At 41.5% G+C, this 140,966-nt stretch overlaps 5 protein-coding genes across 5 annotated transcripts; 3 read left to right on the top strand and 2 right to left on the bottom strand.

The window, feature by feature from the left end:
• The first annotated feature begins 22,397 nt into the window (after nt 1-22,397).
• grin2bb (glutamate receptor, ionotropic, N-methyl D-aspartate 2B, genome duplicate b) lies at nt 22,398-99,169 on the top strand. Its single transcript, XM_061091442.1, has 15 exons — nt 22,398-22,592; nt 57,938-58,081; nt 60,139-60,409; nt 63,953-64,145; nt 73,966-74,080; nt 74,292-74,497; nt 77,220-77,391; nt 79,295-79,448; nt 80,967-81,092; nt 82,579-82,808; nt 83,812-83,972; nt 85,468-85,655; nt 90,251-90,489; nt 96,764-97,969; nt 98,036-99,169. Exons 1-15 carry the CDS (start codon nt 22,398-22,400, stop codon nt 99,167-99,169), a joined length of 4,734 nt encoding a protein of 1,577 aa, XP_060947425.1.
• Nucleotides 99,170-105,791: 6,622 nt separating this feature from the next.
• Nucleotides 105,792-108,631, bottom strand: si:ch211-243a20.3 (uncharacterized protein LOC100151507 homolog). The gene is made up of 4 exons (XM_061084817.1): nt 108,602-108,631; nt 107,090-107,219; nt 106,707-106,836; nt 105,792-106,116 (listed from the first exon to the last, which is right to left on the bottom strand). Exons 1-4 carry the CDS (start codon nt 108,629-108,631, stop codon nt 105,792-105,794), a joined length of 615 nt encoding a protein of 204 aa, XP_060940800.1.
• A 2,036-nt stretch (nt 108,632-110,667) lies between these two features.
• On the top strand, nt 110,668-115,184 carry si:ch211-243a20.4 (uncharacterized). Its single transcript, XM_061095494.1, has 6 exons — nt 110,668-110,809; nt 111,492-111,767; nt 113,645-113,763; nt 114,580-114,669; nt 114,767-114,877; nt 114,972-115,184. The coding sequence occupies exons 1-6, from the start codon at nt 110,722-110,724 to the stop codon at nt 115,032-115,034; spliced, it is 747 nt and encodes a 248-aa protein (XP_060951477.1). The 5' UTR covers nt 110,668-110,721; the 3' UTR covers nt 115,035-115,184.
• A 1,009-nt stretch (nt 115,185-116,193) lies between these two features.
• f8a (coagulation factor VIII associated) lies at nt 116,194-121,282 on the top strand. The gene is made up of 12 exons (XM_061086097.1): nt 116,194-116,287; nt 116,693-116,739; nt 116,888-116,960; nt 118,243-118,402; nt 118,567-118,635; nt 118,746-118,866; nt 118,997-119,089; nt 119,316-119,380; nt 119,834-119,915; nt 120,071-120,117; nt 120,502-120,557; nt 120,672-121,282. The coding sequence occupies exons 1-12, from the start codon at nt 116,229-116,231 to the stop codon at nt 120,751-120,753; spliced, it is 954 nt and encodes a 317-aa protein (XP_060942080.1). The 5' UTR covers nt 116,194-116,228; the 3' UTR covers nt 120,754-121,282.
• Nucleotides 121,283-122,614: 1,332 nt separating this feature from the next.
• On the bottom strand, nt 122,615-126,039 carry emp1 (epithelial membrane protein 1). The gene is made up of 5 exons (XM_061086109.1): nt 125,923-126,039; nt 124,953-125,045; nt 124,231-124,330; nt 123,731-123,871; nt 122,615-122,799 (listed from the first exon to the last, which is right to left on the bottom strand). The coding sequence occupies exons 2-5, from the start codon at nt 125,025-125,027 to the stop codon at nt 122,639-122,641; spliced, it is 477 nt and encodes a 158-aa protein (XP_060942092.1). The 5' UTR covers nt 125,028-125,045; nt 125,923-126,039; the 3' UTR covers nt 122,615-122,638.
• Between the last annotated feature and the right edge of the window lie 14,927 nt (nt 126,040-140,966).

Below are 140,966 nucleotides of genomic sequence, written 5' to 3'. Positions count from 1 at the left end.
CCCCTTGTCTGTTTAATAAAGATGTCAATATCTTTTGCAACCTGTTGTGAAGGGAAGACAAATAATCAAGTGTAGCCCTGAGGGAGAATGGGATTTATCTCCAGATGCTTTATTTATTTCATAGTTTCATATTTTAATTTGGCAAAGTTTGGGAAATTGACTCTTTAAGTACATTATACTCAATTCATGTTATTTAGTGAGCTGCGTTCAAAGTTTGGAGCTAATGGCCATCTCCACTCATTAGGAGTGTATCCCATTTCATGCTTGATTTGTGCTTACATTCATCCTGCCAGTCTATCAACAGCCATTAGCACTTAAGCTGCCCCCCCCCTTTAAACACACAGACACACACACGCCTAAAACCTCTGTCGCTTCTTATTGATTTTCAAAATAGTCTCCAGAATTGAATTCACCTGCCCCCTGCATGTTTTCAATCTTCCCCTTCCCTCCCTTCGATCGGTCTTCATCCAGAGCTGGCTGGTTTTTCATCCCTGAGGCTCTTGCCCCCCCTCCACTTGTCTTCATTCTCATCCTCTATCAGGCAAGAGAGACCGCGAGTTGGCATTAGTTGGATGTTGAGCAGTGGATTAAGCGGGTAATGCCTCGCTTTGGATTTGAGATGTAGCAGCCACTGTGTGCAGGTCCTAGATAGAGACAGACTGATAGACAGATTAAAAAAAAAATATATATATATAGAGAGAACATAATTCCCCATCTCATCCCTACCCTTCTCTCTTCCTCAGTCACATTTTACCTCTTTTCTTTACATTGTGTTCGGTGCCTTGTCTCTTCTTCACACTGCCACACCTTTTTGGGAGCGCTGTTTTAAAGCATTACCACTGCTCAAATGTTCTCAGTAAGTTTCTAGCCCTTACATATATATATTTATATACATGGACATGAGGCTGAAACTGGCTGTGCAATTGAAAAATTACACCTAGTAGCGTAGGCCCACGACAGCCACTTCAGTCTGTTGTCCTCCCCCTTTTTCTTATGGACTGACAAAGGGGCTTAATTAACAGCTCGTTCTTGACTGTTGTGAGAATGGGATCTCGTCATGATGGAATATGAAGGACCACTCGTTTTGCTCTGTCTTTTGCTTTTGTGTCTCAACTCTGCTCCTCTGTAAAACGTCTCCACTACAGTCAATAAATTATGTGTTACAGAAAAGAGTTAATTAGGTGAGTAGTGAATTAATATAGCACCCACTTCTCCTCCGCAACCCTAGTGTGTGCACATGCATGAGCAGGCGCCGTGTTTCGGGGAGTGCAGTTAATCGAGCGTGTGCATGTGTGTGTGTGTGTGTGTGTGTCTGTGTGTGTGCATGCTGCTGATGGCAGTGTATTCTGCACGAACTTTCATCAGCAGGTTCTCGGTAAAGGGTGCTCTTTCTATTTTTCGCTCCCGCTGTTAAACCTTTCTTCACCCTGCTGTGACTAATTGCTTGTTAATCAGGCCGTTTCTTTTGATCTTAATCCATTTTTTTCCTATATTTACTCTTCTACCTCTATGAAAGTCATTCATTATCAATTATTTAACCTCCTTCTAGAAAGCACTGCTTTTAATTTCGGTCCAAAGTATCAAAGCGGTTAACATCTCGTTAGGTGACTCGCTCAATTAGTCCAGTGCAGTGTGCAGGTGCATGGCATTTAACAAGCACTCATTTAAAATCCCTTTCCTCTCTTTATTGTGCATTTTGTTTTAGTTATGGTTTGTTAACCAGTGTTGATGTCCTCCTCCTCCTCCTCCTCCTCCTCTTCCTCCACCTCCATTACATCCCTCTTTGTTTCCTGCTCGACGGATCTGCTACAGATCTCCCAAAATGCCCAGATCTCTGGAAAATGAATCATAGATCTAATGTGACTCATGCACCAGCTTTAATGTATGAGACTCGTCAGCATGACCTTCATGAGCACACATCTGCACCACAGTTGACATGCTCATAGGCTGTGTGTCTCAGAGAGCATCATGTATCCTGTCTAAGTGATTCACTGCTGTGTTAGCTTTTCCTGGTGAATTCAAATTGTTAACAAACTCTCTAATCAACTTAAATAGCCAATTAGCAGCGGCGTAATTCTCCCAACGACGATTAAAGCAAATCATTACACATTTCCCCGCACTGAAGTATGAATTCAGTCCTGTGTCTTTAGCCTGAAACCTTCCTAAATAAGGTGATTCCTGTCACAACACCAACTACTGCCGGTGTTCCCAGGCATTTTTGCGGTCTCTTCACATTGAAATTCATCATTTGCTTTTAATTTCCTCTTGAATATTCCCCCAAAACGGCCTTTTAAATATTCCCTGTTAACAGAGCTTGAGAGTGGGGCCCTGACCTAAAAGTTTCAACTCGATTTTAAATGAGCGTCTCTAACCACAAACACTATAAATGATTTACGACATGTTTTAAAAGAGTGGCGTAATGTCGCCCAGCTAAAAGCACAAAATAGTTTAAATATAAAAAACGTAAAAGGGCCTGATTACCTCCAGGGTCTTCGTCTAATGAGGGATTTATGTTCAGAAGAGCAATCAGTAAAATTGTGTTCACTTAGTTTAAATGGTTGATTTAACATCGTGCACATAAACTACACAGAACTGTAGATTTCACATCACACCATGATTTTAACCATAAAAGCTAAAAATACGAAAAAAATCATTAAAGAAGTTCCAGCGTAAGAAACTGATGAGATCCATTTGTAAAAAAAGAAAATGCATTTAGAAATGCTTTTTGACTAAGAACATTTGAGTGCATAAAAGATGTCTCACAAGAATAAATCAAACCGAAAACTATATTTGAAAAGCAGTTATTCAGAACTTGGTAATATAAATTAACAAACAAATAAGCATTATTCAATTTTATACACATTGTTATTCAAGGCAATACAGTGTTTTTAGTATACACTAGTCAATGTAACTGTGTCATTTCAATACTACAGTGAGAGTCAGAGAAAAAGGTAATTCTTTGGAACCAACATTTTTTTTTAATGAATTATTCATTACGGTGCCAGACAGGATTAACATTCTACACATGCAGATATCCTCTGACAATTTTCCTCAGGCTAAACTGTTTATACCTACACACTTGACTTCCTCAAAATACACAGATACACACACACTTTCCCAGATACAGACGTGAATATGATACATGTTAAAAGGAAGACTGGAAATGCAGAACAAACATTGGCTTAGTGCTCATAAACTTTGGCATGTGTCTTTAGATGCTGTGATATGCAAAGTAATTGATAAATAATTTGGTCGATAAAACATCAGTTACGGTAGAAAATTGCGCGATTACACATTTTTTTCCAAGCTGCAGTGTGAAATGGAAAAGATATCCACTTGATGACCTATACTTAGAAAACCAAGAGCCCTCAGCAGAGAACATACCTCCACCAAGGCCAAACAATCCTTTACACGATTGTGTAGTTCTTGTAGTAGAAATATTACAAATCTGTTTATTATTCCTTGAAAAAAGGTATTGCCTTAGTGAATAACTGATTCTATTGAAATATTTGCTAGTAAATTTTCTGTAGATCGACTAATCAACTAATTGTTTAATTGCTGGACAGCTTACCACTGCAGGTAAATAGTTGTCTTGTTTTACTTCCTACCATTAAATTATGTCAAGATATCAATCATACATTTTTAATAATAATATATAATAGTATATGAAAAAAATTATTATGGTAACAAAATAAAATCTTGCAAACCTCAGTTGATTAATTGTTTCAAGATAAAATGATCTGACAGGAATTTCCTTTAGTAGTAAATGCAGCAAAGTGAGAACCTGACACATCAAGGTATAAAATTAAAGAAGAGAAACTTTGATATGAACAGATTCAAAGACGTTGTCAGACGACCAACGTTGTCAGGAGCCATATAAAAAAAAAACACACAAAAAAAAAGCATCTTATGTTGGAAAAACACAAAAAAACACAGTGACATAAGGGGGCAACAGCGTCCAACACATTCAGATTGCAGTGAAAGTGGGCAAGTAGACACAGCTGCTTGGCTGAGTTAAACCTTGACCTCAGAAGCAGTTGTCTTGTGTACAGAGTGACATTCAGCCTTCATCACCTCCATCCACAGCCGCTCTCTGCCGTCTCACTCTGCCCATCTCTTCTTCTCCCCTTCAGACTGAGAAAGAGGCGAGCGCAGCCCGGCCCAGCAAACCCATGATCATGACTGGCTAGAGCAAGGCAAGGCACAGAGGGAAGGAAAGCCAAACAAGAAGGAGAGAAGGAAGAAAGGAAGGAAAGAAGAAGAAGAAGAAGAAGAAGAGGAGGAGGAGGAGGAGGAGGAGTACCCCCACACACATACGTACTGCTCTGCTTTCTTCTTCTTATCTCCACGGCAACCGTGTTCACACGCTTGCAGACTTTTTCGACAAGACCTCGGCGAGCTGTATCAGCAGTGTTGGAAGAAAGGGAAAGAAGAATCGGATGGAAAGAAGCACATGAAAGTCCCTGCATCACTTTCCATCCGCCATCATATTTTACTTTTTTTTGTTGAGTTCACGCTGATGTTTTGAGTTGATGGTCAACTTTCACATTCAAGAACCCTCATCTGCCTCACCGCAGATTAGTATTTTTCTTGGCACCTTGCAGGAAAAAAACTGTTTCTAAGCAACTCACTGCACTCACCACAACTCTACTTTCAAAACACTACATCCCCACACTTGTATTGCCCCTCCACTGCCCACCTCCAGCCTCTGTCGACCCTCACCCTGCGGGACCCCACCTCAGTCTTCCGTGCGTGACTTCATCTGTCTACTATCCCTTCATCTGAGGCTATGAGAGGAGGAGTCGAATCCCAGATCACTCCATCATGCCAGTTCTGAAGAGCAGAGAGGAGATCCGGGCTGGCAATGTTCAAGGTAGGCCACTGATTTCTTTAACTGGGTGGTACTTGTGTAACCAAGTGCATTTCCTGTGATGTTTCCACCACAATTTTTATATACTGAAGTGAATTTCAGCTTCAGCTGTGTGAAAACATGTCAACACGAGGTGTTATTTTTAGCCAATCACTAGTTTCGTCAATTTAATTTGTTTTCAAATAGTTTGTTTTGCCAAATCAACAGGATAGAACTAAAGATATTTCATTTTAAATGACTCGTGGGATTGTCACGTTTGAGTAGCGCCCTTCCATTGCCCACCTCAGAGAATTTGTGCTATTTGTTGCTTAATAATTGACCGGACAGTTATTTATCGAGGTATTTACTGTATCCAGATAAGTCTCCTCAAATTTTCCAGAGGGGATGTATTTGAGAAAGCAAAAGGGAGTTTATCTTGCCAGCCCCAAAGTAAAATGTTATCTGAGTGAGCCAGGACATAAAAGGACGTACATCAGAAAAAGAGAGTAAAAACATCTATGGATGAAAAAGAGGTGAATGCACCTTACTGACGCAGATAAAGATGTCGGAGTTGTAATGACAATGAGGTTCGAGAGTTTTTGGTGATAAGGGCCAGTGCTGGAGTTGATGCTGTGAACCAAAACGTGATTTCTACCTCGTGCACGCTCTACCCAGACACCACCCCGCACCTGAATGTTCCAAACCTTTTCCCATCGTGACTCTGAGAATCTCCTTGTTCATATGTAAAAGGCGCAATTTTCGAGAGTTCATGTCTGAAAACTGCTTAGTTTTGAGATTACAATACCCCTCAACTTACCCTCCCTCTCCGAAATGTGTAGGAGAACCGACAAGGGCCCTCCGGTAAAATAAAAACATGAAAGACCCTCTCTAGAGCCAACATGGCGGACTCTGTGGAAAGGGACCTGCTACCTATGTAGATATAAAGGGCTCATTCGAAGGTTTCAGATGATTATACAAGATTAAAAACATCATTGTGAATGATATCATCAATTTCTCCTGATAGGTTCCCCTTTAAATCCTACAGAATGGACCTTTAATGTTCAGCAGCTGTGTGTGTTTTATTTCAATTGACTTCCATTAATTCACCACAGAAATTGTCCTCACTTGTGGTCAAATTTGAGAGGAGGTGGAAATAATGGGTCTGCAGATGTTTCCTCCTAGATATTTGATGATAAACATAATTGTGTAATTTGTGATGACACATCTGGTGCTTTATGAGATAACTGCCTGGAGGGTGTACTTCATGGTTTGCTTTGGTCAAATGAGGGATTTATTTTTCACAGAGCAGTTCACTGGGGTTTACAATTTTGTGACAGTGATACTCTGCATCACCCCATGATTTTATATTCTGGAAATTGGCTGTAAATAGAGAGTCCCAGAGAAATGTCTGAGATCTTGGGAGTAATTTATTTTGTTTAAATAAAAACCTAGTGTCTTTATCTTGAATTTTTTTGAAAAGCTCATCGCCAGTCATGATTTGTTTTCCTTTAGAGCAAGAGAGGACGGGAATGAGAAGGACAAGAGGATGAGGGAATAAAAACATTCCAACTGCAAAAGAACAAAAGAGAAATTAACTTTTTTTTGCGGTGCTTTGGGAGGGAGCCCAGTGTTGAGATAAGGGATAACGAGGCGCCGGCTTCAATGAGCCCATCAAAACGACGAGTTGTGCTGCTTCACAAGGGAAAACAGGTCCAGACAATAGTCACTGCACAAAGCGAGAGAGCGGAGAAGCTGGAGCCTGTTTTATTGCTGAGCTTGTGCTCCTTTGTGCTGGAGTTTGACTGATAAAACACGCATTTAAAAGTTGGAGGGACGTGTAAAGATAATTGAAAGAGCTGCATTAGAGGCAGAATGACAGAAGATGGAGTAAAATCCGCTCGGACGAATTCAAGAGTGACCGTCCACCTGAAGGAAGCGTGTATGAACTGTTATCGCTGTTTCCCTCATGTATGTGAACAGTTTTGAAACAAACAATGTGCAAAATCCTGTCATTCTGTCACAGTGTCCAGCTCCTGCCAATGGAGCAGTTCCAGGGTTTGTCTCCCAGTGGCATTGTGGATTCGATTCTTGGCCGGTTTCTCATTCGAGCTTTGGCCGAGATGAGTTTTGTGATCACAAATCAGAACAGAGCTTTTCTACGTTTGCATTCACGAGACACAGGATCTGATGTAACTGTCTAATTACGATGCGCCTCTTTGTCGAAGCGTGACTTGGAGGAGGTGTGTGACAGCTGGTGTGTGCGCCTCCCTCACAACGCAACAGCCTCAGCACTGAACAGACCCACTGTATTCTGCTCACTTCATCACATATGCTGCACAGACTCGCGTGAATTCCTCCCCATAATATTTCAATCAAAACTCCATCATTCCCTTCAACAGCTGGGTGGAGTCTGACGCTGTGGAGGCTTGAAATGGCTGCATGTGAACTGTGTTTCTCGGGCAGATTTTCCACATAAAAAAAAACATGGAAGAGATCATGACAGAGCAAACGAGGGGCTAAGGCGTGGAAGACGCGAAAAGAGACAGACAGGCAGAGATCCAGGATCAAGGTGGTAAATCCAGAGGGATCTTCACTGACAGTGGATGAAGGAGGCAGACGCAGAGCTGTGAGTGTGCGTAAGCAGCGAGGCCTGCGAGGGGCGTGATGTGGCTGCGTCGTGACGGTGCATGTTGTTGGAGAGTGGGTCGGGCAGAGGGGATTACCTGATGCGAACGTTGGCTTTCTTGTCAGTCGGGCAGCTCCCGCTTTGATGGGTGTGAACTGAGTGGAGGCAGTAAAGGGGAAAGGGAATGTGCAGGAGTGGAGATGGTGACGCCGGGACTCGCAGACAGCAGGCGGGATCAGATTTGGATGAGAGCCTCATGCGACCGGCTTTACAAATGTTGATTGAGTCGTTGAAGGATTACAGGTGCTGAGCTGCCTGGTGTGTATTGTTTACTCAGAGCCAGAGAGAGAGGAGCGCAAAGCAGTTGCACAATTTATCAGAAATGCCACTGTTAGCTATGAATTAAAACATTTTTTTTCTAAAGAATAAGAAAGGATTCCTCACTAGTTTGCCAATTTTAAACTGCAAGCAGAACGTAGATGTCTCCAGGAAATCCCATATCTGTTTCTTTTATACCTGTTCCTGCAACTTAAGTAATATTTGTATTTTCTCTTTCAATGTTTTTAACCCATTTCTTGAAAGGAGTTGGTTACCTTTAATATTCAAAAATGGAAAAATCATACCTCTCTGGCCACACTCAGTTCATCCAACTCAAATCTTTCAAATCCCTTCCAGTCACTTCTGGTGTTCCCCAGGGTTTTGGCCTGGGGCCCCTTATATTTATCATCCTTGTACTTCCTATTGGCTAACAATACCTTTCAACCAAACCTACCTCCATCCACGATAACGATTCATCACTATCCAAAAAATAAAGCCAAATTACATCATATACGTCATTGGAGCCAGATTCTGCACAGTAGTGATCTAAGTATGGAGCCACAGTGACGAAGTCCCACTGTTGCACATGTTCGACCAATCGGCTATCATTCCTGATGAAACACCCATTTTGATATCACCAAATGATTAATTAAAACCAATTTGAGCAAATATCAGTGTCATGAGAACTACCTAAAATGAATCCATCTTTATTATTAATTATTCATTAATTTGGCAATTCTACTTGGTCCATGTCCCATGCACTAACATGGATGTGGTTGGGCTTTATAACCGATACTTCAGCCAGCCACCAGGGGGCAATCGAGCCGCATTTGCGTCACTGTCATGTTTTTCATCTTTAAAGTGTTGGGATGGACAGTGCCTTTTATAACCACCCCCCCACTACAAGTCAAAGCCTATTGCACTTCAAAGCTGTACATTTTGAATTCAAACTTGTCATTACAGATGTGAATGTTAAAATGGTTGTTTAAAAAACAACAAAAACAATTCAGGCAGACATTAGTATTTAATATATAACCATCCTATTTTTGTTTGAGGCAGAAACTCCACATGGGTTTTTTGCATCTACCATGTGTGACTGTGTGAGAAGGAGGAAGAGCTAAGAATAGAGTAAAGGGGGGCCGACACTGTGATGCTGTCTCTACCCACATTTCTTCTTCTGTTTCTGAAGTCGGTATGCACACAACCAGTTTTTGCTGATATCAGGGTCTGCTGAGCAACATCGCAACCATTCTGCGTCCGATTGCGACTATAAGTCATTTTCTTTTTGGTGGAGGTTTGGATGCGGGAATGGAGGCTCAGATAAGTCCTCCACCCTCTATGTGTTCACCTTTAACATGATCAGAACGCCCGGGCCGGTACATCCAGAAATTTCATCAGAAACTGTCACTCTTCATGTCATGACAAAGGGAGGCCTTTTGAAGCTCCGAACCTGACAGACAGGCAGGAGAGGATTTTTTACTTCTTCATATGATGTTTCATGTGTGAATGGAATAGAGGGAGGCTGAACAAAAGACTGAATCTGAGGGCTGAGAGAAGGGTTAAGGTTTCGGAGACGAGAGGAACTGATTGCGGGATCGATAGCTGAGCTAGATGGGATAATATTTGATGATAGTGTCCTCAAAAGGCTCGCATGAAACGGGTGTCACGAAATCATCGCTCCCGAGAAAATCATGTGCTCCTGATGGCTCTGCTCGAGGGAATGAGAAGCTGATGATTATGTTTTCAAAGACGGAGATTGAAACGGTAAAAGGAAAATGAGGAAGAAAAATCATTGATAAAATCACAAGTGGTAAAAGGTATACATATGTGCTGCTCATCAACAACTTTATTTAGCAGTCTGTGTAGTAGCGTTGGGGGAGATGGTCACATCATTTTCATAGCATCAGTTAATTAACTATAACCAAACTTACTATAAAAATGAGCACTTGAACAAACATCAGTGTGTTAAGAACTACCTTAAAAAAATTGAGGAAAAAAACCCTATTTGATGTGTACTCTCAATTTTCAGTTTGATCCATGTCCCATCCACTAACATGGAGGAGGCGGGGTTTATGATCCACCAGGTCGTGACACTTTGGCCTCACTCTTGGAAAACTCTTACGTCATCCATCTTTGTGTACAGTCTGTTAATGAACAGTGCATTTTATGTAAGCACCCTGCTGGAGTACAGTCTATGTTTCTGATGTTGTTGGTTGCTAATGCATTCATGGTAATTGTCGTACACAAATTCTGTATATGTTGAAAGAAATGGTAAAATTAGAGCCTTACTAATGATCAGTAGAAAAATAAAACAGCTGATGAGTATTTCACTGTTAAATCAACACAGCGAAAATAATTATCGGTCAGGTTCTCGTACAATAACTATTTTCATCCTTTATAAAAGAAACACTTGAAAATCTATTATTAAGTTAAAATCAGATTTTTTTTTCCAGCCATGCTGTCTTGTTGATACACCTTTCTCAGCCTTTTAGCACTGCTAATAGCGAATGTTATCTGAAAGGTTTGCACCTGTTCCAAGTGTCACAAATCTGTCTCCATTTGACCCTCAGTGGGGGCGACTTGTCAATTAATTAGTTGTGACTTGAAACTGGCAGACAGCAGTGGAGGTGAGGAGGAAATTGACCCTCCGCGTTTACAGTCCCCAACATCAAGGAACAACAGAAGCTCAGTGGGGAGGAGGTGTCTGTATTTGTCACAGTTTTTTTTCCCTTAATGATGTAGAGGAAGAGGTTATCTGTGAGACGGAGGCCGGGCCGAAAGGTAGAGCTTAACCTCTCGGGGGGGTAAATTGGAAGGTGAGAGAAGAGGAAAAGAGGCCGTGTGTGTCTGCAGGGCTCTGCTGCCACATATAGACCTAAGTGGAGGAGAGTGTGTGGGCTTATAATACTGAGATTTATTTGTAGGGGATTAGAGTTGTGCAATCTTAAAATGATTTGTTCTAGGTTCATGATGGATGACGAGCGGAGATGAGACGTTTGAATAATCAGTTGAATTATTTGCCAGCTATTTAGATACTTATCATCACCCAATTCCAGCGTGTCAGCTGTGAGGGTTTCCCGCTGTTTTCCATTTGTATATCAGTGTTTCACTGTAATTTGAATATCTTCAGGTTGAGGACTGATGGTTGGAAACAACCACCGAAGTAAAGATGCCACATTAGAAAAGTGTAACAGGTGTTCGGCTATTTTTGACATTTTATAAACAATAATTTCCACTATGTCACAAGCCAGCAGTTTGAGATGCCTTATTTTGATGAAAATGTATTTATTATTAACTTTATTAGGAACACCTGTATATTCATTTTCTGGTAATCAAGTGCAAACTATGCAACAGCTCAGCTATAAACTTCAAGATCATAAGAATTGAATATGAAGCAGAGCTGTTGTATTAGATTTTTTTCAGGTGTACCTAATGAAGTGGTCACAGAGTCTACTTATCGAGGTATAGACAATGAAAACCCAATAAAGCTACAAAGAGAATAGGCAAAAAAAATAGTATAATATTTATAATAATTTCTTTAAGCATTAGAAATGGCTTTTGGTCTTCTGTTGTTCTGCTTCTGGCTCCATGTATAAGGATTTATTCTTATACATGGAGCTTTAAGATATAAAAAAAAGTTACCGGGAGTTGAGCTCCCTGGTGTTGTACAATTATTACTTAAATATTGGTTGGAAGTAGTTGGAACTTAATAACAATAAAGAATTCCATAAGACCTCTAAAAAAAGGACCTTGTAACAAGTGATACAATCACTAATCACTCTAATTTCCACAAGGCCTATTTAATTTTTATCTAAAAGCTTTTTTAGATGTGGCAGATGAAGGAGACAATCAGTGGCTCCACTTATATTAAAATGAAAGTCTAAAATCAGAGCCAGACTCACTTCTCATACAATCTTATATGAAAAAGTTTGTGAATGTTGGTAATGAATGAGACATACAAATTATTTGAGAGCCCTGACGTAGAGCAGAGAATCAGGACCAGCTTCCGGTGATGATGGTCCAGAGATTGATGCTCTACTTTATCTGATTGAGTTTGAGAAGTTTTATAGAATTCATTATAGATAAAATACTAAAAAAAACATCACAATGTGCGTCTAAGGCTGAAACTAGGATGCCCGTAAAGCGCATTGCTCTGCCAAGGCCCAACAGGCCTCTTATAAAACAACATTTAAATCCACGAGATCCAGATTTTTCTTTGGGATCTGCACCAAACTGAGCACAGATAAATACCAGTCCCTCAAACATGTCTGATTCTTTTCATCGAATATGAATCTTTCTCTGAAAAATCTGTAAAAATGTCTCAAATCTCCCAATGTTAAAGGACAATTCCCCAGCTTCCATAAAATGTTATCTGTTGAAAAATCTACTAGTTTTTACATAATCCTGCTAAATACTAATATGTGAGCAATCCAAATTTATTCAAAGTGTGTATGGCTTTACTTTTGATGTTAATTAAGAAAAATATACGACACACAAACATTCATAATGTTAATATATCAGTTATCTAGTCTTCAGCTTCCTGACATGCTGTGACATTATATTGTATAATTTTCTTCACTATAATCAACTGCAGACCGATGAGTATTATGCAGTTCATCACTCACAGCTCTGTTCTCAGGGAAACATCACATTTTAAGTGATTAAACAGTTTGTCTCTTCTTCACCTGCAGTAGCGAGTCTTCTCTTCTGTTTGTGGCAACGATTTTTAATGACCACACTTCAGATAATCACATAATAAAACAAACATAACACTAGGTCACATGCTGAAGGTCAATCAGGGCATAGCCAAGCTCACAGGCCTATTTAGCTCAAATAAACACAAAGAACACTGTGAGTAAATGGGTGAGTTAAGTGCAATATAATTATTAATATTTAATTCTCAGCCAGTCACATTACTTGTCAGACCTTTTTAAAAAGCTGTGTGGATTACAGTGCTGTGCCTTGTGTGACTCACCCAGTGGAGACGAGCGTGCAAAAACAGGTTTTATAAGCAGGAAAATCCTCAGCCTGAAAATACAGCACCAAAGATATGAAGCTAAAAAAGCAGGTTATGTCTAATTTGGGGAATTTGAAACAGAGTTTTCTTTTTTTTTTGTGATGATAAATTGGGGTTATATTGTAACACAGTGATGCAGAAATTGTGGTAACAGTCACTCATCAATCTTCAGTGCAGATTTTCCTGGAGTCAGTACTATAATAATATAAACTTTATTTTCAATGCAGGTCTAAATATGTATAATAAATGTATCCATATTATTTAGCACTTTGGTATGTAGATGTAAAAAATCTGGCTGATGTGTGCGATGATACTCGATATATCATATCATATTTTTAATATAACTAGCTCCACTAAGTTTCAAGAATCAAAGTTATTGTTTGATTATATATGCTATAATGTAAAAATGAATCTTTTACTTGTGTACGGCACAACATGAAGGAACAACAATACAGTTTACACGATGACAGCGTTTGTCTGATATCTATCATCATAGCACAAAAACTATTTGACAAAATTTGGTCCAGATCCAGATTAGGCTGTGGATCCAGGTCGCACCTAATAAAGTTGTTTGCCAAACAACATAAACTAGTAAAGAAGAAGAAGATATCCCAAGTTTCTGTGAGATTCCAAGTCTCTGAAATTGCCAGCCTGAAATCCCTTGCTACAAATGGCAAGTGTGTGGTGTTGTGTTCTGACCAAATCATCTAATATGTGGGTATTGAAGATTATAAGATTAAAATCAGTTTAATCTGTCATTAGGACTGAGGTGTCCGACGTTTATAACATTGGTTGCGCGTTGAAAATCCTCTAGTGTGCAGTCGCCTTTAGACTTGGTACTCAGTGAGTAACAACCTTGAGTATATTATTTGCTTACCACATAAATACATTTAACAAAATGACTAGGCCTTTCACAGAGGGCTTGCTCGCAGGCAGGGCAGCTGCAGGTGCTGGCAGAGATGTGTGGATGCCCTGTGGGAGACTCTGGTCCTGGGTCTTGGTGCAAGGCCTCGGGTAATTAAGAGGAATTAGCGGAGAGACAGTGGATATTGGGTTCGTCATTACAAGGACTCCCAAGAGTTTCAGGCGCCACAGGCGAGCTATCAAAACCTCAAGAGAGCTGCAGCAGCTGAATGCTCAAATTGTTAGACCAGTGAATTTGTGGGAACCACATTGAGTTAGGATCAGAACAGAAAACTGTCGGGTTTCAGCTTTTTTAAGATCACTGAAGGAAACCTGAGAAAGTCAATTACGGGCTGCGAGTGAATAGAGGTTGCTACTGGCTCTTTGTAGACTGTGCTGCTTCACATGAAGGTATTGCATCAGGGTGAGTTATAATAGCCTTTAAAAAAAAACAGGAAAAAGACTAGCTGCAAACCAACAATATCCAGCACGGACTCTTGTGACGGCGACATGTGGGTCCACACGCTCTCTGTGGCCATGAAACAGAGGGGGTCCAAACCCTCTGAGGCTCCCAGGGCCCCTGCATAGCTGCAGAGAGGGACATGTCACGTTGGTGCTTAATTAAGTCCAGAGCAGGAGAAACAACCTCAGTGGAATAAATGGCTTCAATGAGTTAATGAAGACCCGGGGGGAAAGAAGGATCCTGCCTCAACCCCGCATTTCCCTCATCCCTGCTCCTCTGGGTGGGTTGTGATGGCTATGTGTGTGTGTGTGTGTGTGTGTGTGTGTGTGTGTGTGTGTGTGTGTGTGTGTGTGTGTGTGTGTGTGTGTGCGTGTTGCACATGAGTGGTCATGTGTGTGTGGGGTGTCCGTCTCGATTATTCTACTTCCCTCCGCTAAGGAGAGACCATATCGTGTTATTTAGAGAGCTGAGACGCAGATCCGTAGTGCGTCTCATTGTAAGTGCAATTAGCAGAGTGAGGATTCTCCACCAGAATGAAGTGCACTTAATGTAACACCCAAGACCCTCTTCAATAAACTAGTGATTTTTTTTCTGCCAGTTCGGCCCTTCTGCAAGACACTAGTGAGGTGACACATCATTCAATGGGGAAGAGGATATTAGAAGATGACTTCAGGACTCCAACACTGTTATGTTTCCTCATGTACACGGGGGGTTACTGCCCCCATCATTCTCTCTATCACATCTCTTTCACTGCTTTCTCTTGCTTCCTCCACTTATCTCAGCCTACAACAATAACTTCCTCTCTTTTTCCCTCCATGTTGCCAAATTAAACTTCTCACATCGCCCAGACACATCTGCATGATTTAAAGGATAAGGCTCCTATTTTTCTCTCGTTGCCAACGAAGCCCATGAAAAAAAAGACCAAAACCAATAATGTCTTTGTCGTCAAATCCTGTTTACTCACGCAGCCACAGAGCTCCACTCTTATTCAAAAACTACTGCAGCGGGTGACATGTTTCTTCGTTATGATGAAAATAGACGCAATATTTTCGTTCTGCTCACAACAACCGTCGTCCTGACGTACTGCAAATACTCCACCACCAACTCTATAAATCCACAAGTAAAAATAGCCCACGGCAACTGCTCTATTGATATTGGTGTTTGAGTAACTTTTGCCAAACATTTGGAAAAATAGGACAAGATGCTGTATAAAATACTTCTAATCTCCCGATTAAGTGCTCAGCTGTTTAAGAAATGATTTTTCCCTTTTTTTAAATGAAACTTCTCAGGGAATTTGTGACTTATACATCTGAAACCTTAATGTCTGAGGTGCCTTTTAACTAAAGGTCATACCATCGCTCTTATTTTGCTTGACATGTTATATAACTGCCTTGGTGTACAACAGCAGCACACTTCCTATGTTTTCACCTCACACTCACAGTTGACTTTGAGAAAGTGAATTGAATAATTACAGAGGATGTAAATAGAAGTTGTGTTGGCTTCCATCACCCCTGGGTAGTCATTATAGCTGCATGATGTCTGATTACCTGACTGAACACAGTCACACATTACTGAGTGATGGAGTAGGATAAACGTCACCCCCTCCTTTCGGTGATGTTGTATTCTATTAAAAACTTGATTTCATCAGAAAGACACAAGGCTGTCAGATCTTTATTCAGAAAGAGCAAAACCTGTTGTTTTTAGGGGATTTATACTGTCATTAAAGGGCACACACAGTTTCACAAATGAGGGACTTAACACTCAGATACAAGAAAATGTTTTTATCATCCTCCTATTAAAATATTGAATGGTTATTTTTGGCCGGTTTGACCAATTCGAAACACATCAACATATTTTAACCTTCAAAAAGTTTACGTGTTGAGCATGTTAGCAAACAGCTTGACATTAGCATTAATGGGGAGTTGTGTTTCTCGTTACTTTGGAGGAAGTATTTTGTCCTGGAGGTTATGTTTTCACCCATTTGTATTGCTGGTTTTAAAGCAAGATAAGACAAAAACAACTGAACAGATACCTACAAAACTTGGATGGGACATGATCCGGACAAAGGAATTTTATTTATCATTTTTTATTTGAAAAAAACGGAACGTTTATAGTGTGTGCAATTTGGTGCATATTCAAATAATATCTGGCTCTGTTGAATTTAGATGTTGTTTCATTAGGGGACTGTTGGACATTGGCGGAGGTACGTGTATCGGTTTTGTGAGTTTAACCAACAGATTACTGTCATCTGATTCATTGTCCATATAAAATGTATATCAGAGCAGCTTTAAATGCACAGTATGATGTGTTCAGAGAAAGGAAGATCTAAAAGACCCGTATGGATTAAAGTCAATTTTCTTTTTCTCTGCTCCCTTTTATAGCCAAAGCTCGCCCTGCAACTCGATTTAAATATCAGCTACGTTGTTTTTACTCTGTAGAGTGTACTCTGTTCGATAGATGTTGATTTCAAAGACACCACACAATTTTGTCCTGGAGTTATTGTAAATCACTCTTTAAGATCTACGATAAAGCCCTTGTTTTTGGCAGTTGTTCATTCTACTTAACGAAGAACAGAACATTTGTCACTGGGAACACGATTGATCTAGGAAAAAAAAAGTCCACCTGTCTCTAGTTAAGAAAATACAGTCGGTAAATTATTGATGATATATTGTAGTTGTGACGGTAAAAAACAAATGTTAAACATGACCACCTGCTGTTGCATCTCTCAGAGGGGAGATCCAGGCCTTTAAATTATATACAAAAGACTTTTCTCCTCATCGTCCTATTCATTCTGATGCAACAGTGGACTGAAACGCCTTTTATTATTCATTAACGCAGAGTGTTAAGTGTGATTTGTTGGTATTTATGAATCACGTCTGATGCATTCAGATCACAGCAGTACCACGCTCACCTGTAACTGACCACCCACTGAATGTGAAAAGGCTATTTTACAGGTATACCTGTCAGCTTAAGTTATCCACACTGCCGTTCAGATGCAGAGCAGCGCAGCCCACCTCCTCGAGTCCCCGGGGATATAGTAGACTGTGATAATGATGGCCTACGTGTGTTTTAAATAGCCGTGGAAAAGATTCAGTTTTAACGTCTCTCAGGCGGCTGCTCGGAGCCTGGTCTGTAATCCAACGCGATGTTCAGCAAAAACACGTGACCGCTTCAAGGTCCAGTCGAGGCACACACACTCCCTTTGCTCGGTGGATCCTGTGGAATCTTTACTGGCAGATTGGAAGTCGTTGTTTGTGTGTGTGTGTCACACAGAGCTGGTAATTCTATTGTTGGTCAACGCTCTTGTTAAATGTTCAGAGACAATTGACTGATGTCTCGGCCTTTTTTGGATTTGTATTTATATCTGGTCTTGATGACCACTCAAAGAACTTTGCAGTTTTTTTGCCATCCACCCACATTTATACTGCGGATCTATGTGCAGCACTTTCTCACATCCCACATCACACTACAGCCGTCAGGGGCAATTTGGGTTCAGTGTCTTGCCTAAGGACACTTCAGCAAATTGAATTGAGGAGCCAGGAATCGAACCACTGTTCTTCTAGTTAGTGGACGACCCGCTCCATCTCTTGAGCCACAGCCACCCAGAAGCATTTACCATTTACAAGGGCCGTCACTTATTCTAAAAAATCTTGTTTGAAAGCATCGGACATGACAAGCAATTAATTTGTATATATTCAGATGCCCCCTCTAGACACGTCAGATGAAGGTGAACACTCGACGTTGCTCCGCTTGTCTGCGTTGCCTCCTCCACTGCCTCACTTGGGTGGAGAACTTTCAGGTGTTTCCACTGTACCAAACCAAACAGCCTGACCTATAACCTATAACTCATAAAACGTCCACATGACACTTCTCAGATGCTTTGCTGTTGTGAGTGTCTGTTCAGGACGGCTTTATTTGCTAGCGTCGAAAACAACGTAATATTACAGGCTTACTTTACAGATGGGACCAGAGGGCATGCAATAGGTCAAGCTGATGGTAAGCGCCCTGTACTGGATCAGTAGTTTGCCTCTGTTTGTCCTACTGTTTATTTTGAATGCAAGTGGGAATTCAAGCGAGACAGTCCTACCATTTGTCCAGAGTCGGCTATGAGCATATGAGCATTGCTGTGTGTGTGTTTAGTTTCCAGCCTGTAGGACGACATATATGTCTTTTTATGCTGGAAAAACAGAGGCCGTCACCCGCAGATCACGAGGACTCATATGTCTGTGCGCTGGGACCCAAACAGCGCTTGACCTCAAGTGCTCACGGTCAAACCATTTGCATGGCTGGCTCTGTGCTCATGCATGTGTGTCGTGTTTCCTGAGCACCGGGGGAGAAGGTTATCGTCGCATCTGCAGCAAATTGCTGGATACAAACAATGCACGCATGTGGGTGTGTTTGTGTCGCCGTTCATCGCCACTTATCCGTGTTTTCCCCTGTGCTGCATATGTTGTTGTAATAGCTATGTGAGTGCTGTAATGGGTGCAAAAGTGCACTTAAATACGTGCGTCAACTTGGTCTCGTTGACGCATCGTTGGATGCTTTACTTTTGTTCTATAATGTCGCGAGTAAACGATCCACTCTTGACACCCTCCATTTAAATGTTACTAATTGGGGACTTCTAGTGACGGGGTGGAGATCTTGTAAACGGCCTGATTACGAATGCGATAGCAGCTCCTGCTCGGGTGGACGCTCCCTCCATCGTGTTATTTCTGTTTATTCGCCTGTAGCACATCTTGGGATATTTATTTCTGATGTGAGGTATGCTAAAAGACATGAGCACTGGATCAGCTCTATCTGCAGGAGTGCATTAACTCACCTCCCCATGTGTGTGTGTGTGGGTGTGCACGTTTGCGCGAAGGCACCGTGCTATTTATTTTATGTTACAAGCGTTTTATTTTTGACGGTGAGCCCAGCAATGTGTTCCGGCTCAGATTAAAGTAAATTGAGTATTATTAGTAGAGGGCACGCGCCGCATGTAGCGTGCCGCATGACTCGCTGTGAGTTGTGTGTATCTTCCTGTCCATCAGGGTGTTATGTGGAGGCATATTTGAATTGTTACTATGGATACCGAGCACTGCTGTTATATAGAACCACACATTCGAATGGGTCACTGTTTTTCTCTTCACCCTCGCTTAGTGTCACACTTATTCACACTTACTTTTTAAAGATATTTTCTCTGATAGTCTCCCGTCCAGTTCCCCCTCTCCCTGCAGATTCATCACCCGCTCCATCTGCCGACTGAGGCCATTTTATTTTCTTCCTTATTTTTTCTTTGGATTTCTTTCACCTCCCATCCACCCTGTGCTCTTATTTTATCATCTTGTGCTAATCGTGTCTTCTTTTCATCTTTCTTCAGCTGTGTCGCCCATCCACACCTCCCTCACTTTCTCCCCCTCCCTTCCTCCTCTGGGTTTTCTTATTGCTGTTCCTTCTTCCACCTCCATCTCTTTTGTGTATGTCTCTATTTATTCTCTCCCTCACCCCACTCTTCTCTCTCCTCTTCTCTTCTTCTCTCTGCTGCCTTCCTCCCACTCGCTTCCTCCTCCTCTCTCTCTCCCTGTGTGTGTGTGTGTGTCTCTCTCTCTCTCTCTCTCTGCGGTGGCATCCTCGTTTACAATTAGCATGTGCACCTGCAATTAAGCCTGACAAACCTCTGTTAATAATTAGACCTTTTAGACAAATAGTTTTTGTATGTGAAGATCACATTTCCTCCTCTTCTGATTTTCCACACTGATCACTCTCTTCTTTCTTCACTCGCCCTCTTTCAGAGATGACTCGTTGCTTTTATTTCGATGTTTTTCACCGCTGTCAGATTTCCGTTCTCCTCACTTCTCTCTTCCTCCTTTGGTTTTCTTTGGACTTTTGTCTTTGGTGCCGACTGTATCGGCTCCACAACGCGCAGGGTGCTTGATAAATAAAAGATTAGTGAAGGTGTTGTGTGAGCGAGGAGGAGGAACGAGCCTTTCACCCTGCCCTTCATTTATCCCTTTCCCAAAGTGCTCCTCTGCGCTTAATTTAGAATATGAGCATGAACATACACTCATTAAGATTCCTTGTCTTTATCTGTGCAAAAAATATGCCGAAATGTGTACCCCAAATACACACACGCGCGCACACACACACACACACACGCACACACAGACGCACACACACACACACCACACAAACACACAGTTCAAAACCACAATTTTCACATCAGGCTATGACTAATTGTGTTTCTCCGTGCCTGTCACCTTTCTCTTGCTTACATCTTTCCCACCGCCTCTCTCTCTCTCTCTCTCTCTCTCTCTCTCTCTCTCTCTCTCTCTCTCTCTCACTTTCCTTCTCCTCTCCTACACACTCCACTCCACTGCTTTTTCGTATGGCTAATAGAGGAGCTGTAAATTACAGCAATTATAGTAAATAATAGGTCTGCAGTTGACTTCAAAGAGCAGCGAGGGGATTTCGGTGGGTTGGAGGGAGCGACCGAAAGAGAACAGGTTGGGAGGGTAAAGGGGGGAAAAGCAGTGGAAGCTGTGTGAGAGAGAGAGAGAGAGAGAGAGAGAGAGAGAGAGAGAGAGAGAGAGAGAGAGAGAGAGAGAGAGAGAGAGAGAGAGAGAGAGAGAGAGAGAGAGAGAGAGAGAGAGAGAGAGAGAGAGAGAGAGAGAGAGAGAGAGAGAGAGAGAGAGAGAGAGAGAGAGAGAGAGAGAGAGAGAGAGAGAGAGAAGGGGGTCAGTTAAGCCTATTCTCAGTGTCTAATGGTCACTTACCCTTGCAGCTAGTCCATGAAGCTGTGAGGCTGTCAATCTGTCAAAATGGGCCCAGTGTTGTCCAGACTGACTCCGTCCAAACACACACACAAACACACACACAGACACACACACACATGCGCGCTCCGGTTTTTATGTGTGCCACAGGCTTACTCGGAGGGAGTCACAGCACAGTATAATGGAGGTGGCGTTGTCACTTGATGCTCACAGGCCTCTCTCTCGTTCTCAGTGTGTGGTTTGATGCACAGACACGTGGGTCACTTGGTCTGTAATTAAGGGGTAAGATCCTGGCCAATACTGGAGTGTTTAAAAAAATCCATTAGTTTATTAGCATTGAGCTAGCGGTGATATAATTGTACATCTGCCTGTTTCTCCTGTTTCCAACACGGTGACGACAAGAACCGACTGTTCATTTAGCTTCCAGTGTATCCCAGACCTTCACTTGCGCCCTTGTTTCAAGATAATTAACAATATGTGTGGTCCTAATATCTTGGTTCATCGGTGTGTATTGGAGCAATAGAGCAAGCTCTGAAAACATTGATTTAACTTAGATTAGTTTTTAAGATTAGGCAACATTTTTTTCAACACTTTAGATTTCTTTCTTTTCTGGTTTTTGAATAGAATTAGACTCTCCAGTCTCTTCACTATTTCAATGAACTGTTTGGATGATAAACTTGCTGTAAAGGATGTAAAATAACCGCTCTATATCTCATAAACATGGAGCTGGATCTTGGTATCTGAAATACTGATTCCCCCACAGAAATAGAATAAATAAAATAAAATAAAATAAATTCTAATATATCTGACAAGGTAAAAGGCAATGATTCGTAAGATGTTATTATCAAATGTAGTTTTGACCTGATATTTAAACCATAAACTTTTTTTTTAAGAAAACACAAATGTAGAAACAAACTTAGTTTCTTCAATTAATTCTTCTCTTTCCCTGTGTTTCTCTCCAGGGACGGCATTTACACTCCTTCACAATGCTTGTCAGCCTCCACCCTTCTCCCTCCCATCTTCAGGACAAGAGCTTTGTCTCCCCTCCCTCCTCCCCCGACCATCATCCTCCTTCTCCTCCGCTGCCTCCTGCTCCTCAAGACCATTATCCTTATCCTCAGCCTCGACTGACCCTTCCCTTCCTCTCCTTGTCCTTCTCTCTACTCCTCTTCTCCGTGCTCCTCCTGCCCGTCTGCGAGTCTCGCAGGGGTGGAGGTCAGGGAACGGGGCCCGGAGGTGCCCCAGGGGGACAAGGTGGCCAGAGGGGGGGCAGCACTCAGAGGGGCGCCATCATCCCACCTCAGTACTCACCCGGCTCACCAGCTCTCCCCCCAATCAATCCCAAGCTGATAAATTCGCTCAGTATTGCTGTCATCCTGGTGGGCAACTCTAGTGAAGTTGCCCTGGGGGCCGGACTTGAGAAAGAGGACTTCCTCCACATCCCCTACCCTCCCAAAGTCGAGGTGGTCACCATGAACGAGACCGACCCCAAGAGCATCATCAATCGGATCTGCGTGCAAATGACGAGGAACTCTCTGCAGGGTGTAGTGTTTGGTGATGACACGGATCAGGAGGCCATCGCTCAGATCCTGGACTTCATCTCTGCCCAGACACATATCCCCATCCTGGGCATCAGAGGGGGCTCCTCCATGGTTATGGCAGCCAAGGTAAGAAAACTTATAATCTCTCTTTTGTTGGGGGGGGGGGGGGAGTAATGCATTTAATTGAGATCTATGCGCTGACAATTTGACCTCACTGCAAAACATTACTTGTTGAATTTAATTTTAAAACGCTGGGAACTCTCCACTATCCCCCATTCCCAATATGGGATCTTTATGGACTATATAGTGAGCTAATCTAACAAAAAACTAAAACTTTCAGACACTGCTGCTCTTTAACTCTGCGCTGGTAACTACGTCATTGTTGAAGGGTGAAAAATCCCATAATAAATTCTAAATGTTTGTTTTACACTTGGTATCAATACTTTTAGGTAAAAAGTACGTTGAAGGATGTGAGTCTTTAAATGTTGAAATAAACCAGTTCACCACAATTTGTGTTGTGCAACGCTGCTCTGCTTTTTTAAAACATATTTAAAAAAACACAAATCACGAGATGTATGCTAAAACAAATTGTTTTACAATCGGTATTAAGTAGACTATATAGTGTTTAGTGAGTGATTTCGGACACAGTTGCACCAACCTGTCACCACTTAGAGCCACACACTGCTTCTCACTCTAACCCAGCCAATCTGCTGATTGATTTTGGTGTTAATTGACCTCCTCCTGTGAGGCTGACGTGGTACTGAAGCTCCTGGTAGTGAACTGAGGACTCACAGTGTGAAACAAAAGAGAACATAGCAAGTCAAAAAAAAGACATCTCTGTGTGATCGGGATTCAAGAGATTTGGCACAAGCTGGGCTGCGCGACGAGAATTTACGATCCATAAACGGAACAATAGCTTTGAAATGTATCCTTAAATAATGTTGGGTTTATAGGCTTAGCAGTGTTTAAGTCCCTCACAAGAGGAGGGATGGAATCTATAGCACTCTGAGGTTTTTAATAGCGTTTTTATTGATGCAGCCTTATTTTTGGAGGTAATGGGTTGTACAGTCGAGGGTCCCTGCTGTGAGTAATGACATTGGTAATGGGCATGTGGATTTGAAAGCACGTTTGGTCAATTTTAATTGTTACAACTTCAGTAGCTTTTTCCCAGAGCTTTCAGCTACATTGCATGGTCCTGATAAGATGATGGAGTTTGCTTTAAAACCTCCATGTGATGGGAAATCTTTGTAACACTGGAGATTGGAGTCATGATTTCCGTTTTATCCATGACTCTATGTAAAGATGGGCAACTTGACTGCTCCCCAAAACTGAAGTCAAAGCACCTCAATCAGTGGTTAGCTGCAGTATAGTTCATAAATCCTGCCTCCTTTATGTTACTATATGGGAAATGGACCAAACTAAAAAGTTAAAGTACAAGTCAAATAGATTTTTGTCAAAGTCTTTTTAGGTAGTTCTTATCACACTGATGTATCGTCAAGTCTTAATTTTTGACACAGCTAAAAACACATTTTAATTAATTTGAGAATGGATAAAAAGCTGCTAGTGTTTGACACTCAGTACTTCCATGGTCATACAACCATAAATATGTTTATATGTATTTTAATGAATCTAGATCCACTTTGTTTCATGGTTAACTGACAAAAATGTTAAATAATAGCCATCTCACATGCTGAACAAGAGCCTGGATCTTCCCCTTTATCCAGAGCTGCACCTGAATTTAACAGGTTCTTCTCTGACCTGCGACCACGACAACAAGTTTAGTAGAAATCAGTTCAGTGCTTTTTGTGTAATGCTGCTGTAAATGATACAGACAAACATAAGTAAAAACACAACCTTGTTTGCACAGGTTAATATCGTTGTAGAATAAGAAAAAGCAAAGTGCACAGTATGCTCCGGTGCTAGCATCTATTTCCCCTCACTGCTTGTTATTATGTTTATTGAAGATAAAATGTTGAAATCTCTAGAAATCCAAATAATCTTCCAACAAGAATATTCTAAATGATTTTTTCACAAATTCCAAAGTCCTTGGTTTGTATATTATAACCCAGATATAACAGTTTTACTTTGTCCAGCAGCCATAGTATGTTACAGAGGAAATCATGTTGTCTTGGATCCTGTGTTATTGTATGAAAGCCTTCTTTTAAACAAATTAGTTCAAGCACAAACTACTACAGGTTAGAAAGTTAATGTCTCCACAGTTTCTGAATAGATTCTAGTCAGAAACCCAGCTGCACCCGTCTGTATCATATTATTTCACAGGGATTTCTTGAAATTATTATTGTTAAACATTATTCATGTGTAATATGAGGATGAGTTGTTTAAATGTATTTCCTATAGTCATTGTCCGTATATATATTTGATAAATTGCAGTGATCAAAGTCGGATAACACCAGTCGAGTGTTACTTGTTCCTGTCCAGAATATTTCTCTCAACCTCGAATTGATGAAGAATCAAATAAAAGACCAAATTCAAAGAGGAGAGTGTTAATGTCTCCACAGCAAGGCGACATCCTCCGCTGGTCTTCAGGCAGGCTCAGACACACTCATGATTCCTACAGGGCCTTTTCTCCTCACCTCTAAAATACTGCTGCATATGGAAATCAACAGTGGACAAAGAGTGTGCGAGTAGTTGAGATGAATGGAAAGGGGAGAGGAAAAGATGGAGAGGAGAAGGAGAAGAGAAGGAACAAGGGGCGGGGGTTGAAGGTTATGAAATAACAACTCGTGTGGGTGTGAAAGGAGGATGAGGATTTTGCTCAACATATAATTACCACATTTTACAGCTGACAGAGAGACGAAGGGCAGCGACTGAGAGTGACAGGAGGGTAATCGTAGATAAATAGTAAGAGTAATAAGAGGCCTTTTGTATTAGGCTCCATATATTTACATTTTCCCCTCTCTCACCCTGCGTGTTTGTCCTTAAACCTCCACTCTTCCTCTTTTATGCATATTCACTGTCAGTCACACACACGCATGCACCAAACGGGGGGGATGAATGCGGTGGATACTGTTGGCATGGCAACCACTGCTTATATATTTCTCTCGACACACTGTAAAAGCCCTTACAGTGTGACAAAAACAGAGCTAGAAGAGAGAGAAAGGGAACATTTGTTTGTCTCGGAGGGAGGGAGGGATGGAGTAAGTTTTTAAAAAGATGAATAAGTAGATAAAAGTGAAAAAATCAAAGCTTGAGATACCAGGAAAGAGGATGAAGAATAAAGTGGGCAAATGTAGCTGTGTTTGTTTGTTCAATGTTTGAATTATTGCTTTTCAGGCACACGAAGAATAAATCAAAAACAAAAACCCTGCATCAGGAAGTTCATATCCCCTCATATCACATTGCACATTTTTGAAAAAACAGCCTCGTATATGTAGGTTAATTTCTACTTTATTGTATATAGTACTTCTACTTTTATTTCAATTTGTATTCTACTTCTTAATTTTACTCTTCCACACATGCAAAAGAAAAACTAATACTTATAATAACATGTTCACAAGTTAATAAGCAGCAACTTTATTACCTGATTATTAACTTATTAATAACAGTTTTTAATTATTAACAATGTCAGCAACTCATAGAGATACATACCAAAAAATGGATGAAATACAATGAAATGTGTTTTTGTGCAGATGTCTCACATGATTAGTTATACTAGTTATCTCATTATCTGTGTCGCGACATTCTTTATAACATTATATCATAAATATGAATTGGTGGCTGACTGTTTTCTGTTTATCATTACATTGTCTGTATGTTGTCCACACAAGAAATGTATTCAAAATCTAAAAAAACTACAACACCCCACATTCTATATATTGTCTGACACACTACTTCAGCTAGTATTGAAACTATGGAACACATACTTTATTCCAAACTAGTGGATTTAATGTATTTTCCCCTCCCGTGCTGAACATCTACAGCCTTTTACTGTAGACTAATTCTGTTGGATGACCTAAAGGTCCTTTCACACCAGAAAGTGCTGCACGTGTCAGGGATTGTCTTGACCTGTACGGTTGGTGACGACTCACAGGGTTGGTGAGGATTGACTGTAGCAGGCAAATGAACATGTGAGCTCTACTGAGTCATCTCCGCTCCCAGAGGCTTGGATCGCTTTCTCTGCGCTGATGTGCCTTTTAGTTGCTAACAGTCAGTTAGCAGTTTGCCACAGTAAGTTTATTTAAAAGACAGATTTTTCTATCACAGGCTCTTGTCTCATTGTTGTCTGCAAACTGTTCCTCTTTTGTGGAACCGTTGCTGCTCTTGAGTCCGGAGCCGGGGTAAATAAAAGTGAGTCTTGCAACATGGAGAATAAGCCACGATAGCCTTGTCTATTTTGGGCTCTTTGGCTTTCTGTTCCCTACGGGTCAACACTGTCGAGATGGCTTTCTAATAGTCACTGCAGAAGATTCATGGGGATTTATTTCACCCAAATGAGAGAATCCACTGATTGCAGTGACTATAATCGGAATTAATTGATTTCCTCTCTACAATAATAATAATAATAGTAATAATAATAATAATAATAATAATTATTATTATTATAATAGGAATAATACTACTTTATTTGTATAGCACTTATCTAAACAAGGTTACAAAGTGATTCACACAAAACATCTTTTTAAAGAAATGCATTTAGATCAGCTCAATTTTAAGAGCCAGATCATAACATAAAAAGGTCAAGACCTTAAATTTAAAGAGAGAATTTGAAGAATAGGACTTAAAAGACTTTTGTACCGTACACATGAAGGAAACACTGAGGGATATTCAGTGTAGTTTTATTTTAGAACTTTGGCACTCAGTAGAGTGTAATCCTCGGCCAACAGTCCCCTTAAATCAGTGATGCCAGGGTTACGGCCCGCGGGCCGGACCCGGCCCGACTGTACATCACATCCGGCCCGAGGGTGATAAGGGGAGAATATAAATTTTAATTTAATTTTGATGGAATTAAAAAAAAAAAAAAAATTAAAATTTTCGGTGGACTCCGTTAGTTGGTCTGTTGCTGCTGCCCGCCTCAGCTGCAGCAGCGCCGGTAGTGCTGATCGAGATGTTGTCAAAGAAGAGAAAGGTCGACACTGAAGCTCGCATCTTTCAGGATAGATGGAGAGAAAATTATTTCTTTTGGGAAGTAGGAGGCAAACTCGTGTGTCTTATCTGTCGTCAACAAGTGGCTGTACTAAAGGAGTACAACATCAAACGACACTACGAGACCCACGCCGAGAAATACGGCGAGTACACAGGGCAACTCCGGACTCAAAAGCTAAACGAGCTAGCATCATCGCTACAGAAACAGCAAGCCGTATTCTCCAAATGTCGAGATACACACGAAGGTTCGTTTTATTTTAATACATATTGTAACGAACTGATAGTTGAGTTCTGTTCTGTTTGACTGCTTGATATGTGGTTGTTATGAATGTTCCGCTAAGTACACCGTGTTGAATAAGTACTGAGATGTCCTGAGTGTCTGTGAATAGGTCGGGGTCGGACATGTGACAGTTCTTGACCAATGGCTGTGTGGGATGACAGGCTCTCATTGGCTGGTTCGTTGGCGTGTCAGGGGTGAATGAGGAAGTGGAGGGAGAAGACGAGTGTTGATTGATTGATAGATAGATAGATAAGATAGATAAGATAAGATAGATAAGATAGATAAGATAGATAAGATAGATAAGATAAGATAGATAAGATAGATAAGATAGATAAGATAGATAGATAGATAGATAGATAGATAGATAGATAGATAGATAGATAGATAGATAGATAGATAGATAGATAGATAGATAGATAGATAGATTACTTTCCGAAGGGAAATTAAGTTGTCATAGCAGCCGGTACATTTGAATACAATAAAATACAAAAATACAATACAATAGAATAAAATAAAAAATATTGAGGTAGAAAGAATAAAAAACAGATGGTAATGTTATTGTTAGACAGTATATAAGAATAGTACAGTATATATAGTATATAATATAACATAATATATATTTATATATGATATTAATTATACCAATATAAAAGCAGTATATAGTAATAATGGCAGCAACAGTATATATAATAATAATAGTAATAGTGATATCATAATAGTAATTATAACATGTACACATGTATAAATATGTGTATATAGACTTATGTATACAAAGAATATACAGAGAGTATGATATATTTTATCATTTCCAGTGTGATATGGGGGGGAGGGAATAAAAGGGGCTGGGGTTGACTGATAGCCAGGCTAGTGCCATAAAGGCACATGGGTGTGTGGAAATATGGGTTGGTGACTGGTGATGACTGGCAAAGTTAATGTGCCTCATCTGTTATGGAGCCAATTTAGTTTTTAGATAGCTCATATTTGCCTATTTTTTCAAGAACCGTTTTGTTTTACTAATTCCTACTGGATATTCAATCACATGGTCTAATGTTGGACTACTTTATTCTGGCGCTTTCTTTCTGTGACTCGTTTAGGCCTACTTGGCCTGGCCTTCTTTTAATTGGCCTTATTTTGCATTGACTTGTTTTCATGTGCAAGCCTTCAATAAATATAATAAAAGTAATTAACAGTTTACACTTGTGTTATTTATAGGAAATGTGTTTTGTTGGCACCTAGTCTATTTTGTTGCATTTCTAATTTATAAATGTAGGCTACTTGCATGGATAGGAAAATGTAAAGTTTTTAGAGGGTAACTGTCTCCTGCTTTAGGCTATGTAATTTTAGGCCTCATTGTGAGGCTATTTTGGTGCCGATGCAATTTCTTATTGATGTGTAGGCCTTCATGAATAATTTCAAATAACCTACCTATCCATGTGTTGAGTCAGTGTTTGGCCTTTTCAGTCCGAAAGTGTAATCCGGCCCCCTGAGGTCTTGCTTGAAAAAATCTGGCCCCCTGTCCAATTTCACCCTGGCATCCCTGCCTTAAATCAAATCAAGCCGCAGCAAATTTCACACACTCATAGAAATCTGTTCCTTAAATTTGCCTGATTTTTTAAATCCAGGTCCATGAATTATTCTCGGTGAAATCAAGGGAATTGCAGATAAACGTCATACTTTGCAATGTCAAAAAAGGGAAAAAAGCGTCCTGGTTCCAGCCCTTGATCTGGATTCTCAACGTGTCTTTCCCTGAGCCATACCACATCCTTCACCAACTTTCATGGAAATCTGTCCCGTAGTTTTTGTGTTATCTTGCTGACAATCAACCCAAAAAACCCCGCCAATGATCAGACAGGAATAAGAACATTACCTCTTTGGCTGAGGTAATAACATACTCAAAGAATCACTATGATTGGAATGAACTAATGTCAGGAGCTGTTCCAACTTTTTTAATGTGGTCTTTTTTGTACTTTTTACCATTTAATGTCTTGTGAACACTGTACAATAAAGTTGTATTTCTATTCTACAGTCAGAAATGTGTGTGACAGTCCAGAAGGGAATGTAAGTGCTGCAGAAGTCTCCGGTGGAGAGGTGAAGAGCAGTGTAGCTGAGGTGGAACATTAAGCCGTTAGAGTCATGAGGGGCAGTTTCGTGAACCGAACACTTTGTCCACATGCTTGTGTGTCTGCACAAGAACAAGTGAGTGATTTTCCAGCATCAAGAATTCGATTCCCTTCTAGTTACCAAGTCCATTTCTTATCTGTGCAAAATTATGTCTAATCAATCGTGCTCCAAATCCTCCTGAAATCCTTTACTTCAGGCTTCTAATGTGGGACAAACGGCAAGATTTCTCCATATCTCGTAACAGAGCAATTCGATTTCCATTTAAAAAAAACATTGAGCATATGTGTCCCTTTAAAGACATTTAATCTTTAAACTGCATTATTCCCACACGCTTTGCAGTCCCACTAGAGACGGTGTTGCGCAATCCACTGGCCCAATAACCTCGCAGCACTCTTGGCTTTATTTCCCTTTCCAGCAATCCATTAAATGGAATCAGTGACAGATACAGGTAGACCCATTATGCACCACACAATATCCACACTTCCATTTAGCCATTAATTCACTCTGTGCCATGTATTTGGTATTGGCATAACAGGAAGACAGAGTTGGCCCTGGCCTGCGCTTAACACCGGCTCTGGAGACTAATGAGGTCTTCTAGATCTATTGTTGGGACTTAAGCTGCGTGTGTACGTCCTTTTGTGTGCGTTTGCGTCTGTGCATGTGTGTTGACACGTACAGCATGCTGGTGTTGAATGATAATAGCCTCTTTGCCTATGTTTTGGGAGATTACAGCTGTTGTTTTCCCTGCAAACAAGCTACCTAGAGACATGCTGCACCCTGTACCATTTCTCATAAACTGTCCACTCTGCTTAAAGTGGATGTTTTTTCTTCTATTCAATTTTTTCCACAGGATTTTCTTGTTCCATTGAACAGTGCCTACTAGGTTTTTTTTTTAACCATACACAGGGCTTAGAGTTGCTTCCTGTTGAATATAAATCTCTCTTGGGGTGAAAACTGTCAGGTGTTCAATAGTAAAACTCATGGATGAATGGGCCCCTGTGCTGCGGCTCTCTTGTGGTGTAATTTCTTCAGTTGACGGAAAGAGAAAATACTGTGCACAAAAAGCACAAACTCACCTTCTACCATTTAATGAATAATAACTCAGTGTAGACATAGATCTCTGTCAGTGGAAACTGATTCACCTCTCCTTGATTGACAACTCTAATTATCCACCCTCTCCACCTTAAAATAAGCCTGGTTTGTGTTGAAGTGTGACGACTTTTTGTGAGACAGACGAGACCATGGAAGTGAATCTGTGTAACCCTAACCCTCTGATTGATTCCACATTCCTATTTTCTAGTGCTTCACTCAAAACCCTGCGCTCGCACTCAAATATTGTACTTAGATTTCCTCTGCGTGTGCTCAAACTGTGCACTTGCGCTCAGATATTTTGTTGCCTTGACAGATTTCCTGCGCCCCAGCTTGAGCTCATGCTCACATTGCTTCTGTGCGTGCACGAAACATCTGCTCTTGGATCTTGTAATTCCCAAACCAATAGAGTGCCAGGTGAATGAACCTGGTTAGAGAAACCCCCTCTCAAAGAAGTAAAGCAAACACATTGGAGACGGTGCCATTTAATATGTCAACACTATACTTGAAATTCTATCGGTTCTTTCATTAAAAAAATCTGTGAAATCCACAAGTCCTGCTCTCAAACTGAGAGACAGCATTCACATACACAACAAGATGTGTCATGAGCGTTATTTTTCTATTTTTGCTCTGTACTGTGAGGGAACGAAGCTTGCAGATTTTCTATAAATACAAAACATGCTCACACTGGAGGGGGTTATATGGTAATGTCAGAGATCACAGAGGTGAAAGCGATCACAGCGCCGTCATAGATGCTAGGCCTTTAAATCAATGACGTCAGAACAATAGCCAGTATCTGCCCCTGCACTGCCCTACGGATCATGTGTGTATTACATCTTGCAGACGTGTCGCAAACATACAAGAAACACAAACCGACCATGATGTGCATACGTAGTTTAAGTATATCTCTGGCCTTAGATGTACGTCGATGACATTAACCAGACCAGCTTGTAGGCAGACACTGACACGTACAGAAGGCCTTTGCCAATCTGTTGCAGCCGACACGATTGTTTGACTCGAGGGTCCTCTCTGTCTTCTCATCTTATTGTTCTCGTTGCCAATTTGTGATTTTATGAGTCCCCCCTTCCATCCCTCATGCACCATGTACCACATTATGCCTGGTGGTTGTATAGGAGGAGATAATGGACTGAATCTGAAATGTCCCCTTTCGCAATTAGGAGCAGTCCCAAAAGACAAAAGGAATAAAGAACAAACATCTTCAAAGTTCTTTCATTTGCTTGTTGTCATTTCCATTCAGGCAGGATTGCAGGATACAGGGCATCAGTAATGTGAATGTCACTCTTTTTGAAATAACACAAAGGGAAATGCTCCATATGTCAAAAACGTTCACAATTGATGATGATACAGTTGAACAGCAGCAATAACGTTTTTTAGAAGGGTCTGAACAAGTTGTATCCATTGCTCATTCTGCAATCTTTATTCTCTAAAATTCACAAAACAACATTTTATCTGTAAAATGCATCATTGTTCTATGCACAGCTCCTTAAAACAGATACGTTGGAAAACATTACTTTTATTTTGAAAGCCTTGGGGCTGTGTTATTGGCTAGATGGCCAGAAAGAGAGATGCTTGGAATTGAGACGCAGTCAACCACATTTGTTTCCTGATTGGTTCTTTGGTCATGACTCAATTAGCAGCACTGAAGACAAAGCATTGCTTACACTTTGATTTTCACCTCGCTGTCGCTCCAAGAAAAGACTCTGGGCTTAATTTTCATCCTTAGAGTTTTTCATTCATAGCATTTTTCGACAACCAAGCACTTAACTGCAGAGTTGATCATCTGCTTGCACATGCCTCATGTATGTGAATGGTCATGCGATATGTGTTTTCAGTTGCTGTGGTTAGTAAGTAAATGGGTATAGTCACAGTAGACTTCTGGTAAGGAGCTGAAATGCTTCCCTGAATGGAGATCATTTTAGTTTTAAAAGTTTTAGTTGTTTTAGTATGGATGTCGCATGGCTGACCTGATTTGGAAGGGATCAAAACGTTAGACGCACTCCAGTGATGATATCGCTACCCATCCTCTCTCGGTAAAACGACTCCTACTCTATTAGAGGTTTGAATTCACCTTCTTTTCTCTCTCACTCTGTTTTAGTGAGATACTGCCATTTGATTGATGTTCCTGTTTTCCTCGCTTTGCCGTTGATTTAACCCTTTCAAAGTCCAACAGCTGAAGACTGTGGTTGATAGACACTGTTAAATGTACTGTATGAAGACATGAAAGTCTGTGTCTCGAAGAGAAAAATCAAAAGTGCTCAATCTTAATCTGTGATGTCATGAAACAACAAAGCCTGAAGCTGCTTCTGTCAGTGGATAAAAGACGGCGTTTGTAAAAACTCTGACAACATACAACGTAGTTCTCTTGAGATGAGCTCAGTGTTTTTATCCTGATCTTGTATCCTAGAAATTACATTGCATAATAAGAAAAATGCGCATGGAGAGATGTAATGCTCATAGATCATGTTTTACTGTCATCATAACGCAAGAAAGATCCAAGTCATTAAGATTTGTCGTCTTACAATATTTTTGACCAAATTCCTTGACAATCCGGCCAATGGCTGTTGAGACAGTTAACAAAGAAGAAAAATATCAGCCTCATGTTGGCGCTAGATGAAATGTGAGGGGATAAACCAAGTCAATGGGCTTCCTCCTCTTGGGACATCTCGTATGTGTTGAGATATAAAGTAGTGGACAGACTCACACCATTAGTGAGGTAGTTTGAAGCTTGTCACAGGATGTGTCTTATTAAGCTTAAAGTGATTTTGTTACCTAAACCCAACAACATGGAGGAGCCCGGATGCATATGCTAGTTTCTATGTTCCACATCCGACCATCATCTCTGACAGCTTCCACCTGACTCCTCTGCAGATGAAACATGTCGCTCTTCTTTCACTGGAGAAATGAATGTTATTCATTCAGCAATTAACTTTCTCATTTAACCATGTTTGTGATACAACATTAGAAATATAAACTCATTTCAAGGAGACAGGGTTGTAATTTCACATCTCATTTCTTCTCATCATGTGATGCGCGATAGTCATTCATGACAAATGATTTCACCTTTATTCATTATTGTCTGTAAAGCTCCTCTGTCTCAAGACACTGTAAATACAGCAGCAGCAGCTTTAGTGAATACTGCACAGTGTAAATGTGTATAGATTTAAGTTTCCAGATCTTTGGAGGTAAATATTTCATGTGAGAGGATGTTTCTAAGAATGGTTCAGTACGATTGGAAGAGACGGATTTGCTCATCATACCATTGTACACCATATAATGTATTTAAAGATGGACGACATGACGGCAAGAGTGAAGCCAATGTATCTCGATCACTGCCTGTTGGCTGGCTGCCGTATAGGTTATTTATATCTTGATTTCTCCATGTTAACCGATGGGACATGGACCAGACTGAAACTTAAAGATGGGTTCTGTCATTCTTATCACAATGAAGTTTGGTCAAGTGTTTATTAAGCCAGTAAGATTGGTTTTAATTTGTTATTTGATTATATAGAAACATGGTGAAATGTCTTTATTGACGGCTGGAGCAGACTCACGATTGGTCGAGTGTGTGTATCAGATTGACCTCGCTAGAGCAGCTCCATTCCCTATTTACTGCGTAGAAGACTCTGGCTCCCAAATGCGCAAAATGGCAGAGTTGGTATTTGGGAGATTTAAGCTTCATTTCTGGATATTGGGAGGAAGTGGAGACACATCATCCATCTTTATACAGTCTATGTCCTATACACACACGCACACGCACACACACACAATCAGTAATCAAGGTGTCCTCCCACTTCATCCGTTTCCATCTCTTTCTTCTCCTCACTTGTGTTGTCCACCCAAACTATATAAAGGTCTGACCCTCAATGTCCTACATGAATTCTATGCTAACTCCCTATGAGCTTTTTTTGTTACAGCTTTTTTTCTTCCTGATAAATTTCTCAATTTTAATTGTGCACTTCAAATGGACTGCAAATCCCTTCCCCAACTCATATACCCCCTGTTTCCTCTCCTTCTCTAGCTCTCTGTCTTTCTGTCCATATAATGAGTTTGTTTTATCAGCGGCTGCTGTGCGTGGACAGGATGAGTAATTTTGCAGATCACAGGAGACTTCTCCGCATTGCACTCGGTTACAACAGGTTGTCAGAAGGCTTTAGGATTCTCACTTGGCTTCTCCCTGCCAAGCAGCAACTATCTGATCTTCCAACATTTCAGAATAGGAGGCCTAATTACCAGCTTATTTTATTAAGTGTGCTAGAAATGGCATATGATTCATCTAAGGCCAGATTAGCCTTTTCTGACAGCTGGAAGAAGGCGGTTAGTTTTATTTGTTCACCTGTTGTGGTAGAGGTAAATGATATTCAGATGTTTCCTACCGAGACTGTCCTGACAACAAAAACAGCCTTAGTTGTTTGTTCTAATGTGTAACTTACTTTAGCCTGATAAGGTTCTGTAGTGTAGTTTATGGTCTGCTTCTTTCTGTCAGAAGTAGCGGTAGAATTTCCAAAGTGTTGCACATTAGAGACACACTAGAGAAAGAACAACATTTAACTTCAAATGCTTAAAATAGGTCATCAAAGCACATTGTACATTTCCTATTAGGATGTCTTTTAACCAATGACGATGATAATTCCCAAATTGAAAACATAAATGGTAATTTGAGTTATAAAAAAGAAAGGCAATTCACTTTGAAGGTACACGAAAAATGGATTGTCCCAATAGGATAGTCTGATGAAGAAAATGTTTTGTTTTAACAATTTTCGAGGATCTTCTGTGATTGCTGAGTGACAAACTGGTTCTTGTGACCTTTGATGAACCAGAATTGATCATATTGAGGGATGGACTCTTCAGTTCTGTATTATTATGGTGATGTGCCAGCTGTCTGTGTGGATTTAACATCAAGTGGTCGCCAGTGGGACTGAACACGCTAATGTGGAAAACAGCAGTTCAATAAAAAGGGACTTAGGCTTGATTGATAGCCAGGTAGTGTATACCTCTAATATAGAACATGTGCAGTGTACATATATATTTTTTCTGCTATATTCTTCCACTTCATGCAAATTTGATTTATCAGAGCTCCCCAGGCTTCTGTGGAGTTCCAGATGACCCGTCTATAATTTTCACCATTCACTATCATTATGGGTTCAAACTTGAAACAAACTCTCACTATGTTAAGATCATTTTTAGATGTAGATATTATAGGGAGCTGTGGTGCCACTGTTCATGAAACTTGGCTTCATCATGTTGTGTTTTTTCATGTTTAGGGAATACAGAGGGGGAAAAAAACTGTTGGCTAGAGATAAAAGATTCAAAGATAAGAGCTGGAAGAGAAAAAACAAGTCACATAATGTGTTGGTTTTCATGGTTTTGCATCAGGCTGAGGAACCGCTCTTGAATATGGAGAGAGTCGCCTGACTAGTGGGTATTTAATCCCAAACAGGCAGAAAAGGTTGAGCTTGGTCTAATTGCTCGTGGCAGGGGAGTGCAGTCATTTCCATTCATCAGTGAGCTTCAATTTGTTGGGACTGAGATAGGGAAAGAAAGAAATGAGGAGGAACAATGGAGGAAATAGGAAAGAGACATTTTACCGCAGGAAGGAATTTTCTTCCTATATAAACAAAGTCCCATTAAATGTGTCTATAGGAACAAACCACTTGGGAAGTGTTTTTTACTTTTGAATGATTTGGAAAAGTTGTCATATTTACGCAGATAATTAATTTACATAACTACAACCTCACTGATCTGAGTGAAGCTGCTGTTGTATGCTACCCATTTCAGTGTTGGTACAGATGCTGATTACTAACAGGAAATGTTTGGATTAGAAAATATAAAAATGTTAATTAAAACTACAATGGCACTCAGCAGAGTTCATACCTCCACGACCAACAGTCATCTTATGAAGCAACATTTAAATTCACTAGATCCAAATTGAATTTGAATTTAATTTGGATCTTCACAAAATTATAAACACTCGTACACATCAGTTCTGTAAACATGCCTGATCTTTTGTCATCAAAAAAACAAAACAAACTACCATAATGTCACTTTTGTATTGTTTGTGTGCTGGATGTTTTTTATTAAAAGTTTAAGGTGCAGAGTAAGCAAACAAATTTGTGTTTATCCTACCCTCTTTATGGGCAATTACGATTCTATAGTAGCTGTTTGGAGGACGTAGAGGAAGACACGTTCACCTTGGTCCACAGACTGACAGTTGCCCCGCTGTCGCCTTCTTATTTAATATTTAATTAATATCGAACGTCTCAAATGTCCAAAAGGCCCCAAACTCAGCACTGCACTTCTTCAGGGGCAACTCGGCCATTTACACTAGACATGTCAAGTGTGAAGCCGAGTTATGCAGTCCACATATAGACGGACAGTTTGTGGAATTAGTAGGTAGTGAGCATATTTTGGTGTGTTTTTCTCTGTGTGTGTGTCTATGTGGTTGTACTCCTCAGCCTGTGTGTGTGTGTGTGTGTGTGTGTGTGCGTGTGTGTGTGTGTGTGTTAGAGCATGGATATGGAGAGCATGAAGTAATATCTATTGGTGACAGCTGGTGACTCTGCAGTAGCAGAAACTGTCACATTCAGCTCATTGCTCTATATGTATGGAGGGAGTGACACCCAGTGAGTGGCACCTTCACCGGCTCTCATTCACTCAACTCGCTCTCTTCTCCTCTCTAATAAGCCTCGGCCTGATTCTCACCACTAACGCAGCACTCAGACCTCCTGCTGGGGTTTAAAGCAACATTCGCCCTGTGCGCTCGAAGCCTCGCTTTGCTTAATTCCACTCGAGTGGAAGACGTCAAGCGTGTGCGGCGCGTTTCAGGCAACTTCTCTCATTCTACTGGACATCGTCGTTACACAGCTGCTGGCTGCGGAGCCATCAAGCTGTCAGACTGCAGAGGACTGAGTCGCCAAACTCTCGCTGAGACAGCTAAACAATGACAATGATGGAGTTATAAAATGACTCCACCACATAATACCCCATGCACTAAATAACAGTGGCTCTCAACCCCGGGGGCTGCTTTCTATATTTAGAACGAGGGATTACAAATGCACAGAAAGACAGAAATAAATAGGAGCTGGATATATTAATACTCAAGTTTTATTAAAGCATGTTTGAGCGACCGTATGTAGGAGCGCAAATATCCAAATCAGTTACTCAGGACACTTTTGTGGAACTTTTTTTGCCAGTCCCCAAGTTAAATGCCTGGAAAATGAGAAAATGGAAAATGAGCGGGCACATGTGCAGAGGCAGCTGGAAAATGACGGAAAATTCACAAGAAGCAAACGTAGAAGATGCATGTGAAGCTGTGGAAATATAAAGATAATGTGATTTGAGAGCTTTCCGCGACAAAGGCCAGGGTTGATGTGCTGTAAACAAAACCATTGTCTTGTCATTTATATGTCAGGCATTTGCATCCTTATTACATTACATGACATTCCATGTCATTTGACAGATGCTTTTATCCAAAGTGACTTACAGTTAGTGCATTCAACATCTATGAAGGGCCATTTAGGGGTTCAGCATCTTGCCCAAGGACACTTTGACATTCAGATAGGGAAGACTGAGGATTGAACAGCCAACCTTCTGGTTGGAGGAACGACAGCTCTACCCCTCAGCCACAACCCCCTTTGTTAGTGAAAGGCAAAGTCCGTAAAATCTCCGGGCCCAATTTCATGTCTGCAGTTCACGCCTGAAAACGTCTTTAAAAGCTACTCATACCTTTTAAAGGGAGCTGCAGCCATGAAGAGTCATCTCAACTTGCTGTATGAGTGTACAGTAGCTGAGGGTGATTCTACCCCAGCCAAGGCGAGAGGTGATGTGACAGTGCAGCTGTTGGCCCCTGCAGGGCGTTAACACACACAGTCCTGTTTATTCGACACACTCCGCAATGTTCAGTTTTAGATTGTCTGACTTTCTCTTTCTCTAATTTTTTTCCCAGCGTTTCTGTGGGTCCCTCACCGTCGCTCCCTTTCTGTTTCACGCTCGTCTTCTCTATCGTCAAACCCATCTCTCTGTCTCTCTCTTCCCCTGCGCTTCCCTCTAATCTCCCTCTTTCCTTTTTTTTCCCCGTCTGTTTCGAATCAAAGTAAGCCAACGCTCTCTGGCAACCACCAGCTCAAAGCATTACATTCTCACCCTGCGAAGCCACTACGCAAGTTAAAAATGAAATCTTCTTCTACAGTTTTTTTTGAGGTTGCAGAGAGAAAATACAGGAGTAAAGTGGAAATAAAATGAATATGATTCATCCTCTACCAATGACTTAGTCGGCACAAATCCTGAAAATAATGTATTGTTGCATTATGTTCGCTGTTATACAAGCAGGTGATGCATTTATTCAGTTATACAGTAGATTAACAACGCCAGGTATCCTGGACATCGAGTATACGGGAAGCAGATCTGAGCAGGTTGGGAAATTCTAAATGAGGCAGCTCGCATCTGCTGTATACTTGAATAGCACAGGAGGTGATAAGCATCAGAGGGAGATTACAAACCTAAATGTGTTGGCCGCTGATAAAGAGGCTGTGTCACCTGCTGCTAGTCCCATACAAAGACGGGTTGTATAGGTCTAACGTCTCGAAAATCGTGCAAATTTACAGCTTTTCCGAGGGTGAGGAAGATTAGTCATTTTCCATGTAAGAAATCGTTTAGACGGTAGTTGATCAAAAAGTCAAATGATCATTCTGGGTCTGGAAACAAATGTGTCATTATTCCACCATGCACAAATCCAGCAACTTTGTTTCAGACCTGAATCGCAAACCACATAATCAGGTTCTTCAGTGATTCAAATATGTTATTGACTGATTTTAGTTCCCCCAGTAAGAGAAACAACAGTTTTTTATGGGACTAACACGACAACTGACATGTTGTTGTTAGTCAACCTACAGTAGTTTTTTTGGAGCTTCAACAATTTAGCGATTAATCAGTGAGTGAATGGAAATAAAATAAGCAAATAGTTGGAAAAATAGTTTCAGTCATTACTCATTAGTCAAGCATAAATGTTAAACTTTTACTGTTTTGGGAACGTGTTTCCTTAATTTGTTGCATATAGTTTGACGATCTCAGCCAGTCTCTCAACTGAAAACTGTGGTGGATCCAAATGTCCATACAACAATAATGTACACAAATAAAAAGGCACTGAACCAAAGTTACAGAGATAAAAACATGGTTGGAATGAAAGTCTTTTTTCGTGCCTGTGTATTATTCTTTTATTTTTGGGGCTATAAATATTGGATAGAATGCCTGCTGTACTGCTTTGGTGTGGACACATATTTGTTACCAATAGTAATTTGTTTAGAGTCCTATTTTGTGAAAAATCTGTTCATCAATCCTACCATGTTGGTCTCGGTGTCAACTGAAAACTATGTCTGCAGGATGCATTCGTCAGTAGCGGTTGGGAACAACAAAACAAAATTTGCCAACATGACACTCACAGTGTCTTATATTTAATTCACTGTATTAGAGCTGCAGGGTTTAGTCCATTAATCAAGCAAAAAAAGATTAATCCATTTGTTTGGTAATATTTTAAAATGTTCGATCCAGCTTTCCTTCAGCATTCAGGATCCTCATGACAGTGAAGTGCAAGACATCTGAAGATGTCACCCTGGGCCTGCAGCAGGGAACTGATCTCCTGACATTTAATAGACAGCGTGATTAATTGAAAAAATAATCAGCACTGATAATAATCGCTAGTTGCAGCCTAACGTAGTATATTATTATGCCTCAGGACAGGGTGTGGTGCCATGATGTTCAGGGACGTTTTGTTCTGATGAAGCGGTGACATAATTCTGTCTCTGTGGTCGTGATGAGACCTCATTATGTTGAATCATCAGTCATCCACTGCAAAACAGCGGAGATGTGGACATCTACACATGACGCTCACATGCAGTTCATTACAGGCATGACCCCCCGACCCGCCCTGCCCCAGTACATGCAGCCAGTCTGACTTTATATACTATGAACTTCTGTCAGCCCGGGTTAACAAGTGCTAGTTATATATAGTATATGTGTGTCTATGTGGAACTGTGTGTGTGTTGATGAGGGGGTGGTCCCAGCCTGCCGACTGCCACAGTCAATGAGACTGTATATGGAGAATTTGGTCCCTGCAGCCTAATCTGAAGGAAGTAATTTGAGGAGTGAAGTCGCAAAACAAAACTCAGCAGTAAAGCTACGAGTACAACTAATAATGTTAGCAAGACAATTTGTCACTTCTTTTCCCCCAAAGGCCAGAAGCTATAATTGAACTTCCAGTATAAGTGGCCTGTAATTGAGCGATTATGACCGACCTCAGGTGAATGAAACAATGCACACACTCTCATACGTGTTACTTCTTATCGGTTAGAAAGAATGGATATGTTCCTATAGTTGTGTGCATACAGTGCAGCAGAGCGTAAGTAGATATTTTTTCACACTAATGGCATCTTTAGCAAGACCGTTTCTATGGGAACCGAGTTGCCACGGAAACACTGCATGTCTCTTTGAATTAGAAATGTCTTTCTCCATCCCTCAGTCCTCCCTTCTCTGTGTCTCTCCTTCTCTTTTTCTTTGCTTCTTCGTCCTCTTCTTCCCCTGACTATCTTGTCTTTGACAGGCCAGCTGCTGTCAGTCAAAAAAAATAAAATAAAAGGTCTTGCGCAGTTTGAGGAGATGTGCACCAGCAGCAATGGTGGAAATGGAGGGAAAAATGGGTTGGCATCTGTGCTCTCAAAGAAAAAAAGAGTAAATCTCAAAAAGGGAGGGCCTCTTTTCTTGGAGGGTGTAGGGGACTTGGCTTTTAATCAAAGGCAACGTATTAAAATGGGGAGGAAATGTTGAGTGACATTGAAAAGATAATGATGACGCGGAGGATGCTGCGAATAGAAGAGCGGGAAGATTGAAGGCGGAAGGGAGGGCTACAAAGGCAGAGAGAGGAGGAGAGATAGCTGATGAAAGGGAAAGGGGAGAAGTGATTGATTTTTGCTCTCTCTGGTGCCTCTGGTATCTGTGTTACCATGCTGCAACACTTATCCCAGCCTATCTGATTTAACAGCGCGCGTGATAAATTGAGGAGAGACGGAGAAACAAGTATGCAGAGAGAAAGAGAGAGAGAGAGTGAGAATTGCACGAAAAAGAGGGAAGAAAAAGTGCAACAGATTTGGAGAAATGCAGATGGAGACAGAGGAGAATGCAGTTATTGGGCTGAGTGTACAAATTACCCCCATTCCCCAGGTGCTGATGAATCTCTCAGAGTCGAGAAGGGATGAGGAGCTGCGCTTGGAGCGTTAAGTGGGGGGGGACGACCAGGGATGTGAAGTCGAGACGTGCCAGAGAAAAGCGCATCACGACAGGGTTTTGAACCGTGTGTGTCTCATTGCACGCTGCACTTGACACCAGCCTGCACTCTCACCTTGTGTGCTTGTTAGATAGGAGAGCAGAATTGAAAACGCATGGTCTGTGGAAGTGGGGAAGAGAAAGAGGGAGGGAGAGGAAAGAGCAGGAAGGAGGAGGAGATTAGAGGGCAAGCATGCGTTTTGACAGAATCATATAAAGCTCTCACACCTGTAGATCAGCTGAGGAACATGCAGTAATACACTGCAGGGCCGCTGCAGAGCATGTGCTCTTAATTCACTTATATTCCCTGAACTGAAACACTCTTTTTACGAGCTGGAGCATTTATTTACATTTTGCATATATAATAAGGTCTTTATTAATCCCTATAAACAGATTCAACATGTGAATATACAGAATATGCCAATGAGGGACAATATTCTGATGATGGAAGTCCTCTGGTTTAACAGGCTTTGGCTGCATTTATCTGATTCAGGTGTAGTTAGCTGGTAATCCAGATTAGTCAAAATGTTGTCTGGACCTAAAACGGCTACAAAATGTTTTATTAATTTTTATTAACTGTTTATTGTTTTTGTGGTGAAAAGAAACTAGTTGAACTGTAAACAGTGCACGGTGAACAGAAAACATTCGTCCCAAAATTTAGGCTGTTGCCCCCAGAGGCTAAATCATCGTCATAGATAGCCAATGGGCTCAGAGATTGGGTCTAAATATGCTTCTTATGTACAATGGTTAATATTCATAATTTTTTTTTCTTGTTCCAAGTATATTTCATCATATTTTAGAAGTGCTTAAAAGACTATTTCCTCACTTTCTGTGTTTTCCTGAACCCAGGATTAATTAAAATAGATTGGTTCGATATGCATTTGTTATTATGTTAAATGTTCATTTTCGAATGTGAAACACCTTCAGGAGGTGAGTCTCATAGAGGGTAGCTCAACAGCAATGTAAAGTAGAGCTGATTATGAATAATTAGTGATGAAATGAAAACAGTCTGTTAATCTGTTATGAGACGCTTGGAGCTACATGAGTGAGTATTGTGTTGTGTCACTGATAAAGTAATACATTTACATTGTGCTGAATTTAGCATTAGAGTGCAGGTGAAGATGAAGTCATTTATTATCATTTTGTTCAGTCTGACTCCAGGTCTGAATCAGCTCATCATCAGTAAACCACAGAGAAGCTGCTGTGCTAAAAGGAGGTGGAGCTTTCAGCACATATTTATTTCGCTGCTCTCTGACTCATTTATCCCTCTGCTCTGAGGGAAAAGGGTGTTCGCTCCTTCATTGTAGTTTGTTATTCAGCAAATGTCTGCTGAATAAATTGTTGAGAGGCTTAATGTTACCTTGTTGCACCGCTGCAGGTCACAGAATCTCCTGGGTCACTGACTAACATTAATCTGAGGTGGAACTCTTGTCTATCTCTGGTTGGGTGTGGTAGTAGTGTGTGTTTAAACACTTTGGTACTTTTACTCATCACAAGGGCTGAGTTTTGATGTTTGAGAGACAAGAGCCTTATCATGCAATTTGCTGCATTATGGAAAAATGTAGGATTGCATTTTTTTCGGAGCGAAGGACTGTCAAGTTATCGCCACCTCTGCTGCTTCTGCTTATGAGGGTGAAAGACGGGTGTATATTCAGTACTTCAATGATTCATGTGAAAGTCTTTCTCCTTTTATGTCCCCCAGTTTATAATGTTGGGAGATATACTGATCAGTATGTCTGTGCCTGCATCCATCTGTAATCTATCTGCTTCCTGAGCAGAACTTTGAAACCACTTCAGATATTTCTTAAAACTTCACATTTATGTTAATCGGGTAGTGAAGTGGTGCCTTTTGAGAATTTGAGTTTCTTGAAATGCGAAATTTTCCCGTATTTCTATGGCAACAAGTTTGAGAGAAGGCTCTCAACTCAGAACTTTCCCCCAATAAGCAGCAGACAACAACGTTGTGTTTACAGAGTGAGGATATTAAGAGATTAACTTGTTATCACTGACACTGAATTACGGCACCACTCAATACTCTACACCTGCAATCTCTATAAACTCTATGTAAAGGCAAACTAAGGTGACCGTAAAATCCTGTGGGCAGCTCTCAGTTTTGGCTTTACGCCAGCTACAACCAGCAGCCGGAGGCATCATGCTCTCAGGTTGAAAACGATATCTCAGGAGCAACTTGAGGGAATTTCTTAAAATTTGGCAATAAAATCATTTTGACACTAGCTCAAAGGCCAAAGTCATTGGGAGCTCACTAAACCCTTTTCTGCCTCATTAACCTGTTATCTTAAGAACGCCTTGAGAGTAAAGGCCAATTTATGCTTGAGCGTATTTTGTAAAACGGATAGATAAGACCGCCCTATCCGTCGTGAAACGCCCTCTCCGAGTGCTTCGGACAGCTTTTCGTACACGTCTGATTTTTCTAACTTCTCCGTGTTGGAGAGAGTCGGAGAGCCCGCGGACAGCTCTTGGCTGTGATTGGTCCGCGAACAACATCATTTCCGTATGTCGTCATTTCCGTACGACGTCATTTCTGTTCGACGTCATTTCCGGACCTGTAACTTCCTGATTCACAATAAACACATACAGAACTACGATTCTACGATTAATGTGACGTGTGTGTTAAGCCAGCGGAGTTGTCCGGCTGACGGTGGCTCGTTCGAGCACTGACGACATGTGTGCACGGTCACAGACGGTTAGAACGAGCTTTCAAAACGGCGCTAGCAGGCTAGGCTAGCGGGCTAGCAACCATGCTAACTGCGGTGGTTACAGTGCATAACCCCGCCGTCACGACTTTAATTCCACTTCTATCATGACACTGTTTCTATAATACCGCCAGGTTAGAAGCAAACACTGGGTAGTAGTTAGTGTCGGGAGTCCCTGCTGACTGTTTGTGGAAGCTGAGGTTGAAGCTAGCTGGGAGGGGAGCTAGCTAGCTCTGTGTAGCCTCAAGCAGATTCAAGCTGTGGAATCAGCAACACAGTTCGGAAACAAGACCGGGGAACCGCTGCGCTAAGAAACGATAACATCAGCATCTTGACCCGCTGGGTTTCACTTTATTTAGTTCTGTTAGTTGCCATGGTTCAGTGTGTGGGAGGCAGGCTGACAGAGAAATATAAACACAAGTCGACTTCTTCTTCCGATAATTGGGGTAGGCTTCTCTGAGCTCGTCTTCCGTTGCGCCACCTATGGGTTTGGCGGTGAATTTTATTCGACGTACAGTGGTCGGAGAAGTAAAAATCAAAAAGACTCTTCGTCTCCCGCTGAGCCCTCTCCGAGAAACGGATACGTAGAAGTATATAAGAGCCTTAACCGGTGAGGTTTGTGTGCTCAAAGGTTTGTTTTCGGCCTCTTGAACATGATACCTCAAGTCTGCCTTCAGTCTATAATCTTTATTATGCCTCTTATCATGTATCTTGAACTTGAAATGTTATCTTGGAAACAAAAAGGTATGTAGACTGAAACTGCAGCCTACAGTTGGCAGAGGCTTACAACACTTAATTCAAATGTAACCATGTTTTAATATTTCCATCTTAAAGAACATTACATGCTCTTAGCGTGTGCTTCTCTGATTGGTCTGCTCCGTCTTCTCCCCTCCCTCTGTGGTAGGGGTCAGGGTTAATTGAGTCTCTGGCTCGTTTGAATTGGCGGGATTTGGCCCAATCAGCATGTGGAAATCTCATGTGTCACTGATTAATTACCTGCATTCTCCACTGCACTAACAAGCTTAATCAACTCCTCGTAAAGGAGCTCCCCATTAAACAGTGGGGCCAAAGGTGATGCTAAATTGACTACCTCCCTCCTCCTCCTCCTCCTCCTCCTCCTCCTTCCCTCGCCTTCTCCCTGCTCTCGCTGAAGTCTGTTTCTCACCAGTTGCTCTGCGGACTTGATTTCATCTGTTGTTCTCCGTCGTCATATCTGCCACTATGTGTTAGGACAAGGCTTTGGGATTGACTGACATGATGTGAGCGGTGCCGGAGCGTCAGATGGAACAGTGGGAGATTGAATCAGACAATTAATTGTATCTTCCTCGTGGTGCACACTGTGGCGATAGCAATGGAGGGGTGGAGAAAGCTTTTGGCAGAGAATCATTTCTTGTGCTTGTGTGTGTGTGTGAGGGGGGGGGGGGGGTTGCTGGCCAATGCATGCGTGTGGGTGTATGAGTGTGTGTTTGTGTTGTGAATGTGTTTGTGAGACAAAGGGATTCATTTGTTCTAATTAGACATTCAGCTGATGATTACGTGTCTGTAGCGAGCTGGTGCAGAACTGACGGCATGATGGCGTCTCTGAGAGAAGATCACAGAAAGCCTCTCGTGATTTAATGGATTCTGAAGGTTGAAAGCTGTATGTTGCTTCATCATATCCGGCTTACAGTAAGAGAAAAAGCTCACGTTTGAAGGAGAAAAAAAAGGATTAATCATAAGTCATTAAAATTCTTGGTGATGCTTCTCTGTACATGGGTGGTTTGGTTTACAGGAGTGAGCTCCGTGGGGATCATGGGACTAAATCCCCTCCAGAGATGTTTGTTGTGTGTCTGGTCCACTTTGCATCTGTGTGAAGAAGCAAACGTGCACTTGGGGTGTCCCTTCAGCCTCCAGGCAAATTTGCACTTCATTAGCTGGAGTAAATAAATAGGGGTAATGAAAAAAAAATTTTTTCAAGTGTTTTAAGGTAAGATTTGAAGTAATTGTACAATCTTCAAATATAAGGAACATTTATTTCACAAACATCTGAAGGCAGCCACCTCCTCTTCCATCAGGAGGAAAAACGAACACCCCTCACTTAACCAAGTCACGTGACACTGTCTGGTTCATTTCCTCTGACAGTGATTGTGCCTACTTCTCTCTATGTGGTACGAGAATGTCTTTGTTATTAAGGGTCATACATATTTGATGAATCGGGACAAAGTTGACTCACAGAGACAACGAGTGAGCAAATGGCTTGTAGCTGTCAGACATACATACTAGATATTGTGACTGGCTCACAGTTTAATGGGTGAAAATTGCCATAAACTAGAATAACATCATAATGGGCTGTTTCCAGGTATAATGGTGAGAGAGTATAAGATAGTAAACTACATAGTGAGTGTTGGCTGTGGAGAAAACCGGTTCACCTCCACATGACCCAGTGTGGAAGAGATTAGCAAAGTACAACATGCTTTGCGAATTTACTTACAGTACATTCTGATATCCATCCATCCATCCATTCTGCCAGCCAGCATGTCGGGTGGTGGGGGGGCAGGATCCAGCTGACATTGGGCAGGGCACACCCTAGACAGGTTGCCAAATGGCAGGGCCAACATATACAGACAAACACCCATTCATCCCTACGGCCAATTTAGAGTCTCCAGTCAACCCAACCTGCTTCTCTTTGGACAACATTCCACTACCATAAAAATATCAGTGTTTTGGAATTTCTAAGGATCTCTTTGCCAAAAATGGGATATAATTATAATATCTATGTTATAGTAGCTGTGTTTTAGTTACGGTAGAATCAGCCATATACATTATTATATATTTACATAAACCTTGGCTCTTGCTCCCAAGGACATCACCACGGTGCATCACCATCATGCTGCAGTCACCTGGAACGGACAAATATGCAATATAAGCTTCACCACTAGAGGCCACACACTTAACCTTTAACAGATATCCCTATATTTTTATATAGTTGATATAAAATTGTACAATAAAGTGCACAGTTGGAAAACATTTTGAGTTTCTTAAATGAAAAGGGTTCATCCGGGCAGGTGTATGCTCTCAGTAAATGTAATGACAGTTTTAGTAGATTGCAATATTTTCTTGTGTTGAAGAGTGAACTTTGTTGTCGTGGCCATAAACCGTTAGAGCGTCATACTGTGGGACAGCACTAAACATCTACTGTCACTCATGTCAAGGCAACTTAGTAATTAAATGAACCGATTGGCCAACACCGTTGTTGTGCTTCGCTGGTAGAAGAGCATAAAAGGAAACAGGAATATGACTGTATCAGCAGTATACTAGTCATATAACTCAATACGTTGATGTCAGTCAGCATAGTTAAGCAGAGATTTTAACCAGGTTACAGTTTTCTTGAGAGAAATGTCGCGTCAAGCCGACTGCACAATAAGTGGCTATAATTTGCATGATTTGATTTGTGAGCTTTACTCACCAGGTGTTAGGAGGAGGAGAGAAATCTGCCTTCCAGTCACTTCTGAGAAAATTAACATGTAATTATTTCCCTATATGCTTTTAAAGTATAGGTCTTAAATCACTCTCCAGGAGATAAGTGTACATCGCTGTAAAAAAATATGATGAAAAACAAGATTCCTCTTTAGAACGTCTTCCAGTTATTTTTAGCCTGTGGCAAAGTGGAAAAGCAGGGCTCCACATATAATGTGGTGAGATTACAATCTTTCTGTGATAATTTCTGCCTGTTTTCCCTGCACTCACATTCAGCACAGAACTCGGTAGAAACTGTAGAGAGCTATTTTTGTCGTATAAACTGGTTGAAACTTGTTTCATATCTCACACTTTCCCCTCTGGAGGTATATGGCAATATTTGAAGCCTTTTTAGTTTGTGTCTGTTTGTATGTGACTCTGTGGCCCATTCTGGCTGTGTGCTGACTCTTTAACTTTGAAATCATAAAATATGTGTGAATGTATTTCCCACAGATATGCACGTTGTTTATCACCATCTCTGTAAAAGCCTTTGCTTTTAGATTTCTATTAGTACATATTTGTTTGTGTCTAGTCAGAGAGTAATGGATCTGTTGTGCAGTTTCTGATAAATCATAAAGAAAGAAAGTGTGGGAAAAAATCCTAGATCTGCCACTTTAATCCACACAAGAATGAAATGAGTTCTTCCAGGTCGAGGCCGTGTCCCTCTACCAAGTTTGGTGGAAATCACTTCAGTTTTATTCTGCGTTATCTTGCTGACAACCAAACCAACAGAGAAGTGAAACATAACCTGCTTGGTGGCTGTAACAATCCAGAGAGATTCTGAGTCAGCAGTGGTCGGAGGCATTATGTGTTGGACATTTCGGGTTGTTTGTCCATCCCAGTCTCATGAAGGCGATATCTCAAAAATTATTTTAGGGAATGTCTCCAACCTTTACACAAATATTAATTTAGACTCAGTGATGAGTTGATACAATTTTGGTGCCTGAAGGTCAAAGGTCAAGGTCACATTGACCTCACATTCTTGTGAATTTGGTTTATCAGGACTGCCGGTAGGGAATTTTAATACATCTGGCATAATTCTCTTTGACTCATGGATGACCTGATTAGACTTTGTCACACTGACCTCTCAAACACATGTTTTGCCTTGTGAATGTTATATCTCAGGAACTGGTTGACAGAGACATACAACTGAAGTGCAGTCATCCTTGTCTTTTTTTTATTCTGTGGTTGTCTTAACTCAACATATTTATGTTCTTAAAAGCCGCCTCTTCTCCAGCAGGCCGTCCTTTAAAGGGAGCGGCATCATCCTCATCGCTCCACTGGCCGCTGTGGGACTGACTCATATTTCAGCACTTCTGCAATCATGTCCTCGACAAAAATAGAAAGAGTATTTCAATCAGAACATATTTTGGGGGATTTTTGAAATGAAGTGTGGAAAAGAGACATGGAAAAAGGGTCATTGATAATTAAGCAGCCGCATATGAGATTAATTAACAGACTGTGTGCGTGTGTTTGATTAGAAATATGATGATGGAGCACGTTGGGCTCAGACTGGGGAGGAGTGACAGCGGCAGTGGCGGCGCGCAGACTGTGAGGAGCAGAGATAGACAGAGGGAGGAAGATGAAAGGTGGAGAAAGACGAGTGTGATGAAGTGGAAAAAGCTGAGTGTTAGAGGGAACGATGTGTACACTGCCACTTGTGTATGTGTGTGTGTACGCCTGTGTGTTTTCATGTCTGTGTGTGTGTGTGTTTGTGAGCCCCTGTCTCTGCAAGTTCTAAGGGTTTGTGTGTTTTCTCAAGCGAGGCTCCTCTGTATCTCTCTCAGCCCTAACAGCCACCCCCTCGCTCCCACTCTCCCTCTCTCTCTTTCTTCTTTGGCTGCCTCTCTCTCTCTCTCTCTCTCTCTCTCTCTCTCTCTCTCTCTCTCTCTCTCTCTCTCTCTCTCTCTCTCTCTCTCTCTCTCTCTCTCTCTCTCTCTCTCTCTCTCTCTCTCTCCCTCTCTCTCTCTCTCTCTCTCTCTCTCTCTCTCTCCCCCTCTCTCTCCCTGCTCCCTACGTTTTTCTACCCTCCAGTCCTCTCCCACCAGGGCTTGTTGAGCAGTGGGCCAATATGTCGCTCTTCCTCTGCAAATCTAATTGGAGACAGGCTTTCATTGGCATGACATGGGGATGAGTTGCCAAATCCTTTCAGCCCTCGTGCTCGAGGCTCACTCCCCTCAGCTCCTGCACGGCGGCGCCACGCATTGATGCAGCCGACGACTATACGCACCCAAGGAGGTGTCCGTGACAATCTGGGCGTATAAACTCATCCTTAATGCAAAGCTCAATGTCTTAATGCATTGGAAACATGCAGCAGCCAAGTATGCTCCTCTGGGAGACGCTGATAATGAAACATGTGATAGAGATAAGGAAGAGACGTCAGCACTCTGGGGATCGACCTGTGAAAAAACTAGAAAACATTGTCTTGTATTTACAGACGTGGACGTGTGCGCTAACACTGTATCTCTTTCCTCCGCTGGGTCCCCAGTGGGTTCCCAGAGACTGTGGAGTCAACGTCTCCACTGTAGGTTATACTCACATGTTAGGCAGCGGCGCTGTACCTCGGGGAGCAGAAATGAGACATGACGTTGTGTTACTAAGCATGTCTCTACTGCCGTATCTGCACAAAGGTTGAATGATGCCTCACTAGTGATTCGCTCCTCGACGGGGCCTTTTTGGGGCTAATTCAGTGCAGCTTCACCTGGAATATTCAGAGATTCCCGAGGGTTAAACAGTAAAGCAACAGTTGACGAGAGGGAGAGAATCAATGGAAAGATGAAAGATGAGATGGTGATATAAAGAAAATAAAAAAAGGTCTTCAAAGTGCTGATGAAATAAATATAGAAAATTCATAAAAGTAAGTAACCTGTACGGTACCTGTAACCAATCCTGTAGGTAAGATTTTAAATTAAATGAGTTCAGATCATTAACAGTAGTAAGGACAGTCCCATCGAACATGTTTGGCCAAACAACCTGATAGATATGGTTTGATGATTTTGTTTTAACATGTTTGCTTTTTTTCATGTCAAACTGAATTTTTTTTTATAAAATAGAAAAACACTCAAAAGAAATCAAACCTCCACCGAGACAACAGTCGCCCTTATGAAGGCACATTTGGATTTTACAAAATCTTGATTGCACCAAATTTCACACATTTATATATATCAGTCCCCTTGATACCAATTTTTTTTACAGGATGTTTTATTTTATGTGAGTGACATCTCATACATGACACATAATTTCAGTCTCGCACCGACATGTCCCTTGTCAAATCTGATGGTACAAATTACAAAACAACCTCACACACAATCGATTGCGACTCATATAAAGGAGACACAAACACTGCTTGAAGATGAGGTAAGGTTTCTTGGGTGAGTAGTGTATGATGTGAAATGACAGGCAGGAGAGTGGGCAGCACCTGTAATGACACACACGCACTGAACCCCCCAAGGACACCTCACACCTCTGTGATATGAAGTAGGACATGACGTAGAAACCGAGGACGGGTAGGTAGAGGATAGTCTGAGGGTTGAGGGGTGGACAGAAAGAGAAAAGGAGAAAAAGGCAACACTAATGCAGACCGAGTATTATGTTGGAAATGAAATGGGGGTGATTATGATATGAAAGAGAAAAGTAGAATGAGTTGATGATTAGCCATTATCTATGAAGAAGGGAATGATGTGAGTGTAGTGGCCTCACAGTCTGAATGACAGGTCACCTCTCACAAGTGATTAGACTGCTCTGAGCGCACATTTAGAAAGAACGGATGAGGAAAGGAGAGGAATACCGAGACAGCTTGAAGAAATGTCAGAGTGAGCCCATGTGAGAATAACAGCAGAGAATTTGCAGCGAGCGAGTGGGCGCATTGATGACGTCTCTAACGTGACAAAACTGAAAAACAAAACAAAAAACAAATCTCAGGATGAAAAAGAAGAGCCGTACAAATAGAAGATGTCAACGAAGATGTCAACCTGGAACTCGATTTGAGAGTTTTTGAAGATACAGGCAGAGGCAGGTGTGATTTCTGTTGTGGAATTTAATGTCATGCCCGGCTTTCTGAATGCTCTACCTGTGCCACCCCCCCGCCTGTATGTTCCAGACATTTTCCTCCGACCCAGAGAATCTCCTGCTGTGTTCTTCATATATGAAAGTCAAACTCTTGAGAAAGTCTGTGTGCAAGTCTGAAAACTGCGTTAGTGGTCGAGATTGTAAAACCTACACAAAAATATAGCACGACTTATAATAAGCTCGAGGAAATGCGAAAATATGTATTTGTCCTTTTACCCCTCATGATTCATTTACCAGTGTTTAGAGATTAGCTCCCGATTTCTGCTGCCAGCCATTATACAATTAGTGTAATTTTTCAGTTACGGTGCTCACAGCATGTAGAAATTCCACTTAAATAATTCAGCAGCAGCAGTGTTTTGATTAGTCAGGATAATTTGTAGAGCAGAACAGTTGAAGCAACTTTCTGCAGACTAGGCCGAGACTGTCAAAAAACTGTGGTCCAGCGCCTCCCAACCAAAACCCAACCACGCACCGACCCTCACTCAGACGCTTTTGACCAGAGGCCAGAAAGAATGTCCATATTTTAAATTATTAGGATTTTTTCATAATTCATTCATTGAGTTAACTGTTCAATTATACATAAAAGTCTAAATGCTTTTCACAGCCAAGATTAAAATTCTGCCGGAGAAATGCTGAAATATTTTATCTATTTGCTGGTTTGCTGGAATAATGTGGTGAAACTTGCTCGGTCCTAAGAAGAATCCTGGAAAAAGCTCAGATATAACCACCATGCGCGAACAAATGAATGAAAAACCCAGCACATGACCTCAGTGACCTCAACGCCATGAGCAGGAGAAATAGTCCTTAATGACGACTGTTGGCAGTCTGAATTTATCCACATTCACCAGCACATTGTTCCTGTGATGCTGATATTTATATGTAACTTTCTGTGCTGAGAGCATCACAAACTACATCTATCTATTCACATCCGCTGCAGTGAGGCGGAGGCTGAAACCCTGGCATCTGTCCCAAAGCCCTTTGTTCCTACTGAAGATGCAAATCCTTGAAAATAGGTCATAGATATGTTCTTTTATTTTCAGAGAAAGCTCAGTAATGTTCTCAAACTGTTGGTCACTGCAGCTTTAAGCACATGCCGCTAAACTAGTTAAAAGTGACTATGTTGGGGACTATTTTCAGATGTGATGGATACATATTTGAAGCTTTATTGTGTATTTATAGCAGCAGGATGGTGATTGTGGGACTGAGTCAAAATAAACTACTGTGAACATGTTCCTTGTAATGAAGGAACATGTGTGAGTCACTGATATGTTTTTAACACTAACTGAGGAACCGTGTTACAAGACGTACGATAATGATCCCATTCGTACGATAAATTCACCCTATGTACAATGTATGATCAGAAATTCCAAAATTCCCATAATGTTCGATAATTTCATCAATTGGCGACATTATTAGGAGTTATAATTATCAATAATAGTAAAATATGGATCTACGTCTGTTAATACGCATGCTTGTTAGGAGGATGAACATGCAGGAGGCACAGGCGGCGACTCAGGGGTTAAGCTTCACCCATGTTTTATTCATGTGGCTAGATTTGTAGGCCAAAACTTATTAGTCTAAATGGGTTTTATAACTATACACAACAATTTACATGTTGTTTATACAGTAAATTGATATTAGATATGAAATTTTCCCCAAAAAAAGAATAATGTTAAGCCTCAGGTACTTCCTTATTTTACATATGGCAGGAAATAAGAGATATATTAAATATATTAGTAGAATAATTCATTGTTAGATTTGATCCTGTCATGGTAGTTATTGACAGTATGAACAATTCAGTGCATACTGTTTAAGACAGTAAGTGTAAGTGTGGTGAACAGATGGCAGTATGGGTAATGGAGAGGGATAGAGGAAATGCTGTGTACACTTGATCCATAGATGGAATAATGATGTTGAGGCAAATCGCATGTAGCACTCATCTTTACAATTCATTTCAAACTCAGCACGGCGAAGCTGAAATGCTCAAACAATTATGGATTAGATGGAAGTGTGAGGTTTGAGGCGAGTAGTGCATTAGCTGTCAGTCATGCGTGGGAATACCTTCATTACCTAGCTGAAATGAGTGCATCGTATTTACTGTCAGTGTGGTTAAGAACGTCAGGTTTCAGCCTGCACACACACACATACACACACACAGATCACCCTCCCTCATATCTCCACCACTGCCAATCTCTCCACCATCACTCGACACTGCACTGTTATAACCTCATTAAAGTGAAATGTAGGTAATACATCATTTCTGCCCCTGTGGGTAAAAAAGAAGGGCATTGGTGGAGATGGGCTTTGATGTGTCGAGGATGCAGTGCACCTAACCCGAGGAGCGTTCAGCCTCCTGCATGACTAACATGTATGACTGATTGCCCACGTGGATGGATACAGTTCAGATATGTATGTGACGACACTTCAGATTGTTAATGTATGCAGAGTGTAGCAGTGCATGCAAGTGTAAGTTGTCCTAGAGGGCACGTAAGCAAAGTACAGAAGAGCGCTTTTTTTTTAGCTTTGTTATTAAGTTCAATATAAGTGACCTAGAGATTCATGATTAAAATGCATATGTTGTGTTAATGTGTGATTATCCACACAGCAAATTGAGTTAACAAAAATGTCCATTCATTATCTATGCTGCTGATCCTTTGAAGTTCGCAGGGAGCTGGAACTGATCCCAGCCGACATTAAGCGAGACGCAGGGTAAACCTTGGACAGCACGCCATTATATCATAGGGTGAAAAACAACCATTCACACTCACATTCACACCTACGAGCACTCCAGGAGGCTTTCAAACCTGTCCTGTTTTTTCTCAACCTTCTGACTTATCAGTTTAATCCAATCCAAAATAACTGCTATGAAGGGAGGAGCCTCAGATCCCGGTGTGGACCACGGACCAAAGTTTGGTCTGACCAAAGGAGGTGGTCTTGTCTGGATCAATCTGAATCATGCTTTGGTTTGTTTGCAGTTTGATAACACTTTTTGGGGATAGTTCAGAGTTTGTGACCAAGTACATGTAGCTGAGACAGCATCAAACAATAGGAGAAGAAGAAATAGCAGAAGCGGCTCTGACGATGCTGGTGTTAATAGCATACTGATGTTACAGTGGCAAGGAAATTAACAAACGTTTGTTAAATTTCTCCATTTAAAGGAGAAACTGTTAAGTATAGGTAGATGCAGCCCACATAAGTGAAGATCATTGAATGTACATATGTCATACAAAAATCTTTAGTCTCCCTAAATTGCTATGTGTCAACAAAAGCTAACTGTATTAAAAACAACAAAGATATGAAGCTTGGTCCAGACGTTTGAGTGTTAAATCACACTTAGAGTTTCTAACTAGCCTAAACTGCATGACTTTGGATTTTTGGGATAAAGCCCCAGTACCAGAGAAATACGGAGACAGACACAGCAGAACATGCAAACTCTCCACCGGTCGAACCACAGTAGAACTTTACTGCTGTGACGTGACAGCGCCAATCACTGCATGTAAATAGAAAGATGACAGATTCAGAGGCAGTGCAGGAATTTGGTAAAGTTACTTATTTTCTTTCATTTCAAGAGGAAGAGGAGAAGATTGATATCAATCTCCCGTCTGTGAGTTGAGTAGGGAGCAGGAGTCAGAACATGTTAAAGCTCAGTAAACCAGCTGTGGCCTGGCACGGTGCCTGCTCACAGATCGTATCATCTTCGAGCTGCAGTCAGAGATGCTGCAGCAGAGCAGTTATTTATTCGTTGTACCCTCTTTAAATAAGTGAGCCTCGGAGGTGTTATTCCGCGTATTCATAGACAATAGTGACGTGTATTTTGTGAAAACTGTGAACATGAAATTTTATCGATTTTAAAAGAAATGTCTTTCAAGTTTTTTAACATACAGTACATTTCTCTTGGCTCATGATAAATTATACAAACTACATCACGTGGAACTGTGGGGATACTCTCACATTTGTAGGGTCGAGATTTTACTTAATTAATTTCTTTTGCTAGAAATTTTTTAATTATTGTCTTCAACTTGAAAAAACAAACTGCCAGCATCTATTTGATAATGAAGCTGAAATACCCAGATTCTGCAGGTTAAAACCTTCTCAGATGTGAGGATTTGATGCTCTTTGTCTTATATGATAGTGAATTATCTTTTGGTTTTGGATAATTTCAGAATGAAGCAATCGCTGTAGCATTAGCACAGTTTTTGAGTCTCCAAAATGCACCTTAAATAGTAGAGAGCGTTCCTCTGCCAATTGCCTTGTTCTCTTGAACTCAATCTAGCAAGTCCAAATTTAACACACTCATTGATGTCGGATCCCTAAAAATGACAGATTCATTCAGATCCCTGACTTAGTATATCCCGGCAACTTGGTTAAAATGTCAAAAAGTCTCACAATGTGAGAGAAAGTAAAAACAAAAAATATTGCTGGATTCTTTCCCTTTGTCCGAATCAGCTCAGAATATTTTAGTTAAGTCATCAGCATGGCCGTAGACAGGCAGATCTCTGTATTTAACTCGCAGAGACACGTTTTGTTCTCCAAATGTTGAACTATTCCTTTAATGCTTCTAGAGCAGTATCGATGATGAAACAGTTAAACAGTGTTAAAGCTTAACCCGACACTGCCAGTCATCTCAGTCAGCGGGTCTCCTCTGGACAAACAGACGACCCCTGACATGAAGCTGTTCTCATTACAGCCCCTCCGGCATGTTGCCTACAGTCACTCACAATCGGGACTAATCCATCTTGACTTCTGTGTTCCCACGAGTTGCTTTGCATCTTTGCATGGGTGACTTACTTACCCTTGACCAGTCCATGACACCAGTCATCGGGCTCCTGGAGCTCTTCCTTCTCTCCCCTTGAAGAAAAATGTTTTGACAGAAACGTCTGTCCAAAGCTTACATGAAATATCATAGAACCAGGTGTCCATCTTACTGGTTGTGCTCTCCGCAGCATACCAAGTGTGTTTGGAAAGCGTTGTCACGGCTCCTTGATAATGAATGAGTCATCTTGTCCAGTGTTAAATATTTACTACAAGTTGATATTGCATCGGAGTTAAAGTCTGGTTATAAGTCCTGAGTAAAATACTGTGTTTAATGAAAAAACAATCTAATTGTTGTATCTTCTTTGATGCAGAAACAGAAAAACTCTGAACCACAGAAAAGACTGTATTTGTTACTGAGGCTCACAGGAGCAGCTCCACAATCATCTCTGTCCTACCTTCTCTCTTGTGCTGCATGACTCATGACCTTATTTGTTGATTGGCTCTCTCGTTTCCAGGACGACCAGTCCATGTTTTTTCAGTTCGGACCGTCCATCGAACAGCAGGCCTCCGTCATGTTGAACATCATGGAGGAGTACGACTGGTACATCTTCTCCGTTGTCACCACCTACTACCCCGGGTACCAGGACTTCGTCAACAAGGTAAACAAGCAAACAAACACTGCATATTACAAACATGGACTATATATGTACTTTAGATCTATATAGCATTGATTTTCTGCATTATCATCAAGGTAAATGCTCCAACTTTCTTCCCGCGTCCAACTGCCGCTCTGTTGCTAGGAGCCAGCATTAAGGAGCGGGACAAGCTGCTGACGCTGATCAATGAAATCACCTGTAGATCAGACCATTTCACTTTGGTTTTGGCCATGTAGACTGTGTCCTCTGAAGGATGTGACCCCTGTACTGGGACACAGCTTGTGAGGACTACAATCTTCAAAGATGCGTGTACTTGTTTTATAAAAAAAATACTTCATAGGCAGCAGGATACTTATTATTACATAGCTAATGGTCTTTTTCCACCATAGATTCAAATGAGACACTCACTTTCATTCTGGCTCCAAGGCGCATTAGGATTATTATCTCTTTATCATTGAGGGACCCATTTTAGGAGCCATGACACTTCCTTAGTAGTTCTCACATTGTTTTCTTATCCTTTTGATAAGACGTGACGTAACTCGATCGTCTTTATAATTCATTTTGCTGTTTATTCAGCTATGCACAGATGGTGAAATGATCCAAACAAAAGCAGTGATGGTCTGTTCTCGAGTCATAATTTCCAGCTTTTAGAAATGATGAGGTTGGGTAGAGTCTGATGTAAGAGGGGAGAAAGTTCCAATTTCTGATTACTTTAATGGAATAGGCAGATTGGCCGAATATGTCTGTCTGAACGCAGCCACTCTCTGAGGATTCAACCTTCCTTATCTCCAGGGCTAAGAACAGACGTTTTTATGTTTGAGATTCTGAATTACGTTGAGCATCAGACATCTGAAAAGAATTAAAAAAAAGTAACCTAATCATATTTCCATATAATACTGCAGCACTGAGTGTCTTTCCTTTGACAAAAGTTTTAGAAATGATTTGGTGTAAAAGAATGGAAATCATATTAATCATCTAAATGGAGGTTGTGAAGGAGGATATTGAGAGTCCACACTCCTCCGAGGGGATTTTCACTGAAGTCACATTCGATTCATGTTTGATAAATTGGTTGTATGTATATCTCATACTAAGTGCTATAGTAAAACATATCTACTGTACATCGGCAAACAATATCAAATATAATTTAAAACAAATATCTCAAAGCCTTTGTGAATTAAATAGCAAAAAAACGTATTATCAGACATCATTAACCCTCTCTATCCTATTCTGTCCTCTCTCAAGCAAATAATAGACACACATAGAAGATTTGAAATGCTTCTCTGCCTGTTATTCTTAGTATACATTCACTCCATGTAGTTCCCTTTAGGAGCATTACTATCTGTCCCTAAAACCAAAAACGTATCTGATCAATCTAAATACCAGATAAAACTTAGGGATCCACAAATATAAAAATAAACCAATTTTCAGACATTTTCCAGACTCTAATCTCTTTGTCTTTCTAACTTGACAAACCTTGTCTGTGTCTTCTACATGTAAAGCATATTCTGAGATTTGCTTGTGTTCTTTGAGTTTCACATCCAAGCAAGTTAAAAACTTCATCAGCACACCCTCTCACATTTTCCTGTATTCACATGGGCTCCCCAGACATTTTACTAGGGGGCAATAATAAAAGTTCCTGAAAATGTGTGTGGAACATCTCACTCAGAGATTTACGTTTTCACATACAGTCCCTCTGGAGAAATGCAGCAAAATATTCTGACCTCAGTGAATGTCTGAAAGCGCTCAAGAGAGCGGCCCTAAAGTCCCTTTGGGCTTAACCATTAGATGTTGTAATGATGTGCCCAAAGAAATATACATTTCATAATATACAATATACATTTCACAGTATGTGTGTGGGGATATAGCCTTAAGATTACCTGATCTTGCTCTTGTTACATTTACAAAAAAAAATCAACCAAAGCTTCCTACTCCCCGGAGCCATGTAAAGATAGAACAGTTTTGCAATCTGGGAGCTGGAGGAGGAGACATCTCAGTCAGTTTTGTTCCAGTTTCTCTTTCAGCCCACACTTTTTAAAATCACATCTCCCTTTTCTCTCTAGGTTCGCAGCACCATCGACAACAGCTTTGTGGGCTGGGAGCTAGAGGAGGTCCTCCTGTTGGACATGTCCGTGGACGACGGCGACTCCAAGATCCAAAACCAGCTGAAGAAACTGCAGAGTCCTGTCATTCTGCTTTACTGCACAAAAGAGGAGGCCTCCACTATCTTTGAAGTGGCTCATTCTGTTGGCCTCACTGGCTACGGCTTCACCTGGATCGTCCCCTCGCTGGTGGCCGGAGATGCAGACCATGTTCCCTCTGTATTTCCTACAGGTACACCCTAACACAAAATCTAAAGTCCTCTGTTGCACAAAGCTGTCTAGTTCTTCACTATCTTAAAATAGGACTCATTTCCCACAGATTCTGGTAAAATAATGAATCGATTAAATGAAAAACAAGGCTGACTGAGCATTGGTGTCAAATGCTGGGCTCTGTTCACGGTTGGCTTCTGGAAGAGCTCAACAGTTATAAAAACATTTCCCTGGGAAAAACATTGTTATCCCACATTATAAAATATCATGGAAGAGCCGAGAAGCCGTGGCAATGTCTGCTCCTCTCATTCATACAGAGATCTAAGGGTTTGTTGAGGTTAGCACAGTATTTACATGCTCTGGTTTGACCACACAATTGTTTTCCGATGTATCTCCCACTGCCAGACACCCCAACAATGCTGGCAATGTGTTTCACTTTTTTAGTTTTGTGTCTCTTTAACTTTTCCTCAATCTTGTGTACAGTTACATTGTTGAAAGTTCCTCTCTACCTTTCTAACATCAAAATGAATAGGTAATTTTTTTTTTAATATAGTTAAATCCACAAAAAAAAAGAAGATTGACTTCTTCCCCAAGCCCAGTAGAGAGGTTTGCGTTTCTGCTTTGACCAGTGGAAAAGGAGCTGTGTGTAGTGGAAGTTGTAAACAACTCTGTGCCACCATTTCTGAAGGGATCTAGATGATCACCATTGGCTCTTGTCTGCCTGTCATTCACAGGATGTTGAGTCATTGTCAACTTTCCTCCGTAGTGTAGATGGGTTGAGCTGTAAAGCCAGGATTCCTTCACAGTGAATAGCAGCCTTCACTTTCCTAGAATCTGTATTTGTGGACGGCTTGGTACTGTACCTGGCCAGTCTGACAATTTTCCTTGGACATATTAAATTGACTGGCAAGTTCCTAACTGCTGTGTTTCTAACAATTTGCTAAAACTCTTTCCCTTCTTTTTACTGAAGTTTCATTCCATCTGCACATTTTCAAATCATGCATAAAAAAACCTGTGTGGAATTTGCAGATATCAGTATCTTTAAATCTGTATTGATTTCAGTTTGACAAAGTGCCATTAAAAGACTAAGAGAATCAATGGCAAAGTTGAGACCCGATAGTACATCATCATTTACAACAGAACCATCTATCATAATTTGACTGGCTGATAACCACAATGCATTTGTTGGAAACAGACGCGACTACATGTTTATTTGCATGTAGAGTGTGGATATGAGATGCGATCGCAGGTGCTCACAGGATATGAATAATGTCAGGTATGAACAGGGCTTGTAATGACATACATGACGCATTTGATTCACTGGCATCCACCGACGTTTTCTCACCTCTGAAGAGAAGAAACATGGCAGCAGACGAAACCCCCAGATCTGTGAGGAGCGAAGAGGAGACGGTTCCTTGGCTCTTAGCTTAGAGTTAGCTTTAGATTTCTAGTCACAGTCACAGTCCTACTCACTTTCTTTCTTTTTAAAGACCACTCTAAGATATTTATCAATCAATCAAGCTAGTTTTATTTGTGAAGCCAATATTCACATATCACAATTGTCCTCATAGGGCTTAAAACTCGGAACATGGTGTGACACCCCCTAAGCTCAACCCTTGACTAGGTTGAGTCAAAACTAAAATAACGAAATAACAATATTTAAAACTGTCATGAGAAAAGACTGTGACTTACATAAACATAGAGGTGTATCACTGTCTAAAGTGGGAGGAGTTTAAAGTTTAAACTGAGATCGTATATGCTCAAGTATAAAAAACATTTATTACGTGCCACATGTACATTTTTTACAGAACCCCCCCGCTGTCTTTCTCAACTATTTTACTATCATCAGTATAATTATTTGTTCTGCTTCCTTTTTTAACCTGTATCATATATTTTTCTGTCGTGAGTGATTTTCCTTTTGCCCACCTTAACCTTACTGAGTCTCAATACCTGCATTTATGATAGAATAGCTCTGATTGGCGGATGTGGAGCGATGACGTCTGGAGCGTTCAGTTGTAGATTGTAGAATTTTTAACAAGGTGTAGCTTTGGTGCCCTCCCCACAATATTATATGTTGTATTTATATATGGTATCTATTTGAATTTAAGCATGCAGTATAAACAGCAGAACTTTATTACCGGAGTCTTCCTACTTTCATTCAATGATCCCATCTTGTGTTTAGAAAGAGAATCAGAGAATCAAGGGCCAGACGCCAAACTCAAGATTAAATCAACTCGTGTTAACAACCCTTCATTGATCATCACATTAAAATCCAGAGTATATTGAAATATTCTGTCGTAAATTCTCAAAGACTTTGTATTAAAAAGTGGGCACAAGTGACAGATGGGCTTGTTTGCATATATGCAAATGTACTCCTGGTGTATTTGCAGTACGCTGTGCCAGTTAGTGGCAGGCTGCATACCAAGTTCTGTTAACCGCAGGTAAGCAAGATTTTCATTTGTTTAGGGGATCATCTGGAACTTTCTGCTCATTTTACATTCAATCCCAATGTAACAGTATACATAAAACAGAGCTGTGGAATCTGTCATCCAAGAGGATTCCCAGTGATGTTGTCTCTCTGGAGAATTGGTTCAAGCAGGAAAAAAACCCCTCTCTCATTTTGCTGTGCTCCTTTTATTGGAGTATTGTAGTCATGTAATTCCATTTGCTCGTGCGTCCCATTTTAACACCAACGTGAACATGCAGGTTTTGCCTCTTTTCTCCAACAGATTTACTCACGATCCAAACCAGCGGCGGAAAATGACCTAAAAACCCTGTTGTTTATGGGTGTAAGAAATGGATGTTCCTCATGCTTCACAAGACAAACATAACAAAAGAAGCTGGAGGAGAACTGATGCATATATTTAGCTAATTTCCCATGTGTTTTCCACCTGTGTGATCATCTCTCTTTTTATAAATAGCTAAGTAAACTCAAACTCAGAAACAAAACAAAATATTGTAGGTATGATTGCACTCTTAATTTCGTCTCACTGCTCTTCCACTTTCCATCCTCCTCTACAAGGCATTCTTTATTTTTTGTATATCTTTTTCCAGTTCTACATTTTTTCATTGCCCTCTGCTTCCCGATTTGTATCCTCCCTCTCTTTCTCAACCTTTTCCCTCCTTTTCATCTTTATGCCTCTGCGACGGAGACATCTGTGGCCAGAGGCATTGTGTTTTACTGTTTGTCTATCCATCCGCCCCTTCCATTCATATCAACGCAATATCTCAGGAGCGCCTAGAGGAGATTTCTTCAAACCAATCGTAAAGTGATTTGAATTTGTTTGTCAAAGGTCAAGGTCACTGTGACCTCACAAAACATGTTTGGGCATAAACTTGTTACTAATTTCAGTTAATCTTACTAAATTCGTATTAATAGTATTCACTGCATGTATTATACGAGTCTGGACAAACATGGAAGTCAACTGCAACTTGACTGGTTGGCGATGGCAGTGTAGCCACAGGGGTTGATTCTACTTCTACATATTTATTTCTACCTCTTCTTTTCCATCCCTCTTTCCAAACGTTCCTTCCTCTCGCCTTAATCCATCTCTCTCTTTCCCAGGGCTTATCTCAGTGTCTTATGACGAGTGGGACTACAACATTGAGGCCAGAGTCCGTGATGCAGTGGCTGTTATTGCCACGGCGACCTCCACCATGATGCTGGACCGGGGGCCGCACACGTTACTGAAGTCAAGCTGCCTTGGGACACCTGACAAAAAGGGCTCCCACACGGGCCACTCCAAGGAAATACTGAAGTGAGTCCACGCTGGGGAGTTGTTGGTTATTTAAAACCAGGGCGGAGGGGCTGGAATTGACAAATATGTACATAGATAATGTCTGTTTTAAATATTTTGATCAACATCCCAGATCAGCAATTGCACATTCAAAGTTTGGCATCTCTAAGTAGGCGCAGCAGGTCTGGCATGTTTTCTAGCTGACGCGTTTTGGATGATGCTGGGCGCTTCCACAAGTACCTTGTTTGGTCTGGACCTTCGTTCTTTTCAGATTGGACCAAACCAAAAAAGAAGTTGAAGTTGCATACGACAGTATTAACATGTCAGCCAAACTCAACAGTAAAGCTACCACTTCTTCAAAAGTGCTTATCGTATGGTCCAATAGCTTCAGGCTTCATGTCTCTCAGGACATTGTGCAAACACCTGATTTTATATTTTCAGCACAGATTGTTTCCTGTCTGCGCTGTACCAATTTAGGCGTTTTGATTAACTGTTGTTTTGAGTTTAAATCCAGGTCAAGGAACATGACAGTTTTACCTGCTGGGAAAAAAATCATGTTTATGGGTCATGTTCCCCCAGTTCCATCAGCTTTTACAATTATTTTGGTGGAGAAAATTGAATTGATGGATGGATGCAAAAGTGGATAAAATATAGCAACAAAACACCCAAGGCAACAAAACAAAGACAACAAATATATGTACACATAGTATAACAATGTAGACACCTTCCCAGAGGAGAACCAGTTTGTTTAATTAGCCAATAAACATCTAAGAAACAAGACGACTTCTAACATCATGTTGTCTTATCTGGAGCTTAACCCACAGCCATCGTTAAAGGAAAACATCCTTCTCTTCCTCTGAACCTCCTTGTTTTGCTTTTTGGCAAACTACAGCACAAGCATGAGCATTGGTATTCAATAATTAATCCCCATTTAACTTCATAGGGCGTACTTTTACTGTTCTCATTGATCAGGGTCTCCACAGCTAATTGAATGCTTGGGGACAACGGGATTAATGAGGAAAAAGAGCCAAAGAACAACAGCGGGGTTATCACCAGCACACAGAAACACGTGTGTGTGCTGTTTTAGCATGTCACTGCTCTTTAGAGTTTAGTCTTATAAAAGCTTGGTATTACTTATGCCATCCCTCATCGTATATATACAGTACATGAGCCGTACAAAGCGTTGCGCCCGCCTGCCTTTCAAACCTCCTGTTCTTCCCTAATATTTAACATTTACCTCTGTTTGTGTTTGTTTTTCTCTTTTTTTTCACCATCAGTTTGAATTGGAGCAAAGTGAAAATCTTGACAGACATTACGCAACCTGCGCTGTCTCCGCTGCTTTAATCTTCAGTTTGAGTTTGATTTATTACAGTAAATTTTGGGTCTTGTTTTTGCCTGTGTTTCTGTTTTTAATATCAGGAGCACTTATGCGTGCCGTCTAGGATTCCTCCACCAACGGGCCTGAGATAACAATAACCCTGCAGCCATGAATATTTCAGTCCCTAAAGGACGCTATCAGACGCAGGGTTAGCTCTCAATCATCCTTCAGGCACACACCTGGGACGCTACTTTGCTGTGTGTGTGTGTGTGTGTTGAGAGTGGGGTGATGCGCATATGTGTTTTCCAACCAACCATTCCATTTTTCTCCATTTGACTGAGCGAAGGCAGGGATTTTGGATTCGCCGGATCTCATTGGTGCACCGGGGGCTAGAAGCGGCCCGACAGACACACTCACATAATTCCACCTTTTCCATCCCATCGTCCCCCGAGACAAAAGCAATAACAAGGCCATAAGTCTCCACGTGGTCCTGTATAGCTAGGGGCCACAGCGGGCTGCATGCACGCTGGATTAGCATGCCATCCCGTCAGGGCTGATGGACGGAGATGGGAGGCCCGGGTGAGTCACGCTCCCCGATTTGTTTAGGGGCTACTTGACCTTATGGGGCACACACACAAACACATAAATACACACGCTCAGGCACAGACACACACACTCAAACGGCTATAGAGACCATGCAGTGCTTCCTACCTCACAGAGAGCACAGGAACTCTGGGATAATGAGAAAATGTGCTCCAAGTGGTTTTGGATGAGGCGCTCAGGGGCTTATTTATGCTTGGATGTTGCAGGGAAAAGGATTTTTTCCTGTTATTTGTTTGTCTGTGTGTGCGGTTGAATTCAAATTCCCTCTCAAATACCCGGTGCTGGCGTGCAGAGTCGCTCCTTCAGATGTGATGTGACGGATGATTATTCTTTTTCTTGTGAGTTTTCCTGTGATCTGACGAGACATTTCTCTTCACGTATGTGGGCTGGCTGCGTGCGAGGCCTTTCAGCGCAGCTCTGTAACCAACCTTTTCTGCAGGCCATCTGGCACTTCTGCTGCCTCTTGTGCAGGTTATGGCGAGCATGTTGCTCTCATCCTATTTCACCTCCAAAGTAGTTTTTTTCCTGCAGCAGGCGAGTAGTTTTGCATTTTTCAATAGCAACAATAAAAGTGTCTGTCTGAGGGTTTGTTGACAGGCCAGCTGGGCATCTAGAAAATATGTGAACGTGTCTTTGAATGGACTCTTCTTCAGCAGGGAAGTGGGTCAATTTACACATCTCTGTCACCTGCACCTTCCTGTTTCTTTTTTCTATTTTTGCCTGTCTTTACTTTATGTCTCTGCGCCGGTGACAGCCAGTGGTCAATATGGTTTCTGGTTGTAAGTCCGTCCGTCCCATTCCTGTGAACGCGATATCTCAAGAATGCCTTGAAGGTGATGAACCTCACTCACAAGAGCTTGTTGATTAAGTATTTTGGTCACATAGCAGCCTAGGCAGATTCGTCAGGCTCCTATCACGTGACCTTCTTCTGGAAGAAAACAGCCGGCATTAGCCTCGGCTCCCAGTGTAGAACATAACATGGAAGCATTACTGACAATGTTATCTTTGCTAAATGCTGTTGTGCATTTAAATTCAGCATTTTACAATGAATGCTAACACGAGTAGGAGACGCAACCAACAAGAAAAACTACCTGTTTACCCCAGCAAGCACTTACCCAGTGTACACGAGTGGTCACATGATATGCATTTCAGGCATACTGTGGTAGTTAGTATGGACGGGGATTTAAAGATTTAAAGGGATTTAAAGTGATAGGGATTGTTTTGGATTGAAAAGGCTGTTTTCAAACAACAGTTTCATCTCTAGTGGAAAACTCAGTTTCCTGAGCATCTTCTGCTTTTCACCCTTTTTGTCTTTTTCTTCCTCTTGCTCCGTGATGCTCCTGCGTTTCTCCACTCTCAATGAAAAGCTCTATCAATTACATGAAGCTAAAACATTGAGTCAGAGATAGCCGCCCCCCACCCTCACTTCCTTCACCCTCTTTCTTACTTTCCCTATCAAATTTTCTATGTATAGAGACATTCTGAGGACGAATAATTAGTGCTTCTAAGGACAAGATTACTTATATTGAGCTTGAATTCAATTTCTCTTATTTGAAATCGTATGCACTTATTTCTTTTTAATCAGTTTGTGTCTGCAGGTGTATAAATCCATTTTTTAATGACCCCCAGTGTTTAGTGATGAAATATTCATCATATCATTTGATATTTTACTAGGCCTGTATGACTGTATCCCTCTTTGCCTTAATTGCAAATAAGTGAGCAAAGAAATGTCTTTGCTTTTTGATTTTGGGAGATTTACTCCAAACCTTCCCTTTGAAATGACATCAAGTCATCCTAATTTTTCTCAAAGGAATAATACACAACAAACACACAACATGCAAACCCTAATTAAGCTTCATGGGAAATGTTCTGCACATGGCCCATAGCTGTTTTTAATATTGAATGAAAAGTTTGGGGTTGACTTAATGCAGCCGCAGCCGTGCAAATCACACAGGGCCAAGATGTTTTTTCAAGTTTGTTTAAATGTTAGCTCATAAAAAATATGCTTTAAATTAATTAATTAATATTTTTTGTAAAAGCTCCTTTGAGTCAACGTTTTCTCTAAGTACATTTATTTTAAGGCTACATCCAAACATTCACTGTATTTTCTGCTTATTAAGGGGAAACACAAGGCTCATACAGTGTTTTCAAACAGTCAACAGTTTCTAATATAGTTTCTAATAAAGTCAAAGGATTTGCACTCTGGAATCTAGGCTTGGGGCAGTACTGTGATGCAGTGGTTAGGAGGTTCCTGGTTTGAATCTCCAACCGTCGGTTTACTCCGGGTTCTCCGGCTTCCTCTCACAGCGCAAAGAAAAGATTGGGTTGGTTTGATTGAAGGGTCAAAATAGATCCTTTTGTGAACAGTGATTTGACGCAAAATGTAAAAAATATCTCAAACGTACAAAACTTGCAGTTTTTGAGACTTGAATCGGTTATAAATCCAATCAGGAGGAAATTACTTTATGAAGTTTCCCTGTCATGTTGAAATATTCTTGAGTAAGTTGCCTCCACTAAGATCCAGATGAACCTCATATGTAACCTTAAAACAAATGTTGAATAGCAGCTCACTCTGCTACAAATGAGCACATTTTCTCTATGAATCAAATTCATGGTGCCTGAGAACAAATTCATCCCATTTGAATTTATCTTGAAAATACAATGATTATTTGTCCGATTAGCGTTAATGAAACAAGGTCTTTCAGGTCTGCAGGCTGGTCAGTGTCCTTGCCTGTTAAGTGCTGGTTCACATTCTAAATGAGAGATGGCTCTCTCTGATACAGTGCCCCCTCTCACCAGACTCCACAGGTATCTGTCTGATGTCTCCTGCTCCACAGGGGTCCTGTTGGGCCCAGATGACATGGAGCTCCTGTGGACTCACTTATTAAAGGCTGCGGCTCAAAGAGACTGTGAGCCTCACATCTTTCCTGTGTGCAGTCCACAACACTTGTTTATGTTGTCAGAGCTGAGCCACCAGCAACAAATGAGTCAATAAATAAACAATTTTTCTGATTTATATGGTTCATATTAAAACTCAGCTTTTAGATTTTTTTATCATGTCTTTAGATTCAGATTCACAACTGATAAAAAAGCGTTTTCAGACTTACGGTCATTGGTCTTAACATTGAAGCAAATACCACAAATTCAACTTGCTGAACGATTTTTGTTTGTGGCAACATGTCGGCGGTCTGCTGCAGATTTAATCAATATGTCTGGAGGGCAGTCAGATGCTTTTGACTTGAAGGACACAGAGGCTTTGATAATGACACGTTGGACACAACCATGCTGATCATATAAATTTAAGTTTGAATATATCTGCAGCAATGCATAATAAAAGTCATATTGTTACAATTTTGTTTTGGCTGGACTTAGAAACAGTCAATAAAATTCACCAAAAAAGGGTTTATAAGTATAATCCTGGATTACAGGGAAGTGGAATGGTGATGCCTGTGTGCTGAGTGTGGAGGTGGTGTCCTTGGAGGTGAAGAGCAGGCTGAAGGGTGAACAGGTGGGCAGGCAACAAGCAGGCTACAAGGTTCAAGGTTCAAGGAATAAGAGTTACAAAAACACAAAGAGGAATCACAAAAAAATGGCAAACTGTCTGTAAAGAGGTGAAGACGGACACAGGACAAAGGAACGCAGAAGACAGACAAGCATAAGAGCAGGAGTTGAACTGTGACACTTATTGACCCTGTTCAGACCCGTTCACATCTGTCCTGAGTGATCCTAACGAAACTGGACTAAACATCGTTGAACATTGTTGTCACATTAAAAAACTACAAAGTAATTGACCAATGTTTCTGTATGAATCAGGTAATGTGATGCACATACATTCACAACACAAATGACAAAAGATAGAGAACAGAACTATAATTCAGATCAAAAACCCTAAATTCAAGTTGCATTGGGGTGAGCCCACAATACTGTTTTGAGCCATCCACAAGAAACATATATTTTGATGTTTTAATAAAGATAAACTGAATAAAACAATGCTTAAAAATAGACAATCTTGTTCGAAATAATCCAGTAATATGGTGTTGTGGTATAGTGGTTAGTTGGTTTTAATGGTATTAGTCACATTTGTCCTGCAGTGATTCCTGGGTGGCACAGTTATCACACCATATATACAGTGCATTACCATAATTTAACACATTCTGGAGTTGTACATGTTGCATCATCCCCTCACAGAGTCACTACCTCTGTCCTCGTGATGTACAGTGGTTACCCTGTTTACCCTCACGTCTTTAAAAACATGGTTTTAGTTCCTGTAACTTTACTGTTGGTAATACTACTTAGACCTGCATACACACAAATACAAAGCTATAGATATATTTACACAAATTTTTTATATCACTCCTTTTGTCTACACTCACAGATAGAAGAAAGTCATATTACATGGCTCTGAGAAACATGTGAAGAGATTTGAGGGAACGAGGAGGGATTGTGTCCATGCCATTGATGATTCAGTGTCTCTGTAACTAAAAAATAAATTCCCCTCACAGCCAGTGATTAGTTGGGGAACAGTTGGTGAGCAAGGCGCACACGAGCGCTGCATATGGCTGTGATGAAGCCGCATGAGGTTCTGTTAGTTGCTCATCCCAGTAGTTTTCTCTTTTTCTTTTTTCTCTTTTCCCTCTTCCTGCAGAGTCAGAGGGGAGTTCTGACATGAGAGGGGATCAGAAGGCGCATAAAAGCTACATCAATAGTACAGGGCTACAAAATGATAAACAGAGCAGCCTCCTCCGCTGTAAATTCACAGCATGCTGCCGTCTGTGTAAAGGCACAGGTTAATGTGCGGGCAGATGAATCGTATTGATGTGTGATTCGATGCGCCACTCAGAGGTGAGATGGAGAGATTGATCTGAAAGTGAAAGACGGCGTGAGGGGAAGTGGATAAACACTCGGGTTTAGACCGAAAAAAATACTCCGCTCTCTCTGTCGCTCGCTTTCTCCCTTTCAACCAGCCTCTCTTGGGTGAGATTACTGTTCCCATGGCAACGCAGCTGATTGCATGAAAATTGTTGGTGGGCGCCATGGCAACACGTTACATTACATTATATTATGGTGTTAAGAGCCTCCCCGTTTCCCGATGGTTCGCTGTTGGGTTTATGTCCACGTGTCACCTCATCGTGATGATGGCACAAACAGCGGCCGCCGCTGCTGGTTACTTGGGTTGTCATGGCGGCAGTATGGCAACAAGTTGGACTTGCCGAGCCTCCACTCGCGCCGTCTTGATCTTTCTTGGTTTTCTATTCAAAGTGAGATTACGTTTAGGTGGCTAATCCCCTGTTACATGCGCATTATAGCACCTTTGGGGGTCGGCCAGCCAGTGTGCAGTAATGGGCATTTTCATGGAGGCTTGAGTCATATTATTGACTTAGTCCAAGCATAGAGCCTATTTATTGTGTGTGTGTGTGTGTGTGTGTGTGTGTGTGTGTGTGTGTGTGTGTGTGTGTGTGTGTGTGTGTGTGTGTGTGTGTGTGTGTGTGTGTGTGTGTGTGTGTGTGTGTGTGTGTGTGTGTGTGTGTGTGTGTGTGTGTGTGTGTGAGGTGAGATATAAATACAGTGGAAGACATTACATATAGAGGTACTCAGTGTTATAATAGGAGGTACTTACAATCTTGTGTAAGTTTCAGGCCCGTTGCTCATCTGTTGTCTGCATTGTTAATAGATTTATTGTCTTATTTTCACACCGACTTGGTCGGAGATGAGGACGGGTAAAATGGCCCAGCACCTCTTTCTTTAAAAAGTCTGCACACAGCATCACTCGCAACAACACACACGACACACATTCTCACACACACACACACACACACACACACACACACACACACACACGCTGCCCCTCACTCCTTGCATTCAGACAAGATATTTATTTCTCCAGTGGATTGTTTCAGAGGCAGAGCATCTCCATGGTGATGGCCACCCACAGATCAGAACAACGAAAAGAGGGAAGGAGGCAGCAAGGGGAGAGGGATGGAGAGAGACAGAGAGTGCGTGTGCATGTGTGTGTGTGTGTGTGTGTGTGTGTGTGTGTGTGTGTGTGTGTGTGTGTGTGTGTGTGTGTGTTGTGTGTGTGTGTGTGTGTGTGTGTGTGTGTGTGTGTGTGTGTGTGTGTGTGTGTGTGTGTGTGTGTGTGTGTGTGTGTGTGAAAGATGATTCCACCTTATCTGCCACGGCTGCACACTTGTTGACATATATTCTGATATGTAGTCACACAGGCGATTAATACACTCTCTCTCCCTCCTTGCTCTTCCACTTTTCTCCGCTGGCGTCTTGATGCTGCCCTCTCTCTCGCTCTCGCTCTCTTCTCTCTCTCTCACCCTCACAGCCTCCATATTCTCCCTCTCTGTGTTTCTTCGTCTATCTGGTGCCATACACAGTATTTTACCAAGGCTCAAACTAGGTCATCTTTTCCATATTTCACACTAACGTAGAAACCTGGTGGAGAAAGGCGGCATTAGAAAGAAGGTCTCTTTGCTTTTTAAAACCTCATGAATTATATATTTATCTGTGCATATGCATATCTACATTTATAGGAAATCTGCTATTCTAAGAATCCAACAGTGTTGTGCCTTAGGACTTCATACTTGAAATTATACTATCGTCTTTCAAAGGTATAACACAGATTCCTTAAAAAATACATGAAATAACATTTAACAGAGTAATCAACAATCAACAAAGCAGATGTGTTCAACGGGATCATGTTAAACCTATGGATGACAGATATGATAATGTCCATGACCGTCTCCAGCCACTATATTCTGCCTTAACTAATTTCACAATTACGCTGCCAAGTCTTTGAACTTAATATTTGACGGCACTAATCATTATAACACCAGCTGTCTACGGTTTGCGACTGAAATATTTTAGCTTAAAATTTTAATGTTCAAGACATTTATTTTGTATATTTCTCAGAGCAATCCCAGTTTCAGTATGTTGCCATTCATAGAGAAATTACCAGCAGCTTGTACTGTGATAGCAGTGCTGTTCTGGAACTCCTGTAATTATTTGTCTGTGTCCTTAAAGCTGCACTAATCAGTGTTTTCATAATAGTGTTGAAAGACATTATTACGTGTTATGTCCTTTGGCTTTAGATTAAATTAGTCAGAACCAAAGTTGTGAACTGCATTTATTAAATGATGATAAGGTTTTTTACCCCCAACATTTCTCACATAATGCAGACATCAGTGGAATACTGTGCAGAGGTTTGGTCAAGTGAACCTAAGAAAGGGAACAACTACAGTTAGTCCAGAATAGACTCACACAATATGCACAGAAAAGCTAACATCAGTCAGTATGTGCATCCAACAACAGGGTAGTTATTGCTTTGCTCTGTTTCAAAATAATGTTTTATTATTCCAAATATCCTGTAGCTTAAATTGTCATATTATTATGAATCACTATGCATTTACTCTCTCAAAAGCAAATATAGAAGAATTCAAATGTGTAATGTTTTGCCATGAAATAGACTTTTCTACTTAATGAGAATTATACTTTTCCAACAGCACAGAACACTCGCCGCTCACATAATGTCTGATTATATGATCATTAATGAGGAACTCATTCTCTTTTCTTGCTGTATAGGTTGTTTTTAGTGAAACGACTTTCATCTTTGAGCTGTTGCAAATGTTATACTGATGATGACTGATTGAGCATATAAATTAAATATATAAACATATCAGGTTTTTGCTTTGATGAACACGGAGAAACATCATCCAACTCTGCAGTTCTCCTCATAAATCTACAATATGTAAACTCAAACTTGCCAATTTTTTGTTTGTTGAAGGATATCTTATATATATATATAGTGAATGTTTTTACATCAAATAATATTGAAAGTCTTTATGCTGCACATATTGTTTTCAAACTAATGGCCATATTAATATTGGTAATTCAAACTCTTACTCTCGTCCTCAGGTACCTCATGAATGTCACGTTTGAAGGCAGAAACCTGTCTTTTAGCGAAGAGGGTCACCAGATGTTCCCCAAACTGGTCATCATTCTTCTGGACAAGGACCGACAATGGGACCGGGTGAATATCTTCTCTTCATTTTCTGTCTCTCTTCTTCTTCTGTTCTTCTCCTTCTCTTCCTGTGCCCAATCCCCCACTTCTTTATTCTTCTAAACTGTCCTCTTCAATTTTTCGCCCTCTGTGATCTGACGCGTCTGTCACTTTTTTCGTTTGGAGTACCTGCTGCAGTAGCCTGTATATCACACAGCCCTCCTCCCACTCGCTCCTGCAGGTTGGCAAGTGGGAGAGGGGCTCTTTGACGATGAGGTACCATGTGTGGCCTCGCTTTGAGCTGTACACTGGAGTGGAGGAGCGGGAGGACCACCTGTCCATCGTGACTCTGGAGGAGGCGCCATTTGTCATCGTGGAGGATGTTGACCCGCTCAGTGGGACCTGCATGAGGAACACTGTGCCGTGCCGCAAACAGCTTAAACTCAGGTGAGATTCTAAGGTTGGGTTTGGTCACATCACACTTGTTTTTGTATTATTTCACAAACACATGCATCACAATATGAATGCATGTTAATATTTTACAGAACAGCGGGCATGTAAAGCACATATCTACCCTCATGGGAGACTTTACAGAGTCTATAATTTATAAATATGTGAGTCGTAAATGAGGGATCTACATGTCTATTTTTCGTGGGAAAACATCTTTCTCACATTAAAGATGAATTCAACATCTACATTTTTACCACCACCATTTAAACGCAGCATGTTTGTTTAGCTGGAGACTCAAAAGAAGTCTCAAAAGTCCGAATGCATTTTGAATTTTGTATATTGTATACTGTTATAGTATAAAAACAAGTTTTTGGTACGTAAACTGTGCTTAAAATATATTAATTTTACTAGAATATGTGCATTTATACGATTATTTTACGATTATTTTACATGTTTTCAAATTACATGGTTTGTGTGTGTGGATTTGAATTCACATTTGTCAGTAAACAAAATGATGAGTCAAGGCCTCAAAAATATAATTTAGCGTAGGTCATACACTATTTATTTCAAAATCGATATAGCAATATGAATAATTTAAGACTTGTCTGTTGTAGCCTGTAACCTTCATCATGTTCCCAAAGTCAGTTGTCAAACCGAAAATAATAACCAGTAGATAAAAACCCATAAAACACAAACAGCTGAAAATGTTGCAATCTGTGAATGTTAAGAAAAGATATGGCATTGATCGATTGAAAGTTGCAAAAGAGTGCATAGAATGTTCATAGCTATGGATTATTGTGCATTTTTCTTTCTATTTATCCTTTTTTCCACTCCCACTGCATAATACCGTAATGGTTCTCCTGCTCTTTCTTCGTTAGATTTTTAAAATATAACCTGGTTTGTCCTCTCACCATCTCCCCTCTATGGTCTTGGTTTCTGTCCCTGTCTTCCTCCCCCACCTGTCTCTTCACCCTGACCCTCTTGCCAGCCACTTCTCCTCGGTGTGTGATAATGAATTTTCTTCATTGGCCTTCTTTTCTATCGCTAGCCTACCTGAAATCTCCTGAGGGTGTCCGACATCTTCTGGCTCACTGGTTTCTTCATTGACTGATCTTTCAACCTGCTCTTTCTGCGATTCCCCCTTTTCTCCCTCGGTCTGTCTGTCTCTATCTTCCCTCAAAGACTTCCTCGAATACAGCATTTCAGGAAAAGACAGCAAAATGCCACAGAGAATCCATCCTATCCAGCCAAAAGTACCTCATGGGCCAGATGCACAGAGCTATGTAAATTTGTCCTTGTGTGCATAAAAGCAGATAAAATGTGGACGTAGCCTGAGTGTCAGACAGATAAACCTCTGTGTTCACATTGTTCCATGTCACACGGTGCCGTTTATCTCAGTAATCATGAAGGTTGTTCACTTGCAGGAGCTGAATTCATAATCCCACCATTGTCTATAGATGTGGCTTGACAAACCCTCGTGTGAATGCAAACACACTAAAACAAACACATTTGTCCTTGGTCTGGCTCCGGCAACGTCCTCCTCCCAGCTCGCCAAAGTCACCATTGTGTTGTTCCCCACTGCTGTTGTGCACCTGTACCTGCTGTGAGCCACAACAACCCCCTGATTGATGACATGCAGCTCGGTCAAGCTTGTCACTAGGTGTTCATTATGTGGTATAACCTCATTAGACTCTAGCTGTCAGGGACAATGTGTTAACTGTTTACTTGTGCCAGAAGAAAAAAAATGTCCTGAAAACAGCAACAAATATCACCTAAATTCTGTCTCTCTTTCTTAATATCACTTTTCCGTGCCACATTGTTTCATATCACTGCTCCGTGTGCAGATGGAGCAAAGCATGGAGTGTTACATGCATAGTGAAAGGTGCATTAAAAGTTCCCAGAGCTAAAGAGAACATTTTTTCTGTCCAACCATCTATCACACGTGACGAAGAACAGCAGCATTCTCAAGTACAAGTTTTTACTGCATATGTCTGACCTATGGTGCTTTCACTGACCATTTCCCCTCTCTCTTGTGTTATATCACCAAGGCGGTTAGGCTCTCATCTGCATTTATTTGTTTGTTTGTAAGCAAAATTACACAACAACTACTGGACAGATCACCACGTAACTTGGTGGAAGCATGTGGTATAAGTCAGGGAATCAGCCTTTAAAATCTGGTGCAGATCTGGATCAGGGGGCAGATCCAGGACATTTCTGTTCACTTTCTTTAACAATGTGAGATGAGGGCATTTTCCCAAATTTTGATGAATTTGTCAAGAAATAATACAAAGAACTTTGTGATATCTTTAGAATACTAATATCCATGAACAGGTGAAGTGCAAATCTGGATAAAGAGTCAGATTTTGTGAATCAAAATGGATTTTTCTATGAGGGTTCTTTATTTGGTAACTGTATTTTTATAAATATTCCTTTCAACTATATCAGAGAATATATTTTTTGCCTGCATTTAACAGGAACTTCTTTGTACATATATGTTTCTGATGCAATACATGCACTGTATGTAAAATGTGCTGATTGAGTGGTATGCTCTTTGATGCCCTTATAGTTAAATATGTGCTTAACAGTCGATTATGATCAGTTTTTGGTCGGCATGAAAATGTGAACTCGGACTTGTACTGATACTGTTGAAACATTCTCTCCTCTACCTTTATCTTCACCTCCTCTGACCCCTTCTCCTCCTCCTCTTATCTCCCACCAGCAACCAGACAGGTGATTCAGGGATTTACATCAAGCGCTGCTGCAAGGGTTTCTGCATTGACATCCTGAAGAAGATCGCCAAAGCTGTTAAGTTCACGTACGACCTCTACCTGGTCACCAACGGCAAACACGGCAAGAAGGTTAACGGGACCTGGAACGGCATGGTGGGAGAGGTGAATACTTCTTTATATCTTTCACACATGAACCCAGTCACTCCATGTATTGCAGCTCTTTTCAGATAAAGCACTCTCTCTAAAATTAGCTTTCTGTACTGTGTAGGAGGAGGAAAGGTTTTTTGTGATTCATGTAATTCATGTAAGTAGAAATGTGGATGTTGTTGTGAGGCTGAGCCCGACACCAGCAATAGGCAGCAGCTTGACATCTGCTGTAAACAGCTTAAACATACAATGAGAGTTTGGTCGATTTCCCACAGATCTGCTGGCAGATCAGCTGATCACAGATTTCACAGCTGGCAGATCACTGGAGACCTCACCGCACAACCGTGAATTATCACAGTGACCAAATCAGGCAGTATATTTAAAATGAAATCACGTTAATGACATTAATCTGGAACATCATATGAATAACTACCATAAGAATGTTTTATTAGGTGCCACCTATTTAGCTCATCGTTGTCGGTGGTGTGGCATCATGGATACAGTATCCTTACAAACAAAGCTACAAGAACATAAAAAAATAAATAAGTGGTAATTAAAACCAAATACTGTATTTTTCACCATGTCCTCTGCTGGCACTGATTAAATGTAGAGTCTGCTCTGATTCTAAACTCATTTAGAATCACTTTCCTTTTATTTGTTATGTGTTATATTTCATTCTTTCGCTGCCCGTTTGAGTGTTTAGCAGTTAATAATTTGCTTCTCTTATGTACACAGTGCTATATTGCTTTTCAAAAAAAAAAAAGGAAAATCCCCTATGTAATCTAATTCAACTGCTACTACAAATGTGGAATGTGCCTTTTGCGGATTGGAAGTTATTTTGGTGATATTTTCTGAATGTCTCTTCCTGTTAGTTTCTCAGTTCCTCCGTCACGCCAATTGAGCGCTTCTCCCCCACAACCTGGCCTGAGGGAAGCTGTGATCAGCTCCGCAAAAACCTCAGGAGGAGGAGGATGATGAGGCTCCTAATCAGAGATGGAGAAAGAGAAGGACAGAATCAGATAGACTGAGAGAGAGAGAGAGAGAGAGAGAGAGAGAGAGAGAGAGAGAGAGAGAGAGAGAGAGAGAGAGAGAGAGAGAGAGAGAGAGAGAGAGAGAGAGAGAGAGAGAGAGAGAGAGAGAGAGAGAGAGAGAGAGAGAGAGAGAGAGAGAGAGAGAGAGAGAGAGAGAGAGAGAGAGGCCTCAGGGAAAGACCCACTTCTCTGGTGAACACGTTACACATCCAGCACAAGGCAGCCTTTACAAATCGAAGTGATGTCCAACTTAATTGATTATGGCACAGAACGAGCCACTTTATTATTATCTGAAGAACATAGACGAGGGAAGATGTGCAGTACAGTAATATGAAATTACAATATATTAAGTCCACCTTCTATAGATTTTGTTCAACAACCTGAGATAAACATCAGCGTAAAGACGGGGCTATGGAAATATGCAGCGCATGCATGCATGGGTGCATTAATCCATGTCCTTAAATGCCTAAGCAAGCAGCTAATGATTTCATTTGAATGGGGGTAAAACGGGATGGCAGACACAGGAAAAAGAACGAGACAGAGAAAAAAGACAGAGGGCCTCTGTGAAGAAGTGTGACCAAACAGTGCGTAAGATTCCTGCTCACTCTGGCATACATATCCCTTATTAACACAGTCGTTTGTGCTCCATTTTTATTCATGGCCCCGAGCTCCTGAAACCTGGGGCTAAATTTACCTGAGCCCCCTCAGTGGGGAGTCAAATACTGACCCAGTGGTAGTGATGATCCCCTTTTCCTCCATTTCTCATTCTACAGGAACATCCTGTTAAACTCCTGGTGGCTCCCTTCACCGACAAAGCTGAGAATATGTCCTCTGACCCTGCACATTAACTTCCTGTCTGCCTCTGTCTCTCTGCGCTTGACCCTCAGGTGGTGTTGAAGAATGCCCACATGGCGGTGGGTTCGCTCACCATCAACGAGGAGAGGTCGGAGGTCATCGACTTCTCTGTGCCGTTCATCGAGACGGGAATCAGTGTCATGGTCTCCCGTAGCAACGGCACTGTCTCCCCCTCCGCCTTTCTTGGTGAGGAGGAGCGCACCTGGTGCTTCTGGCAGACGTACAGCACACAGTCGAGAACACTTACATGCACGAGAACTCGCTAATATCACGTAGGACATGCACAGTCACAAGCAGATAATCAAGGAGTTTGCTCACAATGCTAATTTGTTGTTTCTCTGCGGTAACGTGGATTCTCGCAGCACAAAACATGAAAGTCTGGTTACATAGGACATAAAATCAGACTGGAATTTATTTAAATTATTTAGTATTTTATATGATAATCACTAAAAGCCCTAAAATGTATGAACATCTATATGATCTTGTCTCAGTGAGATTTAAAAGTGGAAGCTGTCATCATACAACTCAGGACTGCACAATGAAAAGCAATTGTTTAATTCTTGTCCTTGGAAATAGTTAATGATTAATTTTTATTACGAGTGGTCAGTTAATTCATTAGTTAATCAAGAGAATTGTAACCTGCAACAATTTTGATCGAAAACTGAAGATCGACAAAGACCGTTAAATAATAACATGACATATATTTTGCAGTTTTCCGATTTTACAGAACAAACAATCAGTGAAGCAATGAAGCAATAAGGAAAATAATCATTTGCTGAACCCTATAGAATAAAGTTGACAAAACAATTTCTCAAACAAACGCATGTCATTTTCAATAAGAAAGTTTGCCAATAGTCATCACACAGCTCTCTCTACTTCCTGCTATTTTTACTCCCCTCCATTAAAAAAACAAACGACAACTGTCTTGTTTTATAAATTTTTTTTTTGATAAACAATCGCTGTCGGTGCTAAAGTCAGTGACAAGCAGAAAATCCTGTGTTTGGAAAATGATCAGAAAATAGAGTTTAACTTTGAAATAAAATCCAAAACACTAAAGCTTGAGAACGATGAGCATTGCTTAAGAGGCTGCAAGTAATAAAAACTAATATAATTACATGTGTAAATGAATGGCTGTTGTTGAAAGGGAGGCACACAGTGTTTCATATCAGCTCATGCACGTGGTTTGCTGCTCTATGTATGTATGTGCATGTTTTTACTGCAGAGATATTAAAGTAATCTCTCCATCTGATGCAAACTGTAGACTGGCATGGCTTTTATTAATAAACTGATTTGTTTTAAGGGTATTATTTTCGGAAACATTTTAACAAAATCAGCTCAATTGTAATTACAGATTGTAAAATGATGCAAAAAGTCAATAAATAATGCACAAAATATGCCCAACATAATGATATTTAAGTGCAGATATCCTGTGTTATTACAAAGCTAGTTTGGTGTTGTTTGTCACGGACGACACTGGGGTTCTGGTGCTAATCAGTGTTCAGACAGATAAAATCCATAAATGTGCGACACAGTCTGAATACAAATAATCATGTTGATACCAGGGGGTGATTTTATAATAATGTTTAATTTGGTTTAATGAACTTCCTCTCTGTCTGTATCCCCCACAACCCTCCCTCCCTCCGCCTTTCCTCTTCCTCTGCCCCCTGCTCTACCACCCCCCACCCCCCTATTTCCCTCTTTTAGAGCCCTTCAGTGCCGATGTGTGGGTGATGATGTTTGTGATGCTGCTGCTGGTGTCGGCCATAGCTGTGTTTGTGTTTGAGTACTTCAGCCCGGTGGGTTACAATCGCTGTCTGGCAGACGGACGAGGTGAGAGGGAACACAAATCTACACACACTCACACACAAACACACACCACATCTACACACTCTCTCACACACACACACACACACATCTACACACTCACATACACACAAAGCCCAGACCCAGTCAATCCATGCCGCATAAAGGTGACAATGAGCTACATTTTCAGTCCATCCCTTGTGCTAAAAGGAAAACGAGTTGGCACGTAGTGTTACCTTGATTGCTGCATTCAGACGGAGCCATGTGCTAAATTACTTTGACGATCTCCTCTGAGTGAGAGCTGGGACTTCCTGCTCGATGACTCGGAGTCCTTATCTACATCTACGCTCACTTAAGCTCTTTCACTAATGAAAAGGATCATTGACGAGAACCAGATAGTTGATCTTAATTACTCTCACTTCGCGAACAAATGTCTTTTTGTTTATAGTGCCATTCTCAAATGTTACACGAGTGTTACACCACCACATCAAGGTTGTGAAACCGATGAATGTACTTAAGCAGATTTATTACTATACATTGAAAATATGTGTCTGGTTTAACAGTCTTTGACCGTATGTTGAAGCCTGAACTTTATTCAGACATAAACTCCAGATCATTTTCCATACTGTGCCTGAAGAACACAGCAGGAGATTGAGCAGGTCAGGAAAATCTCCTGAGCGCTCCAGAGAGGGGGGGCATCTTGGTTGAGCAAGCCGGAGGCACATATAACTTCCGTATGAATTCTGCTGCGGAAATCAAGTTATTGTCACAGCACATCAACATCAGCGTTGGCCCTTATCATGAAAAGCTCTCGATTCTCGGCTTTCAACGCTGAAATCTTTTTTCGTTTCTTTTTATCCACGCAGCTCTGTTAGAAACCTCAGGATCGCATTATTCTGATGAAAACCAGTTTTATATTGTTGCTCGCAGCATTTCACCCGAAGACCGGAGGGGATGAGAGTAATGGTGTTTGCTTTGGAATTATGTTTCCTTCCAGCACTGTTTTCTGAATGTCTTCTGTCACAGCAGCAGTGTGTGGTTTAATCGCTGGGTTATGTAAGGCTGTTGTACGCCTGCTCCAGCTGTAGCATAATTGTAGCCTGCTGTGTGCCCATCTACCGTCCCCCCCTCCCACCCCCCCTGTCTCTCTTTCTTCCCGTCTCTGAGGCTGCGCGGCTACAGTAGGTAGCTTGTCATACGTCTATAGAAGTAGGTGGGACAGAGTTAGCGTGTAACAGTGGGTTGTCACGTCGGTGGCTGCATGAGCAGACGCGGATTGTGCAGCGTGCCCTGCGATCTCTGGCAAAGTGAAGGATGGGAATAAAACCAAATACTGTCACCGCCATCCATCAACCACCTCCCACCACAGCGATCATGAGTAAATGCACATAAAGTGAATAAAGAAGTATCTACTGTGTGATCACTGAAGCTGTTTTCTTTCATGCTCTTCCCTCTGTCATCTTCCTTTCTTACCTCCCCGCTTCATCCCCCTTTTCTCACATTTCTCTCCCAGAGCCCGGAGGTCCCTCCTTTACCATCGGTAAGGCCATCTGGCTGCTCTGGGGTCTGGTTTTCAACAACTCCGTCCCTGTGCAGAATCCCAAAGGCACCACCAGTAAGATCATGGTGTCGGTGTGGGCCTTCTTTGCTGTCATCTTCCTGGCCTCCTACACTGCCAACCTGGCTGCCTTCATGATCCAGGAGGAGTATGTGGACCAGGTGTCGGGCCTGTCGGACAAAAAGGTGGGAATTCGAGGCAACGTGAGGGGTTTGTGTGGCGGGGGAGCAGGTGTGAGAACGTAACCAACGTGAGACTGATTATGAGCCGCGTCTTGTGTTAGATACCGGAGTTTATGAGACTTCATTTAGAGCTAATGACTGTTTTAATGTCTGATTATTTTGTTTAATGTAGCTTTAATCATACAGGGTAGCCGTTATTTTACAGCAACATCCTGTTAAACAAAAATCCTTTGTGTGAGAATGTGCCCCACAGATAACTGAAGCTGAAACTATTAGTTAGATTAAAGGCAGGGTTGGTAATTCGATTCTAAAACACTTTAAGTGCTTTATGTTCAAATCCTCGTCACGTCATTAAGGGTTGATGGGAGGGGGTGGGAAGTATTGGTTGCAGTTTTTCAAAGTGTAGCTTGCTCTTGTGCACTTTTCTAGGATTACCAACCCTGGCGTTAATCAATATGCCGAAAAGCAGAAATGTAGTCAAATTATTAGTTAATAGGTTGAAAGTCCTTTTCAAACAGAAATGCTAAAATGCCAAATATGACCTACTTCCAGCTTTTTCTTACTTGCTACTTGTTTTTGTAAAAACTGAATATCTTTGGGATATTATAGAGAAAACCGTCACCTTGGAATTATGATTTGTATTTGTCGCTTTTTTCTGATTTGGTATTGACCAAAGAATCAAAAAGAGAGGATTGAAATTGAATAATCAGTATTGAAAAGGATAATTTATTGCACTCCCTTTTTTCAGCACTTCTTTGCTCCTGATTTGCATGATACTTACGTTGAACTTGACACTAGTAAGCTAAAGATTCACTCATGTTTTCTGTCTTTTGGGTACAACTTTAAGCATTTAGTTAATTTAGCTTCCAAAAGCAGTGTCCTTTGCTCCTGCTCAACAGTGCATTAAAGGATATTTGATGCGGCTCAGTGCCTCTTCCATATTAACGAGCACTCCTCTGTCATTTTCTCTGTGTGGTTTCTTTTCCGGAAAACCCCCCCACCGCAGTTCCAGAATCCCAATGAATTCTCACCGCCGTTCCGGTTTGGCACGGTGCCCAATGGGAGCACAGAGCGCAACATCCGCAACAACTACCGGGACATGCATACCTACATGACCAGTTTCCACCAGAAGAATGTAGACGAGGCGCTGTACAGTCTGAAGTCCGGGTGAGGAGGAGGAAGAGGAGGAGGAGGAGGAGGAGATGGAGGGGAGGATGGAGAGAGACAGATTGGGGGAGGATTTAGGGAAGAAGGGAGTTGAAAGGGTCTCAGCAGGGAGAAAAAAAGACAGTGTTACAGAGCTGTGAGGCCTTACTCTGATGCAATACAGAGAAAAGATGATGAAGGAATCAGGAGAGACGGAGGAAGAGTGGGCATTCTGGGGAATGTGGGTGAGCAGCTGTGGAGCGGTGCCTCTGCCTGACGCTGCGGCTCAGAATAGCAGCGAAGCCTGTGGTTGATGAGGAAACTAGCTAATATTCACTCTCTGTGGCTGAGAAAGTCAACGAATAGCATCCTTTCCTCTCTCTCGCTCTCGCTCTCTCTCTCTCTCTGTCGCTCAATGTTTTCATCAGCCCCTCTAAAGAGTTAAGGATGCAGAGCAGTGATGTACGTCTGATGTTTGGTGAGAGTTTGAGCTGAGTGACCACAGAGGCCCAGAGCCCCGAGGCACCGTTTGATGCCGGTTTTGTCACCAAGCTAGAGACTGTCATGTTAATTCATCTTTAAACTCACTCAGGACAGATACGGAGAGAAAAGAGTAGAATATAGTGTCCTTCACAACATGTTTTAGCTCAGATCCTGGCACACCTTGTTACATGGGAAATTCAATCAGACCTGAATAATAGTCAATAGGAGCTCAGTTAACTCATGGCCAAACTATGTGTTTCCTGAAGCTTTTCAGCCACAGTCATGGCCTTCCTTAGCCAATGGAGTTGCTCAGTTGTCATGGAGATGGTTTAGGATGGAATTTCCAATACCTAAACCATCGCCCTGACAACTGAGCAACTCCATCTGCTGAGATAGATCAGTAGATGTTGTTGAAAACAAAAAGTAGCATGAACTTTTCATCGATTGTTTTGTGAAACAGTTGTTCTCATTCAATCTATGGTATTTGCTGTGTGTTAAATATTGCAGCTGCTCTTTTCACTTTATTTCAAAGAAAATAATAATTTATTAATGAAGCACCTCATCTTTATTAAAACAATAACAAAGGATAGCCAGAAATAGAATAGAAGACAATCGTGTAGTCTGTGATTATATAGCCGAATTTACGTCCTTTATCTTTATTTACGTTCTATTTATTTATTTTATTTATATGTATAGAGTTAGACAAGCTTATGGGAATCTCTACATTCTAAACTTCAGGTGATGTACAGAACATGTAAAAGTTTACCCAGACAAGGACATAAAGTAATGTGATTTGAATCGTATACAAATGATGACTGAATATTTACCTTGGTTTAAATGGTGTGGTTCTTACAACTCAACACAACTAACATGGCTGCCTCACACTGCTTTAAAAATATTGTAATTATCAGCACATAGAAATTAATATCAAATTACACTGTTCTTTTCAAATAGCTCAATAATAAGAAACCAGGTGAAGAAACAAATTAGTGTGAGACCATGTAAAACACTTTCTTTCCGTTGTGCTCCGCAGCAAACTGGATGCCTTCATCTATGACGCTGCGGTGCTGAACTACATGGCGGGCAGAGACGAGGGCTGTAAGCTGGTCACCATCGGGAGCGGCAAGGTGTTCGCCTCCACGGGCTACGGCATCGCCATCCAGAAGGACTCAGGCTGGAAACGAGCCGTGGATCTTGCCATTCTCATGCTGTTTGGAGACGGTAAATTGAGCCATAGGGTTAAATGGTGTCCAATTTGAATTGTAATATCGGGGCCTTATAATATTGCACCACCTATGGGGTTTAATGTTCTAACCACCTTATTAAAGGACAGCAAAACTGATCTTCTCAATCTGTATTCAAGAATGTTTAAACCTCCCTGAAGAAAGCAGCTTTGAATCCCTGCTACAGAGTTTAAAAAAACAGTACATTGTTAATCAGGTCGAGAATTGTCAAGTGAAGTTACAACCTCTTGAGAATAACAATCTTCGAGTAATTGAAGTGGCTTTGAAGGAGCTGTGACTCAGGAGGTGGTCTGGGTGCTTCATGTGGTGATAACCTCACAACCTGCTGCTGGATCTCAGTGGTCGGTGAGGCCTCCTGAGTCAAATCGGCAGATTGGAGTCCTGAATCAACACTGAGGTACCAGCCGTTCCAAAAATGTGACTGCTTTAGTTGTTGAAGTGAGAGAGTGTAAAGGCTGTTTGGGCAGAGACAGGGAAATACTGATGAAGAAAGAAAGACAACTTTGGACAAGCTGGCTGATTAAATGCTAAAGCCTCTGGAGTTTGTTGTGCCTTGTGTGAAAGAGTTGTTTCTTTAATGACGATTGCATTTCAGGAGCTGGACCCATGGACTGAAACATTAGTCACTAACCAGATTTGAGTGTTTTTGAGAGCTTTGTGGTAGTAGTGGGAATACTACCAGTAGTTGGAATAGGCAGTTTGTTTGGTCTTAAGTTTTATTACTGAAACTGTCAAATGTACCTGCAGTAATTGAGCTGCAGCCACGATGTCTATTGCATATGACCAATCACAGACATGGAAAAAGTGTACTATTAGCAGAGCCGCACATTTCACAACCCAGGATCAAACTGTTATTCTTCACTTTAAGGAGAGTGCAGACCCGCCCAACAGTGTAGTGTCATTTGGCTGACAGAGGGGGAGGGTGTGATGGGAGCTGTCACAAGGTAAATCTGTAAAGCATCTATCCCCACTTCCAACTGAATGTTTAATTGTTGTGAACACGTCCGTTGGCGTGATCGATATTCCTGGTTTTGACTGGTGGAGAGTTGTGAGATGTTCTCGCCCACACCTCAGAAGACGCAGAAATGAAAGCTGTAAAGTGAAGTTAACGATTTAGAAAAGAACATAAATATTTTAAAACCTTTTACCTCCTCCGCTGGTGGAGCAGCGCGGGAGTGGACCACTGTGACAGCTCATGACCAGCACATTTATCTTTGTAAAAATTATAACCTCAGCCCTGTGACACCAGCTTATCAATTCAACAATGTGGTGGCGGTGTTCCTATACTGCACCAGGGCCATATGATATCAATATTGCTCAGAGGCTGTATTCTGGGAAAGAAAGGAAAAAGGACACTGTATGCACCAAAGAGCATTTGTCTCAATTTGTAGGTCAATTTTTTTATTACAGCCCCAGCTGCTGTGTGTTTTGGGTAGTGACCGAAAAAAGCCAGCAGGGCGTGTGGCGTCACGGAGAGAGAACGACGAGTGCAGTGATCCGTGAGCACTCGTGCATCGAGCTGCCTCCTCTATATGATGAGAGCAATGAGCCTGTTGTGGTGGTTCGGACACTTGGTAAGAAAACAAAGTTTGGGTTCAAGGTTCAAGGTTCAAGCTACAGGCAGGAGTCCTGGACGTTTGGAGACGATGCAGTGGAGGAACATCTCCCCTCAGACTTCAGTAACTCAGTGGGACAACAGACGTCAGCTGGACTAATACCTCTCCCCTGGCCCTACCCCTAGATATGAAGTGCCCACTGGTAGTGTCCCCCTCCAAACGGAGCCACAAGGGAGAGGGCGAGAAAATCTTCCCTTAGGAAATGGGACACCGCTCTCTACGTCATCAGCAGCCAACCAACGCTATAACAGTGGCAAACAATATGAACGAGCGTTATCATATTAACAACCGTTATCAAGCAACATTAGAAAACTGACACATCTGATAACTGCAGGACAGACGGGACAGATTGATCTGTTGATCAATACAAAGTCAGTAAGTGTGTCTACATTGGCCATTTCAATGGAATGTGAGTCCTGTCGAGTTGGCTCAACTCTTCACCCAGCAGAGGTACATTGTGCTCCATTCTGTTCAACACATGCCAGATCATATATTGTGGAGCATGTTGAGTCACACACACTTCTGTTAGTGAATGTGGCTGTTTGAGTTTCTGCTCCAGAAAGATCATTTGTGTCTGAGCAAATGGAAGTTAAGTCTTATCGTTGTGTCACCTGCGCACATCATGTCAGACATTACATCCCATTACTTCATGTGGACTGTTTGGCCGTCAGCACGCATACGTTCATCCAGGTTTAGATGGCAGACTCGTCGATGTTTGCTCATATCTGTCACATCCAGCCCGAGTCCACATATGAACATGATGTAAGTCATATGTGCAGAGGCAGAGGGTCAGCAGCGACCGGCTAACAGGAAAATGATGTCACTGTATCTGAACAGACACAGGATCAGGAGGAAAGAGGGGGGAGGTGAAAAATGGAGGAAGAAAGGAAGGAATAGAAAGGACAGAATAAATATCATTTAAATATCAAGTGAATAGTGGTAGTGTTTCTACAATCACCTGTCGTAAAAACCTCACTCCAGACAGCATGTGCTTTTGTTTTGGAAGTAGTGAAAAAAAAAAAAAAGGTAATGTACTATGTATGGTGAGCGCTGGTCTGTACGGGTTAGCCATTAGCCTTTAGCCTAGTGGGTAGCCTGGCTCGCTTCCCTCACTTCTGTTTCCTCTCCCTCTGCCTAAACACAGGCTTTTTCAGCCTGACTGCTGTAAAATGTTGCTCTGACCTCGCGGATGATCTGTCTCAACCACAGACATTTTAAATAGTTTAAAGAAAACAGAAACAATTGTCTAATTTTAGGGGCTTTAACTCCTTTGAGTTTGATTCACATCGCACACTATAAAAAGCAGCAAGTCTGTAGTCAGGAGAGCGCATGTGCAGTTCCTGTTCTTGTTTTTGTGGGATATCTGGGATCCCTGGAGTGGAGCCAGAAACATGCATCCAGTTTTTTACCTCCACGAGAGAAGTCATGTTTTCTTCTGCGAATGTTTGTCTGTTTGTTTGTTTCTTATCAGGAATACGCAAAAACTACTCAACCGATATACATGACATGACATTTTGAGGTGTGGAGCTTGACCCAAGGAGGAACCCAGTCAATGCTGGAATGGATCCAGATAAACACCCTTCTAGTCGTGACTGTATTTGTTCCCTGTGTTTTTTTTTCTTTTAACATGTGTATATACCTAGAGCTTCTTTGCACCACTTTAATCAATGGAAAATACATTGTTTACACTTTATTAATGACATTACAAATCAAAGAGGCATTTTTCCCATCAGAGGTTTGTCATAATATATCAAAACAGGTGAAACATTACATTACATCAACAATGGCTCTCTGAGACAGGATATTTCAACTTTGTCCATTGAAAAGCAGCCATTACAAAAACGTCACCTTCACTTTTTAAAGGAATAATTCATCATTTTGTGAAAACACATATTCTGTCAGTGTCGTATCTTTGCGTCAGGACCTGGTGACTTGAGGTGATTTGATTAGTTTATCTTGCCTTGCTTCATAAGTACAATCAGCATTCACTCCCAGATCAAGGATTATGGGTTCCGGTTCCAATCGAGAGTGATGGAAACGAGACACCCAGGCGAACACGCAAATTTGTCAAGATAGAAAGGAGAGCGTGCCTCAGGTTTGTGATGTCGAACATGACGCACTAACAGAAAAAAAATAGGAAGGCAAACTCAGTCGGCTTTTCTTAGCAGGTTTACCCGTATTTAAAAAAAACTGCATATATCCAACAGTTAAATCTTTAATCCAAACACAGAGAGAAATTTAATATTTATTTCTTGTCATCACAGTGATGTTGCCAGTAGTGATACCATTAAACCTGTGCTCACTGTATCGGAAAGCCCATTGCTACAGCCGGAGACGCTGCACGGAAGCTGAGCCAATTAATGTTACTCAGAAAATAGTTCCAGTGAAAACTAGTTCTCTGAGACAAACACTCATACACATGTTGCGCAAGCATTGGGAAAATATATACTCCCTTGATCTCACATAGACACACAGACGCTCAACACAAAAAACAGACAGACCATTGGTGCAGATCAAACAAATCTCTCTGGACGTGTCCTCCTGCCTCAGTAATCCCTCCCAGGGATGTGGAACTGAGGGGGACACATTTAAGGGCGGAAACGCTAATCACGTGACCACATACACTTCCTCCCAAAGGAATGTCTGATCCCAGAAGGCAGTTGTGTTTTTTCCCCCCACAAAAAGGAAGGGTGAGGCTTGCGTAAGCAATTCTTAATGAGGATGATCCTCTGGCAGCATTTAGTCAAAATAATGCAACATGACATTAGTTGCACGTACATGAGACCTGAGCTGTTTTTGGCATCAACTCACCGTGTTATAAAAATGTGTCCTCTCATGTTGTACTCACACTTACATTCTCAGAGACCCGAGGGAGAACAGCCGTCCAAGTGTGCAAGTCACCCAAACAGTAACATCAACACATCCAAGCTCTAACCTGCGTCTCTCCTTCCTCCAGGTGATATGGAGGAGTTTGAGGCCCTGTGGCTGACGGGCATCTGCCACAACGAGAAGAACGAGGTGATGAGCAGCCAGCTGGACGTGGACAACATGGCAGGGGTCTTCTACATGCTCGCGGCCGCCATGGTCCTGTCATTGCTTACCTTCATCTGCGAGCATTTGTTCTACTGGCAGCTGCGCTTCTGCTTCATGGGCGTGTGCGACGGGACGCCCGGGTTCACCTTCTCCATTAGCAGAGTGAGTGGGCTCGTGTTTTATTTTAGGTCTGACCTTTGTCCTCCCGACAGACAGATCACAGCAGTAGTTGTTTTTAAACCAACGGCTCTGGTTGAGTTGTATCAAGTCTGTCAGGGGGATACGATGATTCATCTGACTTACCTGTGGCTTTTTTATTTAGCACAGCCAGACAGTTGTAGTAGCCTGTGTAGCAGCCTGTGCCGTTTCAGAAATGAAAAAACAAGTTCTCAGTGTTATTGCAAGTTACATTTCCAATTTTTTTTCATTTCTTTTGAATATTTTCCAAAAGAAAAAAAACTCTTTGAGATTATCATGAATAAAGCCCAGCATGTTACCATACCTGGACTCTGATGACAGCAGTAAAAATTGTCCTATTAACAACCAAACAACATACACATTTGGATGGGTTTATAACTTTTGTGCACCAGGCACGACAAAGCATTCCTTGCAAATGTATAGTTTTATAATAATCTTAGAGAATATCTGAGTTTTTCTTCGCAAATTTTGCCGCTTTAATCCTCAGAATATTACCCCCCCTCCTCTGGCTCTGTAATGTGAAATATGCAGGATCAATACAGAGCAGTAATCCAGCTAATCAGTGATATCTGTTTGCAGGACTGCAGCTAACAACAGCCTAATAATGAAAATGTATTTTAGGCCAAAACTAATGAGCTACAACATTAAGATGAGTTTGTTTTAAATTAATTAGTTCATCAGGCGTAAGTGTTGTTTATAGATGTTGTGAAAAGCTGGCTGTCATAAACGGGGGAGATGCTGTCTTCATTAAATATTTGGATATTAGCAAACATTTTCAGACAGTCTATCCCCAGAAATATTTCCAAGCAATTTGTATGTTTTTACAACCCTGTTTATTGTTTCACCTCCACTCAATCTCCCAGTGAAATTTTAATTTCAGAACATTACACCAGCAGGTGAACACCGCAGTGAGGTAGGAGGGATTCTGGCGCTGTTTGACCCTCGAACAACCACCTCATTTGAAAGCATACTGACACATTAAAGGTTCACTTGCTGTAAGGAAACAACGAAATGACACATCCATGCATCACGTTTCATTTTGAGGATATCGATATGTTGGCGGATGGAAAAATTAACCATATATAGGTTAAGCTCCAGTTTTATCTTTTTTCCTCTTGCTCACGCTGCTTCTGTGTGCACGTGAAATGACTGCTCTTGGATTTTTCCTCTGCTCTTGGAATTTTATTTACTGTGCTCACCCTGCAGAGGTGAAATCAAAGAGCAGACATTTCCTGTTCACTTAGGAGGCATGTGTACTGGCAGATGAGCACAGGAAATCTGTCCAAGCTACAAAATATAGTGCAGGCGCACAGTTTGAGAACAAGCTGAGCAAATCCAAGCACAAGCAGCAGCTATTTAAGCGCAAGCATACATTTTGAATGTAAGCATAAGGTTTTAAGTAAAAGCATGAAAAAAATCTGAACTGAAGAGTCCTGCTCTCTAAGTGAAAGACCACGCTCTTGAATAAAAACTGGAAACTGGCCTCAATTGAGCCTCAGTCCCTGACACTGTTTAAAAAAAACACATTATCTTTCTAAAATCCACTATTCATCTGCTTAATGCTGCTGAAATAAAAGCTGTTTACTATGCTGCCCATTCTGGAGCGGTGACCTGAAGGTGTGCCGGTGGATGTTGCAGAGCGTGTCTCCACTTAGTTACAACTGCGCTCAGATGGGTCACTTAACAAGGTGTCTTTGTGTTATTGATGCAGAACGCTTGGGGTCCTTGTGTGCTATGGCTGAAGGTGTTTCTAAATGTGCCACCTTTTTACACCTGCTAAAACAAACCACACATCATTTAAAAGATCCGACCTTGAGCACTTCAGAAACATTGTTGTCTATTTTTTTTACTTCTGAAGCTCTTATATTTATTTTTAAATATATTTGTATTGTTCTCCCTTTTAGCAGCATGGCAGGGAAAAGAACAGAGTAGGGATCAGTGACAACAGGCAGACATGATGTTGATAAATTTAGACATGGCATGAAAAGGAGGAGCTGGGGTGGAGGCGGGTAAGCGTTTTGCAGAGGAAGCAGGACGGGTAGGCAGCTAAAGCAGCTTTAACAGAGAACCCTATATTAGATCTGCCATATGAATGCACAGAAAGGAACAAGCTGAGCCGTCGGAGGTGAGATCTGCTGCTATCAGCTGATACTCTGAGATAGTGGACTGATCTTGACTTCATGGGCTGCCCAAACCAATGCTACGCTCAATACGACAAACAGAGTGGTTCAGTCTGTTATCTTGTTGTTGACATATCAACTGAATCCATTTCTCCCATTTGTCTTGGCATAGTTCCTCTGGAGCTCTTGTAATATTTGTTATATAACATATTACATTCACAGTTTTAAGTCACTGTGTTGGTGGTTCTGCCTTGTACAGCATGTTCTAGACTGTACTAGACATTTTTTACATATTTACCTATTTTAATATCATCAAATATTATTCTTAACATGTCTCCTGTGATATTACTAGAGTACAGAACCTTACTTGACCTTTTGATTTGTTTCATGGGTATTTTAATAGGAGAACACTGAAATAGGGTGTTAGACGACTCTTTTATCGTATCTCTTCGTATACTGAGGTCTAGTAGAAGGACAGATTGGTTGGATTCAGTTTTATAATATACCAGAAAGCCTTAATGTTTGCAGCTTTGGCCACAAGCAATCCTCTGTTGAAATTCTCTTCATAGTTTTGTAATGTCTTCGACATCTAATTTATTATTTAATTTTCTTACATTTAATTTCTCCTGCAGTTTTAATTTTACTTTTAGAAAAATGGCGCAGTGATCCGATACACGTGTTTCTTCAATTTCACACTCTCTTACTCTGTTCGGGTCCTTATAATTCATGCAAATAGTCAATTCTAGCACAGCTTTTAGTGGCTGCTGAATAGTGAGTATAAAGTCTGTTTTTAGCGATTTAGTTAAATATTTTAGATTGGGCATAACAATGAAACAGTGTCTTCTTTCTTTCTCCCTACCTTTCTTCTTTCCTTCCTTTCTAATAATCAATTTTAGTTATCATATATAAATCTTATAACTGCAATTATTCCCTTATCTGATCAGATACATCTTTTAAATGAGACATATTCTCGAGCTCTGTCTTTTTTCATCTCTGTGATTTCTTTCTGAACCACTTTAATATCTTCAGTTACTCCAGTATTAACTTTGCAGACTTTCTGTGAACTGCATAAGCCTTTCGCTCATGCTGGGCTGCATTGTCTGTCGTGTTGGTCTACATCACAGCATCGTCTCATTCAGCTGCTCCTACACGGCCGTCACGGTACTCGCCTTTGTTGTCACCGTCATCTTGGTTTCGCATTTATTCATATCCCCGCCTGCTTCATCTACTCTCCTGCATTCTCCTTCAGAAGTGCTGTTATTGGCCTGTGTTCCTTGTGTCTCTTCATCATCTTGCTTGCATAGTCATTTTCAAAAATCAAGTTGCTTCCAATTGAGCTCAATCCTCCGCTGCCATGCTTTCTTCAGATCTACTCCATCAGGTAGTGTGAGAGGATTTTTCAACAACTCCCTTATAAAGTCAGTGACTGATCTACCCTTCTTCATAAATTCAGAGGATATTTCTCAAAGAACAGTTCTCCAGCTCAACTGTCTTGTCCTGCATCTCAGTTTTTCTGTTTCACCTCTGTCAGCAGTATGTCTCTCATCTCAAAGCAGCCGTTCTAGGTCTGTTATCTGCATCTTAGCCTCCGTGATACTTGAGTTTTGTCTCTGCAGCAGAACTTGATCTTTAAACCTAATCATCTTTCATAGGTTTCTTGATATTGAAAAGTAGCATAGAGCAGATCATTCACCAAGATCCCATCTCATATTATGCCCTATAAAAAATGTCAGGCCCTCGATCAGTGCATGTTGAGAACCTGTGTTATACCTTCTCATGAGTTGCTTTCTGCTCTTGTCCTCATCTGCCTTTTTTTGTATTTTCTCTCTTGTTAGTCTTGAGAGTCTTTCAATTTCCCTCCTTTAGCTGATTTGACCGCTGTTTCTATTAAACTGTGGAACAGACTCTCAGGAGTTCATCTTGATGTCATGCCATCAGAGGCTCAAACTGTAATATATTTATGCAAAACATAGTAAAAGATCCACTTTAAGCTCTAATGTGCTGAATTCTTATCGTTGAATTACAACTTTCATCTGAAGTGCAGGCATGTTTCAAGTGTGGTACGATTACTGAAGAGTGGTCCTACAGCCACACATCCTTTACACATTGCCACGCCTGGTTGAACACTCAAGTTGTAGTGCAAGAAAGAAAAAATTATTCAGATAATACACAGTATATAAAAAGTGGATAGACAAGCGATGGCAATAAAGAAGGGATAATGAGATACAGATGAGAAGGAAGAGATGAATTATGATCAAAATAAACCAGTAGCCAGACCAAGGCAGAGTAGAGAAGAATAGGCACAGCGGCGTGCCAAAGACCTCTGTTCTATCGCCTTTCACTGGAGCCAATGTAGCCATAGATGTGGAGAGATAGACAGACAATCCCATTGTAGTGGCTGCTGCTCACCTGAGCTGGAGATAAAACCGACACAAGGAGGAAAAAAGCGGGATAAAAGGGGAGAGGATTGATATTCAGATCCCAGGCTGCAGCTCGGCACTGGGGAAGGTGACTAAGAGACGGACGGGAACTGTTTCTGACAAGTTGACACCTTTTGAGAAACGTTGGCCCGCTCGCCAGCTGGTGGGTAGTGTGTCCTCGACCTTTTGGGTTTGGCTGTCGCCTGGACCGCAGATTTCCTCAGCGCCCATTTAAACACACTTGATTGACTTCACTCGCAAGGGCTTTCCCTCGTCGCCTGAGAAACCTGCTGTTGTCAACCAACAGCAACAAACACACACACATGCAAGTTAACTCGTTTTAATCGAGTTAACTCATCGCTTATTTAACTCAGACAATTATTTTATCTCGCATTAACTTTTTCGAGTTTGATTATTTATTGTTTTATTGTGAAAGTCAGGCTTTTATTTTGTGAAAGTCTGTTGCTGACTGCTGCGGAACCGGAAAAAAGAAAATAATTGGCGGATAAACAACCATGGATAAGGGTACGGAGCTTTTACATGGCCATTTTCATTTTAAAGTTCTTCCAGACGGCGGAGTCGACAGAACCAAAGTAATTTTTAGCCACTGCCAAGGTGAATTTTCTTATCACCGGAGTACTTCCAGTCTAAAATATCACCTAAATGCAAAACACACAGTTGATATCAGCAAATCACTCAAAGAAACAGCGAGCGTAGCGAGGCTTCGGCAGACTACGTTAGACGCAGGGAGGAGTATACATTTTTCATAACGAAGAGGATAACATTAATGCCCTGGCAGTGGCATTGAGCTTTAATTTTGTATTTGCTTTGATAACATTGTTAAGTTGAGATTTACACTGAATATTTTATTTAACTGCTACTGTATTAAATGCTGATGTTAAAAGTGTTTGCACAACAAATGTTATGGCACTTTCGTTCATATGGCAGAACATTGAAAATAAAATTGCGCTATACACTACTTTTTAATTCATTATTGGATTTTGCGTAGACAAATGCGATTAATCGTGATTAATCAGGGAAATCATCATGCGATTGATCGCGATTAAAACTTTTAATCGTTGCCCAGCCCGAATATTAATGTTTGTGTCTAAAAAATGTTAACACACTTTTCACAAGTGATCCATGACCTTGACAGTGTTTTCTATGAAATAAGGCCCCTATTTCAGTTGAATTTACATTACATTGATTCGGCCTATTGACTGGTGGTTAAATCCATCAGTTAACTACCGTCCTTGTGTTGTCAATCCAGACTTTGATGTCCTTATGCCCCTCCTCGTTCTGTGTGCTGAGCAGCAGCAATGACGCTCCATGTTGCTCCCCAGAGAAAAGACATTCATGCCCCTATTACTGTTTAATTGTATTCAAACAAAGAGACTGGTCAGCGAGAACATGGCAATGCATTAACCTCTCTCTCTCTGTCTCTGTTTGTCTCTCTCGTTCTCTCTCTCTCTATCTCTCTTTCTCTGTCTGTTTATGAATCTGTTGTTTGACTTTGTCTCTCTCACATTAACTCCCCTCTGGTTCTTGACTCTTTACTGCTGCCACACATTTTACTTGTTGTCGTACTCGAGCTTCATACTGCAACTCTCACTTTTCGTCTATCTTCCTCCCATGGCCTGTCTCACCCTCTCTTTCTCTCTCTCTACCTCCCTTTTCTTCTAATTTTTTACACTCCAGGGTATCTACAGCTGCATCCACGGGGTACAAATCGAGGAAAACAAGTCATCCATAGACTCACCTTCGGCCACCATGAAGAAGAACATGAACAACACCCATTCCAACATCCTGCGGTTGCTCCGCACTGCGAAGGACATGACCGCTGTCCCGGGCGTTAACGGCTCTCCGCATGCCGCCCTGGAGTACAGCCACAGTGGTCGTGAGTCAACTCTCTATGATATCCAGGAGCACCGGCGCAGCCTGGTGGGTCACCCTGTAGACTGCAAGTCAGCGCCGCCTTACAAGCCAGAGGACAACATGTTCAGTGACTACATCAGCGAGGTGGAGAGGACTTTTGGCAACTTGCCCCTGAAGGACAGCAACCTGTACCAGGACCATTACCTGCACCACCACCCGGCCTCGGCTCTGGGTATGTCCGGCCCCCCGCCTAATAGGCCGCGTAGTTTAGGCAGCGCTAGCTCGTTGGATGGGGGCATGTTTGATTGCGACAGTTTAGGGGGAGGGGTAGCACCTATCTTTACCACCCAGCCCCGGGCCTCCATGACTCACAGGAATACAAATAAATTTGACCTGATCGCTGGCCACACCCCTGCGGATTCCAGCCAGGTTGGGTTCACGGGGAGCAATGTGTACGGCAGGTTTTCTTTCAAAGGAGGCGCATCCAGCACAGGGCTCATCGGGGGTCATGAAAGGTACTGTGGTGGGGGTGGGGCAGGCTCAGGGGGTGACGACGGGAACATTCGCTCCGATGCATCGGATATCTCCACGCATACTGTCACCTACGGCAACCTGGAGGGCAACAACAAGCGGCGTAAGCAGTACAGGGACAGCCTGAAAAAGAGGCCAGCTTCGGCCAAGTGCAGACGGGAGCAGGACGAGATAGAACTGAGCGCCTACAGGAGGAGACCCCACCACCACACCGTCCACCACCACTTCCCTCACGGCCCCCTGGCACACCGCACGGTCTCACCTCCCCTGGAGCGGAAGAGGGGAGGAGGAGGGGGTAATTCTTCACCTTACGTATTCCGCAAAGACAAAGAGAATTTGAGGGAATTCTATGCGGACCAGTTCCGCTCCAAGGAGGGCAAGGCCAAGTGGGAGCAAGAGGGAGGAAGTGGAGGAAGCGGTGTGGGCGGCGGTAGTGGTGGTGGTATCTGTAAAAGCTTAGTGCCTGTGGAAGACTTCCTCAAAGGTAAAGGCAAGAAGGTGGAGTGTAAAGCTGGAGTGGGCTCAGTGGCGACAGGACAGCAGGGCCACACCTGCTGGGAGAAGGGGATTTCTGGTGTAGGAGGGGGGGGCATAGCAGGGGGTGACTGGGAGTGTCGTAACTCCAACAGTGTATGTCACCATGGTGGCGGTGCCGGAGGAGGCGGCACGTGCCAAGCTAGCGCAGTCGGGGGGAGTAGCAGTCGCCCCAGCTCGGCCACCAGCAAACGCGGTGACTCGTGTAAGGTGCAGCCGAGCAACCTGTACAACATCAGTGAGGACAACATGGTGTTCCCTGGAGAGAAGAGTAGTGCGGGACCCAGCCAAACGCAGGCACAGCGCAGGAAGCTAGGGCCGGGGGGGAGGGTGCTACGAAGGCAACACTCATATGACACAGTCGTGGACCTTCAGAGGGAGGGGGCAGGCCGCATGGGAGGGGCCGGCGGGGGTGGTGGGGGACAGTTTCCCCAGCCCCGAAGTGTGAGCTTAAAAGACAAAGACCGCTTCATGGAGGGCCCCAGCCCTTACGCTCACATGTTTGAGAGGTACTCCGGTGACCGGGAGTCTCCCATGCCTGGAGGACTAGGGGGGGATAGGGCGAAGGGAGGCTCCTCCTTCAGTCTGTTCCGTGGAAGCGAAGGTGGGTTGCATCGGCGGTCGGTGGGGGAGAGAGACCAAAGGGACAGAGATAGAGCTATGATGGGAGGTGGGGGCTGTGGTGGTGGTGGTGGTGGTGGTGGTAGCAGAGGGGCCGGGACTTACTCCTTGTCTAAATCTCTCTACCCAGATAAGGTGAACCAGAACCCCTTCATCCCAACCTTCGGCGATGACCAGTGTCTATTACACGGCGGCAAACCGTACTACGTCAAAAAGCCACAGACGCAGCCACAGACGCATCAGCAGCAGCAACTTCTCAACAACAGCCGAGGAGGAGCAGGGGACTTCCGCGGCCCCATGGGAGCGGCTTCCTATTTGCCCGCCTCCGCCACAGCTGGGGTGATGTCCAATGTGGCCCCCAGGTTCCCCAAAGACCTGTGTCTGAGCGGGGTGGGGGGGCCCATCGGGAACCACCACGGGGCAAACAAAGTACCGCCTGCGGGCCGGGACACATTAGGTCTGGGGCCGGGACACAGACCCTTCAATGGTGCCAGCAATGGACACGTTTATGAAAAGCTCTCCAGCATTGAGTCAGACGTCTGAGGGAAAAAAGACGAAGGAAGAAAGAGAGAGAAAGAAGAGGAAGTGGGTGAAGAAAAGGAGGAGGATGGAGAGAGAACATACAGAAGCGAAAAAAAGAGAAACAGCTCAGGCGGATGACTTGTCTGTGTGGAGAGAAGGAGGAGACACGATACTGTGTGTTGTTGTCACTCCCCTAAACGGAAAGAATTTGGACGATGCACAGACGCCACTACAGGCTCAGATGACGTGAAGTCCGCCTGGAGACAACTTTTTAATGGGAAGAGAAGATTCTGGTGCTGCTACGACGCTCAGAGAGAGATAGGGGTGGAGGGAGGGGAAAAACAGGAAATAGAATTTCCAGTCTCTTCACAAGCTCATCGTCTTTCCCTCCCTCCTGCAGTTCCTTAACACCAACAGAAATACAATCATGAATGAGAAATCAACGCTTCTGTTGAAGTAACAGGGTAAACTAATAATAATTGTATTGATAATGTTGATAATATTATTGAATATTATTCTAGTGTTTACTGATGATTGGTTTGGATTGTTTTTAAGTTTAATTCATTTATTTAAATGGTTCATGTTACATATTTGTATGATGTTGATTCTTTCTTAGCTTTCCAACATTACAGGACACTGGTCGGTACAGATCTTTTTGAGATTTCCTGTAATTTGGACTCTTTTGGATTCTTTGCTATTAATTCTTCATGTTTGATCTTTTTTTTTCAACTTTTCTTATTTTGGAGTGCTGTGACACGTATGTAAAAGGCATGACTTGCTGAGTACATTCAATGTACTTTTGATTTTTTTTTTCCAAAGCAGGTTTTTCTTTCAGCTGCAGAAACAACATCATCATACTGATTTGCCATTTGCTCTCATTTTTCTGCTTGGCAGTAGCAAATGGGTCTCGCATTTTGAGCTGGATGTGCCTTAAAGGATCAATACTGATTTTCTACACTTAAGATCTCTTCTGTTGGTCGGCAGATCCACTTACAAACAATTAGTCAATTGGTTTGAGTGAAGAGATAACTGAAACAATCTGAGACGAGAGTAGAGCTTCACGAGTGTCATTCATCATGCTGTTCCAGATGTTACAGGGAAGTAAAACACAGACTGTTGCAGTCGAGGAAGTTTAATTTCCTACATTGACCCCCAACTGTAAAAGCAGCAGGATAACAAGGGTTAAAACCACAGTGCCATAATAAATAAACATTCCTGTTCCCCCCCAAAAAGTCAGGTACGACAGAGCCTGCTGCTGTATGTGAGGAAATTATGCTTTAGAATTCAAATGTAAACGCTTCTTCTTCTTGTACTATTAACTCCAGATTATCTAATCGCAAGACAATTTCCTTTAAACCGTTTACGATTAAAGTTCAACAAGCTTTATCGCTCCTCACCTCATCAGAGCAGATGATCCAGGACCCAAGTATCCATTAAATACAAGCACATCATATTTCATGTTTTCCACGGGCCTCACTCTATTGACCGTGTGCTGTTCAGGACCTGGACATCTGAGGGACCACACCAGCACACAGCCCTGAATCCTCATATCATTGTGTCGTCTTGCAATTCATCACAATTTATTGAACTCCCCTTTACTGTGAGATGTGTCATTTCTTTTTTCTTTTTACAAAAAGAAATGTGTTCTCACCATTCAGCTGAAGAGTAATTTCCCTCTGCAGTGTAAAGGAGCAGTGCCACAATTTGGGAATAAGCTTATGAGCTGTTCTATCTGTGAAATGATCTCTGTAAACAGATTCTGCATGTGAATAAAGAATCTGCGGTTGAGGGACAAGATGTTGGGGCCTTAAAGCCTTCTGGTTTCTGTTTCTAGTTTGACCAATCACGTTCGATCAGGCCTTGGTGGTCCGAAGGTAAACAGCCCGTGTGGAGAGCAAAGAGGCTAAAGGCTGTTAATAGAGACTAGCCATTAACAATCTGCACCTAAAACACCTATAAGAAGTGGATATTTAATGTAGGGATATGTAAGTGGTGTTAATCATCTCATCTTACTCTCAGCAAGAAAATGAATAAGCGTTATTCTCGATGTGTCAAACTTTTTAAATTTCCAAATAAAAGAGCTGGCTTATTCAGTCGTCATATCTCCCAACGTGTTGCTCAAATCCGCATTTTCACCAAACAGAACACACAGAAACATCCTCTCTGTACTGTGACCTTGATTTCTGCCTCCAGTCGACAACAATCTGCTCAACATGCTGAGATTTTGATGAAGGAAAGAATTTGCCCTCAAGTCCAAGGTCCTGTGGATTTATGTGTCGACTGCAGACGGTGAAGAAGAGGAATAAATAGGAAGTGAATATCCTCCATAAAGCAGGTGGTGGGTTTTCTTAAAAGCTGTGTTAGCGCGGGTCTCGTGGTTTAACTTGGATCAGTAGGCAGCTCCCAAATCCTCAACGTCACATCTCTGCTCAAACACATCACACACACAAAGATAGACCGTTGTAAGTTGAAATTTAAGACAACGATTCTCCAGTTTTCAGTTATTTATTGTCACTTAAACTTGACTTTAAATCGTCTTGCTAAACCAAATTTTTAATATCTAAGCACAATCGGACTGACTGGATCTGACATGAAGTTTGCTGTACATCCCAGTCGAAACTTCAGTAGACTTTCCTTCTCTTGGTTGACAAGTCAGTATGTATGATACTAAGGGTTTTGTAAGGACTTGCATGTATACTCTTAGTTCTTATTTCTTTCTTTCTGTTTTTTAAATCTTAACTTTTAGCCTTTTAACGGGGCGCTTTTGAACGATATTTGGAGTTTTATCAATTTCGTCGGTACTGATGATCCATGTGGTTCTGTAAGTGTGCGTGCCTGTTTGTGCAAGAGAAGACACAAATCTTTCACAGTCAAAACTTTTGGTTATACTCAAATGAATATGGCAAAATTGAATTTGAAAAATGTCACTAGGATAGAAAACATTTTTATTGTTAGTGTTATACAAAGATTGCTTTTTCTTGATAGTTTGTGTAAATGCTTTTTTAACAAGGTTGAGGTCTTAATACATTCATGTCACTGAAGAAGCCTTTTTTCATTTCTACTTTTTCTTGTTTTTATCCTTTGAATATATCTCATTATTTCTGTTATTGTATGTGCCTGAATACATACGCTTGATTACCTCTGTGAGTGCTCATATGGAAGAGAGACAGAGTGTGAGAGAGAAAACTGTGTTATTGTACTTGTATTATAAAAAACAGTATGTAAATACTTTACCTCACCCTCATGGACTTTTGATAAAAACCTGTACAAAAGGGCAGAGAATAGATCTATTTGGGATAAATCTTTGATTCGTAGGTTCCCCTTGCAAAATTGCTTTTGTAACCACTTCAGGCCAGGATACGTGCAATCGCTTCTTATCACAGACACATTGTGATAAGTCGAGCTTTGTTGATGTTTTTTATTTTATTTTCCTCTTTGATTTGGTCAAATACCTGCTGGTCTTTTCCTCGAAATAAAAAAATTGTAAAGCACCATCATTAATTGGTTCACAGAAAGCACAACAGATTATTACATTTCTACAGAGGTTGTTTCTTTCTTTCCTCTTTGGCTGCATCCTCTGATTTTTGGTTTGTTTCCGGCCACAGGAGGTCGAACAACATCCCTGAGCTGTACAGATTGTGAAAATTGTACATACGACAAAACTCTAGTTCACCCTCACATTTTTTTGTATGGAGGGAAATTACTTGTGTGAAGACAGTATTTCAAATTTGATTGAATATTTAGTAATATTGAAAATGAGATTAAACACAGTCAGTGTGAAAAATAAGTGCTGGGAAATATTATTCTTCTGTCTCTTTGGAATAAAAGTGTTGAGTATTAATAAAAAACAAGAACACTCCAGACTTTGTTTGTTTTGTTCTTGTCTAACACCCCCTCCCCTCACCCAGTTTTTCCCCAGACAAGGAGGTCATGTTTTCACCCTTTTGCCCGTTTGTTAGTGAGCAAGATCATACGAAAACTATAGATCTTCACAAAACTTGGTGGAAGCACGCAGCAGATGAATCAGCGAGGACCCATTATATTTTGGTGCAGATTCAGATCAGGGGCCAGGAATTGTTTTTCCTCTTTCTTACATATTGTGAGGTTGTTTTTCAACATGCTCACCATTTTTCACAGGGAATAACTCATAAATCTTGATGAAGAAAATCAGGCACGTTAAGACAACTGCTATCTGTGAGTGTAAGAAATTTAATGCAGCTTATTTGGATATAAGTGTCTGTTGTGCCTTGGCGGAGGTATGAGCTCTATACTCTATCTGGTGTCCACAGGGTGCCAGAGAGAAACAGGACTTTCACGTGACTCCTATTTATACTTGACATTCAAATGCAGCAGGGTCGTGTTGTAACAGAACGTATTGATATGCTCCATAGGTCATCAGAGGATCCGATATAATGGCTGCAGCTGAGCATCGTCTTCTGCATCATCTTTCGCCCTATCTTTTTTTGCTTTATTCCTCTCCGTCTTTTCTAAGATGCATGTGCAAAAAGGTGCATTGAGCGGGAGAGGAGAAAATAAATAATGAGATAACGAAAAAGGAGAAGTGATGCAAACTGAGCAGCGAAGATCAAAGTGTCTCTCTCCTCGGACTCCCTCTCTTTACTCTGAAAGCCTCGTACAGCAACAGGAGTTATTTAAAGAAGCCGGCAGGTTTGAGATTGCGTATAGATTTGGTGGGAGAATTTCATCGGCGCTCCCCGAATGCTGCCAGAGAAGAAGGTGAGGCTGTAGAAATTAATCTTTTAATCAGTGTTCTTCTCTCTAAAATCGACTCTCTGGTCTTTCGCCGCCTGCTCCTTTCGTTCACTCCACACACCAACCCAACAACCTCGGGATGCATTGCAACACATGTAACTACTTCTTGACAATTAACCGTTACCTAGCAACTGGCTCTTTTTCTGGCGATGGGGAGGGAGGAGGGGGTGAGTGAGGTTGGGAGAGGCACAGAAAGAGAGAGAGAGAGATTTATACAGTATTCCCACAGCATCTTAACTGGATTGGATGCAACAATGCATCGACAATACAAAACCAAAATGGAAAGTACAGCCTGAGCTCAACGCCCACACACAGCAGCGAGGAGAGGAGTGAAAGAAAGAAGGAGGGAGCGAAACGGAGGAGGAGGATGAGGAGGGGGTGGTTGATTTACAGATTACAGTATGAAAGAAAGGAGGAAGGGGGGGATCAGCAAAACAAAAACAAAAAGTGTGCAGCTGCAGATTGAAAATGTGGAGAGAGGGAGCGGAGAGGAGGAACACGCCACACGGAGGAATGTGGTGTGGATGACAAGTGGAGGAGGGAGACCGGTTGCTGTAGAAACACTTGGCGAACTTTTAATGAAGGCAAGGAGTTGGATGCCTGCGTGCCCACCACATGCACACACACACACAAACACACACACACACACACACACACACACGTGATCATCATGTGCAAACAAACAGTGTAATTATGGGAGCAGATAAAAGGCCCCCTCCCCTGCTGGGTCCTGCGAGGACAGAGCCTCACCTCAGCTGAGCAGAAACAAAAGATCAAACCTCCATCAATCGGGGAAGTGTCACATGTGGTTACAGGAGCAGACAGGCACTGACACCCAGTGGTGAGAACATGGCAGCCAGCGGGTACAGGAGGGAGTTTAGGACATCAAGGCCTTTTTCAAGTCTGTCTCAAAACAATACAAACATGATGGTGGTCGCACACAATGAAAACAGGACAATTTTGACAGAAATCCACTCAATTTTTCTGGAGCTTCACACGAAAGCCAGATAAACTTTGTCATTGTGTTGCTTTAATTCCAAAGAACTTTTCCATTGAACGGGTTTCGGCTGAATAACGTAGACAATGTCCTGAGACTGTTTTTTATAGAGTTCAATTAGTTCCATCCATTCATCCTTTATCTACACCTTCTAAACTCCGAGGGTCGAGCCAAACCACTACAATTAATTGTGGGGACTTAATTATTGACTTACTTGAGAAAAGGGGCACTTTTCATAATTAGATAGTAAATTAAATGAAGAAGCACATCTCTGAGTGAACTCAACTGATTTATGGAGATGTTACCAAAGTAAAAACTCATAAAATAGTTTTGATCAGTTCCGATTATTTCATGATTTAACTTTTTCCATTTTTGCATAAAAGTGACTGATTCTTTACTGAATTAAAACTGAACATTTTATGTCTGCATATTTGTATCTGCCAATAAATTAAAAAGAAAGATATAAAGACAAACATCACATAATAACAAGAAACTACATGAGTCAAAGAAGTAACCCAGTCTGAGAAAATCAAACAGGCAGTTTATTTCAAAAAATACAATTTCAAGCTTAAAAATGAAAAACAAACACATTCTCAGGATGTTTTAAGGACGTTGGTTCCCAGAGTAGATTGTGTGAAGGTGTTCCTGTGTGTCATGACTTCAAACTCTGAAGGTTCAACAATGAATCACTGATATAAACTTTACCAAAGAAGATATATAATATATAGATATATATAAATCCAAATGCATTAGTCCTGATCTCACAGGACAATCTCTATATCATGTTATTTCACAAAAAAATATAAATCTGTATAGTTCAGAGGTGGGTCTCATACATTATATAATATTGGCAGAGCATCTTGGTCCCTCTCTCTATCTGTCGCTCTGGATCAGCTTCACTTCTCCGCTCTTCAGGACCCTCACCCGTCTCCTCCTCACCACCCGGCTGCCCCTCGGGGTGCTTCCCCTCAGCGTGGTCCTGGGGGTGCCGCGGCCCAGGCTCGCCACCCCTCCTCTCAGGCCCTGGGGTGCCGGTGCCAGGGCCCGGCCGCCCCCCTCCACCCCCGCCTCCCGGTAGCCGTGGTGACGGAGGAAGGGCTCCAGTGTTGCTAGGCGATGAGAGAGCTCGGTGATGCGGCGGTGCAGAAGGGAGACTTCTCTGAACAGGTCGTTCACGGACTCGGACAGAGGGCGCACCCTGCAGGACGAGCAGAGGAGGCTCAGAGAAAAGAACTCAGACATGTTTACAACACAGAGTAGTGCACAAAGGACCGCAGACAGAAACACAGCCCAAAACTACTCACTGAAAAGACTCAACAATTTAATTTGTTTGTGTGGTTACTTTTCATCTGTTTTCATTTTGTGTGTTGGTTCTTTCTGTGGTTTTGTGTTAGTTTGTGGTCGCATGTTGTCTCTTTCATCCCTTCAATTTGTGTCTCTAAACCAATTATTAATCTCCCTGTTGTCACCATGTCTATTGTGAGTTTTTTTTTGTTGTGGTTTATGAGTTCCTGGTCCCTTAATATGTGCCGATATATCTGGTGGAGTAAAAGTGAAAAGCACCAGAAAATAAATCGACTTAAGTTGTACTTAAGTAAAGTAACTAAGTAAATTTACTTTGTTTCATGCCACGTCAGGTGACACTCGAGGACAAGCCTCACTAATTGCTTTAGTAAGGATAATAAAAGTATGAATAAGAAGCGTTAAATCATGTAAGATGTCTTTGAAGATGTAGTGACTGTAAAGACGGCTCCTCAGACAACATGTGGAGTAAGAGTGGTTAGTTACCTGGAGTAGTCTGGTAACAGAGCACTGGGCTGTGAGTGCAGCAAAGTCTTGATCTCGTGGAAGATGCGTTTCCCCCAGGCGTCCAACACCCGGGTCACACTGCGCACTGAGGCCACATTCACACTGTCAGCTGCAGAACAAACATAAAAGAATCAGGCTTTGATTTACACAGAGAGAGAGAGAAAACTGCCTGAATGAGTCATAAAAATCAGAGGGGCACATGTGTGGTAATGATTTCAGGCTCGGGTCAGTCCCATCCACTCCACAGACCTTCTCAAGCCGCTTCATTACCTTCGCTTCACCCATAAATTCTTATTATCATTCACGACTTCAAACATTTTGTCTCAAAAACACGGGGGATCAAACCGCGGCTCGTGATTTACCTCCCTCTCTGTAGTTCCAGCCCCCATAATCCAGTTCATTCTCCCAGTCGGCCGAGCTGGCCCCAGTTACCATGACGACAACCATCAGCAACATCAACAGAGAGGGAGGAGCCATGATGAGCAGACAGGACTTTAAAAAAAAGAAACAGGAGAAAAACAAACTTTCATGTGTCGTCTGTTGAGAAGTTGCAGATCAGCTTGTGTTAGTGGAGCAGAAGAGATGAAAACAGTCGTCAGGTGGAAACAAGATGAAGAAACACAGGCTTCATGTGCACAGCTCGGAAAATCAGAGTCTCAGACTGAACATCTGTGTCCAGTGGGAGCTGCTGCTTTACCTCACAATACTTCACTCAAGTAATTACATTATCTACTTCAAACTCTGATTGTGAAGAGTGGATCTCAGGAGGCAGTTTCACTCTGTGCTTCAATTTGTACTGACTTCATTATATTTTGATGTGATCGATAAAACTGGAGAAGTGAAATGTAAATCCAATCCCTAAACGATTTAATAATTGATCGTTACTTTTCAGATTTTACATATAAAACACATTTAACTTTCAGGTCATCCATAGATCAATACAAAACTTTGGTTAGATCTTCACCTGAGGCCCACAGCTGTTTGACCTGAGGCAGTCGGGTCTGCGTGTGTCGGCCACGAGGAGAGAATGACGACAGAATCCGGCAAAACATGTTTTTTTTTTAACTCTAATCTCATGACTCCAGGTTCATCTGGAAAAAAACTGTGTTACATAAGAGAAGGTGAAGGCAGGCGACCCAGAAACTGAAGGAAAAAGGAAATAGGATTGGCTCCATATGACAACGTCTGTGAATCCCACAGGACAATAATGAGCCTGTGACTCATCGTCGAGGAATTAGAAATGATTTCAGAGGTTGTGAATTTGGAGCCTGATCAAACAGAACTTTAAACCCAAACTGCTAGTTTCAATTCTGACAAAACAAATCAACAAGATTTAGGATTAAAAAAACAAACTAGTGTCTCTTTGCTGTGATGATCGGCTGCAGAAGCTTATGTCTGGCTGGAAACAATATGATATTGAGTCTATACTCACAGGTTGAAGAGATGATGCTCCCAGTAGCAGCAGGAAATCCCCCACACGTGTAGTTGGATCAACAGAACCAGTGTCTCGCACCCCCCCTCTCTGTCACTGCCCTCGGCTTTACCTCTTGTTTCTCTCTTATTTTCTCTGCTGCTCTCTCCACCCTCGGCTCACAGTTGTCAGATAAACACCAACTATAGTGTAACAGGTCCCGAGGAGAAGGCTTCGCTTGTGGAGAGCTGTCGGACCTTCACACCCCCAACACACACCCAGCTCTCTCCTTCTTGCTCTCGCTCTCTCTCTCTCTCTCTCTCTCTCTCTCTCTCTCTCTCTCTCCCTCTCTCTCACACACACACACACACACACACACACACACACACACACACACACACACACACCACGACACCCAGCTGCTGCCAGATGTGCAGCACACTTTATTACTTGTCTAACTTACCCTATTCTGGTCTCTTCTCCTCTTCCCCATCTTTAGGGACCCGACAGATTTATATACACACACATATATGTTTATATGTATATGTGTGTCGGTGGTTGTAATCTCAATCTGGTGCAGGATCAGGTTTCTGTAGAGATTTACTGGGATCTCATCAAACGTGAGTTATGGTTCCTTTTCATCCGTGTCTGCTTCGCACCGTCTGCCCTTCACCCTCACACAGCTCAGAGCCTCAACACATCCACCACCACCAGACAATTTCTTTACAAAAATAGAGCAGGTAAAATAAAGAATTCTTCTTCTTTATTCCTCCTCCATTTCAGAAGGAAAGACTGTACCTTTTATTTGAAAGCTGTAGTTAATCTACAGATTAGGATTTGCATGCAAAGTACCCAACAGTATATTTTTGGAGAATATGTGACGTGTGGGATGTTTGATGACAGAGAAACCAATCAAAGTAGATTTTGCTTCTTCACCAGCCACATCGAATTGTGCCAGTGCTACATGGCCAACTTTAAACTCTAGATTTACGTATAAAGGTATTTTGTGTCAAGACTCAAGACTCACTATGACACATTCCAAATATTTTATATAGACCAACTAAAAGTCCTGCATTTAGATTTCTACATCAATAAAATGAATGAAGTATGGAAAGCCACAAAATAACCTGAAAGAATGAAAAGTAAAAGTAATCAGGATGCCCAACTGCTCCTCTCATTGTTTTATCATGGTGAATCATTTCTATGTAAAGTGTACTTCCCTGTTATAGCAGGTTTTAGTGAGGCTGCTGTCTCTTGCTTTATGCAGTAGACTTTGGGGCATTGGTGGAAAGTATATAAAGAAAAGTAAATTTACTCAGGAACTCTACTCAAGGATAGTTTCAAAATACAATAACTAATGTTATCAACAATTAATTTAGGATGTTACTTTTGATTAAAGCTCCACAATCACCAGCTGCAACATGTGATATGCACATGAATGCATCAATATTTGTAACCCAATCACATCATATATGTTATCCTGTAAAAGATCATTCGGCAGTGCTTTTAGTTTTGCACTTTTGTTCAAGAAGAAATGTAAATAAATTAGTAAAAAATAATAAAAACTTACTTTGCTCGTCACTGAGTTTTTTGACACAATGTACAACAGTATTTATTTGTATATAGAATATAACTATAGCTATAAAATAAAAGTACTGCAATGAAAGGTGCAACATTTTCCATATTAATTATTGTGGAGTTGAAGGATAATGCTGCATAAAACAGAGATGGTATTTAAAAGTGCAACTCCTGTGAGTGTTGGAGATGGGCTATCAAATAGAATGAATTCTTCTTTATTGACTGGCATCCAGATCTTATTCCAGCACCACTCCCCTCTGTCCCCTTGGCGACTCGGGGACAGAGGGGACAGAGGGGACAAAGGGGAGGTCAGGGTCGGCCACCAAAGGAGGCAGAGAAAAGTGGATGTAAAGGCAGAAAGTAAGAAAGCAGACAAATGAATAAGAACCGCTGCACTTTAACATCTGAACACCACTCCTGGCAGAGTTACTGTGGAGGAGCACAGCTGGTTCACATCTGTCCCCTTCTGCTAAATTACACACACACACACACACACACACACACACACACACACACACACACACACACACACACACGCACACACAGTCTTCCCCTTCTTCTATCTTAAGTAAAACCACATGAAGTTTTGTGCGCTCGTGCCTGGACCTATTATTTCTCCAACACTGTCTCACTGTGGAGGGAAGCCAACACTGCACCTCACTTAACTTCCTGTTGCTGATGTGGTTTTACAGATCTGGTAATCAAAGTTTTCAGACTTTAATCCCAAAGTTCCTGAATTACACCCGAGTTGTAAATGATGATTTATGGACCTCCAGTGGCCCCTGTGTGTGTGTATGTGTTTGTGTGTTTGTGTGTGTGTGTGTGTGTGTGTGTGTGTGTTCAGAAAACAACTGAACTGACATATTGAGGAAGTTGCTGAGAAACAGGAAACCAAGAACTGCAATTTATGAAACAGGAGTATTTCAGTAACAGGGGGGAGAAACACACGGAACAAACACCTCGAAGAAATCTATAACCGTCTTCATTTAAAACCATCATCACATCATGGCAGCTCAAAGAGTTTTCCATCTTTTCCTCATATTGACTGGGATAGTTTCCTTCTCTTCTGTTTGCTCAGGAATGAGTGCACCAGGTATGTCTGACTCACATTTGAATGACATGTTTTGAGTTTTTAAAGTGCTACAGCTAACTGTTAAAGTTAAAAGGGGTTACTGGGTCACTGGTGTATCTCTGATAAGGACCTAATGTTTTCACCCCTGTCAGTGTGTTTGTTAATATGCAAGATTGCAAAAAAACTACGGAAAATATTATAATGAAACTTAGTGGAAAGATGTGACATGGTTCACTTTCTTTAACATTGTGAGATCTTTCAACATTTTCTTGGATTTCTCAAAGAATAATTCAGAGATCTTGATGAAAACAAGTCTAGTGTGGCATGTCTCGGGGGTGTGATATCTCTGAGTGGGTACAATTTGGTGCCGTTCCACAAAAAATCCAGATCTAGTAAACTGAAATTGGGTTTGATCAGGGGATTGTTGGAAAGTCTACTTGAATGTTTGAATGACAACTTGTGTTTTTTTCAACATTAATTATTCTTTTCTTTAATTTGTGTCTAAAATCAAGAAAATGGGAAAAATTCAAGGCGGTGTTGAAAATAATTTCTTCTAATATATTCATATCGTTTATCATGATGAATGTTGAAGCAAATACGCTCATTCGAGAAGCTGAAGCCAACAAATGTTGGTCTTGGGTTTGGAAAATACCAAAGAACAATAATTTGTCAGGTCTGACCTCTGTGTTTCTCCCTGACACAGGATTGTCCCTGGACACCACTGTGTTTGTGGCCTTTGAGGGTGAAGACCTCAAGATTGACTGTAAAATCTCCAAACCAGCAAACAAACCCAAAGACACAATGGAATGCTACGATCCTCTTCACCAACGGATATACGTCCTTGACATCAAGGCGACAGCTGCCAACAGTACACCATTACAGTTTACACACACACTGCAGCTGAACAACGTGACCAGGTCCGGAGAATATTACTGCGTATATGAAAAGGCCAGTGTGTACTGGTTTCTGAGAGTGAGAGGTGAGAATGGAAGTTGAAGTGAAGTAGCAGTGAAGTACTATAAGTAACATATGAGACCCTGTGATATATGTGAAACAGATTTTCTCTCCAGTCTTTTATTGTCAAAATGAAGGTGAAAAAAACCTTCCTGTAAAATACTGCACTGGAGCCAGCCAAAGTGTCTTTATCGCCACCTTGTGGCTGGCTTCAGAACAGGTCTTAGAGCTCGCCTCCTCCATATTAGTGGATTTGACATTGCCCAAATAATAATAATAATAATAATACACATTAAATCATTTTTTGTCTCTAAGATGGTTTCTGTAATTTTAGGTACTAATTTGCATTTGGTTTTAATTCGTTATTTGATGCTATAGAAAACGGGTGAAACGTCATCTTTGGTCGAGCATGTGTGTCAATGGGCCGTCACTACCGCAGCTCCTTCCCCCAAACTCCTCTGCACAAATTATGTACGCATACCCTGTCTCCACAAGCGCAAGATGGTGGGGTTCATATTACGTTGCAAGCAGTTTATATTTTGGCTTCATATCTGGATGATGGAAGGAAGTGGGGACGTAGCGTCCAAATTTATCTATAGTTTTAACCAACTTACTTCTCATTGCTATCACATAGCTTCCTGCCTATTTTCAAATAAAGAGCCTATTAGTGTTACTAATGATTTTAATATCAGGTCAAAATTTACTCGTGTCCCCTTAAAAGTACAGGTTAGCATCAGTTAGCATGAACAAATGGAGGTCTTAATCCAATAGGAAGCTCTGTCGTGATTTGCCACATATGTGCAGAAAAAGTGAAGTGTTGGTTGGGACAGGAAGTTTTGACAAAATTGGCACGATCGTCAACACTTGGTAGCAGAGTGAAGACACCGCTGTCATGGAGGCAAGTGGTCATCTTTCAAATTGTAAAGCAAAGCAAACTTTTGGACTTTTGGAAGTGACGGGATCAACAGTGTTAGCAAGATTCAAAGTCTTCTTTCTCAACTCTGCAGAGGTAATCAAAGCACCGTGTGAATTAAGCAGTACAAGTATTTTCAGTGATGTAAGAGAAAGAAATGTGTATGAAGTCACTGTGAACTTTTTCTGTGTGAAACCAGATCCCGAAATTTTCCTGCTCTTAACCAAGAGCTGTGAGCGTCTAAACACAACCATCAAAGACTTTAATAACGCTGAGGTCATAACAAGCGATAGATTCACTAACAACATATCTGTGACGTGCCAAACACGTAAATTACACATTTCCTCATGACGTTAAGAGAAAACGTGATCTGGTTGCAATTAGGTGTCGTACAAAAAGTATTTGAAGTATCAAATCAGAATAAAATGTAATTTCTAAGAGATGGAGTTGGTCCCGAGTCTAAAGACCCAAACAAAATCCAATTACACCAAGTCACGTAAAATCTTGGAGAATGTTGTGAGCTGAGTATTTACACTTTGTTTAGTGTTGGCAGGTCTACATTGAACATGCTGTGCTCTATTGTTCCTGCTGATCTTTATAGTAAGTATTGGCACAAGTGGCAAAAGTGAGCCATGGTTTTGAGTATTTCACAAGAAAACCCCATAAAAACATAATTTTATGTCTCTCAGATGTGTGTTTTTCTCTCTTAGCCCTTTAATAATTCTAAAACCATTAACATTTATCATGGGACTCCGTGGAGCTTCTCAGTTCCCATTTTAGAAAACATGCACCATGCCAGAAGAAGTTAGTGGATTAATACTGATGCTAATAACATATCCAGTTAAATTTAAACACATGCAAATGATCTAAAATATCTTTAGCCGGAGGATTAGCTGCTTCACAGATGAGGAATTTCTCAGTTTAGCTCTGCTGTGCAGTTGATGGATTCCTGGCACACACTGACATTGAACACTGTGTGTGTTTTCCAGCTGATGGCTACGAGGAGCCCCCGATGTTGAGTTACACAGAAATCGGTATGGCCGTCGTCACTGGTGTGCTGCTGGTGTTCAGCGTGGTCGGCTCCATCTATGTCTTCAGAGGAGATTGGGTAAGATGGCGGAAGTTAAAAAACTGGGTGTTGCACATTTCTAAGAATTTAGCTTTTTAACCCATTTAAACTGTGGGTAAAAAAACAACAACAATAATGATGATAATAATAAAATAAAACAACATAACAAAAAGGAAGCAAAATAAGGCAATAAAGCGTTATATGTTTCAGTGTGTCTTGTATTTTATTTCCATCTTCTGACGATTCACTGCATTTTATTGTCTCATTTCATAGTAAATTCAATATCTGGTCGGACAAATCAAGATGTCACCTTCTAGGATTAGGATCAATAGTTGTAGCCCCAAATCAGGCTTAGCTCCAGTACCATATCACCTCAGATATCAGGTCTTAAGATAACATCCTCCATGATGACGACCAGTAAGAACATTTCATCGAAGAAATCTTTGGGTCAAATCCCGCACAGATTTCACTGTTAGTCTTCAGTGTTTTTCAGACGGTGACAGAGAACAAAACAAAACAACTCTTTTATCAGGTAGTTTTTTGTTGTTACCATGACCTCCTGTAGGACAAAGCACGCAGCCACAGTTACCTCATCCTCTCACTTAATTTATTTCATAGCTGAACTCTGAAAGTTGGTCTACATTGTTATCCAGCGATAGTAGATTACAGTAAAAAAAATAGTATTTGGCAAAAAAAAAAAAATCCAAGCATTTGATATTTCACCTCCTATGACAGAAAACCTAAGTTGAAGCGATGTCATCACAACAAAATCCCTGATTTGCCTTAATCTTCTTGCAGTGTTGTTCAGTTTGCATCACTATTCTTTCTTTTTATGTCATTAATTCTCATTTATAGAATGAGCCGAACAGAGGAGAGACGGAGACAAGAGAGACGGAGGTAGACAACGTAGATAAAGAAACAGCACCATCTACATCTTTCTATGCTGTAAGTACCGTTCTATTCATCAGTGTATATGCATGAACACAATTGACTCAAAGTATGTTTTATTCATATGTTTATGTTTTATTTTTTTTTGTCTCAGAGCCTGCAGGCTCGCCCCAGGTCCATTTATGATGTGATCGACCACTCGGCTGCCAACCAGGAGCTGGATCAAAGGGTAACCAAACCCAATGAGAATGAACACACAGGAAACGTCAGTGTGAACTTTAGGTGCTTTGCCACATTTTGTTATCACAGGAAAACAACCACACATGCGCTCAGTGACCTGTCTTCTGCTTCCTTCACAGACGGAGCAAACCACAACACCCCAGGCTGTCGACGACTTTCAGTCTGTCTATGAGAACTTTTGAATCAGGAATAAAATTGAGTGAGAGATTTTGAGAGAGCAAAACTATTTGGAAAAAAACAAATCTTAGTAAATATTCGGTTTCATGTTTAAAGGGACTCTTACCTTTGTTGCATTTGAGAATTACAGCACATTCAAATCATCCCGCCTTCCTCCAATGCCCCACCCCCTCGTTCCCATCCGCGGTGTTTTTTTGAAGAAACTTTATTTACAAGCAGACTTACGACCTACTGCCTCCGCGCACGCACGTGAGTTTTTGTTTACCAAAGCAATGGATTCGGATTCAGAAGCACCGGTAAGTTATATACATTTACATTCACATATGATGACGGGCCCGAATGCTCCACAAGAAGCAGACGGAAAACCTGCATGTCCATGCAGCAAACAGACAGGTCTGTCGGCCAATAAGGTCCTTCGGTCCGAAGAATTTATTGGTTGAAGTTTTCACTAAATATTATGAGAGTGAAATAATTGTTTGTTTTTACTCCTGGTGGGTCTGTCTTGCATTTTAGAGTGTCATTACCTTATTAATACCAATTTAACCTTATCCAAAAAAAGTGTAAAAATGCAACAAAGGTAAGAGTCCCTTTAAAGTGAGGACACAAACGTGTTGTCACTAAGCTTGCAAATGCCTCTATCAGTGATACATTACAATGTTATTCTGTTGAATTGTTTATTATTATTATTATTATTATAAGAAGCTTTTAAATATTGCAGCTTGTTGAAGTTGAGCGTTTCCGACCTATTGCATGTACGTTTCGGGTTTAATTAATAGATAGATTTTCTTAATTTCATAATTTTGTCCAGGTCAGTATCTTACACAAATAAATTGAGATATATTGAGATCTGGATTCTAAAATCCATAAAAGAAACCAGTAAATATAGCCTTTAAATACATTTACTGGAATCAAATAAAAATAATGTAATGCAGTATTTTTCTCTGAACTTTGGGCTGTAAGTGTAACGTTATATATGTATCAGTGAAAAAAATAAATGTTTCTATGTCTCACTTTGTTTGATTACGGGTTGGATTAAATGTTACAACTTCCTCTTCTGGGCATTTCCTTTCGAATAAGCCCCACCCTGTTGCTCGTGGTGACCAATGAAACTGCGATGCCTGGATTCCACGAACCAATCCCGACGCTGCTGTCAGATTGGGACTTCCTGGTTTGACCTGGTTTGTTTTCCTCCATCGACCATGGCCGCTGAGGGAGATTTCCTGGCGAGATATCGAGCTGTGTCAAATAAACTGAAGAAGTAAGCAGTGTCACCTCACCCCTCGGTCCCGAAAGGGCTTCAGATATCAGGGGCTGTCTCCAGGTTCCTCGACATTAACGCTGCAGATCAGTGATGCAGCCAGTGCTAGCAAACACAGCTAACTGTTAGCCTGTCTAACGTCAGTGTCGTGTGTTTACATGTTCTGATAACGCTCGTTGTGGAACCTGTAATGAAAACATCATGTTGATAGAGTTTAATTATTCAGTCGAGGGTCGTGAAGCGGAAGTTAACGGAAACGTGGGGCGTTGTTTTATTGTTGAGATGTATCTAAACACGACCAGTGCTAATTAGCCTAGCACACAGCTCCCCGTTACTCTTCTCAGCCTTTTTAACTTTTGATCAAACTTGTGTTGAGATGTAAACTGATGCGTTTCTTTGTTGCAGGCGTTTTCTCCGCAAGCCCAATGTAGCAGAGGCGAGTGAACAGTTTGGTGAGTGTCACGTCCACAACCTGCTGTTGAGTGTTGACACTACAGGGATCTTTTTAGCCTTCTTCATATTTCTATATTTCATATGTTTGTGTCCTTAATTGTTTGTTGTTAGTTTACCTCTCATGTGTTTTTTGTCCTTTCCTCTCAGGCCAGTTAGCGAAAGAGCTGAAGCAGCAGGAGTGTCTGCAGTATGCTGCATTCTGTAACCTGGCCATGGCTCGGTGAGAGGATCCACACAAACCACACACTCATGTCCTCCATGCAGATGGTCGAAATTACATCTAGTATTGCTTTAATAATTAAACCCTGCTACAAATTGGCATTAAATGATACTACCTACATATAAAAATGATTATTCATTTTTATTTATAATAATACATAATTTCATGAGGTAACACCTATTTGTTGTAAGGGTTGTATTTACTTATTGACGTATCTACTTTCTAACACTTTATATACAACTGTTCCAGATTGACATTGATTTTAGTTTCTAACTCAGTAAAATATACACATCAGTGTTTAGAGTATAAATATATACATGCATGGATACGGCTAGACCCCCCCTTAGTTCAGATTGAGAAGAATCTTTATTTCATGGCATACCGTGATATTTTGCACAAAAACCTGCTTCAAACTTTAATAGTTTAGCAAAGGCCTCTTTCTGTATCTGCCACCAGGAACATATCATGGTCCTTTACTAGTTCAGTGTGCAAGAGCTTTGTTAGCCTGCACAGGTCCCTGACCTTCAATGTCTTTGGGACAATAACAACCGAGACCCAGACCTTATCACTCAACATCAGTGGCTGACCTCAGTATCATTTTGAATATAGGACAAGATGTTGAATATCCCTTGTACATTTGAAGGTCTTCTGTACAATTTAAGTTACACACTACCAGTAGATGTTAGCAGGTGTTAGTGGCCACCAGCGGATGTTAGGGACAGAACTTCAGTTGAATTGAAGTAAATTCCTGAAATCAGATTATGAAATCTTTCAGAAAACCTTCCCAGACAGGTGGAGGCTTTCCATTAACGTATTACTGTTAGAGGTTTTGGTTTAAGATGTTCAGCACAGTGAAGACCACATATGGGTTTATTGTTCAGTTTTCCACATAGTTTTGGCCGTGTTGTGTAGTTAAAGTCCTACTGTCACCTCATAACGTTTTTATAGAAATTGTTTTCTTTAGAGATCATGTTAATGCTATTTGTGTAAATGTGAATCACAGTTTAGGTTCAACTTGAAATGTTTTCACAACATCCTCATCATAAAATACAAATAAGAAAATAAGTTGAGTAAAGAATGTGCAGAATAAGTCCAACTTGTGCTTGTGCTGAGTACAAGGTCAAACTGATCGTGAAGGATGTTCTTGTCCTTCACAATAAAGCACCAGATGGTGTTTGGAATTGGCCCATAGGCAGCGTGCATCATTCACAGTGATGACATGTTTTAGTGCTGACGTGTTCACATCTGTTGTTGTTACACATCCTGAATGTCTTCACTGCAGGTGTGAGCAGACTCTGTTTAATGCTCCTGGAGAGGCCTTGGCATTAACTGATGCTGCCCGCCTCTTTCTCTTGTCTGAGAAGGAGAACAGGGCCCTGCAGGCCCCGGGCTTTGATGAGCACCTTCAGGCTGCACTTAACTGTTACAGCTTTGCAATTAAGGTAAACTATGATTCCTGGTCTGGTTTTGACTTTTTAATGAAAGTAGTAGTACATTCATTGTAAAATGTTTAGTTATTGTGTGTATGAGCAGATTAAGGGTTTACATTCCTGTATTGTGATCCCAGGAGACAGTAGGACAATGCTCATGTACTCATGGTTTACAGGTGTTCATTGAGATGAACCAGCCTGTGATGGCTGCGAGTCTGTGTCTAGAACTCGGAAATGCACTCAAGGTAAAACTTTGAATCAGAGACGTTCACAAGATGAATAATTTCGATTTTTATTTCATTACTATATATTTTATCTGACATATTAACCTCAGCTCCTCCTCTGATTCCAATAGGAGATGAACAGACCAGGAGAGGCCATCGTTCATTATCAGAGAGCTGCAGAGCTGCAGACGCAGACACCGATTGAAGCTCTGCTGTCAATGGGAGAAATAGCAACGTGTAAAATTCTCACCCGTGAGTTCAGTCTGATTAATCACATCTGATTATAAACCTGTTTTCTGTGTTTTTTTTAGCTTGCATGTGCATACAGAGCTGATTTGACTTTTTTTTCTATCGTTTAAACTCGTCTTCTCTGTTTCTGCAGGTGACTATGATGGTGCTTTGTCGATGTTCACGGAGATGCAGCTCGTGTGTCAGGAGAGAGGACTGCAGCTACCAGGCACCAGCACCCCTGTTGGTGAGGCCCTGCATTTATCTATAGAATATACATGTTTAAAATTGTCTCATCTGTGGACAAAATATGCAATGGCTTCTTGTTGGTGTGTTTAAAAATGGGGGCTGCATGAAATATTTCATAAACCAAAAAATGGGATAACATTTAATTAAAAGCTGGGATGTTCAAGCTAAAAGTTCAGAGTGATCCACATTCATCTTCTGTCTTTTTTTCCCTTACATTCTCATAGGTGCATTTCTGGATATTGTTGCAAAATGTGAGATCTCCAGAGTACTACTGCTGATGCTGTTAGAGGTAAGTACGCCACGTTGATATAAAAAGACGAGATATTGCAAGGAAACCATGGACATCACAATACCTGTGTAACTGAAGTAGAAAATACCACCATGACTAGGGAAAACCTTACTTTAGAAACTATGAATCGAACCAGTGTCATCACATAACTCATTAAAATCTTGATTTGAGTTTTATAGGCAATGTGATGATAAATGTAAACGCTATGTAAAGTACTTTAAAGACAGACACAGAGCGTCATGTCGGCCTGACAATATATCATTGTTTAACATCCATCAGTGAAAAGGGAATTGTAACATCTTAAGGATCTGCACATCAGCAACACGAGGGAAAATATTGTCGAGAGTATTAATATCATATTATAGATTTAATTATCAGCCCCACATTGCTCTCTGTAAGTCTTTATTGTTTGTGCAGCAAGATGTAAATGTTCCAACCTGTTTTACTGTGCAGCCTCCACCTCAGAAGCTGTTACCAGAACATGCACAGACCCTGGAGAGATACGCGTGGGAGTCCTTTGACCCTCACAGTCAAGGTGAGCACCTCAATATTTAACTATTTTATAGTAAAAACATCTTAATTCCACACATATTCTCGCTTGACTGGGAATTCAGAAAAAACTTTCTTAATCCCTTGAATGTCACCTGACTGAAGTCAAGTAAACATGGATCTTCTCTCTCTCTCTTTCAGTGACCTTCCTGCCTGAGAATGTTTTCCTGCTTCTGCAGTCAGTAGTGGTGAGTTTCACTGAGTTCTCTTTACAGGATTTCCTTGTCCTTCCTGCCTAGTACAGGAAAAAAGGATGGGTCATCGTGGCCTTCACATTGACAGTGATAAAGGTCTTCCTTTGCCACTGGAATTAAAATGTCCTATTTGCAGTGGTGTTTGTGTTACAAGACGATTCCCTGTTTCTTTCCCCTATTCTTTCAATTTGGCAATGAGCATTAATACTTAGATATGTACTTGGAAAAAAATATTCTTCTATTTGGTGTAAATAATGTTGATAAAATAAGATACGAGAATGCATAAACATTTTGGAGACTCTGATAACTTGTCAAGGTCATTTGAATGTGCAGTTAGTTTGATTTGTGCAGTGTTCTAACAGCAAATCTGTTTTGCAGATGGCATGTCAGGAGAAAGACACAGAGTCCCTCAAGTCTCTTCAGACTGAGCTGTGGTGAGTGCTTGAAAAACTTAAATTTTGTCATGTGATGCAGGTTGAGCTGCATTCTCACCATTTCTCAATCTTAGTTCTCCATATTTATTGTGTTGCTGTTTTTCCCTCCCTTAGGCCATTTCTGGCAGCTGAGCAGAATCACCTTCTCCACCTGGTGGTTCAGGAGCGCATCACGCCGTCTGGCCAAGGCATTTAGTACAGTCCAGTTTCTTTTACTTACTTCCTCTGGGAACAGTACTTCACATAATGGAACATTCCTGTTTCTAACTGGGTCTGTTCTAAGGCCTGAAGAAGTGTTGCTTATAAAACTTCAGTGTTGTAACTTGCACTCAAGACAAATGCACACAATACAACACCCTGCCCTCGTTATTTAGAAGTGTCTTTGTCGAGAACTGAATGTTGTCTGTTATTATCCTGATGTGAAGATGTTTGTCACAATTATAACTTAAGACTGAATTGAAATTGTTTAAAATGAAATTCTATGTGCTCTTACTTGCGTGAAGGCTTCAAAACTGTACTAATTCCTACACAATTATTACATAATATTGTCTGTTTTTGATTTTGTTGTATTTATAGCAGTTCAATAGACGAAACATGGATGCCTTGAGTTATTTGTTTTTATTAATAAATGATATGGCTTTTATTCCAATGTAATTACAAACAAAACCTTCTATTGTATAGTTCTGTAATATGGTGAAATAAACCACCATTGTCCTCCCTCCCTGGTTCACTTGTACAAACGACATGTACTTTTCTTAGGATAGCAGCCAACTAACACACACAAAATCAAACATGACTAAAACAAAAAAAGAACACTCCATACAAAATGTTACAAAAATATAATGGTTACAATGTTCATAGATTAAAAAGGATACACTATACTTCAGTTGTAAAATAACGATACATAATTCAAACTACTTGTACTGTAACTTTAGGCTTGTCTTTCCTGATTGTTCAAGTTCTGCTGAAAGGAATTCTGTAGTTTGGACAACTACCATCTCAGATGCAGATTTTATTTTCATTCCTCAAATCTGGACCACTGCGGCAGTAGCTGTCCGCCTCACAATGTGATTATACAGGACGATGAGTACTTTGAAATCACAGAATATGTTCAACTACTACATCTCAAAGGGCTTTTAACCTTCTCACACCACAAACTCTGTTAAGATTTCAAATGCAGTAGTTTGACATTTTGGGATAAACGCTTAAATGCTGTCTTTTAGAGCTCTAGGTGAGAGAATTGATACCACTCATATCTGTACAGTGATGGCTAGTGTAGCTTAGCATTGAGACTGAAAACAGGGGGGTAACAGCTAGCATAGCTTTGTCCAAAGCAAATCAAACTGCCAAGAAGCACCAGTGCAGTTAAACAAGATCTAATAGGACAATTCAAAGCTCAAATTATAACTGAGCAGAGTTCGACGAGGGGGGTTTAACAGAACGTAGCAACCTAAGATAACTTATTGGCTGTATCTTCATATTGAATACACAGGTTGTGTTTTCCTTGTGGCCCCTTGGTTTCCGTGTTTATGCTAAGCTAAGCTAACTTACTGTCTTTAGCTTCATACTGATTGTGTGTTGGTGTAGTACTGGCCTGCACGTCATTCTTGCTAAGAAAGCGAGTACGTTTTTGTCCTGATGTCAAACTACCGGATGTTGCCTGAGTTCTTCCAATTCACAGATGAGATAAATGATTCACTGATTATTGTGGCAGTAAAGCTTTAAAAGGAGCACTTGTTTTGCTTCCACCTAATCACACCTATTATTTTACTCATCATGTTCCAATAATACTAAAATACTGCGCTGCCCTCTTCTTAGTCATGGACGAAAATCTGTTCACGTAAAGTTCAGCCCTTCATGTACTGATAACATTATTTCTATTTGTATTGACATTATTCAAAGTAGAAACAAACAGCTCTTTTTAGTGATTGAATACAAGTCCCCTTGCTTTTACTAGCTTCAGATGTAGATTTTTTTTTTTTTTTTTCTCTAACCAAATTTCCGGCAAATCCCACTTTTTTAATTTCCCATACCCAAAAGGAATCTGTCCCCAGCCCTGCCCCCTTTCCTCTACCCCCCCATCACTCGCTCTTCTTCCGCAGGACGAGGTAGGTCACCGCTAGGAGAAAGGTGAGAACAAAAGAGATCCAGGCCAGGATGTAGGAGTGTCCGTACCCTCCCACCGTTTCACCGGTGTGAAGCTGGGCCGTGTAGATGGAGGCTGCGATCATTATACTGAGGCCTGCATGAGAGAAGAGGGGGAGTGTTGACAAGGCAATTACACAGTAATTACATTTCCCACTGAAAGATAAGGCTCATGAACAAAGACGAGGTGACAAATGTGTAACTGTGATCACAGTGAACTTACAAACACGACAGTTTCACCTTATTAGTTTTACAATGAAACAAACTCAAGACAATACATGTCAAAAATCCAATTACTTCACCTCGGAGCTTGTGCACTAGACGAAGTGATGAACCACTTTCTTTAATTGTAACGTGAATTATTCTTACAAGAGGATATTATTCTTTTTTTACCAAAATTCTGTCACAACACTTATATATACGATTTAAAAGATAAGATTAGGTGCTAGTAAAACTGTTCAGTGGTAAAATCACCATCTACTTTTTCATTACTCTAATGAATATTGTAATTTTTTGACTGAGGCATTGATAATTACTTAATCTCATAGTTATTAATACTCTGCCCATGTTTGCTGACTAATTAGAATGACATTTTGCCGGTTTTCTTTGCCCTCTCAAATCAATACCTTTGGGTTTACGATTAAAGGACATTTTTGACCAGCACGTTTCACTATTTTAGGATTATTTAGTTGTCAAATCATTAATTGATTAATTTAGAAAATAATAAGATTCTTTCAATAATAAATTATTGTTTGCAGCTCTTATTAGCACATTTCCACAAACATTCCAGGTCTGGACCTCTACTTCTAGTGGAGATCAAGACACACACATCATTGTCTGGGGAGCTTTTACTACACTCCACCCTAGAACACTTCACACTGCTCTGCTAAGCTGGAAGCTGAGAGGTGTTACGTTCACATACAAGTCTGAAAACACTGAGGTCTTACACCACCACTACAGGAAACAAACAAGCACGTGTCGGGATGTCTTATAGCTGTAGGTCAGCCATTTGACTCCAGGTTACTTACAGGCGATTAGCTGTAAAATGCCAGTGAAGATGAACCTCTGGCCTTTGGGCAGCGTGAAAAGCTGGGCGACAAACACAAACAGGGCTAGGATGGCAAAGACACAGGCCAGCACTGAGGTGGCCTGGATCGTCTGGAGATACTCTGCAGCAGCACAACAAAACACAGACACAGTCAGGGAAGAGTCCAAGTTAACACAGATGTATCAGCATGGTCAAGATAAGTTTACAGTTTATATCGACATTATAACTCATCTATTAGTACTATTCACACTCATTAAATCTAAATAATAATTAACACACTGCAGAACTGTAGCAACATTTTACACATTATATGATTTGATTTATGACCAGTTACAGTTACAGCTCTAATCATCACAGCTCTGTTCTTAACAGCTGGATTCTCTTGTCAGATCAAGTCAAACAGTAAAACAGGTAACTAGTTTTTATTGTTGTGGCGGATCAGTGTCTGTATACTCTGTCGAGACAAAAGGGAGAGTTTACCCTGCGGGTAGTCTTTCAGGTTGGTGTAGTGCCAGATGGAGTTTGTCAACTCTAATCGGCCCCACAAATCAGTTGACACTGTGTCAGTGATCCACCAGCCCTGAGGACAAGAGACAAGCAAGAGAATAAACAGATATCAAGGCACACACAAAAAATAGAATATATGATACATATATACATATTGTGAAAGTTTTGCATATTTACTCAACAAACTTTACTGTTTTCCCTCATGTCTGCCTGTACTGGTGTTGACAGAACTAATCAGTGTCAAATTACAATATTAGTTTTGTGAATATTCAGTAGACAGTTGGCCTGACTGTGCAAGAGAGGGGGCATTTTTAAGAAAGAAACAGCCTGTTCTGAATTAAATTGCACAGTGGTTGAGTGATATGTGTCCGTTAAAAATATCAAATCGTAAAAGGGTTGGTGAACATGTGTCAGGAGAGATATGTGTATTTTCAGCCCTGTGGGTGGCAAAAAAAAACAACAAATTACATTTGCACCACTTAAATCCTGTTAATTTCCAAATGTTTCAATGATACGACTGAGCTGAAGCTTCCACACAGAAATAGATATCAGTTTATTTTATGTGTTTGCATTTATGCTGAAGATGAGAACGGAGAGAGAACCTAAAGCTTAAACAAATATGAAACCTCCCGTTCTCCCTCCCGGCCTGGATCCGTGTTAAATGAGGAGAGAAAGATAAAATACCATCCACTAACATTATCGATGGTGGCCACCAGCAGCAGGATGATGGTGGTAATGTGCAGAACGATGATTCCAGCCAGCACCAACATTGTGGCTTTTTTTGTGAACTGATAACAGGGGGAGGACGGAAGGAGGCACATCATTACTTGTTTTCCACGCATGGACTTATGTAATAAAGACTTTAAACATGAGGAAGCATTGACACAATCACCCACCCACCCTCCCTCCCTCTCTCTCTCTCTCTCTCTCCCACACACACACATACACACACACACTCATCTGTCCCAAATAAACACAGTCTCAAACAGAATGGATGAGGAAAATGGGGGGGGGGGGGCTGTTGCATGCAAGTCCAAACTCGCCCCAGAAGCCCTGAAGACACATTTTTGCACACACACAGATGTCCAACTCATCACACGGTTCTGCTTCAATGAGCTTTTCTTATTCTCTCGAAACCTTTTTCCTATAATTAGACTTCTCCAACTTATTTTCATCCATTAAGCAGAAGTCCGGAATCCCCGAGGATTTTCTCAACTGCTCTGTTTTGTTTTTTTATGACTCGAAGCTGCTTCAGTGGACAAGAAAGGCGCATGTGTGTGCGCGGCGTGAGGACGCTCCGTCACACGCAGGCCCTGCGCAATAAAGTCAACAACTTTGAAAAGAGCGCGAGAATAGCCCCAGAAACACACCTCGAACTTGTATATATACACACACACACACACACACACACATTAAACACTGCAGCTGTTCAAGTGTGCGTGAATCTACAGTTTGGAGCTGTGCGTCATTTCCAAACTTTTTTTTGCGCGCAGCCACATTCGTACGAGTCTTCAGAGCGCCACCGCAAAGTCTAAACTGCGTCTAAATGCATATGTACGCACTGTACAGAAAAACCCCGTCGTGAATCATGCGTAAAAGTATTCAACAGTGCGGATTACCAGACAGAACCGTGCAAAATGTAAAGAAACGTGGAGAAAACGTTACCTGAACGCGCTTTTTACGCACGGCCCGGGAGATATTTGGGAATGTGAAACAGCGTAGATCCACCCAGCTCTGAAATCACAGCACACACATCACCCTGTTTTCCCTCTCTCTCCATTCCCTCTCTTTCCCCCTCACCAGGCCACACCCATGAAGTTTCAAATTTTGTCTCCCCCCTCAGAGACTTATCCAGGCGAACCAAACGGCTTCAGGTTCCTACAAAACCGTCCACATGGACTTAAAGACATTAACCTGTATGATGATGGGTCGCTTTTATCTTTTTATTCCACTAATTATTTCCCTGCAGGCTGCTTCTTTCTCCTGGTGCCTCATCCTCATAATAACCTGGCCACAATAGCCACAGCCCTTCTGATTCTTTCAAGTGAAAATGAAATATAATTTGGTTCATATGTAAATGTGTCTTGAAGAGCAGTGTAAGTGAACTTCTTACTTGTGCAGTCTGGTTCATTATATACATAAAATGTGAGATTGTGAGAAGTTTAGACTGGGAACAGAGCGTCCTGAGCTCCAGACACCAGGGACTTCACGTCTTCCTCAGCAGCTACGCTCTGATAATGACATGGGAACAGTACTGGCTCATGTAGAAGAAGTTCGGACACGATTTATAGATTCTTGGGTTGTATCCCTATACTGTAAAGTTTTGCAATAATGGAAAAACAGATGTCTGCTGGACAGGACTTCAGTCCAACTCTTACTGCCAAATAATCTAATTTCTGCATCAGGATGCAGTTAAATGCAGCTCTTGCTTTCACCTGTGTGGAAATAATTTGTGTTGTGATGAAGTTAATCTGCTCCAGGGTTCAAATTCTACCTGAGGGAGAAAATCCAAACAGAAACACAGAGGAACAACTTAAACTTGTCTGTCCTCATTTTGTTTGTCATTCCCCACATGCACCAGTGTAGACAGACCAGCTGATTGTGTCTTATATAAGCTCAGAAAACTATTACATCATTTAAAACCTGACATGAGTATGTTAATTTGAATAATAAAAAAAATAGAAATGGCCAAATGGGAACCTAAAAAAAATTAACAATATATTATCATCAAGAAATAAATAAAACGAGAACAAAAATAAAAAATGAATCAATAGAAAAAGGTGCCAAATGTGAATACAAAACAAAAATCATACCTAAAAAAAAATTTGAAGAAATTAATAAAAGTTCAAACTCTTCCAAAGGCAAACACTAGAGAAAAAAACATTTTACAAATTAATTTCACTAAACAAATAAGAGTACAATTCTGTTAAAGGGAAACACAAACCTGAAATAAAAAACTAGCATGATTTGCAGAGGCAATCAGAGGCAGGATGGATTTAATTTCCACACTAGACTCTTCATATAAAAGTGTTGTAATTGAACCACAAGCTGTCATCTTTTAAACAGATAGGTGTTAGTATTGGCTGAATAATGCCATGCTATTAGAGGATTACTCTGCAGTGAACATCTGCTGAAGCCTTTTATCACCTGCCTCAGATGAGAGGAAGCTCAAATGATTATGGCTTGTCTCATTCCTACAAAGGAGTTTTATAGAAGAACATTAAAGAGGATCTTTATACTTGATTAAATTCTTCTTTTCTCTGACAGCTCATCTCTGTCTCTGTCTTATCTCCCCTCAGGATGTGGTCTCTCAGTGAAGACCACATGGAAGTCTTGATCCACAATGGCCTCCTTATGCTCCTGGAGGTGGGAAGAAGAAGATAGTATAACTGCTTCCTTCCAAGTGTCTCTGCAAAACCTGGAAAGTCATTTAAAGAACTTTTGTTACTTTAGTTTTGACTTAATTTCATAATCCAGGCAGCACACGAACACATGACTTTGCTCTTTGTGTAAAATGTGAGCAAAATATGATCAAATGATTTTGTTTGAAAATGGATGATACCGGAAGGACGTCTGTCCTTTCTGGCTTCCATCATAGTTAGGGTTAGAAAACAGCTGTGGTATGAGTCGTATTCAGAACCTTTACTTCAATTAAAGTTATTACACCACATTGTAAAAAGTAAAAATGAAATGCAGTTAATCTCTTATTTTGTAAACGTATAGACAGCAAATTGAACTTTCAGAGTGAAAGTAATTGTTTAGTTTTTTTGATTCAATCTGATATGATGAGATTGTTAAAATTGTTGCATCAATTTATAAACACAATTTTACACAATTTTCCCTTGCTGCAGCTAATCCCAGTTGACATTGGGCCAAAGGCAAGCTACACCCCGGACAGGTCATCAGCATATTGCAAGGCCAACGTATAATGACAAACAACCATTACACTCACATTCACACCTACAGGGAAGTTATTCTCCAATCAACCCTCGACCTACATGTCTGGACTGTGGGAGGAAACCAGAGTACCAAGAGAAAACCAACCCACGCACAGGAAGAACATGCAAACTGGGACTGGGAACCTTCCTCCTGTGACCGTGCTAACCACCACACCCCCAGACTCAAATGTAATAGCATGAGAGAAACAGACTGGGGTTAAGTTTAGTTAAACTCTAACTGTGGCTCTGAGTCACTGAAAGCAAATATCTCCTTAGGGAATAAAAGTTCCAATTTCTCTGTGACATAACAATGTGCAACGCTGCCCTCTGTTTTTATTATAGCACTGCTGAGATGAAAATCATTCAGGAGCTATATTATAGTCAGAGGGTGTGGGAATACACAGATGAGGGGAAGTATTTTCTCTATGAACAGAGGTCCAGGCTGAAAACATTGTATCTGACCCGTGATTGTTTGTGGTGTTCTCACAGTGAACTGCGAGTGGGTGCTGAGCTGTGCTTTAGTTTCTCTTGTACGCCACGTCTGAATAAGAGGAGTTTTCTTTTCCGCCTCCGCAGAAAAGACAATCTAACATCCATTATGAAGTCTATTGGAAAGCTATATACAGACGTAGCTGCTACAGAAGGGACCTCATTTAAGGACAGGGAAATCATCCAGGAATAAATGCAGACGATCATTTCCAAGTCTGATGTTTTTTCTGTATTTCATGCTCCAAATTTATATTCTGTCCTGGGAACTTCCTTATCTACCAAGATACCATCTGTACAGGCTGTAGAATGAGGGCATCCTTTCACAGTTGTGTAACAAGCTCTCTCAGTCACAAATCTACTTTTCCTGAGGATATAACAGACAGCAAACCTCTTCCCTTCAACAGACCCAGTGCCCTTCAGGGACTTCACACTGCAGCTTCCAACTTCGGCCCGATTCCTTCTGAACTGCCACCGCACATTCCCACAGCATCCAATCGATTACCACAGCTGTCACAGCAGGACTCCAGCCACAAACCTCTCAGCTTTTCAGAGGATGTCGTTGCCGCGGGCCACTGGGGCACAGACCTGTCTCCTCCTGAAACTGCAAACCTGCAGTGACACAATAACCAAGAAACTCTAGTAAACTCACACAGACTCTGCTCGTCTTCTATTTATCATGAACCTGCAACATTCTTCCTTTACCTTTCAATCCTTCACCTCATGTTAAATTTTTGTCAGTGACTGACACTTTTGGCCAATTTCTGTCAGGATCTCGATGTGCAAAGGCCAAATCTGCAGAAACCAGGAAAATAATGTTTCTTCTAAATAAGTATGTGATTACTTCAACAGAAAATCTCAAAATTATTCACTGTCTGTATGAAATGCTCAAAAAATCAAAATAGATATAAGGAAACAACTGACCCAGGAATAAAGATCAGAATAAAGCAGTCACCTCTTCCTTGCATAAAACCAACCATTCACCCCACAACATGCTGAAGACCAGGAGTCTCTCCTCCTCTTCATCAGCAGATGTTCAATACAATACACAACTGTTTGTGTGCTTGCTTCTTGAGCTGTATTCACCATTCGATGTTGTACTGTCATATGATTTGGCAGCTTGTTCAACCAACAACTGTAACGTTTATGATAAGAACAAGTCACACTTGAGACAGAGAAAGGGTATCATGGTTTTTCAAAAACAACAAATAGTATTACTGTGAGTTAGACGTGTCTGAAGAAGTTATGTTTTTCATTTTTCATTGGAGCATCCTAAGGCTCCATTTCTGCATGAAGTCAAGTATGGGAAATTTAAGGAATCTAAATACAATCATAAATGAATAGGATCTTCAACCGCTCATCATGCCACATGATAAATGGCGTCTGCCAAGGAGCCTGTGTTTTCATGTGCGTTTGGTATTTAGCAGGATCACGCAAAAACTACTGAGCTTATTTCCATGTCATTTTGACGCAAGGAAGAAATCATTCAGTTTTGCTGCGGATCCAGATCAGGGGGCAAATCCAGGAATTTGTTTCACTCTCCCAAACATTGCATAAAAGTTTTTTCCCCCCACATTTGTGTTGAGAATAGTTCAAGTATCATGCTGAATAATCAGGCATTTTGAGGGGACGGATATTTATTGGTGAGCAATTTGGTGCAGATCCAAATAAAAATCTAGATCTACTGAATTTAAATGTGATTTCATGAGGGAATGGTTGGGCCTTGAACGAATAACATTCTAGTTTTATTATTGATTGGTCTGATCAGTAATTTAAAATCCAAATATATTCAGATGATATATATATAGTAAGTTTAACAGATAATCTTTTTTCTGATGAAGGACAAATCGATTAATGACTGATTGCTGCAGCTCTACTCTGCTTGTGTGCAGGTGAACAGATGACTGAAAACTCCTTAACTGGCTTTGACTGAAATAATAACTTGTGCAAAGTCAATTGAGTGTTACTAAGATAGACCAACAAAAATCACCAGAGCATTTCTCTAAGTATCTGGGTTCATCTCATTGCATTACTCCTTCAGTTTGAATGGCCTGTGCAGTTGCAGCTCTCTGATTGGTCCGCTCCTGATGCCTATTAATTGTGCGCCCTCGCTTGCAGGTGACGTGTCCGTATGAACAAAAAAAAAACACAAACAAAGCATGTCTTCCAAACAGAAAAGAGAACTCACTCGGGTTGTACTCGTGTTAGCGCTTCACCTCCTCCCGCTGCAGCTCTGTCACTCGGAGCCAGCAGGAGGCCGCTGGGGACGGATCCATGGAGCGGGTCGCCAGGATGAAAAGACCCATCACAGCGCCAATCTGCACAAAACCATCCGGTCGGGTCCGCAGGGGCTTCGGTCCGAATCTGCTGCCTTTCCCGGGGATACACTCCCACGTTTCATTTTACAGAAAGTTGATGAACGTGGAAGAAACGTAGCGTCCAACAACTTGTCCTGGACCGCTGGACACATCAGCCCAGGACCCAAGGCCTCAGCACAGGAGCATGAAGAAGGATATCAAGCTGATTTCACAGGTTAGAGCTGCACCTTGTTTTAAAAGTTCAAGGTGTTGCTGAGTCACAAGTGTTAGAGGGACAGTTCACCCCAAAATGAAAATCCACTCATTATCTACTCACCCCCAAAACTGATGGAGGGGTGGTTGAAGTGTTTGAGTCGACTAAACGCTTTTGGAGTATCAGGGGTAAACAGCATTGCAGCCAAATCCAATAAAATTTAAACAAATATAATTAAAACTCGAAACAGCTTCATTTACACCATGTTTTTAGCCTAAATGTCCTCAGATATTTACCGCTGGAGCCACGTTCTTGTGTGTGTGTATCACAGAGGATGTTTAGGACACTTGGATGACACCTAAAGAGTTTTGTGGACTCAAACACTTCACCCACCCCTCCATCGGCAAAGTAGTGAGTAGATAATGAGTGAAAACAAATTCTAGGGTGAACTATCCCTTTAATGGTTGAAATGCTAAATTGGTGGAGTATACTATGCAGGAGTAGCAATGGCCCAATCTTCATATCTTCTCTATCTTACATGCAGGTTTCCATGGAGTCCAGGGGAAGGTCTTGGGTCCATCACTTGACTCCAGTCCACATTTCCCTGAGTGGCAGGCGATGAGGCCTTATGTGCAGTGTGATGAAAACGTCATGACCTTCACTGCTTCAGGACAAGGACTGACACACCTGTTAGTGGACAGAGGTAAGATGATGTGATATTATATTACAGAGGAGTTTCGACTGGTGTTTATCGGTTAAAAGACTTGAATGTAATAAGCAAATGGAAGAAGTCACGAACACGATCTTACCAAAAATCCTTGTAAAATATGAATGAAATACGGAAAAGTTGGATTTAATGTATATTTCAAATGTTTTAAATTCATTAGCTGTTTTGCACCCTACATCCTGGGGAAAACAAGTACACCAGCATCAAAACGCTTCGTCCCTACAGTGCACTATCTACTTTAAAGATTGTTAAAGCTAGAGGATTAATCGATCGCTCATTTAAGCTGTTAAGTGTCAGAAGAAAAAGGTGAGAAATCCTGATTCCCCTGAGTGTATGATGAAGTTATCATTGCTAATTTTGAATAACGGACCGTCTAACTCAAACGCATTCAAACAAAGACATCTCAAAGAACGGCACACAGTAGAACACAAACCTACTCCGAGGTCCAACAGTCCCCTTAACTTCCATCAAGCTGCACCAAAGCGCACAGACTTATATATGTCAGATCTCTAAATATGTCTGGACTCTTTCATCAGGATTCACACATAATGAAATCAATGAAAATGTTGAAAAACTCCCTTGCAATGTTATAAAGTCTTCTGGTATTTGTTCCCTAATCCCGATCCTACCTAAATTTATTGGGTTCTTTCCTGACCCGTATCACATCCTTCCTCCAACGTTCGTGATAATCGGTCCAGTAGTTTCTGTGTAATCCTGCTGACTCACTGTCTTTCGTTACAGAGGAAGCGTCTCCCATCTCTCTGTTCCAGCTGCCTCCATACTGTGGCTACTCAGTGAGGACGTCATGGAGTGACCTGGAGATGATGGTGCCTTACGATGCGTGTTACATTACACAGGAGGTACCAGCATCCCCCCCGCATTGTATTCTAATCGGAAGTTATTTCCAACAGAGTGATCATAAAAGCCTGTTGTTGTTCTCGTTGTCAGAATGACAGTTATGTGTTGCCCATGTTGTGGTGGGACACTCCTCTGAAGCTCTCCTGCCCGGTGCAGCCGTCCACGCCTCCCCCTTCTCCCTCCCTCCCATCAGTCTTCTGCTCCCCGTACGGCATGGCGGTGCAGAAACATGGGCAGGAGCAGGAGATACCGATGCTGGGAGTCAAAGGTAGGTCGACCTTCATGTGGGTTTAATGTTCATGAGCTTGGAAAAATACATGACTGTTTTTGATTGTAACAATTCTAATGTATTTAAATGTGACTGCATTTAGGACAACAAACAAGTTCAATACAGAGTTCCACACTGCAGTTTTAAAGGGTGCAGAACTTTCATAGTTTCAAAAAAGTTACATACAAAATATTTAAATGATCTCTAAACAGTTTTTCGGTAATCACAACTATTATATACTTAGTGCTTCCCTTTCCAGATACTGTTTCTGCGACCTCTATGCTGGCAAGAATATAGTTCTGATCCTTTGCAAAGCGTTTTTATTTGTCGGCCTAAAAGTTGTCAAATTTTAAATATAACCGATCCGAAAAACAGACAACATTAACTTATAATCATCATAATCATCACAATTTCATGAACAGAATGAGACTGACTTCAGAGATGTGTCATCTGCTTTACAGTGAACGGAGGCTGGCGTCCATTTGTATCCGAGGAGTGTGCGTATCTTGTCCACTCCAGACCCGACGAGCTCACTTTCTTCATCTCTTACATAGCCTCCTGTATCACAAGCGGGGTAAGTTGTCTACAGCCGTTTTCAAACATGAACTCAGGGAAATGTCCAGTCAATCGGGTCCGTAAGTTATCCTCCTTTCATATAAGCTGAACGCAGGAGATTCTCCGGGAACAACAGGGAACTATTTGAAGCAGGTGAGGGGTGGAGTCTGGGTGGAGCAGGCAGGGGTTAGGACATGAAGTATGAAAATGCATTCCTGTTAACATCACATCAACACCGGAATTGGGCCTTTATCACCAAAAGCAAAAAGAAGTGTTTCCTTTTTAACTTTTACATCTGTTGCGTTAGAAATGTCATCCCTTTTCCGAGTTACTTTAGAATTCTCCGGACATTTTCCTGCTGTATGCTCACTTGGGTTCACTTTCCTCCGGGGCTGGCAGGTAAAACTCAGGAGAATGTTTGGAGACCATCCATAGTTCAGTGGATGTCAAAAGATGTTCCCATCCTGTTTTTCTGTTCTGATGTTTTTCTCACAGGACGGACTGAGTCTTCAGCTTGTATTTAATGATCAGGAATACATCCTCTCCTGTCCAGTCAATCCTCAGCTTCACTTCATCACAGATCCTGTGAGCCCTGCACCCACCACCCATCCTGCACCCCCTCCTCAACCCCCAACCGAGGAGCACATCCCTCAACTTTCCCACTACTCCTACTACCCATACCCTGGCCTGCACTACGCCCAGCTGCCCCAGGTCTACCCTCCTGGCCCTGAGCTTGCCCAGCCCCCCAAGATGCCTGAATCTACTTCCCCTCCTCCTCAGCCTCCTGTGGTGGAACAGGCTACATATGCTCCAACTCTTAGCCCAGCGCAGATTAGCCAATCCCATCAACTTCCTTTATTGCCCCTCGGCCATACTCAGTATTCATCTGGTCTGTATTACCCCCACATGCCGTTCTACTACCCTGAAGTGACACCAGCTCCGACCTCTGCTGCTACAAAAACTACTACTACTACTACCACTGTTCCTCCAGGTACCCACCCACCCGGACCAGCAGCAAATCCTTACTACCCGCACTATTATCTTCCGATACCTTACTATCCTGCACCCACGGCAGCACCGGCTACTCTCCCGCTCACCTCACCTTCTCCTCCTCCTTCTTCTCCTCCTCCTCCCACCTCTCCACCGAAACATCCTGTAGATCCACAACCGCCCTTTCTTCACCCATATTATCCCTATTATTATTATCCCTTCTTCCCATCGTTCTACCATCCACCGTACCACCCCTTTCTGCCCCAGTATCCAGAGATTCAAACCCCGACGACCATGACCAAGCCTCCCCCCACCGCCACTACCGCCACAACTACTGCTACAACTCCGACTCCCACCGCCACGACCACAACAACTACTGCTACAACTCCGACTCCCACCACCACAAGTACGACGCCGTCCACCACAACCCAGCCCGCTACACAGATGCCTCATCTCCAGTGTTTGATGGGGAGGATGGTCGTCTTCCTGCCTTTTGCTCATCAAGACTCCATCCAGGTCAAAGGTCAGAGTCTTTCTGGATCCAAGAGACCTTTCTGTTCATGTGAAGTTTGGATTGTCATGTTATTTTTTTATAAAAGAGAGAGTTGTTGGGGAATTTTATTTGTTGTCTGGAATTTATCTTTGATGAAAACAAGAAGATTCCATACAAACAGTTTCTACGCTAACACACCCAGTGCTTAGTGACTTATTGAATAAATGAAGCCGTCATACACCGTATTATTTTATTTTATACATTTAAATATGTTTGGCTGCACCGAACAAGTCATTTCATGAACGAAATCAGTCTGCAGATATTCCCATTACTTCATTCATTTGCTTTACTTAGAGTGTATTTGACTCTCCCCTTCCGCTGCTGTAACGTGGCACATTTCCCCCTCGGTGGGACGAAGGATTATTTTACCTTATCTTGTCTTATTATAATTTCCTAGAGCTTAAGATGGTGTCTTAGAATTTCTTATTTTATCTGACAGTCTGTCCAAAATCTAAATGCATTCCAGTCATTCAAGTAAAGCAGCAAAGCCTAGAATTTGATCATTGAGCATTTTTACTTGGTGACAGGGTGAAAACACAACCTGTCGTTACCTCCACCAAAACTTTAATTATGTTATTAAATATGTTTATTAACTTTAATATCAAAACATTCCTTGTTTCTCACCTCAGACCAAAGGAAGATGTGGCTGCCTCTCTCCACTGTGTCCCCACTGTGTGGGTACATGCTGCAGATGGCTGAGAGCTCTGGTGTAATCCTTCACTCTCCTCTGCCTGCCTGCCACAGCCTGTCACGGGTGAGATCCTCCATGATGCTTCGTCACTGCCTCTGAATGTATCACACTTATATGACTGGACTTTCACACCCTACAGTTTTTTTTAAAGAAATGAGAAAAGATGGGGTTTCTTTGAGCGGTAGTGATGGGATGAAAAAATCATCCTTTATACAATAAGTCTTTTTTCAAATAACTTTTTAGTACAAACAAATCTTTGGTTTCAAGTTCACAACTTTTTATTGAAGACAAAGTTTGTAAGTTTTTTTTTTTTAATCTGGAGCCCTAGTAGTTGTATCGTCAGAGCTCCATATAAACTATAGAAATCAACTTTCATGCAACATCTGCACACATTTCCATTAATCATAAACTTGTGTGTGTGAGCTTTTAAGGCTGAATTAGTTTAGATCCGGATATTGTAGATTATTATGTTTATGCTAACATACCCTCCTGTGCAGAAGTATTAGGCAGTGAAAGTGAAGTGGGGATACTTTCGCAACAGAAATCTTTGTCATTGCAATACATGATGTGAAAATGCATAAACAGCAGTAATTCTTAAATGCATACTTGTGCAGTTTTTATGGCGCTTGGCAGGTACAAAAGGTTGTTTCCAGCATCTTGGAGAGACCTCAACAGAACTCCTCTGTGAATTTATTTGTTCATGATCTCAGACTTTGAGAAGGTTTTTTTATTGCCCCCTTCACATGGGACGGGGGGGCGGGGGGTGAACATCCGACCTGAGTGATCCGATCACAAGCGTTCACTTTCGTCTGTGCTTATCTGTCATTAAAATGCACCCTGAATGTGTCTCCTCTGATCACTTGTGATGGAATCTTCCGCACTCAATCTGCAAATAATCACAAACATGTTTTCTGTTTGCGACGACCAGATGATGTTGTCTTGAGCCAGTCTGAGTTCACACATGTGCCTGTTGTCAATGTGTTTGTGTGGGAGAGAGACACAGAGCGCGGATTCGGGCGGGGCAGAGAGAGTCAATGATCTATGGAATGAGATTTTCCCCACTGGGAAATATAATAGAAATCATTATGTGCTGTACTGTATATAAATTGGTGGAGAAAATACTGAAACTGCCATAATGCAGCTCAACAGTGACGCCACAAAATGCAAATCTAGAATTGATTGCTATTGCTGATGCATTTTTCTTACCGCTTGGGTTGTCACTACACCTACGATTTACCACAACAGTCCCGCTTGTGTATGGATTGCAGATGAGCTGCTAACATTTACCATTAATCCCATATGGACTGTATGCAGCTGTTTCTCTCCATGCATTAGTATCTGTACTGGGTAGACTTTTTTTATGCTCATCACAGACTTTACAAGACAGGAGCTGGGAACCATGTGCGGTTGGTTGTTCATACTGACCTTATTAATCTGTCTCTCTTCAGACTCCCACAACCATTTCATTACCTCTAATGTTTTGGGATCTGTCCGTGGCGCAGTATCGAACTCTGGAGCCACAGTGCCCATATGAAAGTACCCCTGTCACCCGCGCACCAGTTACCCCACCTGCGTCCACTACCCCACCTGCGTCCACTACCCCACCCAGCACCACCCCCTCTCCAGTCCAGAAGCCGAAAGTTAGCTGCTCATCCCATCACATGACTGTAAAGCTCCCGTCAGGTCCCATCTCTGGAATTCTTCTTAAAGGTGTGTGTGTGTGTGTATGTGTTTGTTTGTTGCATACGAATGCCATCATCTCTGCATGCATTGAATTCTAACTGATGTCAGGGAGGCTACTCCCTGATGTACATTTAAATGTAGGGGAGGGGGGGTCTACATCAATAGAACTAGATTTTTGATAAAAACTGCTTTTTCAAACTAAATAGATGTGTCCGTCTAAGCGTTTTGGCTCCGTTTCAGTTTTAGTCCCTGTCCATACTAACAAGCTTGAAAAACGCGTGACTCCTTACATACACTGGGTATGAGCATGCTGGTCTAAAAAAGAAGGCAAGCCTTGCTTAGATCCCGCTGGACATGGGAATTATCAGAGATTGCAAAAAAAATATTTTTTTTAATAAATTCTTCTCCTAAGCATGTCAGCAGATATATATCGTTGGAAAAATGCTAGGCTTAATATATAGCTTTTAGCAAATGCAACAGGGTCAGCAGCACTTATTTGTCCATGTTGTGTTCTACACTGGTCGCCATGGTTAATGTTGGTAACGTCATAGAAGCTTGATGATTCAGCAAGGCTACGTCGTGACCGAAATGACTCAATCAGCAAGAGGTTGTGAGTGTCTACATCATCATTTCCCAAACATCTGTTTTGCCCGTCCAGAAACAAATTGCTGCTGCCTAAAACTTGGCAAGCAGCGTTTCCAAGTTCTCCGATTTAGCAGCTCTGAAACTCCTGAATAGTTTGGATGCCAGGCTGAGCAAACGTGCCGTATCCATAGCCAATGTAACACTTACGTCAAACTTAGTAATAGGGATGTGGCCTTAAACCCTTGTCGTCCTCATGCTGAAAGCTTTAAACATTCGAAATACACAAGCATTTTATATTTCCACTTGTACTTATTTTCAGACATGAAAGGGAACCCGATGAGCTTTCAGGATGCCCCAGAGCACTGTGGGTATTCTGCAAGCAAAGGCAAAGATGGCAAAATCCAATTGAGTCTCCAGCTGCAGTCACAGTGCCACATGAGCGTGCAGGCAAGTATTGACTCGGATCTCACACTGAGCACATGACCTTTTGTGTAATTGACCATTTGCTTTACCTAATAACTCTTGTGTAAACATTTTTCTCTAAAAGGGTAACATGTACATAATCTCTATCGTCTTCATGACGATGAATGAGAGAAGGGAGGCTCAGGTTTCTTGTCCAGTCGTTGTCCCAGGTTCCGGCAAAGGTAGACAGGTTTTATGTTTACACGTCTGTAACGTTATTCACTTTGCCAAGAGGTGTTTTCTCCACTCCATTCAGAGTTATTTTAACTGCAAGGCTGACATTTGTCGTGCCGTCCCACAGAGTGCAGCCTTCCCAGCGATCAGCGTCTCCCCTGTGGACCAGCGTTTGTGTCCCAGCCACAGTGCCTCTCCACGGGCTGCTGCTTCAGCAAGCCCTCCGATGCCTGCTACTACCCCATGGATGGTGAGCTGCAGCTTGTGTCCCCGACTAGCATGTCCACGTCACATAGCTGAGTATAGTCAAGCTGTTTTGGGTACGGAAATATTAAGAGCTGCAGCTGCTGGATACGTGAAGAGGAATATTCAGGGCCAGCACAGCATGATTCAAGCTGGCAGTGAGACAGAATGTGAAAAGGGTATAAGAAACCTTGGGTCTCATTATCAATTGCCTCCTGAGATTTCTGACCTTTTAGCTCATCTGACCTTTACACGTGTGTGTGTGCGTGTGTGTGTGCCCGCCCTCCTCCTCCTTCAGAGTGCACTATTGACCACCACTTTGTCTTCTCCGTGCCTGCCTCCATCACCGAGCCCCCTCTCTCCCTCGCCCAGCTTGTTGCTGGCAGCAACTCCACCTGCAGACCCCAGAGACTCACTGCTGAGTATGCCTTGTTCAAGATCCCAATGGACGGCTGCGGGGCGCGCCGAGTGGTGAGCTCTAATGAATGAACATTCTTTATATTGTCATCAATCAAAACGAGCGATGAGCTCACCCTAAAAGTATTTCCACTGTAATCAAAGTCTGATATAGCTTATTAATTTGTCCCATAGACCTCCTATTATTATTATTTTCACTAATGTACATGTTCATCAATCAATCAAGTTTTATTTGTATAGCCCACATTCACAAATCACGATTCGTCTCATAGGGCTTTAACATGGTGTGACATCCTCTGTCCTTAACCCTCAACAAGAGTAAGGAGTTCATGTTCATGCAGTGATAAAGGATTTTTCTAAATCAAGGCCAATACGGGCCCAATTATGTGTCTCAACATTAATGCAAGATTCAGTAAGGTGCACATTTAAGCCATTCCTTGCTTACTGTTCTAGTTTTGAGCAAAAAATATAAATTTGAAATTTGTTCCTTATTCAAACACATAAGAGTGAAAATATTAGAAAATACAAATCCTTAACAAATTGCCATATTGTGAGAAGTCTTATTTATTGTTGTTTTTATTTTGATGTAAATATAATCACTTACAAACAAGACTGACAGGACAGGGGCACTTCAGGGGGCCAATCAGATTTTAGCTGGGGCGAGATTCCCCTCTGGCCCTGCCCCGGAATCTGCCCCTGTGTTGATGACAATTGAGTATTTATTAGTTTTTCCATGTACTAACTGTGTGTGTGTGATGCTGTCCTGACAGGTGGTGGGGCAAATGGTCATCTACATGGTGGAGGTCGTGAACAAGGTTCAGGGAATCAGTGTCAACCACGGCACCATCACCAGAGATTCCCCCGTCAGGTCAGAACATGCTGCTGCTGATTATCAGAGTAAAGTCCCACAGTACTGAGAGGATGCAGCAGTTTCACTCTGAATGAAATACTGTAACTAATGTTTCAAACAGGTTTAACGTTTTGTTAATCTAGTTTAGTGAGAGACGCTTGCAATAACTGACCTTTTGTTCAGTTTCCTGCTCCTCCATCGCATGTTTCCCCATCCCTCTTTTATACCTAGAAATAAAATCGTCCTATTTTATTAAAGTTAAACCTTGACTGCTGAACTGACCTAGACTAAAACATACGTTATACAGTAGATACCCAGAGGTGTAAGACCTGTACCATTTGATCACAATGTTTACAGTGGGATTTAAGCTCAGGATCGTTTCTGTCTTTCCTTTTCTCTCTCCCTGCATTTCCTTCATTTTCAGCCATCATCGATACATAGATTTCCGTTATTACATTTCTGGTGTCATTCTCAGGCTTTTGGTGGAGTGCCGGTTTCAGCCGGGCTCTGTCCTGACTGTGAGCTACCTGGTCAAGACTCCCACGCTCGGTCCTGGAGTCCAGACCCAGGAGATGTATGGAGTCCAACTCAGGATTGCTAAAGGTAGACGGTCTTTGCTTAAACACTAACTGCCGTTTTACCAAACTGAAAATGTACTTTTGCATTGTTTGTTTTCCGGAAACCCAAGTTTACTCCTGCCAGGATGAACGGAAACTGA

The sequence above is a fragment of the Limanda limanda genome, chromosome 2 (assembly GCF_963576545.1).
Source record: "Limanda limanda chromosome 2, fLimLim1.1, whole genome shotgun sequence".
In the NCBI taxonomy this organism is placed as follows: Eukaryota; Metazoa; Chordata; class Actinopteri; order Pleuronectiformes; family Pleuronectidae; genus Limanda; species Limanda limanda.
This window is presented reverse-complemented; position numbering and strand designations above follow the sequence as displayed.

Excerpts from the sequence above, each read along its gene's own strand:
- si:ch211-243a20.4 (XM_061095494.1), top strand. The coding sequence starts at position 110,722 with ATGGCAGCTCAAAGAGTTTTCCATCTTTTCCTCATATTGACTGGGATA. Across the intron at positions 110,810-111,491 it reads CTCAGGAATGAGTGCACCAG|GATTGTCCCTGGACACCACT; the intron begins GTATGTCTGACT and ends TCCCTGACACAG. Across the intron at positions 113,764-114,579 it reads ATGTCTTCAGAGGAGATTGG|AATGAGCCGAACAGAGGAGA; the intron begins GTAAGATGGCGG and ends TCTCATTTATAG.
- grin2bb (XM_061091442.1), top strand. The coding sequence starts at position 22,398 with ATGAACGAGACCGACCCCAAGAGCATCATCAATCGGATCTGCGTGCAA. Across the intron at positions 74,081-74,291 it reads AGGACCGACAATGGGACCGG|GTTGGCAAGTGGGAGAGGGG; the intron begins GTGAATATCTTC and ends TCGCTCCTGCAG. Across the intron at positions 77,392-79,294 it reads GGAACGGCATGGTGGGAGAG|GTGGTGTTGAAGAATGCCCA; the intron begins GTGAATACTTCT and ends CTTGACCCTCAG.
- f8a (XM_061086097.1), top strand. The coding sequence starts at position 116,229 with ATGGCCGCTGAGGGAGATTTCCTGGCGAGATATCGAGCTGTGTCAAAT. Across the intron at positions 116,961-118,242 it reads TGTAACCTGGCCATGGCTCG|GTGTGAGCAGACTCTGTTTA; the intron begins GTGAGAGGATCC and ends TCTTCACTGCAG. Across the intron at positions 118,867-118,996 it reads AACGTGTAAAATTCTCACCC|GTGACTATGATGGTGCTTTG; the intron begins GTGAGTTCAGTC and ends CTGTTTCTGCAG.
- si:ch211-243a20.3 (XM_061084817.1), bottom strand. The coding sequence starts at position 108,631 with ATGGGGAAGAGGAGAAGAGACCAGAATAGG. Across the intron at positions 106,837-107,089 it reads CTGGAACTACAGAGAGGGAG|CTGACAGTGTGAATGTGGCC; the intron begins GTAAATCACGAG and ends TTTGTTCTGCAG. Across the intron at positions 106,117-106,706 it reads CTGTTACCAGACTACTCCAG|GGTGCGCCCTCTGTCCGAGT; the intron begins GTAACTAACCAC and ends CTCGTCCTGCAG.
- emp1 (XM_061086109.1), bottom strand. The coding sequence starts at position 125,027 with ATGTTGGTGCTGGCTGGAATCATCGTTCTGCACATTACCACCATCATC. Across the intron at positions 124,331-124,952 it reads TGGTGGCCACCATCGATAAT|GGCTGGTGGATCACTGACAC; the intron begins GTTAGTGGATGG and ends TCTTGTCCTCAG. Across the intron at positions 123,872-124,230 it reads CCTGAAAGACTACCCGCAGG|AGTATCTCCAGACGATCCAG; the intron begins GTAAACTCTCCC and ends GTGCTGCTGCAG.